Raw genomic sequence first — 124,652 nt, 5'->3', positions numbered from 1 at the left:
GGAAAAACCTAGCTGGGGCTCTTTGCTCAGGCCAGGCTGATTTGTGGTTTAGAGATTTGGAGGGCACGCTCTGGCAGTGGGAGTGGTTGAGGTTGCTCTTTGCCTTGCTCTGCTGTGACTAGTGGCTCAGATGTCGAGCTGCCAACCCTCCAGGACTGTCCTGGAGTCTCCAGGAATTACATGATCTTTTAACTAAAGATCGTCATGTGATGCAATCCCCAGGAATACTCCAACCAAAAACTAAAAAAAACACCAGTCCTTGTGGCACCTTGGAGACTAACAAATTTATTTGGGCATAGGCTTTCATGGGCTAGAACCCCCTTCATCAGATGTATGCAGTAGAAGATAGGGGAGCAGGGCTAAATACATGAAAGGATGTGGGTTGCTTTACCAGGTGTTAGGTCAGTCTAAGGAGATAAATCAGTTAGCAGCAGTGCTGAGCATGCAGGGCCCAGCTGCCTCCCCATTGCAAAGGGGAGGCTGCAAAAATCCCGAGGCCAAGTCCTGGGGGCAGGACAACGGCCTCACCCCAGTTCTGAGCGCAGTACTGCAGGCTACCACCCCCTTCGGAGGAAGGAATGGTTTCATCCAATTTCCCCTTCTTCTCCCCCCCCCCCGTAATAGCCAGGGTGGTTTGGTCGAAGCCCTTTCTCGCCCTCCACAGGTAGCGATGGTCTGAACCAATCTGTAGCTCCCTTCCACGTGTCTCTCCGCGCCCCGGGCCAAGTGGTTTGATCCAGAGCTCCGCGTTTGGCTCGTTTTGGCCATGTCGCGCGCCCGTACCGTGGGGGCGGGAGTGACACGTTCCCATGGGGAAGCGGCTGCGTGTCCCTCAGGCCCGGGGCGGGGCGTCTTATCTTAAAGGGGCCGCGCCCCAGCGAGAGCCGGGAAGAGCCCAGAGGGCTGCGGTGAGTGACCCTGCCGGGGACGGGAGGGGCGAGGGCTCAGCCCGCGGGCCTCGCCAAATGGGGGGTGCCGCCTAGTGCGGGGGTCGGTGGGGGGGCATCCTGGGGGAGGGGATCCTGGCTACCGTAGGGGGCAATGGGGGGGGAACCTGGCTAGCGTAGGGGGCAGGGGGGGGGTGCTGGCTAGTGGGTGGGGGTCAGGATCCTGGCTAGCGTAGGGGGCAGTGGGGGGGAGGTGCTGGCTAGTGGGTGAGGGTCAGGATCCTGGCTAGCATAGGGAGCAGTGGGGGGGGGGGTGCTGGCTAGTGGGTGAGGGTCAGGATCCTGGCTAGCGTAGGAGGCAGTGGGGGGGGGGGGTGCTGGCTAGTGGGTGAGGGTCAGGATCCTGGCTAGCATAGGGGGCAATGGGGGGGGGGGTGCTGGCTAGTGGGTGGGGGTCAGGATCCTGGCTAGCGTAGGGAGCAGTGGGGGGGGTGCTGGCTAGTGGGTGAGGGTCAGGATCCTGGCTAGCATAGGGAGCAGTGGGGGGGGGGGGTGCTGGCTAGTGGGTGGGGGTCAGGATCCTGGCTAGCGTAGGGGGCAGTGGGGGGGAGGTGCTGGCTAGTGGGTGAGGGTCAGGATCCTGGCTAGCATAGGGAGCAGTGGGGGGGGGGGGTGCTGGCTAGTGGGTGGGGGTCAGGATCCTGGCTAGCGTAGGAGGCAGTGGAGGGGGGTGCTGGCTAGTGGGTGAGGGTCAGGATCCTGGCTAGCATAGGGGGCAATGGGGGGGGGGTGCTGGCTAGTGGGTTGGGGTCAGGATCCTGGCTAGCGTAGGAGGCAGTGGGGGGGGGGGTGCTGGCTAGTGGGTGGGGGTCAGGATCCTGGCTAGCGTAGGAGGCAGTGGGGGGGGGTGCTGGCTAGTGGGTGAGGGTCAGGATCCTGGCTAGCATAGGGGGCAATGGGGGGGGGGGTGCTGGCTAGTGGGTTGGGGTCAGGATCCTGGCTAGCGTAGGAGGCAGTGGGGGGGGGGGTGCTGGCTAGTGGGTTGGGGTCAGGATCCTGGCTAGCGTAGGAGGCAGTGGGGGGGGGGTGCTGGCTAGTGGGTGGGGGTCAGGATCCTGGCTAGCGTAGGAGGCAGTGGAGGGGGGTGCTGGCTAGTGGGTGAGGGTCAGGATCCTGGCTAGCATAGGGGGCAATGGGGGGGGGGGTGCTGGCTAGTGGGTTGGGGTCAGGATCCTGGCTAGCGTAGGAGGCAGTGGGGGGGGGGGTGCTGGCTAGTGGGTGGGGGTCAGGATCCTGGCTAGCGTAGGGGGCAGTGGGGGGGAGGTGCTGGCTAGTGGGTGAGGGTCAGGATCCTGGCTAGCATAGGGAGCAGTGGGGGGGGGGTGCTGGCTAGTGGGTGGGGGTCAGGATCCTGGCTAGCGTAGGAGGCAGTGGGGGGGGGGGGGTGCTGGCTAGTGGGTGAGGGTCAGGATCCTGGCTAGCATAGGGGGCAATGGGGGGGGGGGGGGTGCTGGCTAGTGGGTGGGGGTCAGGATCCTGGCTAGCGTAGGAGGCAGTGGGGGGGGGGGGGGTCAGGATCCTGGCTAGTGTAGGGGGCAGTGGGGGGGGGGGTGCTGGCTCGTGGGGGGGGTGCGGTCCTGGCTAGTCGGGGGCGGGGTGTCGGTTAGTGCAGGGGGCAGTGTGTGTGTGTGTGGGGTGCTGGCTAGTGGGTGGGGGTCAGGATCCTGGCTAGTGTAGGGGGCAAGGGGGTGTGCTGGCTAGTGGGTGAGGGTCAGGATCCTGGCTAGCATAGGGGGCAGTGGGGGAGGTGCTGGCTAGTGGGTGGGGGTCAGGATCCTGGCTAGCATAGGGAGCAGTGGGGGGGGTGCTGGCTAGTGGGTGGGGGTCAGGATCCTGGCTAGCATAGGGAGCAGTGGGGGGGGGGTGCTGGCTAGTGGGTGAGGGTCAGGATCCTGGCTAGCGTAGGGGGCAATGGGGGGGGTGCTGGCTAGTGGGTGGGGGTCAGGATCCTGGCTAGCGTAGGGGGCAGTGGGGGGGTGCTGGCGAGTGGGTGGGGGTCAGGATCCTGGCTAGTGTAGGGGGCAGTGGGGGGGGGTGCTGGCTCGTGGGGGGGGTGCGGTCCTGGCTAGTCGGGGGCGGGGTGTCGGTTAGTGCAGGGGGCAGTGTGTGTGTGTGTGGGGTGCTGGCTAGTGGGTGGGGGTCAGGATCCTGGCTAGTGTAGGGGGCAAGGGGGGGTGCTGGCTCGTGGGTGGGGGGGCAGGGATCCTGGCTAGTCGGTGTGGGAGTCGGTTAGTGCAGGGGTAGGTGGGGGGAGGCTGCCCCAGTAGAGTCGGGCCCCTCCCGGAGCACTGACACCCCTGGAGAGAGAAGTGGTCTCTTGGGGTGAATTCGAACCCTGCCCCTCCACATCCACTGCTGATACCAGGGCATGGGGGGCACGGGGCCATCTGAGCAAGGGGTCCGGTGCTGCCCACGCTGCCCCCCCCGAGGCACAGCGAGAGGGGCTGAGCCCTGGGAACACAGGCTGCAGCCAGGCCCTTTCCAGGGAGGCTCTGCTCAGGGGTCCCCTCCCAAAGCACAGACCCATCGCAAAGGCCATTCGCGCCTCACACCTGCTGTTCCAGGCTAGCAAGGGGCTCAAGGTGGGGCTGTCACTGACCTTCCCATATCGCCTCCCGGAAGGCAGACCGGCTCCTGTCCCTCTAATCAGCCGGCACAGTCCTACTGCCTGACCACGTGGCCCCATTCACCCCCCTGCTGGACAGGGAGCCTGTTGGTCCTGCTAGGCAAATTAGTTTTGTTCTGTCCCGAAACAGGGATTTAGGCAGCGGTAGCGTTTGCCATCCCCGGGTCGGAGGGGTCAGTAGGTTCCAGCTCAGTCTCCCAGCACAGCTTAGAGGGTGATCGCCTCCCGCAGAGGGAACAGGCTGAAAACCTGCTTTGGACCCTAACTGAGCTTTTGTGGGTGGTTGTGGCAGGGTGGGCATGCCTGGCTGGGCGCGAAATACAGCCAAATAATAATAGGGTTGTTAGAACTCCCAGGCGGGTCTGGGGCCTATAATGGAGTTAGACCCACAGAGTAAACGGGACCAGCTGGCACAGGATACACCCATGAGGGAGCAAAGGGTCCTGTTGTAGCTTTACTGAGGGAGGTTTAGTGGAATGTGTAGGAACTCGGGCAGTCTGGAAAGTGACTTGTCGGTAGCCAGGTATAAATGAGAGCTCTTCATACAGCAAGAAGATAATTGAATTGTGTGGCAGGGAGAGGAGGGTTCTGTTCAGGCAGGTGGGAGAGAAAAACAGAACAGGAGCACACTGAAATAATCCTTTGCCCTGTTCTAAGCGCAGAGTTCTTTACAAACGTTAACAAAGCTTCAGAACACCCCGGGAGGTAGGTACCCTTATCCCATTTTACACATGGCGAAACAGAAGAACAGAGAAGTTAGGTCACCTGTCTAATTCCCACAGAGAGTCAGTGGCAGGGCTAGGAATCCCTATTCCTGGGCCCCATATTCAAGTTAAGTTATGTAATCAGAGGATTTGGTTTACATGTTTGGAGGTTTTTTTTTCTTCCCCTTAATTCATTATATAGCAACATAAGCAAAAGACTGTCCTCTCCACGCAGCTGACTGCAGACGGTTCAGGTTTCCCTGTTAATCTTTTACCCATTTCCTCTTTCCTGGAGCGGTTTGCTGAAGGTGGAGAAAGTACACATGGCAGGTGGAGATCTGCATTTGTCATGTGCTGTGTACTGTACCCCCTTCCTCCCAGCAGCTGCGCCCATTGAAAGCGGATGCTGAGCTCACGTTTCAGACCTTTCCTGTAAAAGGACTTAGAAAAAGAAATCAAATCAGTCTCCTACGTGACGTGTCAGCCTGAAGGTTCCAGTCCTTGTTTTGAACCAGCCCAGCATGCAGATGGTGATGCCTTAGGCTTAAGTGAGTCAATAAGCAAGAGTTTTGTACAGTAGCTGGTAGCTCAGGATTTCAATAGCTGCTTGGTTCCAGCTCATAGTCTGTGATGGAGGCTGGTGCCTGGATGTACATTAGGGATATTTAAACACCCAGATGCATAGAGCAAAGGGAATGGCTTTGGGGGCTAGCCGTCCCTCTCGCTGGATAACGTACGAGCCTCCCATCAAGGGACTGTACAGCCTAATAAAGCAAGGGATGCTAGTAATCCCGTAAGTGGTGTAAAATCCATGCCAGTGGTGGTGGTATGTGTGCTTAGGTATGTGAGGAGCCTTAATCTGGATAGTTAAATGCTGTCTGAAAAGGAGGGAGAATGGGAACTGCCTTGGAAGGGAGAGCTGATAGCAGGGACTCAAGCTGTGTTGCAGAGCCGGAATTGCCAGGTGCCAGTGGAATGCTTTACACACACCTGAGTCAGGGGCAGGCGCTGCGGCTACATACCTCCATTAGGGGCCTCCGGCGATAGCTGATTGTACTGTGCTGCTAGGCGCCGGGAGGGGAAGGCCAGGCCAGACCTCAAGGTATTTCCTGGCTTTAGCCCATGCAGCCTCCTTTTACCATCAGAGTCTGTATGTGGGGCCTCCCGCTGTCCAGCCCCGAAGAAAGTGGATCTGTTTGTTAACAGAGTCCGTTGAAGAAGGAGCCCCTTGCATCACTTCCTGCTCAGGCCTTTCCCGCTCCCTTGAGAGCAGCAGGACAGAAGCCTCCTTGAGCAGGAGGAATGAATCAGATAGGCGGTGCCAGTTTGGCATCAGGGCATTTACAACTAAACTGTGGGCACTTCCGAGCGGCCTGTGTGTGAGGCAAGGCTGGAGTGTGTTTCCTGCTGGCTGGCTGTTTGAGACCGCACAGACAAGCAGCTAATGTTTCTTCTTGGGTAAAAGAGGGTGGATCTCCCCATAGACTTAGTCATTCCCGCCAGGTCAGAGACCTTCCCAGCTCCAGCTCTCTGGAGCCTCTTTTCCTGCAGGGACCTGGCGGAGGGCATACGAAGGACTCAGACTCCTTTCCCCAATGTGGAAGGTAACCTTTGACTCCTAAGTGAGACCGCTTGAATAAGCTACACCCTGAAGAGTGGGGGAGAACGGCTTCGCTGGGCAGCCCCTCTGCAGAACCTACTCTCCCCACTTCAGAGAGAAGAAGTGATTTGACTCTGCTGCCTCCTTCCTCGAGATCCCCCGCTGGCTGCTCAAGGAAAGAGCCTCTTCCCCCCGCTGGCCAAGGACCCTCAGCTGGGTCCCTGCTCCTCTTGTAAGGCAGGGCTCTCTCTGCAGTGAAATGAGCCAGGGCTTGTTTGTTTCTTTGGCTAGATACAGAGCAGGTGGTTTGCTGTAGGTCCATAGTCCCTACCTTTTCCATTCTGGGATGGGGCTAACCTGGGTGTAGATTTATGCTGCTTTTCTCCCCCACCTGGGGCTGGAGTCTGTCAGGGCCAATCCTGCATTTGTGGCAGGGTAGGGCATCTGGATGTCTACCCGTGCTTTGCTGTCTGGCTCACTTGCATGGCAAAGAGAGCTTTATTTTTCGGAGCTCATCTGGTCTGGCTCAAGCGCTAATCCTCCCTTGGCGACGCCCTTGTTGGCTGCTGTGGGACCGGTTGTGATGTCAAGCAGGTGACTGACCTCAGAACGAGTCCTGTTCGTGCGAGGCAGCATGTGCTAGTGGTCTGAGCACCGGATGGGGAAGCTAGGAGCACCTGAGCTCTAATCCCAGACCGATACTGACACATCATGTGATCTTGGGGAAGTCTCTGCCCGTTTCCCCATCTGCAAAAAATGGAAATAAATCCCTCTTCGCAGGGGTAATTATGAGCGTTTGCTAAGTGCTTTGGAGGCCTTGACATCTCATAAACCCTCTCCCTCAGGAAAACTCCACGCAGGTGGAATTGCTCCCAGGAGGAGTGTTTTTCAGATTTCCATGAGGTTCTCACATGTGCTTAGTAAATGTCTATCTAACTGGTCCTGAATGATCTGCTCAGTTCTGATGACCCCTCCCCCACCGCCCACTTTCCCACAGAGGCCACAGCAGAAATCAGAAGGGGCCCAGAGGTGGGCGATGGGAATGATCAGGTCATGGAAAGAGAGCCTAACACAGGGGTCTGCAAGCTGATTTTCAGCGGCACTCTGCTGCCAGCCAGGGTCTCGGCCACTGGCCCCCCTCAGCCCGCTGCTGGCCTGCTGCTGGGTCTGGGGTTCCGTCTGCCGGCCCCTGCCAGCCGGGGTCCTAGCCGCCGGCCCCGCTCAGCCCGCTGCTGGCCTGCTGGGTCTGGGGTTCCGTCTGCTGGCCCCTGCCAGCCGGGGTCCCGGCCGCCAGCCCCGCTCAGCCCGCTGCCGGCCTGCTACTGTGTCTGGGGTTCCGTCTGTTGGCCCCTGCCAGCCAGGGTCCCGGCCGCCCGCCCCGCTCAGCCCGCTGCTGGCCTGCTGCTGGGTCTGGAGTTCCGTCTGCCGGCCCCTGCCAGCCGGGGTCCCGGCCGCCGGCCCCGCTCAGTCCACTGCCAGCCTGCTGCTGGTCTGGGGTTCCGTCGGGGGGGGTCCTGTAAATGTAAAACTTATTACTGGCATGTGAAACCTTAAATTAATGAAGACTTGGCACACCACTTCTCAAAGGTTGCCGACCCCTGGCCTAAAGATTAGGAGTGTTTAGTTTTGAGAGAGGGGGGAAAACTAAAGGGGACATTATAGAAGAATATAAATCAAAGAATGGGCAAGAGAAAGTAGACCAGGCGCTCCTATTTACTCTTCCTCATAGTATGAGAACAAAAGGGCCATCAGTTAAATTGTGAGGCAACACAATTAAACCTGAATCCATTTGTACATGATGTGAAATTAGCCTGTGGGACTCCTTGCCACTAGATATCAATGATGCCAAGATCTTAGTAGGGTTCAAAAAAGAACGAGCTGTTTCTTAGATGACCATTCCAGGGGACTGGACATAAACCCTCACGATTCAGGGCATAAGACAAGCACGAAGGGCCAGATTTTTAGAGGTATTTAGATGCCTAACTGCCTGGGTTAGCGAGTTACCCTCTGGACAGGTCACACTCTTCAGTGATCTAGGATTGGTCATTGTCAGAGGTGGGATCCTGGCTAGATGGACCCATAGGTTGGAACTACTGAGGCAATTCCTATGCTCCCTCTGTCTAATCATTTCTAAGGTTCCTGTCACTGCAGTGTCCGGCCCCCAAGATTGCCCGTTTCACGCCATTCTCTCCATTTGTCATCCCACTCAGTGGGTTTTCCCATCCCATCTCAGGCGAGGATGGCAGAGAAGATCCTTGTGACGGGTGGAGCTGGGTACATCGGCAGCCACTGCGTGCTGGAGCTGGTGGAAGCCGGCTATATCCCTGTGGTGATCGATAACTTCCACAATGCCATCCGAGGTAAGGAGAGCCACTGCCCCCCTGGGCTCTGTCCTGTCATCCTGTGGCCTCTGGTGACCCTCAGTCCCACTTGAGTGCCCATGGTCAAGGCCTGATCTCTCCTGGGGTTACAGAATAACCTGTCTCCCCAGGGGGAAATGCTCTTCCCGAAAGCCTACAGCGTGTGCAGGAGATTGTGGGCAAGAAGATTCTTTTCCAGGAGCTGGATATCCTTGACGAGGCAGCTCTGCGGGATCTCTTTCAGAAGGTGAGCACACGTGCTAGCGGTGATACTGCTGGGGAAGGGGGGATATGCATTTCCTGCTGCGCAAGGTGCTGTGCTGACGGGGAAGCTGTTTGGAACAGGTGCCGAGGGCGCAGGATGGTATTTCTAGACCGGGAGCAGCGAGACAAGCAATTGCATGGAACACAGGGAGGCTTTAGGGCTGGTCAGAAAATTGTCTTTTTTTTTTTTTTTTATTTCCCCTCATGGAAAATTTCAGCATTTTTGGCAATAAATCAAAAACTTGAAAAATTCCTGCCAGAAGTAGTATGCAAACCAAAAATATGGCTTTGGAACTGTTACAGCAGGGCCTCCTGGTAGTTTGGATGCCTCATGTCCCTGTTCTCTATGGGCTGGAGGCATACACCTCTCGTGACGCACAATAGTCTCCCTTCTTGCTGGCTTGCCATAGTGCACCATGGGAGATGTAGTCTGGCTGGGGAACATGGGCCATAGAGAAGAATGGGAGCATGAGGCCCCTGAACTACAACTCCCAGGAGCCACTATGGTGGTATTTCCAAATCAAAATTTGGAGGTTTTCAGGTGTTGGGGTTCTTTTGAGCAGAAGTCGAATTTTTCTGTGGAAAGCAGACGCTTTTTGTAGAGACATTTTGTTTAGTCAAAAACCCAATTTTCTGTCAAAAAACAGTTTTGACAGAAAATTTCCAACCAGCCCTAGGGGCTTTTTGCTGGTGTCATTAACCCAAGTTCTTTCCCAGCCGGCACTGACACTTGCCCTCTTTGTTTCCTTGCAGCACCATTTTTCAGCTGTGATGCACTTTGCGGGGCTGAAGGCCGTTGGGGAGTCTGTTCAGAAACCACTGGAGTATTACAAGGTGAACCTCACAGGGACCATTCGACTGCTGGAGGTAAGTAGAGCCCTTGAGGCAGGGCACTGGAGTACCCAGAACAGCCCCAGTGCAAAGGGCTCAAAGGCACAAGAGGCTGGGGATGCAGACAGACCCTGTGGGGAGATCCCAGGGAGCTGTGTGTGTGCCCCACGTAGTGATCATGGGGAGTGAAGATCCAGGGAGTAAGCCCAGCTGTGGGGGTAACCCTGTGCCCTCTATTACTCAGAGTTCCAGGCAAGTAGGGGCTCATGCAGGCTGACACCTACCCACATACAGAATTACAACAAGGGGGTATCAGCTGCATACAGGAGAGCAGAGGAGAAAGCCTGGAGGGTAATTAGTGTGAAAGAGGGGGAGGGATGGAAAAGTCCCTCTTTCTGCCTGGGAAGAACCCTCAGGATCTCTTCCCCCAGTTCACGGTCAAATTAGTATGCTTCTTTAGACTGTGACCTTGGCCTGCTGTAGTCAGCGGTGCTGAGAAGGTGGTTTCTCAGGAAAGCCTAAGCACTGCCGAGGTGCAGTGGTCAGTAGATGGCTCTTCCGAGTCAGAACTGACCCCAGCATGGCACTAGGGGGCGCTGTGCCATGGATGTGATGCAAAACCAAGGTTCTGGTTGAGCGAGATTATTAATGGTCCCCAGCATTAATAACGGTTGGTAAGAGTCAGGGTGTTAGCCCCAGTTTAGCCCGAGTTACATTTTGAAGTTCTGTTCTGCCTCCCTAAATTCCCCCAGTTGTTTCAGTTGGCAGCAGCATTCCTCACTCCCTGTCCAAAATCATTTACTCGGTGTTGGTGGGCGCTGTTAAAGAGCTGCTGAGTTTCACCCCAGAGGTGGCTGCATTTCAGTGGTAGGTGGTCTAGTCCCCAGATGGGTTGGCTATACATCAGTTTGTTTCATTCCCTTTATAAAGGGCTCTTTGCACACGTGCGCTGTTGTTAGTGGGCAGTTCGATACTCGCTAGCATGGACGTAGAGCTACCCGTTGCCGAGCACACGGGAGAGGCTCTCCCTGTGGCTCGACACTGGACGGGTACCTGCTTTCCCCTCTCAGACAATGAAAGCACACGGGGTGAGGGACATTGTGTTCAGCAGCTCGGCCACGGTGTACGGAGACCCTGCCTACCTCCCGCTGGACGAGAACCACCCGGTTGGGGGCTGCACCAACCCCTATGGCAAATCCAAGTACTTCATTGAGGAGATGATACGAGACCTGTGCAAGGCTGAGAAGGTAAGAAGCACCCACTCAGCCCTGTGCACACCCTTGAACCGGGGAGACTGGGAACCCAGTAGGTTGGGCTTCCCCTCAGCTGGGACCTAAGTCTGAAGTGTCTCCCCAGCACTCATGGCCCCCCTCCATACACAGATCTCCTCTAGCCCCTGGGGAAGGGGATCAGCCACTCCTGCAGCACTGCTGAAAGCCCTCCGAAGCCCCAGCTCTGCTCATGCAGAGGAGTTAGGGGAGCTAGGGGACACACACATACTGGCCCCCTAATGTGGAACCCACGAGGATTGGGATCTGGGGAGTGTAGAGGCCAAGGCCTTTGCTGCTTCTGTAGGGAGCAAACTGCATGAGGGCTGAATTCTCCATTGAGTGACCCATTCCCACCGATAGGTTTCCCCAGGGAACTAGGAAATCTGGGCCTTCTGTTCCCACCAGAACTCTCTCAAGGCTTGGGATATGGATGGGAGATGGGTAAACGAACCAGGCAATGTTCACACATCTGTGTTCATATTCCAGGGGTCCTTTGAACAGTGGGTGGGGGGAATGGCAGGGGGTGCTGCATGAGCCATGAGAATCCTAGCGGCTTCCTGGGGCCCTGTTTGTGCTTCCTAGGCAGAGTGTCTGACTGGCACTGTCTCTCTCCCAGGACTGGAATGCCATTCTCCTCCGGTATTTCAATCCCATCGGAGCCCATGAGTCAGGAAGAATCGGAGAAGATCCCCAGGGAATCCCCAACAATCTGATGCCCTATGTTGCTCAGGTATGAGCAGACTTGCAGACTGTCTTTAACTAGCGCTCTGTGTACGAGCCCCTGTACGGGTTCCCTTTGTGATTCACACGAGCAGACTGAACTCACAAGCCTGTTCCCTTGTGCAGGTGGCAGTGGGGCGCCGGGAGTACCTGAGCGTGTTTGGGGACGATTATAAGACAGCTGACGGAACAGGTGCGCTGGCCAGTGTTTCTGGCTTATCTTAAATCCTGTTACGTTGGATGGTGCCTGTTAAATCCGGCTCCCTGCAGCCCAGGATGACTGAGCTGCCTGGTGCATTCCCGGCAGCTCCATAACTGATCTGGTTTGCATTATTCTCCTGTTTCCTGGCAGGTGTCAGGGATTATATCCATGTCGTGGATCTAGCCAAAGGCCACATCGCTGCTCTGAAGAAACTGAAAGAAAATTGTGGCTGCAAGGTAGGAAATGGCTCTAATCCAGGTGTTGGGGATTAGCAGACATTAACGTGGGCTCAGCTGAACCAGCTCCTTCGGCCTGAGCCCCCATTCCAAAGTAGGGGCTGTTGCCCAAGGGGAATTATATACACCCCTAGCGCTGTGTGATTATAAAGGCATTTTGACCTGCTCCCTCTAGTGGGCAATAATGAGTAAGGCACCTTATCTGTGTGTTAAGAGTCTATAGTCTGTTGTAAGTGCCAGGGGTGGGGTTGGACAGGGCCCAGCTTTCACATGTGGCCCCTGAATTTGGGAGCCCACCTGGAGCCAGCTGGGCCCCAGCATTCAGACAGGCAAGTGCCCACAGCTTCGGTTAGCTGCAGCTGCTCATCAGAAATCAGGCCCCATTAGGGTGACCAGATGTCCCGATTTTTTTGGGACAGTCCCGATTTTGGGGACTTTTTCTTATATCGGCTCCTACTACCCCCCCCACCCCCTGTCTTGATTTTTCACACTCGCTGACCTGTCGCCCTAGCCCCCACTGTCTCAAGCTGAGCTCCCAGAAGTCAAGGGCAATTTGGTGCTGTAGTGAAACTGGAGGGCTGGGCTGCTGTGGCTGGGTGGAGCCCAGGCCCTGAGCAAGGCCAGAGCCAGCCAGTTTCCTGTCCTACTTGCAGATCTACAACCTGGGCACAGGCTGCGGTTACTCCGTCCTGCAAATGATCAAAGCCATGGAGAAAGCATCAGGAAGAGAGGTACGGTGCTAACCCAAGGCCTTACCCAGCCCCCTGGCCCTGCCCGAGCAGCGCTTTCAGGGCTGTTCTCTAGCTCTTTCCAGGGCATCTTTCTCCCCCTTATGCGGGTAAAGCAGCAGCCAGGGCAGCTGTCCCTGCTTCCAGCCTGGGGGAGCTGCTGCCTTGAGGTCTGCAGTGGCAGGTTGTTAGCTACATGGGACTGTGCTGCAGTCGGGGACCCCCCCGCCCAGCCCCTCATGCGGTGACGTTCCAGGACGGTCGCCCCCCCTGACGTGTTGCTTTCCTTTCAGATAAAGTACAAGATCACTGCGCGGCGGGAGGGGGACATCGCTGCCTGCTACGCTGACCCTGCCCTGGCCAAGCAGGAGCTAGGCTGGAAAGCTGCCTTCGGGCTGGACAAGATGTGTAAGTGCAACCCCTCTGGGCTTGCTCTGACCTCCCCTCACTCTATCTGGGCCTCCTCTGGCCCCTCCCAGTGACCCCCGTGGGGAGGGGGGCGTGCAGGGCATCATTCAGTCTTATGCCCATTTATCCCCACCCCCCTTTAGCTCTTGCCAAAGCTTCTTCCTTGTCCCAGTCCCTGAGCTGCTGCTCGGGGGAGGCTGGATGAGAGGCTCCAGGGCTTGGTGCTAAGCGTCCCTGACACACCTGCAGGAACTAGAGGGTTTGGCTCAAGCCTGTTGCATTGAGCCTGGAGTTACAGCCTGCAGCCCTTTCCCCCGCTGGCTTAGTCCAGCCTCAGCAGGTGCCAGCCTGAGTTTCTCTCCCTGTCTTGCAGGTGAAGATTTGTGGCGGTGGCAGGTGCAGAATCCCACAGGCTTCAGCAACAACTAGAGCGTCGGCCCCGGGGAGCAGCCAGGCTGGGGCCAGCCTGCCAGAGTCTCAGCCCCCAGGGAGCTGCAGTTGCTTTCTCTGCGGGGGTGGGCCGGCCCGAGTCGTACCGGCCAGTGAAACTTTCCCACCTTTTAACCAGGAGCTGACTTTTCTCATGGCACGGGGCAGTCAAGAAACAGTCTGGGCCCTGGCCTGGCCTCGGGGAGGGGGAAGCCCCCAGCTCTGCAGCAGCAGAGGGCTGAGCAGACCCCATCCACACGTAGCTGCTGGGCTGCATTTAGCAGAACTTGCACAGTTTAAAACATCGCAGCACAATTCAGCGGAGTCCCTCCAAGCAGGAACAGAGCCCACCACACCATGCTGGGCTCCAGCGCCAAGGGGCTTACCCCCTCACTGCCCTGAACGCAGAGATGGTCACTGAGCAAGGGCCCTTCCCTCTTGCCTACCTCACAAGGACAGGACACCACACGCACTCTGCTGCTTCCCAGGGGCCAGGCCATGTCTTCAGCATTTTCGTATATACGAGCCCCTCCTGCCCCTGTGGTCCTATTTCCCCATGTGTGGGAACATCTTCCCCACTCCTGGGAGGTGGGGGGTGGGTTGTCTTCCACCTTTGGGGCTTGTGCGCTGCCTTTTCCCTTCCCCCTGAAGCAGTTTGCTCCCTGCCTCAGTTCCCTCACCCTTGCCTATAGGGGCCCAAAGGAGATTTTTATTGTGTCTGTTGGACTCAGGAGCCAGGGCCTGGTGCTTACGAGTCTGTTGGGGCAAACTGTGCCGAGCTAGTTCTGTGGCGTTCAACGGCTGGGCGCAGCTTAGTCCATAACTCTTGTGGGACAGAGCGCGTACGTGACGGGAAAGTCGCATTCCCAGCCCTCTGTGCCTGTAGATGTTTACAAGCTCACTCAGCAAGTGGCTGCGGCAGCTACTCGCTTACAATCGGACTCACCGAAGCCTGCCTGGGGCAACGGTTTGTCTTCCTAGCTCCTGAAGATTTTATTTATTACAGAGAACGCTGCGAGCGATCCGGGGACACGGGCCAGTCTGTTCCGCTTGCACTTCCTACAGCTCATAACTGATGCTACCGAAGGCTGGGGTGAGATTTTGACTTGCCTCAGGGGCCAGCGCAATTCAAACTAGTTCCCACCGTAGAGAGGAGGCGGCACAGAGCCGCTGGGCCCCTGTATCTCGTTACATTAAAGAGACCAGCTCAACATCTTGGGAGAGGTTTATGTTTTCTTTAATCTCAGATCCAAGGGTGTGGAACACAAACCCACCCCAAGGAAGACAGAGAACTAAAAGCCATTTTCAGGAATGGACAGAAGCTTCTTTCTCTCTCTCCCTGAGTCCTCAGCATGGCCTCGGGCCCAGAGGAAGTCGCTGCTTACACAGGGAGAGAGCAGCTCCATGGAATGCTCTGAGAACAGGCCAGTACTTTCAACCAAACTATACATAAGAATGAACGTGAGGCCAGGCCCCCCAGCCAGCCAAGATGCAGAATGTTCCAATTCACAGTCAAAGAGATCAGGTATAGCTGCCAGCCTTCACTGAAACTCGGGTGAGCTTCATGTCCCCCTGCCTTGGCCCTGGGCGGGGGCTGCTTTAAACAGACACAAGGAGGAGAAACAGGAGGGCTGTGTCCGAAATGAGAAGAGCTAGTCCTGCCCCCCCCCTGCAAGCAGCAAAATAAGTAAATCCTTTAAAAAATGGGTCCAATGTGATTGAGAGTCTCTAGAGGGTTATTGCTTGGTGCAGCGCTGGCAGACTGGGCAAGTCTAGAACACAAGGCTGCGTCAATGGACCTTTGTCTAGCCCCCTCTTCTCCTGCCTCTGTGAAGCTGCACCCCAGCCAAGGGCACCATCCATCACCTGCTCTTTCCCTGGGGGGGTCCCCATCTAGGCCGGGACTGAGTCAGTTGCTGCCTTCCACTGCAGTGCCCTGCTCTTGCTAAGTCTGCAGAGAGACCCCAGCAGCCGCTGGGAAGAGCCAGCCCTGCCCCCACCCTGCGAGCTCCCAGCAGGCCCTAGGGCTCCAGTGGCGGGAGGCAGTTGATGCCCCACCTAGCTCATCCAACCCCTCAACACACTGGCATCCCCAGTGCAGTTCTAGCCCTGAGCAGGCAGGGGGCTGAGCCCCAGTCCACACTGCCTTGCTGGCTAAGTCTATGCCAAGCGGGGGGCTGTCTCAGCAGATGGAGACAGCGACGGCAGGAGGAATAAGGAATTCAGCCCTTAGCCAAAGAGGTTTCTTTAAAAGACATTTACAGCTTGATTTTCCAGCCCCAATTATGCTCCAGCAGGCTGAGCCGACCGGAGGGAGAAGGCCTATGCTGTTCAACAGCAACCACCCTCTGCCTCTTCAGGGAGAGGCTAGCCCTCAGCTGGAAGGGCGTGGGTAGGGTGACCAGATGTCCCAATTTTGGGGGCTTTTTCTTATATAGGCTCCTATTTGCCCCCTACCCCCGTCCCGATTTTTCACACTTGCCCTCTGGTCACTCTAGGGGTGGGGGAGAGAAGAGGAGGGATCCTCTGAGGGAGAGAGAACAGGTCCTCTCGGCTGTGGGGTGCTGCTCTGCCTGCCAAGGTAGATCAGCCAGCACCAGATGCCACATCCCCCTATCCCTGTGCCAGCACTAGGGGCTCCGCTGAACAGGGCAGGAAGGACCCAGCATTCCGTGAAGAGGGCCAAACCCCATGTGGCAGGCTCAGGTGACTCTTCATGCAGGCGATTCTGCTCTTAGGGACGCTCTCACATTCCCCACAGGGACGCTCCCTGCCTCGGGCCAGCAGGGTAGTGCCTACGGGCAAGCGTGCAGAGCCCTCAGGGTGCTGTGGGCGTAGCAGCGACTGGCCCCAAGGGGTGATCTGGGACTGGCAGCCCCCTGGACAGGGGGAAAAGGTTCTCCAGCATTTGCCCTTAAAGAAGAGACAGAGAGACAGCTGAGCTGACATGGGCCATAGCAGATGCTGGTGAGAGGAGGAGGCTGGGAGCGAGTCTCCTTCCTGCATCTCTCCCAGCCTAGGACAAGAGCATCAGCTGGAGCTTTTCCTTCTGCCCTCCCACCCCACCTGACCCTGCTGTGAGAGGAAGGAGTAGCAGCAAGAGACCCTCCTGACTGGGCCAGCACCCAGGGCAGGTCTCAGGGGAGATCACTAGGAAGCTGGCTGTAAACTGCAGCGATTTGTCTTTGCCTCCTCTCCTGGCTTCTAACAGTGCGGCGATGAGAGGAGACAGACGCGCTCTGGGATGTCCCAGCACGCAGAACGGAGAAGATTGTAAAGAGCAACAGAAGGAGAAGGAAATCCCTCGATTATCTCTGTAACAGCTGTGCCCTGGCAGCGGAGACACGATCAGACGCAGTGTGGAGCCCGTGGGCATGGCTGCCTTCCTGTTGGGGGGTGTGTGTAACAGAGCGCATGGCAGGAGGGGGTGTGGGCGGGGAGAACGTAGGGGGCTCCCTTCCAACCCACGTGTGCTGCCCACTCCCTGAGCTGTGCTGCTGGGAGAGGGAGCAGAGTTTAAGGTACAGTCCCAGTGTAGCGCTCTCTGGACCAATGGCCCCTGAGCTGGGCCCCCTGGAGTTTCGGGTTCCAGAGGCTGATTTGTTTTAAAACCCTCTGAATCATCCCACCATGGAGACCAAAGGGCTGTGCACCTGCCGAGAGGCCATGACCCCCCCGAGCCGCTCCCCAGCCATGGTGGGCCACAGAGCGGGTCATCGGGCCTTTCTAGGTAGCTTTGCAAAGCTCTCGAGCCCAAGCTCAGGGGATCATGGGCCAGCAGCCCCCCCCCGGATCCCAGTCATCTCCTCCTGCTTTCCAGGGGGAGGGACTCCCTGCTAATACTGTAACAGGAGAGAAAAGCCAGGAGACCATGGAAATCAGCCTGAGATAGTGCTGAGCCCACCTCCACAGCCAGGTCTGATACAGGAAAATCAAGGGGATTGAGAGATAAGGCCACACTGGACTTGGGACAGTCTCTACCTTAAACAGCTCCACTCTCAACTCGGGGAGCAACACCCCACCTGCCTGAGGGACCGTGGTGCAGAAGAGACAGGAGAGGGAAGGACTGAAGGGAGGGAAAACAACTGGAGTTGAGGTTGGTTGCCATGGCTTCTGTTTGCAGCAGACAGGATCAGCGGGAAAGATCAGAGGCGGTGACCTTGCGCCCTTTCCCTGCGACAGTCTCGAGTGGCTCCGCTTAGATCCGGGGCAGCAGCTTCTCAATGAATTCCTTCACCGCCATCATCTCCTGGACATAGACCACGAGAGCCTGTCACACGCGGGTGCTGCCCCGGCGCCCGCAGAGGAGCGTCCCTCAGGGGCAGGGCCTAGGGCTGGGAGGACATTGCAGGGGGTGCCTTGGGTCCAGCTTTCCAAGGAAAGACGCTGCCATTGCAGACAGTCCCCTGTGCTGAGCACTCCCAGCGCATTGCTGGGCCTTGGGCAGCGCAAGCCCCCCAGCATGAATGAGGGACCAACCCCCACCCGTGCTAGACGTAGGGGCTGGTGCTCCCCAGGTTCATTCAAATCTAGGCTTCTACACCCTTAGCTGGGACGATCTCCCCCCTCCTGGGGCCAAGGAAGTTCGGGGCCCATAGCCACCCTCCCCATCTCCAGGCTTCCTTGCAAAGGCCATTGCGCTCACCCCGTACTCCTGATCCAGAGCCCTGGCAGCTAAACTGCAGCCCCAGCCACCCTCTTCAAGACAAAGATGCAGCCTTCACATAGTACAGATCCCAGCCCGCAATGCACCACCATGAGCCAAGCAGCCCTTTGATTGGATCCCACCAGGGCACTGCATGCTGGGATCTGTAGTCCATCCAGTCCACATCGATAGGAAATGTAAGGGTGGGCACAACCCGCTCCATGTTACGAGACTTGGGTGCGGCCTGCCGGCTCAGGTGCAATACCCAGATGCCCGGAACCCCAGCCCTCTGCGCCCGCAGCTGACTGACCTGAGGGCAGGAGCTGTGCATCATTCCGGGGTAGGTTTTGAATTGAACCTTGGTGGGGGTGACAACGGACTTCAGCTTCTCGGCGGTGAGGGCTCCGAAGCGGACAGGGATCATGGGGTCCATCTCCCCGTGACACTGCAGGATGGCAATATCCTTGTTCACGCCGTTGCACGCTGCCTGCAGCACAAAAGAGAGGGCTTAGTAGTGCCAGGATGCCTGGCTGGGGAGCGGATGCGTGATCGATGCAGTGTCCTGCCTACAGCCAACCTATGCCATCACCCCCAGTGCCACCGACTCCACCGGGGTGCTTGCTGTCCGCAGCCCCAGGCGGGGTTTGCTGAGTAAGAAGTTTCTGTGATGGGCAGCAGCAAAGCCTCCCCCCACCTCCCCAGATCTACTCACATCCCACATGGTGCCCTAGCAAGTAACAGATCCAGAGGCAGACAGACAGATCGCCGGTACCTGAGGGAAGGCCTTGTGCAGTGGGAGCCAGCAGCTGAGCGCCACGATGCCAGCCAGCTGGTACTGGGAGGTGAGCGCCGTGTAGAGCGATAGAGCTCCACCCTGGAACATACCAAGCACAGGACCATGCAGTAGAGACGCTGCCTGGGCTCCCAGCTCCAGGCGAGTCCAACCCAGAGAGGGGAGAGTCACCCCTTCCCAGTGCAAGTGACACCAGAGGGGAGAGAACTCACCTCCTCCCTCCACATGCACCAACCGCCCCAGGAGGAGAAGGTCCCCCTGCTTGGTGAATGAAGCTGAGAAAGTCATGGAGTCTAACCCAGCCATCCTCCTGCACCAACACGGCCAGGGAGCTGCTGGGCTCCTGGGCACCTGGGAGACTGGGCAGGATCCAAGTCCCCAGCCCCAGCCTGTACCATCAGTGCTTACCTGCGAGAAGCCCCCGAGGATGATGCGGTTGGGTGGGATGCCATTCTTGATCTCATGCTCGATAACTGCTTTAACTGGAAGAAGCCAGAGAGAAGTGGATCAGCTCAGGATGGCCAGGGGGTCCTACAGTGTCACACGGAAGCTGGGATCTGCGCAGGGCAGAATCAGGGCCAGGCCCTGGGTGTGTTCTCCACACATGGCAGAGGACAGAGGCACAGAAAGTCTGAGATGAGGGACAAGGGAAAGGACGGGAGGAGCAGAGGCAAAGGCAGAAGCGGGGATAGATCCTGCTCCCCTCCAGGAGAACAAGAGGCCATGGTGAGTTGGGTGGAAAAGGGACGAAGACAGGGCTAGACAGAGGCTGGGGAAAGGCCCTCAGCCGAAGTGGCTGCACCCCAACGCCTGACTCCTCTTACGGTTTTCAGATGCTTTCTTGATTCCAGCTTCGTCCTCAGGCGCGTCTGGACTCAGCCCCATCAGATCAAACCTGGGAGGGAACGCAAGTGAGATCAGCCCCCTCCTCACTCTCCCAGTGTCCATGGCACAGGGGAGTCTAATGGCCAGATACATCCAGCCCTCTCCACTTGGCGGGGGCTCCAGCTATCTCCCTACCTACCTCTCCCTCTCCTCCACAGGTGCCTGGAGAGAGACCCCCGATTCCACCTGCCACTACCTCAGGCTGCCTCTGTAACATGAGCAACCCACATGCCCCCCCTCCGCCCGCCCACAGCCCCATGAACTGACCAGGAGGGCATGACCATCTTCATGTTGAGGGTTACAGGAATCCTGGGCCTGCAGAGAAAGAGAGATCAAAAGCAAGCAAAACAGCCCAGGTGGGAGCCTGTCCCAATTGGGGGCGGGGGGCTACAGCAGCTAAAGCGATCCTGGATCTACCGCCCGAGGGATCCAGCCCAGAGAGGGCACATTGGCCAACAAACTTCCAGCCCTGCACCCAAGAGACTAATTGGTAACAAGGCAGCAGGAAGTGAATGAAGCAGTATGACGCGCCCCCTCGTGGTACATCCTGCCACCAGCTTGAGGCTCACCTGGCGAAACAGGATTTAGCTACAGTCCCTAGAGCATCGCTAGCTCAGACAAACACTGCGCCTCCACCAGGGACCAGACAACCCTGCAGGGAACCGAAGCAGCATTTGCAAGGATCCCTCCCCCGCTGCCCAATCCAGGTGGGCCTGGGGAACCACCCTGCCGGGGCTGAGCAACAATCTGTTTCCCTCCCGCCCCCTCCATACGCAGCACCCCCATATCCGGCTGGGATCCTCCCCTTGTTTACTGTATGTCCAATCCTCACTGCCTACCCCTTCCCAGTTGCTAAGTCCCCAGGTGCCCTCAGGCTCCCGGCCCAGCTAACACCGGCCCGGTTACGTGCCCAGAGCAGGCAGTGTGGTGTGCTGTTGTCTAGCAGCCCATCCAGGGACCCGACATTTGGGGACTGGCTCTACTCTTGCCTTTGGTTGTCTGCTGCTGAGTTGGGAAGGCGCTGACAGGGCAGCACCTGCTCCCGTCCCATGAGGATGGGACGCCCTGGAGCAGAGGGTCGCCGCTCGCTGGGAGGCTGCTCTGGTGCTTCCCCGGGACAGGTGAGCGCACGTTTGTGTTGCTAACGAACCAGAAGCTGCTGAGGCATCAGTGCTCGGGCCGCGCAGGGCAAGTCGGGCGCGACTGCTTTATACTGACCTGGCCTGCGCAGAGAAGGGGCCTGAGGCCGATGCTCCCTGCCTGCTCAATGCATCCACAGGGAACAGCTAAGCCGCAGAACAGGGAGAAAATCAGACCCTGGGCAGCAGCATCTCACTCATGACCCAGCTGTGCCTGGAAGCCAACTATCTGCCTCTCGAACAGAGACTGGGGGACATTCCCTGGACTCTGGAGAGGAAGGCAGTCAGCTGCCTGCAGAGCTGGGGAGACCTTTTCCTTGGCTGTTTTAGAATCCCTTGTTCATCCTTCCAAAGTGCCCAGCTGAGGAGAGCTTGCCTTGCCCTCCAGTGGGACACGGCCAGTCATGAGACACCGGCCTTTCCAGAGTGACGCTGACTTGTCACATCGCAGGCACTAGTTAGCGTGTGCATACTTCACCCTCTGCTGGATTCACCATCGGGCTTACTCCAGGGACAGAGATCATGTTGCCCTCAAGTGGCTGCAGCCTACAGAGGATATGAGCCCTAATCCCAGCACAGCTGACACCAATTCTCCTTTAGCTCTGTATGCATGAGGCTTAACTGGTGACCCCTGCCTGTGGCCACAGATCCATCACACAAGGTTTGGGTGCCATGTGTCCAACTCAGCAGGCCATCCTGCAGTCAGAAAGCTTCACCATCACTGTGATCTACAATGGGAAAGGTCCATAGCAGTGAGGGGAAGTGGGAAGAGACGATGGGGCAAAGGAACAACACTACAGCCCACCAGCTCTGCCCCCCTGACCAGAACAGGAGAACATCCACGGAGAACACCACGCATCCCAGCCAGCTCAGAGTGGGAGGGGAGAGCCCTGCCTGGGAGCAGCAAAGAGGGACAGGCTCCAAGGCTAATTTCCATTCAGGACAGTGACTACCCGGTGAGATATCCTCCCCCCACTAACTAGCAGACTGTTTCAGAATTTCCCCCAATCAGGGGCAGAGGTGATACTTACGCATGAGGGCAGATATATTTCACATATGGGAGTCGGATGGAGGATAGCGCCTCAGCCCAGCTGTGCCTATCAGGAGAAAGGAGACAGTTCAAGCCTTACATGCTACCAGCTCTGAGGCAAGGTACCACCCTGCATACTGACACCCTCATCCCATCACAGCCATGTCATCCCTATAGAGCCAGGGCTGGGTACCCTCTTGACCACCTCGGGAGGGGCAGATGCTCTGGAGTAGGGATCCCAACCCATTCTGCTCTACACACTGGCAGTAGCTCGTGAAGAGCCTGGCCACACCATCCATCTCCCTGCCTAAGCACCACGATGCATCAACCCCGGCAGCACAAAGCCAGGGGGAGCTTCCGAAATACCTGTGTCTCGTACAGCTGGGTAGAGAGACCTAGAGCAAACAGGTCACACAAAGCTTAACAGTTAGTAACGGAGGCGTCGTTAACAGAGAGGTAGGAGTTCTGCAGAGAGAGGGGCTCCATGTATGCAGCAGCCTTCAGTTACCGTAAATCAGCCTCACATAATGAATGATAAAGCACCTGCCTAGTCATAGAATTTACTCCCGACCTCACCCAGGGTAATGTAAAAACCGATTATACTTTACTAGCCTTCAAAAAAAATCCTCCTGCCAGGAGAGCAGAACATTGTGAGGCCGCTGGAAATCACAAATATTAAAGCTGAAATCCAGACAGCTGTTGGCCAGAGATACCCACACTAGGGTCATGGGATCATAACTTGCTGCACTCCCAGAAAAAATCAAAGCACCAGTGAACTAGCTAGGCTCTTACTATCCCCTCTCCATCTGGGAAGGAGCAATGCCATGCCCCTGACAGACAGGCAGTGAAGCAATTTCCATGTATTTAAATAACTCAGATCCAACAGGCTTATCTGCCTGATCTCTGCTCTGTGCTGCTACCAAACAATGCACTTTTCAAATCCTCGTGAAAGCAGGCAGCACGGATTCTAGGCGTACCACTTTACAGCCAGACAACAAGGGCCAGTGCTCCAGAAATACTCACCCTGTGTCTCCGAGCCCATGTAAAAAAATGACCTGTAAAATTAAGGAGAAAACAAAGGTATTAGCCAGCACAACAGCTGGTGAATTGGTGGTGAGGCAGGTCTGGGATTTAAAAAGCAGCCATGTGGGGCATTGTGTAGGGCCATTCAGTCACAAACAAAAGCAGATGCAACACTCCGAGCAGAAATTACCCAAGCTAATGACGTGTCCCTGTGCCTTAGAGAATCATAGAACTGGAAGGGATCTCGAGAGGTCATCTTGTCCAGTCCCCTGCACTCATGGCAGGACTAAAGTATTATCTAGACCATCTGAGAGTGATGCACTGAACTGGGACAGGCACACAGAATTAGTGTTATAGGATCTATTTATCACCACCTGACTCATGGGCACTGGCTATCTCGAGCTGTCTTCTTGGTTAAACAGCCTAGACCAGGGCTCTTGGACCTGTCATTAACGTGCCTACCCGATCATTCTGGAGAGCGCAGGTTTGAGGGCTGGGCTGATGCTCCCCAACGATTTACTCTCCCCCTAAGGAAGGTGCAGAAATCTCATCACTTGTGATTTTTAAAATTAGACTAGACAGCCCTCTAGCAATGTGTGCTCTTGGGAGGTGACCCTGCTCGGGCCCCCGGAGATAGGCCTTTTCCAGCTACTTCTATGATTCTGCAGCAGGACCGAATCTAAACAGCTGACTTTGGGGAAACAAAAGGGTTCTTTTTAAAGGCGCTCATCAAGGATGAAGAGTTTGCCTTTGGAACTTTGCAGGGAAGATTCTGAAAGCACAAATGGGAGTTAAGTGCCCAACTCCCATTGACTTTCCAGGAGTTGGGCACTTAACTGCACTCTGTGCCTCTGAAAACGTCCCCGACCCCACTCTTTATTCACTGTTAACTTTTAAATAGCAGTGGGCACCTTATAAATATCAGCAATCACTAATCCACTCTAAGAGGCTTGGACAGAGTTCCTCCTCCTCCAGTTTTATCCTTTTCCACTGAGCAAACATGAACCCAACCCCTCAACCCAGTTCCTAGTGAGACCTGAAACTGACAAGGCTTTCTCCCTGGGGACTGGAGGGCTCATAGAGGATTTCTGCTCCAGGGCTGTCAAACTGGCAGCTTCCACTTCCAAGAAGGGAAATAAGGGTGTGCAGCAACACCAATCGGCCAGCACAACTCAGCGAAGCAGGGCTAGTTCCTGGTTCCCAGCGGCTACAGGAGAGCACACTGGTTTTGTGCAGGTCCTACACAAACAGCAGTGTGAGTTTTTAATTTTAAGAGATGAAGACACTTTGAACCCAAGAGAGGCTGCCCCTCTGAGCGCATCACTATCTCAAGATGGGCCTGAGCTAGAGGACGCATCCCCTTTGCATTTAACATCGACAGAGGGAAAGACAAAGGCCAGTTAATTTCCTAATCAGCTGAGGCTACAGCAGAGACCATCCTTACCGCTGCAGTCTCCCGTTCTGCCCCTGAAACAGTCACTGCATCAGCAAGGAGGGGGACAGACATGTTGTTACCACACATACACTGAAAGGGACTCCAACAGCTGGCACCTGCAGGGCAGAGAGACAAAATCAAGTTGCAAATCCCAGCTCCAATGTGAGAGGCTGGCAGTCAGATGGGGTTGGTACCGACAGATTAACATCCCAGCTCAAAGCCAGCTCAGCACGGTGGTGCCTGGAAGCTGCTGCCGTCTGACAGCTGTCCACTGAGGCCTGTGTGGAACAGGAGTTGAGGGGCTCAGTTCAGTTTGTAGTGGGCCATGGAACCAACATTCTCCTCCTCCCCTAAGGCTGCTCCCTTCTGGATGCGGGTGAGGCACATTGTGGGACACAGGAGAAGCTTGTACCTGCCTGGACTAACAGCGATCTGGTCTCCGGGGCTCTCAACTGGGCAGCTTTCACAAGAAATAAACGCACAAAAAAGGAAGTGAACTTTGCAATCGCCATCCCAACGAACCCTGCACACACATGGCCTCTCAGACACAAACATCATGCATGCCGGTAACATATTGACTAACACACTGCAGCATCAGCAGATTGTTTACGAGTCCCCAAACTAAACCAACCCAGGGTTTAGACTGACCCGAGTGGACAGCCCAAAATGTATCGCCCCAGGGATGGTCAGAGAGGGTGACGTGGAGCAGAACTCCAGGCTTAGCTCAGGAAAGGTGAGAGAGAACTCATACCGAACTAGTTTCAAAGCTCCTGCCTCCTCATACAGAAGGGAACATGCAAGTGATGAATTGCAAAGCCAGGAAGCAGCAAACAGCACTTCTGAATTAAGTTTTTTTTGGGGGGCGGGGGAGTGTTGGAAGTGAGGATAGGAAGCAGGTCCTGAGCTTCATCATCTCTATTCTCCCTTGAGGGCATCTCACCAATAGCTGCAACCTTAATAATCCCCGAATTCTGTGTCTGCCGATCACTGCCTGTTAGCTCATGGCAAGGGTTTGTCTCTCCCTTCCTGCCCGGACCTGGGCTCTGCGCAGCACCCTCCAAAGGGCCTTGGGAGGCTCTGCAGGGAGGACGTTTCTGGGAGCATCATCCAATCATATTTCGTTGCGACAGAACAGATTCAGCTCAAGCCTGGCTGCTCGGGAGTCAGAAATCAGTGAACGTTTCCCGCTTATTGGCAGCTGATTGGGTGGTGAAAATTGACTCTTGCTTCTTTTCATTGAGCTGTAGCTCACGAAAGCTTATGCTCAAATTAATTGGTTAGTCTCTAACGTGCCACAAGTACTCCTTTTCTTTTTGCGAATACAGACTAACACGGCTGCTACTCTGAAACTTAAGGTCAAGGTTATTGATCTCACTGGTAACAGTGCAGGGATTGGAGGAGTCAAGGGCCAGTTCTAGCTCAGCATACCTCCCTGGCTGTCATGGGAGCCATGCTGAGGAGGAGGTACAACAGGAAAGGTCTCAAAGGTAAGCTCTGCCTGCTGCCCTCCGCTTTTCAAACAGACCAGTGACAAACATTTTGCAATGCTAATAAACCAGACAGCCCTTTGTTACCCGGCTACACCCACAGACCCAGCTGGCTAGAAAACAAGCAACATTCATCTGCTGGCATTACAGCTACATCACCTGCAAGATCTTCTTTGCATCTGTTAATATAATCACCATCACACCCACCTCAAACAGCAGGCAAACACTGCCTGCACATTTAACCTCACCAAGCAAGTTTACTGCTCGTGGAAGGTGCCAGCTATTAACAATCCTGGACATCGATATCGTATTCAGCCACAGAACAGGTGCAGCATGGGCACAGGGCGCTTCCCCACATTGTCCCACCAGCGTCTCTTAGCTATAGCATGGAGGGAGCTCCATCTCCATGGCCCAGTAAAGTCCTTACCCTCTCTGCTGAAACTGCCCAGATGGGTGCCAGTCACATCCAACCGTTCCAGTGATTTTGATGATGTGGAAACCTGTCCAACGGGAACTAAACCCAGATCCACCAAACTCGTTTCACAGACCAATGAACAGTCATGTTTTCAGACTCTAATCACATATTAGAAGAACGAGCTCATCAGATCTAGCACCCAAATGCCACATAAGCAGCCGCAGAGATTGAACCCACATATTACTGCATTTCCCATGTTCAGAGAAACAAGCGGGGAGGAACAGCACTTGCCAGAAAGGTAGGTGACAACAGTCCCAAAGAGCAGAGTCTCACTGTCCACCATAGCCTAATGGTCCCTGTCCTGAGAATAGTCACTAGTTGAGTACATTAAAGAATGTTAGGCTCTCAGATACTATGGAAATAGGGCCCTACAAGAACCTAAGATGGATGCATAGATCAGTTAAAATGTGCTCCCTATATCGGATAAGAACTGATCCCCCAACCTCCCCCCCCCACACACACACTCTGCTCACACAGGCTGTGAGGGGCTAACAGATGGTATGGCAGTTCAGAGAAGCACCCCGTATATTCAACCCTCTCTGAGCTGGGACCTCCAGGGAGCACTCTCCTAAGATCTCCAATGCTCTATGATTTTAGTTGGGTCAGAAATACCATAAAAATAGCCCACTGCCCCAACATTTGAGCATTTATGCCTCCCAGTTAGTGCAGAGGCAGCCACAAAGATAAGACGTTAAGGGGCACTCTATCAGGCCCCCAAATGTGTTTTATGCAAAACAATCAAAAGTAAATTAAAAAAAAAAGTAAAAAGAAACCTTTGCAAGATTTGGGAAATTTCAATTAATGTGGCTTTTTGCTTAAATTTAAGCAGCCCCTTGAAGTAGCCATCACTCAGTCATTGGCATATTATGCTCCTACATGAGACCTGAGAAAACCGGACTAGAAATGAACAGAGGGGCCAGGCTCAACGGGTGCGCAGCTCAGCTTACGTTGCCAGTGAAATGCAAACAGCTGCCTGTGACGTGCGTGGGTAGCAGCAGAGGACATCAGAGTTTGCCCTGCCTGCAGCACCACATGGGCAGTCTGTAGGCTGGATTTTCGTGGAAATCAGGCTTTTCCGGCTTTCTGATCCTCACCAAAATTAGTAGGCTTATGCCCATTGATACCTAAAACATTCCCTGAAAAATTGGAATTGACCAAATATGGTTTTCAGAAGTTATCACGTTAGATGCAGTCAGAGAAACGCCATTAAGTTGAGTGTAGGGTCTTGATTCACGCAACTACAGCGGTCTCAGTGTCACAAAAGACAAAAAGATAAGACAGTCAGAGCCTACGGTTTTAAAACCTACTAAGCCAAATTCATCCTTCATGTAACTCCATCAAAGTCAACAGAATTATACCTGGGGAGAATTTGGCCCCATGATTTTTAACCTTACTTTCTCCTTAATAGAATTTGGCCAGGAAAGGTTCACTCTGAGTTTGTGGCAACAACTTGCATCAGTTCTTATTTTATCCAAAGCAATTCGGTCTTCCCTAATTAATCCAATCCTTTCTACTATACAATAACAATAACCATTAACACTCATGCCCATCTATAGATCCACTGAAAGTGCTCCCCTTAGCATAGTACAGGAATCCCAGCTCACAGAGCATGCTGTCTGAAGTGCCATATCAGAAATGCCACCAAAGATTTTACAAAGCAGCATGTTCTTCACAATGTACCCCACTCTGCAGCATCTTTCATAAGCTTGATACTTGGGAAAGCAAGTGATTAAGTCTAATAAATGGTTAGAGCCAGTCCCTCTACAAGCTTCCCTCAGGCAGCTCTGCCAATGCACCTGATGCATCTCCCATTCCAATCTTGGACCCCTTCAAAATACTCTCCCAGCACACCTCTGTCACAACCTGCACCACCACCCTGCACCACTGCTTATTAATCAGTTCTCTTACTTTTCACCCCGCCAATGCATCTCAGACCTCATCTAGACCAACCCCTGCAAATCCTCTCTTTGATCCCTCTTGAACACTCAGCAAATTGTGGCAAATTGTGTGGTGGTTTTCGTGATGTACACAGCTGCAGACTAAGTACTAGGACAATGACCTTAGGCCACCAGAACAGAAAGCTTGGGCCAATAACCCATTGCACTGTGCAGGTCCCAGTATGGATATCCTGCCAGCACTGGCTTATCTTTGCTGCCATATCCCCTAGCTAAAACCCAGAAAAGTGCTTCACACATGGATAATCTATAACAGCCCCCCAACCCAATGGATCCCCAACACCTCCCTAGAGCCTCCTAGTGTATTTCTCTCCCATCCCTTTTCTGGTCTCTTACCCAATCAATACCAGACTCCTTTTTGCCTCTTTCCCCAAACTCCACTTAGGAAAGAAAAGGAGGACTTGTGGCACCTTAGAGACTAGCAAATTTATCTGAGCGAAAGCTTATGCTCAAATAAATTTGTTGGAGTACTTGTGGCACCTTAGAGACTTTTCCCTTTTGCGAATACAGACTAACACGGCTGCTACTCTGAAACTTAGGAGAGAGTCTTCTCCTCTGCCACGCCTACCCTCTGGAACAATTGTGTATCTGCTCTCAAAACACCATCCAGACACACCTCTCTCTCCTGCCTTGCTTCCTCATTGATTATTGGGTTATGAGGAACTCTCTTGTTTGACTGTCATTTATGGTGTTTGCTACCTTGTGCTGTGTTTTGAGTGCGTACAGTCGGCAGAACAGTACATTCCACACTAACTTCTCTGATTTGTCTCCTGCAATATCCTTGCACTGACCCAGCTCCCAGATTCCCTACATTATCCCAAGTACTACATGCTTACCAGGTCTTCTCTCCCTGGATATGGTCCCCATGGCATATCCCTACACTTCCCCTACCCTGAGCCACCATGTGCTTCCTTAGCCTGCAGGCAAACACAACTTTTCCTGTATCATCATAGACAGTCAATTGCAACATCCCTCTACTGATCTCCAATAGCCCAACACCCTCGCACCTCACACACGGCGCAGCTCATTCACAGAGCAGCTCTAGGAGCTTCAATAGCACGTCCCACCACATGCGGCCCATGAAATTCTTGGGGCCATTTCCACCTGACCCCATAGCCCAAAGCTCCCCTGGAGCCCCCCCATTACCATCTCCTGAGATGCATCTGGGCCCCAGCCCCATCACCCTCCCATCTCAGGTGTGTGTCCCAACGACATGAAGGTCTTACCTCTGCCTCCCTCCCCCCCCATAGACCATTCTCCCTCCACACATACTTTGGCCATTATCCCCCACCGCACTGACCCTTCCCCCCGTCTCTCCCCACTTCCCACAATAGCTCATTTCCCCTCCCCCGCCACCGACCCCTCCCCATATCCCCCCTCCCCTGCCACCGACCCCTCCCCATATCCCCCCTCCCCTCAATAGCTCAGTTCCCCACCCCACTGACCCCTCCCCGCGTCTCCCCCTCCCCCCAATAGCTCAGTTCCCCCTCCCCCCCACCGACCCCTCCCCACAACAGCTCAGTTCCCCTCCCCTCTGACCCCTCCCCGCGTCTCCCCCCTCCCCACTATAGCTCAGTTCCCCTCCCCCCACCGACCCCTCCCCGCAATAGCTCAGTTCCCCTCCCCCCACCGACCCCTCCCCGCAATAGCTCAGTTCCCCTCCCCCCACCGACCCCTCCCCGCAATAGCTCAGTTCCCCTCCGACCCCTCCCCGCGTCTCCCCCCTCCCTACAATAGCTCAGTTCCCCTCCCCATGCCGCCCCTCAATAGCTCAGTTCCCCCCCCACGTCTCCCCCCCCCAATAGCTCAGTTCCCCTCCCCCCGTACTGGCCCTTCCCGCTCCGCTCCGCACCTCTCTCTCTCGCTCGCTCTCTCTCTCCCCGGCTCCCAGACACACTCTCCTGCCTCTCCGACCGGAACTTCCGCCAGCCGACCGGTCGGGGCGCCCCGCGGTCAGCCCACCGGAAGTGACGACACCCACGGCACGGAAGCCGGGAGGGGGCGCCATCTTGGCCTGACCCGGCGTGGGGGGCGAGACCGGCGCTCAGAGGCCGCCCAGCAGGGGGGGTACGGACCCCTCCCGGGCGGAGCGGGATCAGGGCCCCGAGCCTGCCCTGGGTTTCACTCCATGCCCGGGGCGCCAGGCCTGGAAGGGGCCGGCGTCTTCTTCCCCCCCCCCCCAGCCGACCCCCAGCACCCATGGCGGGTGGGGCAGCCCAGAGACCCACCCCCAGGGCAGGAGCCGCGGCCCTTTGGGCAGACACAGGAGGAGGAAACCGGGTGCCCAGAGCCCAAACCTTGGGCCTGCTGGTTTCACCGAGCAGAGCCGGTTTGTTTCTCCCCGCTCCCCAGGCAACAGGCCGTTAGTCACCCTGCCCGGCGATGGGGAACATAAGCCCCGTTCGAGTCAAGCCGGTCCTCCTCGCCCCCAGGCGGATATCTGGGCAAAGGCCCAAAGTGATTTATCCACCATGGGCCCTACTAGGCCCCAGGGCCTGAACTCTCCCCCGCAGTCACAGGGTTTGTGGGAAACCCACTTTCTACTACGGTCCCAGGGTGGTTTAGGTAATGGAGCTGAAAGTGCCGGCAGTATTGTGCAGGGGGGAATAGCAGGTATTTCCTAGAATAAATGTCCCTGAGTGATATTAAGACCACAATTTGTGGGGAGGGGGGGAGATAAGGAGCAGCATTGCTTGAGGAAGCTGGCTGAGCTATTTCTTTGCTTTAGAGAAGATCATGCACACTCATTCACACACACCCTTTCCTGTCACTGCATTACTAAAGAATTAAAAATGCCGACAACCAGCAGCACAGTTGTAATTGGTTTGATTGAAACCCAGACTGCCCCCCTCAAACAGACAAAGTTACTATCTCAGTGACATTTCATCCTGCAATTTCTGCCCTCTGCCTATAAGGTGAAATTGCTACCTCAGAGAAACAGTTCTCTTTGTCTAGACTAATGGGTAGGATTACATTTGATAAAGATATTTTAAATCCCTTCTTGAACCAGAGTTAGTGCCATAAAACTGCAGTTTATGGCAATTTTGAACTTAAATTCCAGGCGCAAAAAGTTAGTTGTAAGTCACCCTAACACCCGGTTATAGTTACAGCCTGCTCTTCATGATGGAAGTTTGTGCAAAGGTATGAAAAGAAGCTTGTATATACATAACTGCAGACAACTTTAACTGGATGTGTCACATACAAAGCAATTAAGAGGAAGATCTAATGTTTTCCCCATTCCTTGAGCACCGCAGGAAACAAACATTACAGATTGCAGCATGCCACTCCAATCACTACCAGATGTCATCCTCATTGAGGATACAAGACTACACAAGTAATACACTTTGATTACCCCAGCTGCCAACCTCATACCTATGCCATGAATGGAATGTATAGCTAGGTTATCCATCACAGATCTTATTTGTGCAAGCACTGAAATAAGCCTGAGGCTTGTTGCTCCAGTGGTAGCGAATTACTACCACTGCTTTGGACCTATAAGCCTGCACACTTTTTTTGATACAAAAGATTCGCACACCACTTTTCATAATTGTTTGCAGAAACTTTTTACTGGGGCTTAGCTATAGCCATTAATGGTGAATAAAGGGGTTTGGGGCTGCTAGATTCATAGCTCTTTTGACTGTTCGAGCATGGTTACCAGTGTGTATTTAATGATAGAATTGTTTGGCTGCAAAGCACCCCACATCTGTGAGGTACACTCAGTTGCATTAAACCCTTTCTGCAACTAAACAGGTACACTGCTACACATAAGTCAAGATGCAGCAGGAATGGACACAAGAAATGAAACAAATTACACCTGCCATAGATTTATTAGGAAAGAATAGTTACATTCCTTATAAAGTTGTGCCTAAAGGAACTCCTAGGTCTCCAGCTCTGGCTTCTAACATGGAGTGGAGGCTCCATACCTTCAGTGAAAAGCCACAACTTTAAATGAACACACAGTGCTTTAAATGCTTTCTGCAAAGCCCCCTCAACCATACAATCCTGTATCTTCACTTTTATATATGTTAAGGATCCAGCATCTCTCCCACAGTTTTAGATTTCCCTCAGAATTTACATTTCAGGGAAACAATCTCAAGATGCAAGTTTTAGTTTACAATTCCTTTCTCCTCAATACAGCAATAACCCTACATCAAGTCACTGTTAGGCTCAAGCTTCACACACCAGCAGCAATTGTTCAACACCCAGGGATAACAGAGTAGCAACCAGAGAATGTTTCACTGCTCACAAGGTGTTGTTTGCCTCCAATAACCAGCATTTCAGACACAAACCAATCCTGAAGCTTGGGGCATAGACAGTGAGAGGATATGCTTTTATTTTCAATTGGCAACGTAAGTGATTAGGCCACTAGGTTGCCACTGTGGAGGAGACACACTCCACTACATCAAGGCCTGATTCTTCAGTGTGCTGAAGCACCCAACAGATGATTGCCATTAGCAATCAATTAACTTTATAAAAGAGATTTCATGCATTAGCACTTTCTTCCCAGGGCAAAGACAAGAAATAAAAGCTATTTCACCACTCTCTCCAGTGCCCTAAGAATCTGTTCTCTTCAGAGTCAGTCCATTAACTCAGTGTATTGATCATGAAGCTTTTGGGAGCATCCTGGTACTACTATTAGGAAATGAAGTGGGTCTCCGGCATGATTTGATCAATTTTGTGGTCTGCTGGGTTTGCTGATGCTTCATAGTTGCAGATAGTCACTTCATGTCGATAAGCCTGAATCAAGGCAAACGTATTTAGTCCCATTAAAGCTCAGTTTACTCCACTCAAAAAAAAAAAAAAAAGAATCTGACCAGCTCTTCCCATTTCACTTCTGTCCAAAGTAGTCTCTCCCACCCTTCCCAAGATCTGCCCAAACTGAATCTGGTGCCAGCCATTGAGGCACAGGCACCTGTCCCAGCTCAAGAAATGCTTTACATTACAAGTCATCCCTCCATTGATGCTGAACCTATCCTATTTCAACGTTTTAAACCTGTAGTTGCAAGACTGCAGCTTCTTCTGCATGTATCTGGTTCTTAACAGAATCATGCCTGTGACAAAAAATATCCCTCAAATAAATCCAACAGCAATGCCAATGTGACGTTGCAGTCTTTTATAAAAATATGCTAGTGAGTGTGAATATAACGTAACTGGAATATGCTTCATGCAAAAGGTCTCATTACAAAGCTTATTATCTACTGAGTGTGGTCATCCTATTTGTATAAATGTATCACTCTTGTATCTGAAACTAGAAATATGAAATATAACTCTGATGTCCTATTGTAGTTATGCAAAGTGTGGGCCATTAATGGTGGTTTGGAATCTTAATGGCTCCCATTAACCAGGACAATTGCCTGTAGATGGCTCTGTTTTACTTGTAAGTCTTCCTGTATAACTGTGGGCTGGCAAGTGGGTAATGAAGCCATTCAATGACATGTGATCATGTCACCTGAACTGGAATCCATCTTTAACCTGGTGCTTTTCCATTGAGAAGGAGGGGTGGGAACCCAGAGGTACAAAGGATTCCCGCCTCATGCAAAAGATATATAAGTGGGTGGAACAGAACAAAATGGGCAGCCATCATGAGAAATCTCCTAGCTACCACCTGAGCTGGAACAAGGGCTGTACCAGGGGAAAGGAAAGGATTGTGAACAGACTCGGAAGGCGTCCAGTCTGTGAAAGAAACTTATTGAAACATCTCTGAGGGTGAGATTTTATCTGTATTCAGTTTTATTACTGTACTAGTCTTACACTTGAGTTTTAATTTTTGTATTTTGCTTGGTAATTCACTTTGTTCTGTCTATTACTACTAGGAACCACTTAAATCCTACTTTCTGTATTTAATAAAATCAGTTTTTACTTATTAATTAACCCAGAGTATGTATTAATACCAGGGGGGCAAACAGCTATGCATCTCTCTCTCTCAGTGTTATAGAGGGCGAACAATTTATGAGTTTACCCTGTATAAGCTTTATACAGGGTAAAAAGGATTTATTTGGGGTTTGGACCCCATTGGAAGTCGGGCATCTGAGTGTTAAGGACAGGAACACTTCTTAAGTTGCTTTCAGTTAAGTCTGTAGCTTTTGGGCACATGTTCCAGACCCTGGGTCTCTGTTGGAGCAGACTGGCATGTCTGGCTCAACAAGACAAGGTGCTGGAGTCCCAAGCTGGCAGGGAAAGCAGGGGCAGAAGTAGTCTTGGCACATCAGTTGGCAGTTCCCAAGGGGGTTTCTGTGATCCAACCCATCACAGTCAGCACCTCCCACTTCTTAACAGACTTTCTTTCACAGACTGGACGCCTTCCGAGTCTGTTCACAATCCTTTCCTTTCCCCTGGTACAGCCCTTGTTCCAGCTCAGGTGGTAGCTAGGAGATTTCTCATGATGGCTGCCCATTTTGTTCTGTTCCTTATATATCTTATATATCTTTTGCATGAGGCGGGAATCCTTTGTACCTCTGGGTTCCCACCCCTCCTTCTCAATGGAAAAGCACCAGAATCACAACAGTTCATGTGGGATACAGAGAAAGAAACTAACCAAGCATTATTTGGGTTCTGATTCAGTTCAGCAAATTAACTCAGTTACTGCTCAAAAAAAAAAAAAAGTCTCCATAGCCCTATCCAAGTTTCTTATAAATAACCACACCTAGACAGACCAACCATACAAGCTGCAATTTGAACCGACTTCTGCATTTGTGATGTTGTGTGTTCACTTTCTCCCCACTCTCACTCACCTCTGTCCACTCTCCCTTCAGGCCTATATAAAAGATCTTTGTTGTCTCAGCTCCAAAATTCTTGGAAATATGGATGGAGAGATGGTAAACATTTGAGAAACGAGCAATTCTGGAAGAAAAAACAAAACAGACTGAGTTCAGAGTTCAGCATGTAACCAGTCACCCAGGAAATAAATCCTAATTTCTGGAGCAGTTTCTGCACGGAAGAGGATGAAGGTGCTACTTGAAAAGGAAAGCCTATTGCGGTGTGGAGACTAAGCAGTGCCATGTAGGAGACCTGGTGTCTTAGCCATTCACTCCTTGGATCAACAAGAACCGGGAGGGAGGGTGAAGGAAGCACCTGGTGTGTCTGACTTGTGACTCCTCTGGTAGATTGCAGAACAGTAAAAGGAGCCTTCTTCAGTCCTCCTTGGTGTAAGAGGTGAAGGAGACAAGGCATTGAGAATTCCGTTTGGGGAGCCTCCAGGATACAAGACCCAAGATCTTCCCTCCCCAGGGAAAAGGTCTTCAACACCATTTAGGGACAGAGTTCTCACTCCAACACGAGTGCCGGGAAGAGCCAGAAAAGGCAGGTAAAAAGCACATTCTATTATTCGATGCGATGTTACAATGTGAGTGAAGGAACTGCTCTCCCCCTACTAACACTTTCTAACCATTGAATAGCATATGAGTAGGCTCCGACAAAAGGAACACAAACTCATTGACTCCAAGAGGAATAAACTCCAGTGCGTCCCTAACAGATGCACCACAAGAGAAGGGAAGAGCCTGTGTCGTACTTTGTCGGATACTCCAGTTCTCCTGTTAAATCTCGATTCAGACTGAACATCTGATCCGGTTCTCTGGCTGTGTCATCAAATGACATGTGAGGAATGTTCTTGAACCTGGGAGTGGAGAAAAACACAACAGTGGTTAAAATGCATAATTGATTTATTTATCTCCCCTCTCTTCCCACCACTGGGTTATTAAATTGGCTTTGTCCTGTGGAACACACACACACAACTGGATCAGCCAAGAAAACAGCACTTGCTCTTGTTTACTGCTCATAGTGTGTTGACAATTCCTGATATGATGCAAGGAACAGAGCTGTAGATTTAAGACATTCGCCACCCACAGCACTTCCAGTTCATGTCCTGCTCTACTCCACACTGATGAGGCCTCAGCTGTGTGCAATTCTGAGTGCCACACTTTAGAAAAGATGTGGACAATTTGAGAGAACCTAGAGGAGCACAACAAAAATGATAAAAGGTTTAGGAAATCTGTCCTATGAGGAAAAGGTTAAAAAAACTGGACATGTTTAGTCTTGAGAAAAGAGGACTGACGGGGGACCTGATAAGAGTTTACAAATATGTTAAGGGCTGCTATAAAGAAGACAATTGTTCTCTATGTCCACTGAGGGTAGGACAAGAAGAAATTGGTTTAATCTGCAACCAGGGAGATTTAGGTTAGTTATTAGGAAAAACTTCCTAACTATAAGGGTAGTCAAGTTCTGGAACAGGTTTCCAGACGAGGTTGTGGAATCCCCATCATTGGAGATTTTTAAGAACAGGTTGGATAAACGTCTATTTGGTCCTGCCCCAGCACAGATGGCTGGGCTTGATGACTTCCCAAGGTCCCTTCCAGCCCTACATTTCTATAAATTCTATATATAGAGAGGGGTTAGGATTTCAGTGCATGAGAGACAGAGCAAAGATGAGGGGAAAAGCTGCCGTTGATGGAAAGCCAAGTGATGATTAGGGCCCTGAATAAGTCACAATTTCACAGAAATTGTAAAATTAGCCCAATAACATAATTTTTCAAACAACATTTCTACTTCTGCCTCTGAGCTCTTTAGAAAAACCATGGTATCGGGCTGCTCCTGAAGCAGTAGGGAGGTAGGCTGGCAGCAACAATTGCCCGGCCCAGGGCAAGCCCCAGCTCACCATGAGCTCAGCTCCAGTCCAGACCACTGCTGCTGCTTTCTGTCCTGCCAGCCAGCTGGGAGGCGGTGTGGCACAGACAACATGCAGCAATTAGGAGCCCCGGCCTGCCCCACGGTGGCCCCCAGCAGGCCTGCGGGAGACACAGCAGCACCAGCTGGCAAACAGCTGAGACCGGGATCCTCTGTTTGAAGCACAAACAGGTCTGTGAGGGGCCTCTGCCCCAGCAGGGGGATGAGCTAGGCACCCCGCCACACATACACCCACTCGTGCTCCAAGTGGTGGATCCTGGTCTCAGCTCCTTACCAGCTAGCACTGCAGTGTCTCCCCCGAGGCCTGCCAGAGCTCCTAATCCCAGTGCCTTGTCAATGCCACACCACTCCCCCAGCCAGGGCAGGAAGCAGCAGCAGTAGCCCGGGTCTCAGCGGAGCACAGCATGATGTACAGAGCCCTGGAAATCTGCAGATATCTGCTTTGTATCCACAGACCATGTTTGTGGATCAGATGCGGATGCAAATTTTGTATCCATGCAGGGCTCTAGTGATCTAGGCCCCAATCCCGGCCCCAGACCAGGCTAGAACATTAATATTAATCTAATATAGGAGCTTCAACTCAGCAATATGAAAGGGGAGCCTGGCCTAAACTCAGGCCTGGAAGTCAGGTATTCCTGGTTTCTGATTTGAGCTCTGACACCAATGCCTGCTCCGGCTTTTAGTGTCCTTCTCATCTATAAAATGGGAATAGGAATACGGATGTCATTGGGCAATGAGAACTTTAGCTTTTCCTTTCCCAATGCAAAGTATTTAATTATTTTTTAAAAAGCAATGAGGTAAAAAAATACAATCCCTTAGTATGAGTCGCTCTAGTGTTCAGTCTTGGCTACACACAGCAAATGGAAGACCATAACTGAGGAGATGGTAAAAACACTGCTTGGAGATTTCAAAACTCTGCTCTAAAACAACTGTGCAAATAGACACTCTATACAATATCTGCCCAACATGATCTTTCCTGGTAGCCAGGCCAAGTTCCACTTACAGTCTCATCTCTGATGGGTGTGTATCATCATCCTCTCCCATCACAATTATCCCTTTTAGCTTCACGTTGCCTGTAAACCTGCCACGAAACACAGAATCAGTGACTTCCCCTCCACTATCTTCCAGTTAGTCTTGATTATACATCACACAATTCAGTAAATCTCAGTGAAGAAGAGCTGCCATCACCCAAACTTGTTTTCTAGTTTATTTCCCAAGAGCATTCAAGGGAGACTCTAGTGAGCAAAGAACCCAGCCACAAATAAAACTAAGTCCATCAGGTGCTAACAGGGCACGAAATGGTGCCAAGCAGGTACTTACGGGATATTGAACAGAAGTTCGACTTCATCATCACTTTCGACAAACTAAAAGATACAAAACTGGATTAAAAATAATCCTTTAGAAGCAGTTAATGAAGATACGCTGTAATGCCATATATTACGCTTCCTATGCACTTCCTTCTGCATCCGTTCATATCTGTATTCCTTCGGAAGCTTTGTGCTAATATAGTAGAACCATGTTAATATGCACTACTTTATTTTGGGAATTATGAATGAACAATATGGACAATGCATTAGCCAGGGAACTTTGTTTACACTGAAAATTATAGTTCAGTTGTATTTACACAGATACTGTACTAGTAAGTGTTCTAATGTATCCAGTAGAAAGAGATTTAATCCAAAAACCCACCGAAGCATACACTAGAAAATCTCTGTTGAGGCGTGAGACACAAAGGCTTTTTTTGTTATGGCTAATTTCACATCTATGCTAGGAGTACTTTGTTGGTATAGGGATGCCAGTATGCTATACCAGCAAAGTGCTCCTAGTGTGAATGCAACTGTACTAGCAAAGCTGCACTTTGTACCAGTACAAACCACCTCTACAAGCAAAAGAAGCTATACCAGTAGAAGACACCTTTGCCAGTATAACTGTCTACTCGTACTAAGGGCTTCTGCCAGCACAGCTATATTGGTCAGGGATCACACCTCATCACACCTCCTGACTGACAAGCCTGTGCCAGAAGAAGTCTATAGCATAGACATGACCTTAGGCCACATCTACACTAGGCACACATGGGCAGTATTGCTATACCCCTATAGCCAAGTGTGGATGCAGCTTATAAAGGCAGAACTGCCCTTTTACTGGCATACCTTATTCTGGCCTTCTCAAGTGAAACACAAAAGTGTGATTTTTACTGGTATAGTGTATCCACAGTGGGGCCGTGCTAGTATACTTATTTTGGAAAAGCCACCCCCAACAAATACAGTTATGCTGGTATACAAATAGAATGAATGACATCTGGTCAAACAGAGATCTCCACACCAAACTACAGGTCAGACTATACCATGCGATTGTACTGAACACGCTGCTGTATGGAGCAGACACATGGCCCTTAGCTCTGGCTAACAAAGGCAGATTGGAGGCTGCCCACCACAGACGGCTGAGAAAGACATTACATGTCACAGAGTGTCAAAATCACAAATGCAAGAGCACGGAGAACGGAGCTGACAAAGCAGGGCATGTTAGAAATCCCCAACAAAGAAAGAAGGCTCAGGTGGTTGGGACTGGAACATTCAATGCCAAGCAAGCATTGAATTGGGTACCCAAGGGAGGAGAGAGAAAGCGAAGAAAGCCAAGGACGAACTGGTATGGCGAATGCGCTAGCAACATCTGGGAAGCAGCAACCCGAATCAGAGGAACCGAACTCCTGAAGGGTCAGTGTCCCAGATGGAACGAAGCTCTAGGGGAGGTCCACAAACAGGAAGCGTGGACCTTCACTGCTGGCGCTTCAGGGCCAGGGCACTGGAGACAGCCTGGAATCTCTCAGCCCGCCCTGCCTGCTTTCCCCCATGGTGCAACCCCCACTGACGGCGGAGCACTAGGTACCCAGACCCCCACCACAGGAGCAGCTGCAGAGCCCAGCCAGCACAGGGGCTGGAGGCAGGCAAGGATCACATAGCGGGTGGCTGCGACAGCAAGGGGGCGGGGAGAGAGAGAAGCAGGGGGACAGCTAAACTGCACACCCCAGGGGATTCCCTCCCAGCCCTGTGTTCTTGGGGCCCAGCGGCCACCCCCAGCAGGGGCGCAGAGATGAGGTCCCCAGCGAGCAGCCACACCCGCTGCCGTTCAGGATATGGGGGGACTTTAAAGACTTCCTAGACTACAGGAACACCTGGCTGCACTGGTGCTGCTGGCACCTGTCTCCCCCTGCCCCGGGTTGCCAGGTGTCTGGTTTTTTTACTGGAATACCTGGTCAAAAAGGGACCTTGGCTGCTCTGGTCAGCACCGCTAACCGGGCCGTTAGAAGTCCAGTCAGCAGTGCTGCAGGGCAGGCAGGCTCCCTACCAGGTTCCGCGCAGCTCCAGGAAGCAGCCGGTACGTCCCTAGGTATGCTGCTGCCCCCGCCCCAAGTGCCGGCTCCACAGCTCCCATTGGCTGAGAACCACGACCAATGGGAGCGGCGGGGGCAGCGCACTCGGAGCCAGAGGGACCTGTCGGCAGCTCCCCTAGAGCCACCTGAGGCAAGCGCCGCCTGGAGCCCCCGGGACCCCCTCCCTCACCCCCACCCCCACCGCCTGCCCTAGCCCTGAGCCCCCTCCCGCACCCGAACTCAGTCCTAGAGCCCACCCCCTGCCCCCCTCAGCCCCGAGCCCCCTCCTGCACCCCAAACCCCTCATCCCTGTCCCCCACCCCCGCCCTATGAAAATGAGCTGGTGAGTGATGATGGGGGACAGCGAGCGGGGGGGGGGGGTGGAGTGGGCGTGGCCTCAGAAAATGGGCGTGGTCTCTGAAAATGGGCGTGGTCAGGGTATTCGGTTCTCTGTATTAGAAAAGTTGGCCGCCCCCCCCGGGCCGGTACCTGGCTGCGCCCCGCCCCGCCCCCCGGGCCGGTACCTGGCTGCGGTCCGCCCGCTCCTCCCAGGCCCGGAACACCAGCGCCCCGCTGCCCTCCCGCCGCTCGTTGAGGCACTGCAGCCGCTCGCGGTCGATGCGCAGGTAGAGGCCCCAGGCCAGGCCGCGGCGCTCGGGGGGCTCCTCGCGCTCGGCCCCGCCGCAGCAGCAGCCGCCCGCGCCGTGCCCGTGCCCGTGCGCCATGGCCCCGCCGCCGGCCCGCGGGAGGAGGGAGCGCGCGCGGCGTCGGAGCGCGGCCGCCTGCTCACGTGACGGGGACGGCGGCTCAGCCGCGACGGCTCCTGCGTCACGTGACGCGCCGCCGGGGCGGGGGGGGGGCGCTCCCTCGCGGTTGGTCCAGCCCTGTCACGTGGTATGGGGAGGGGGCTAATGCCGGGGGACAGCAGGTGCTCAGGGGTCAGTGGGGAGGGGAGTGGGGCGGGTGGGCAGCAGGTGCTAAGGGGTCAGTGAGGAGGGGAGCTGGGGGGCAGCAGGTGCCATGGGGTCAGAGCGGGGCGGGGGCGGGGCGGGGGGCAGCAGGTGCTCAGGGGTCAGTGGGGTGGGGTGGGGGGCAGCAGGTGCTCAGGGGTCAGTGGGGCGGGGAGCTGGGGGGACAGCAGGTGCTCAGGGGTCAGTGGGGTGGGGGGCAGCAGGTGCTCAGGGGTCAGTGGGGTGGGGGAGCTGGGGGGGCAGCAGGTGCTCAGGGGTCAGAGGGGGGCGGGGCGGGGCGGGGGGGGCAGCAGGTGGGCAGCAGGTGCTCAGGCGTCAGCGGGGCGGGGTGGGGGGCAGCAGGTGCTCAGGGGTCAGTGGGGTGGGGGAGCTGCAGGTGCCATGGTCAGACTTGGCAGGGAGGAGGGCAGTAGCTGCCCATAAGTCAGTGGGGCGGGGACAGCAAATGCCCAGGGGTTGGCAGGAAGGGGGCAGGGGCAGGGAGGTACTAAAAGTTCAGCGAAGGGGCCAGGGCACGAAGGTGATTTTCTGCAGTGGGAGGGACAGACAAGCGCCTGATACTCTGGGTTTAAACCCTGACACAGGTTTATCCCATGCACTCTTACTGCAGCTATTCATGGTGTCTTGGGGCCTGCACTTTTCTGCTCTTACTACGCTCTTTCCACCCCTGCTAGAAGGTGGCAATGAGTTCTACAGCCCGGGGGGAAGGAATTGAATTGGTGACAGGAACGAGAATAGCCTTCTTACTATTTTCTGCTGGCTCAGATTCCATGGCTGTGAACTGAGGCTAACAGCAGTTCTGTTAGGCTAGATCAGCTGCGTGACACGCTCATCCCCATTGGTACCAGCCCCCCTCTCTGAGACGCTTAATTCAGTAGTTAATAGAACCTGGCCTGAGAGATGCTGTACAGAGTGGTACTCTGGTTGCTGTAGCTCGGAATAGCAAAACACTCCTCTAGGTTTAAGGACAGACAGATTAGCTATGTAACCTGTAACATTTACAGTTACACATGCTAGGGGAAGAGGAAAAGGATTACTGATCCAGCTACTACAGCTGATACCCTGCTCAGGGCCTATGGGCAAAAAGCAGTTTTCTGTACAATTTTGCAACTAGGCTAATGGATCAGACTCTGCACCCAAGTAATACCTTAGCAACTCCGTGGGGTTAGAAATAACCAGGGGCAGAATCCAACTCATTGTTAGGCAGGAGCCTAGACGGGATAATGGATAAGCCTGTTGTTATTGCTGTTTTGTGGCAATTTCTGACGTTGCCAACTTAGCAAACCAATTCCTAACGTTGCAAACCTAGCTCCGTAGGGGTTAAATGGCAGAGTCACTCACTAGCTGGAACTGTGTTCAGTAGGACAGAAGTGCTGCTTCTTGCCAGTCGATTCTTAGTCACCATTGACAGGGACAGTTTTTTAATCAATCAATTTTTGATTTTGTTCTATTGACTTCAGAACCTTTTTGTGCAGTTCAGAGAGCATGCTCCATCTGGGAGAACAGTGATTGTGTCACACCTTTGTTTCCAGCCTTGGCTGAACATTAAGCGTCACTGATACTGACAGGAATGGGCAGAGCTCTAGAAGTGGTGTTTTTGTCCACTGGTTGCTGCAAAGCAAGAAGAGGAATCACATGCAGGGGACTAAAATTGGTCCTTGGTGAAAATACATGGATTTCAGTGATGTTACATTAAAGAGGGATTTGGCCCACGTTGTCCAGGCTAGAGCCGTAAACTTGGATTTTTAAAAGGACACATTTGAGACCAATGCAGTTGATTGTATCTACCATAAAATGGTTTTGGTGTTGGAACGGTTGCTCAAAGTGACTGGTAGGCCTGGAGTGATAGAATCTCCTTCCCGTCCCCTTTTCTCCTTTCAGAAGACTACAGTAGCAGAAGCACTAGGCCAGCACTTCTTCCCTCCACCCCCGATATCTACCTACTGCCTGTACGCACTGAGTTGAACAAAGCACACTGACATTGATTTGACACATCTGGAAACTGGTTCTTAATGAGTTAGCTAGATACACTGCTGCAAACTGTTAGAAGTTTAAGCAAGTGCAAGATACAGTAGGTGCTGTCATCTAGCCAAACCATCGAAGAGTATCAATTTAAGTTTAAAATGGGCTTCTGGTACCAGGGTCTACTACTGTAGCGCCTACAGTCATCCTCATCTGTCTCAGAAGTGTGCTGTGTTTAGGATGCTAAAAATCTAATGGGTATGAGTCCTGCTGGACTCAAGAATTTATTAGAAGGAGAGGATAGTCTTACAGTTAAGGCATTGGGGTAAGAAAAATACAGGTTACATTCCTAGATCTGCAGCAGGATATCACTTTTTCTCTATGCTTCAGGTTCCTCATCTGTAAAATGAGGAGTATACTTCCTTACATTACAGGAGTGCTGCAAGGATAAATTCAGTCAGGGTTTGTAAGGCACTCAGACAACTGTGATTTGCAGGACAGATGTGTGTGTTATAAGTACCTCAAAAGAGCTCAAACTCCCTCATCCTCTCACTATAAGATTATCCCTTGCCTCAAGAGATCCCTTCCCCATCCCACACACATCCATTTCACCTCCTTCCCACAGGCTCTTCCTGCCAGTCACAAACTGTACCTGTCTCAGACTCTTGCCCCTGCCGAGGCTTCCCTCCTCATACAAGAAATCACTTACTTTGTTTCACCAGGAGGGAGAGAGTCTCCTCTGGGCTTGAACTGCACTAGACTTAGTCATGTTGGATAGAATTTGCGCAGACATTTTAAGTGGTCACTGTCTGAAGGCTGATAACAGCAGCCGTGCTTAGGTAAGAGGGACTGGAAGCCAACAAAGCTGAGGCAAGGCGGGGAGTGCACATAGGAGCAGCACTGATAAGAGCTCAACGTAGATTGTGTGGAAGTGTCATAAAGCCACGGGGGAAGTGTTAGGCTATAATGAAAACTTAATGTGAGTTGATAGTGAGTTATAAGGATAGGCAGTCAGCAGGGATCGATTGACAGCTCTCTTCTGGGAGAACTTGAAATGATATTGTTCCTGGAGTGCTGTAGCCAGACAGATCCTTCAACTCCCAAACTTCAGTTAGCTAGATCAGTGGCTCTCAACCTTTCCAGTCTACTGTACCCCTTTCAGGAGTCTGATTTGTTTTGCATACCCCCCAAAACAACCTGCTTACAAAATCAGACATAAAAATATAAGTGTCACAGCACACCATTATTGAGAAATGGCTGATTTTCTTATTTTTACCATATAATCATAAAATAAATCAATTGGAATATAAATATTGTACTTACATTTCAGTGTATAGTATATAGAGCAGTATAAACAACTCGTGTGAAATTTTAGTTTGTACTGACTTAGCTAGTGCTTTTATGGAGCCTGTTGTAAAACTAGGCAAGAATCTAGGTGAGTTGATGTACCCTCTGGAAGACCTCTGCATCCCCAAGGCTGGATTAACCATCACACTAATAAGCCTATAGCTTTAGGCCCTCCTATTTTTTAGGCCCTACTGGTCAGGCAGGGAGCGCGGGCGGGGCCAGGTGAGTGGGGGGAGCGAACTTGCTCCTGCAGCCCTGCTGAAGTGCTCCGGCCAGCAGGAAAGGCAAAGCAGCTCCCTGTGGCTTGGAAGGAGCTCAGCCAGCAGCCTGCTGTGGCTCCCTGCGCTGCAGGAACACACTGCCAGGTATTCAGTTAGTACTGATGACCGGACACTAAAAATCCGGTTACCACAGGAACCCATGCCAGCCGTGGGTGTAGTTTGAGCAGGCATTGTCCCCCCACCAGCTCTCCCCACCACCGATTTCTCCAGAGTTCTGCGTAGCTGCCTGTCAGGGAGGGAAGAAGCTCCCACTGTCCTTCTCCTCAACTGAGGCTGGCAGGCTCCAGGACGCTGCCTCCCAGGTATTAGTGCCCGTCATTGTTTATGTGTGCTGGGTCCCGTTTCTGTACAACTGGTGAGTGCCTGGCGGGACAGTAGGGTAGGAAGCTTGCACAGAACCTGCACACACTCTGTCCAGCTCCAGCCAGAACTATTGCTCCTCCCATGTATAAGGAATGAATTCCCACACATTTGTAGGAAAAACAAAACAAAACATCCCATTCTGGGTACCAGTCCTTTAACTGTTACAGAAACATCCATCGAGGGGCTTCAGAGTTATGATGTGCTGTGTAGTGAACTGTACTAAAAATCAAAGACGTCCAATTTGTTTCTTTGTATTTTTCTGTACTGGGATGCACAGGCAACTGCTTATGCTCAGCCTCGTTCCCCAGGCCAACGCATCTTTGTACTTTTAAGGGGTTGCACAAGCACTGGAGGAAGCTCCACACACAATGTTGCAGGTTTCTCCCACCCCTCTCCCTCAAGGATTTTAAATCCACTACTTAGCAGGCTATGATAGAAAGACTGGCTGTATTCGCTAAAGGCAGTTCTCTAGCAGGTCAATCCATCATAAAAGTACCTCACATTTGATTTATTTTGAGTTTCATTCCAAAAACTTAAAGCTAAATAAACCTGAAGCTAGTCCTCATTTTTCTGCCCCATCTCAAACTAACTTCTTCCCCAAGTGGAAAACGTTGGGTAAGCACGGGATGTGATTCGAGACGGGAAAGAGAACACAGGCCAAGTCCTGCTGACAGTTACACCTCTGCAGCCTTATTGACTTCAGGGAGAACAGAGTTTTGCACAAGAATAGATTTTGGTCCCTTCTGCTTTTTCACACCTGGTATAAGCAGAATCTCATTCACTTTCCTCCCCTAAACTCTGAGCACTTTAAGGGGAAAAAATAAGCAAGGTCAGCTTGATTTACACATACAGGAATCTCTCCTTTCCTTCTACACCAGCCTTAAACAAACACCAGACCTGATGTAACAAGGATGTCACTACAGCAGCCTAGGTTGGACTGTTCTTTTGAAAGATCCTTCATGGTTTTTTAAAGATGTTGAAGTCTTTTTGTTCAGAGGGGTAGAGAACACAACAGGGAATAGCTCTGTTTTGTCAACTCCTGGTCATTCAAAAGCTGTGTTTGTACAGTGATTTTGAAGAGCTAACATAGTACAGACGTGCTAAATATTATGACCGGGCAACCATAAAAAGATCTGTGTCACTTCTAGCTGTTACCTTTTTCTTACAGAAGGCTTAAAACAAACAAATGCAAACTGTAGGGGGCTGGTGCACACAGAACTCATGCTTAAAAAAACCTCATGTCAGAGCTGCTGATCACACATTCTAGAATATATAATACTTAATCCTGCCGTGAGTGCAGGGAACCGGACTAGATGACCTCTCCAGGTCCCGTCCAGTCCTATAATTCTATTCCATGATTCTAATTGTGGAAGCGCTTGGTGACAGAATGGCCTGATGTGGTGAATCACTGGAGATTAACCACACAAACTGGGTATCATCCTACAAATAATATTTGGGTTCAATGTGAAAACAGTCATTCATTGTCCTCAGCCATTGCAACACTGGGAGGCAGCTTTCAGAGCAAGACAGCCTAAAATACAATGTCATTTCCCCACTCCTACTTCCTCTACTCCAGAGGATTTTACACCGGAGTGGTTTTGGTTGCTTCCCAGACTGCAGTCAGAGTGAGATGGGGTATGTGGTGTAGAGTCCATAGCTTGGGGGAGACACCTGCAGGGCTTGGCTTTGCACTGTGCCAGGGGAGAGGTGAGGGTAGAAGCACAAGGTGGGAAGAGGTGAGCAGGATGGGGAATGTTGCCATGTTCATGGTCATACAGATGAGCCCTGCACTACCTCAGAGGAAGGAGGCCCAGCAGAAGGACAGCGTAGCATCCCTCCTGCTATCTCTTACTCAGAAATAGCTGTTTGAAGAATTGAGTGTCGTGAGAGTAGAATAAACTTGTTAATTTTACATAAATATGTACGTAGAGAAATATTTGATGACTTCACAATTTTTTTTGAAATATGTAATTCATACTTAGCCCCCTTATAACCGTAATCTGGCCGTGTGTGTACCCCTAAGGGTCCGTGCACCCATGGTTGAGAACCTCTGAACTAGATATCAAATGGAACAGCCACTTTCAGCTATAGAGACATTCAGCTACTTCATATATTCAGTGTCCCCGACCCCTGCTTTAAAGAGAAACTGCAGTACTTTGGTATATTAGGTTGTTCAATCTGTAACAGCATGCAGCTGATGAAGTGGGCTGTAGCCCATGAAAGCTTATGCTCAAATAAATGTGTTAGTCTCTAAGGTCCACAAGTACTCCTGTTCTTTTTGCGGATACAGACTAAATACAGCTGCTACTCTGAGCCCTATAGAGCGTTTACTGTGAACTGCAGTGTAAAGGCCTGTGACAGATATAACAAGATTCTGGATAAATCCTATTGAATTAAATTTAATATCTTTTGGGTCCATTGTATTAAAAATGCATTTGTTTGTGTCAGAGTAACAGCCGTGTTAGTCTGTATTCGCAAAAAGAAAAGGAGTACTTGTGGCACCTTAGAGACTAACCAGTTTATTTGAGCATGAGCTTTCGTGAGCTACAGCTCACTTCATCGGATGCATAGCATATCGTGGAAACTGCAGAAGACATTATATACACACAGAGACCATGAAACAAAACTTCCTCCCACCTCACTCCCCCGCTGGCAACAGCTTATCTAAAGTGATCCTCAAGTAGAGCCATTTCCAGCACAAATCCAGGTTTTCTCACCCTTCCCCCCCCCCCCCACACATACAAACTCACTCTCCTGCTGGCAACAGCCCATCCCCCTTTGAAACCCCTCTTTATAATGCGCATGATAATCAAGGTGGGTCACCTCCAGCACTAATCCAGGTTTTCTCACCCCCCCCCCCTTTTCCAAAAACCACACACACAAACTCATTCTCCTGCTGGCAACAGCTCATCTGACAATGTGCACAGCAATAATCCAAGTTTAACCAGAACGTCTTGGGGGGGGGGTTTGCAGGAAAAAAACAAGGGGAGACAGGCTACCTTGCATAATGACTTAGCCACTCCCAGTCTCTATTCAAGCCCAAATTAATAGTATCCAATTTGCAAATGAATTCCAATTCAGCAGTTTCTCGCTGGAGTCTGGATTTGAAGTTTTTTTGCTTTAAGATAGCGACCCTCATGTCTGTGATTGCGTGACCAGAGAGATTGAAGTGTTCTCCGACTGGTTTATGAATGTTATAATTCTTGACATCTGATTTGTGTCCATTTATTCTTTTATGTAGAGACTGTCCAGTTTGACCAATGTACATGGCAGAGGGGCATTGCTGGCACATGATGGCATATATCACATTGGTGGATGTGCAGGTGAACGAGCCTCTGATAGTGTGGCTGATGTTGTTAGGCCCTGTGATGGTGTCCCCTGAATAGATATGTGGGCACAGTTGGCAACGGGCTTTGTTGCAAGGATAGAAATTTATTTGAGCATAAGCTTTCGTGAGCTACAGCTCACTGCATCTGATGAAGTGAGCTGTAGCTCACGAAAGCTTATGCTCAAATAAATTGGTTAGTCTCTAAGGTGCCACAAGTACTCCTTTTCTATTTGTTTGTGTGATTGTCATTGTACTTAACTTCTTTAGGAGAAGGAGGAATGTCAGTGTAATTCCTCTGGTTATCAGAGGTTTGAAGCTTTGCCCTGGGGAGGGAATCCATTGTCTGTCTGATTACCCATTCAGTCTCTTCAAAGGTTCACAGTGAATTCTCTAAGAGATCAGCAGACAAAGAAAGGACTTTGGGATAAATAACCTGAGTTTAAGGCCAGGTCTATACTAAAAAGATAGGTTGACCCAGCTGCATTGCTCAGGGGTATGAAAAATCCACACCCCTGATCACTGTATAGACAACAGAAGGTCAGTGGAAGAATTTTTCCATTGACCTAGCTGCCACCTCTTGGGGAGGTGGATTAATTAGTGTCAGGAGACAGGTTTCAGAGTGGTAGCCATGTTAGTCTGTATCAGCAAAAACAACAAGGAGACCTTGTGGGCACCTTGGAGACTAAGAAATTTATTTGGGCATAAGCTTTCGTGGACTAAAACCCACTTCATCAGATGCATGGAGTGAAAAATACATGTGCTATAATATATATTCTGCTTACTGTATTTTTCACTCCATGCATCTGATGAAATGGATTTTAGCCCATGAGCGCTTATGCCCAAATAAACTTGTTAGTCTCTAAGGTGCCACAAGGACTCCTCGTTGTTTTTAGTGTCAGGAGAATCCCTCCCATCACTGAAGTGGCTATGCTGAGGCGCTATAGTAGTTTATGTTGCTTTAGCTTTAAGTGTAGACAAGCCCTAATACTTAGTGCCTTCTTTCCAATCCAGCAAAGGGACAGGATCTCTGGTCCCTGGAAGGTCCCTATTCTTATGGAAGGATTTTTGCCTACTGAAGATCCATAAAATTGGGTTCCCCTTCTGAACAATGCCTATGGTGAACTTAAAATCACAGGAAATCCTATGTGGGGGTTTGGAGGACTGCTCCAGCTAGAGCCGATGTTGGAATTGGGGTGGGGTAAGGTAAGGTAATCTCTTGTACACTAATTAGCATGTGTGTAGGTTCTTGTATTGGTTTTAATGTTTTCTCTGTAGTGCTTTTATTACCTTAATAAAACAGGCTTGCTTAGAGAACGCTGTGTGGTAACATAAGCAGGGCAATTACTCTCTGTCCTGGTCTCTGAGGAGAGAAGTGAAGCAGGCTGCTTTAGGCAGACTGTTTTTTGCTGGGAGTAACACTGAAGGCAAGGAACTGATCAGCTAGGAAATACTCTGATCAGAAGGGAGAGAGAGACAGATCTCCATCCAAGAGAGGCAATGGCTAGGGAGCCCCTTGCTGGACCATTGAAGGAAAATGCCAGATGTTGTTGTCCTGAACTGTGACTGTGCCCAGTCCTGCAAACCCTACTCAGGTGCTCACTCCCTCAGAAATAGCCATGTAATAGGTTGCAGGAGCAGGCCCTCCCAAGGGGAAACCCGTTTCTTTTCTTAGCAGCCACAGGCAGACTCATGGGTCTGTCCCTTCCTCTCTTTCAAGCCATTCCCACATACACCTGGAGAGGCCATTTTCTTATATTGCTTTAAAGGTGTTTTTAATACCAATTTATGATCCTTGGTTCTGGCTGTGGCAGATAAAGAGGAAAGGATCTGAAAACTTGACAGACAACCGCTTAAATTCTGTTGCAAGCCTAGGATTTCACACTTATTTGCCAAAGCTTTTCAGTTTCCATCCGTCTATCTATAGCCTCTAGAGAAGAAGGGACTTTTGAGAATGAAAAGTAAAACAGGAAATAGGGCTGTCAGATTAAAAAGCAAACTTCAGCTCATCAGCAATACCAAGCAATCATACTTTCTAATTTGCTATTTCATTATGTTCAGTTATCACCAGAGCCAGAAAGGAACAGACAGACACTGTCCAGTGTTTTGGCTTTTATTGAGACATGATTTTCTTCTTTTCATATAACTTATCTAATTAAAATATTAATCTCCATAGTTACCACAAAAAAGTAACATAGAAAATTGTATATACACAGTTGGGGACCAAAGTACAAATGCAAGTCAGCACAACTCTCCCTCCTGCCCACATCACTCATCCCACCCAGCCAAAGCACTCAAGGGGAGGGGAGGGGGAGGCGGAGAAAGGAGGCGTTGGGTCCTGGATGGTTTCTTTGCACCCAGTATAGCACAGAAAATTGCACAAGTTTAACATGTTGAATGCTGGAAGAGATTGGAAACTGAGCAAGCAATTTTACTCTACAGCTGGCTTAGTTTGTGTCTTACCAAAATAATTCCTCCCCCTCCGTAAAAGGCGTTCAAATTCTTTCAGCCTGGGAGATTTAGTGTCTGACTGAAAAAAAGAAACCACCTTGCAGGGGAGTGTTGGTCTCATACGAAGAAGGATCTGCTCCTCATTGAGGAAGTGGGTTGAAATGTTATGGGATGAGAAGCAACAATATTTGTATTGCATCTTTCCCCACTAATCCACCAAAATAGGCTAAACTACTGACAGATGACAGGGTCTGCAATGAGAGAACTGGTTTTAATGGGATGATGTACCCACAGTCCAGATATGGATATCTAACTGTAATAATGCTAGGTAGCAATTTAATGGTGCCCGAGAGGATTCTCAAGGTTCTTTAGAAGTGGCTCCACCATGGCCCAGACACAGATGAGTCTTCCCTTTTCCCCACACCCCAAGTAAAAAACAGAAATAAATGGTAGCACAGCAGTTGGCAGAAGATTATATATTGTTACCTAATTAAAAATACAGCAAATTAAATACAGCAAAATGCAAGAGCAAAAAGGCATTATTTTACAGCACAGTACACACTGAAATGCCGCACAGTAACAGGATTAAAGCGTCTGGGACTTTAACAAATTTACGGCACACAAGATTCTGAGAAAACTCTTCCAAGATCTTCAAAATTAAAAATAAGAAGTGGGGCTTTCATGATGTTCAAATGCCTAAATAGAAAGCTTTCCCCCCCACCCACCCAAGTCCTCTGTGGTATACGCTTCACAGCAAAGTTCCCTCAGGCCAGCATATATGGCCAAGTCCACTTGTTCAGGGTTTTCCAGTCAAGAAAATATGGTCATGTCGTTAGGCAGCTACCACCAAGAGCAGCAGCCAGCACTGCCTCCTTTCCTACAAGGAGAGCAGAATGTCCTACGGAGTCAGAGACAGCAGTTGCATTTAGGAGCACTTCAAATGGGTCTTAGACCTGGACAGTTTCCATTTCCAGATCCAGTTATAGAGCCCATCAGATAGGCTTGATCCATCAACAGCAGGACAGGTTCCCTCAGAGCACTACCAGCTCTTACCCAGTCCAACCTCTGCTAGCAGTCCTCCAGGTAAACTTGCTTTCACATCTGTCGAGACAGATTCAGTGCTTGTGCTGAAGGATTTTATAACCTAGAGTGACTTCCTAGTAGTGTCGCTCACTTGAAACTGTGCCAGAAGCAGCTGCGGCCACAGTGAAATTCTGCTCATTTAACTGAAGTCACAGTCCCAACATCCTTACCCATGACCACCTTCATGATGGAGTTTCGCGCCAAAGTTCCCTGGTTACTTTTCAACCAATCTCAACAGAGGCCGCTGACTCAAAGGTAAAATCTCACCCCTCCCTTTCACAGCTGGGATTTTCCCCTCAGACATCAGGTGCAATCGCCATGTGTTTTGAATTTGTATTGTAGAGTTTGCACCAACATAAGACATGATTCACTTTCCCCATGAAGTGGTTTTACTTTAAAAAAAAAAAACAAAAACAAAAAAAACACTAAAGCTTTTGCTTTTTCCAGCAATAATTTACAGGGGAAAAGGCAGGATTTAAGTGACAGCTTTTAGACACACAAAATCCTTTCCAATGCTGTGTGATGCTTGGGAAACTAGATAAAACTGCTGCCTTCTGCTAAAAGAAAACCAATTCCTTCATTGGTTTTGTTAAAATTGTTCTGGCTTCCAGAGTCCGATCTAAAACCAAAAGGGCGATTAAAATTTCAATTTTGGCACAGTGATATTTCTCCCAAAAGAATTCTCGTGTTTTTCCAATACACCGAAGAAGAAGAGAACAGCGGGAGAAGGGTCCTCAGAATTCGCACACAACAGTTTAAGCATCTGTACAAGGAAATCAGAGAGGTTGAGAGCTGGGATTCATGAACGTACACAACTGGAGAGTGATGCCTCAGACCCAACCAGCCTGCTGAAGGACTGGCGAGCAGACTGGCCTCCAGCATTACCTGTTCCGGATAGGACTTGACATGTAGTGGGCAAGAAATCAAGGAAGAGTCTCCCATTGTAACAGCGTCCACATGGAGGGAAGGGGCTCCAACTCAAGTCACCGGGAAAGAGACAGGGTCCTTCTACCAGGACTGGGGTGAGGGTGGGGGGGTGACAAATAATATCTGGGGGAAATATTAATTAAAACCATTTTGTAAATTTATTAAGAGGTTAAATAGCAACATCAGTCTCTGGACCTTCCCTTCTCAGCAGATACCAAGACTTCACATTTTCTGAAGGTTTCATAATTCTGAACGTGGTGGTTTTGATAGAAATTGGGGGCAAGGCAGGGGAGGTAGAGAAAGGGACAGGAGGGCTGGCTTGAAAAATACTGTGCTGTCATCCTTGTGCAGGTTTTTTAAGCCTCTCACAGCTGCTGCAGCCTCCATGGAGCATACTGAGGAAAGGACTCGGAGCTCCTTGGGTGCCTTCCTTCCCCTCCACCTTCAATGCCGCTCCCCCACAAGAGAGGAATTCCCATCTCTCTCCTGAGCAGCTTATCTTCGAGAGAACCTGTTTTTGAATGCTTTGATAGTCTTCGCCATCATGGGTGCAATTTCTGAAACAAAGGGAAAAAAAACCAGAACTAAGAGTAGTGGTACAAAGAGTCACAAGAACAGAGAACTGGTTACCTAGTTGCAGCTCTCATGATCCCACTGGCATCCAAGTAGCACAAGCCAACGTTGTAGCTTCCAGTTCTATTGGCTGAGACGTGGAGAAGACCTATTGGGATCTTCTATTTCAGCCCCAGGCCAGTAAAGAATTGCTCCCTACAATACATTCCCCAGTGCTTTATCCAGTCTAGTTTTACATGATTCAAGTTAGAGTCCTGCAAATCTGCAGATATCCGCAAACCATGTTTGTGGATGGGATGCGGATACAAAATTGTGTATCTGTGCAGGGCTCTAATTCAAGCAATGGGGTTTTCACTGCCTCCTGGGAGGCTATGCAATGGTCTGATCATCATTGGGAAAAGCAAGGCCCCAACGTGGTGGAAAAGGGATTGAACTAACTAGGAGCCATACAGTCCAAGGTTCACCCATCCTCCCCCTACTAACCGTGCAATATCAGCATCTGCTAATGCTGCCTTTAAAAGAAAGGCTGGCCAGCATGCCAGAGGATTTTGAACAGCTTTAAATTTTTGGGAGCATTCAAATCGTGCCACACTCAGAATTTTCCAAAGAGTAGCAGACGTAGTAGCTCCGACTAAGAACCTCAGCTGGTCTACTAGATCTTTCCACTGATAACACGGCAAACCTGTGAAAGGCATTTACCCTCCTCATTTGTTGGCCATAAATCTCAGGTGCCTATCAAGGTGATATCTAAGCAGCAAACATGGCAATGTCGCTCAGCGGGCATCTTCCTTCTGCCAGTTTTTTTCTCTCCCCCTCCTCCTCCTCTCCATGGTGAGCTACCCATGAGAGGGATGCAGTTATCCACGGAAGATTAACAAAAGCGGTGGGATTTGCATTTTAAGCTGAACATACTCAGGGCTGCGCTCAGTCCGTGACCACAATCCAACAAACCTCACTTAAATCTGAGACTAAATTCCAGCCTATTTTTGTGAATAGGTTTAGTGAAAGCACCTGCCACTGCTGAATATTTCAGACACCCAAGATATAGGAATTTATCCTTGCAAGACCCCTCTGAGACAGGTCGGTATTGTCAGTTTTACAGACAGGGAAACTGAGGCAGAGAAATTGACTTCCCCCAAGTTTGCCCAGGAAACATATGGCAGAGGTGGGTAATGAAACCAAGTCTCTGCGTCCACCACAAGACCATTTCTAAAGCTTTGCAGCAATCTGAACCATTTCTGCCACCCTTCCCTTTAACAGGAGGGTTGGAAAAGGAACCCCCCTCTCTAGAGTCATCCCCCTGCTAACCCTGTATCGATCTCTTCCATGCAGGGTCAGTCAGTGGTTAAAGCTCATAGTAACGATAGCTAGAAATAACCAGCGCAGACAGTGATGCCTGCATAACTCACTCTTCACTGGTGGTTTCCTGGGGTCATAGCCGGAGGTGGCGCTGCCTGGAGATGGGCCAGAATGGGCGCTGCTAGTGCTGGGCCCATCGTAGGACTGCTCCTCCTCGGGCTGGGCATAACTTCTCCCCGGGGTGAACAGGACTGGTTTTATCCTGCAATTCAGAGAAACGTGGAGGAGCTACAAACAGTTCCAATGACGGAAGCAATTCATTTCTGTGCCATGCGTGGGTAGCGGCTGGGTCGATACGCTCTTCTCTCTGTCCCACACAACTTGCTGCACACCTGAGGTGGAGCTCCCCAGCATCATGACTGAACTGCACTTATTACCTCGCAAACAATTCGTCTTCAGCTGTCCAGTGAACGGGGGATCATTAGCCCCATTTCACAGATTAGGAAACAGGGACAGAGATTAAGTGTCTTGCCCAAAGCTACAGAGTCAGACAGTCGAGGAGCCAAGATTAAAACTGGCTCCTAGTCCAGTGCTCGAACATTAGACCAGGCCACGCTCAGCACTGTGTATAGCATTCCGACACGTTCAATGGCTGCCAAGGAACATTCCACAGATAGAAGGGACCTGAGAAGTTTTTCCCAGCCCAGGCCTGTGCTGCAGGGTCCCAGTGTCTCCTGCCAGAACTGATGACCTAAGTTACTCCTGCAGCAAACCAGGGAACTGGGAGAGCTTAAACTCAAGAGCTTGGCAGGTGAGATAGATGCTTGTCTATTGTTTTTAGATTTATTCACATGCCAGCGATTGCTAATGAGTAGCAAACCTCTCCCTCCCCTTTAGTCACAGTGGGAAGTATCTAAAGGCAGGGGGAACCTCCTTTCTCCTGTTCCCTTTCCTCCAGCCTCCATAATACAGCAGGGATTCTTTGTGCTCAGGAGACAACCTGCTGGGTTTCTCCCACTGCCCAGCACCCTAAGGAAAGGTTCTGACCGGACAGGTTGGGGAGGTTTAAGACTCACTTGATCTTCTCTGGTACAGCAGCTCCTCCAGTTCCAAATTTCTCTTGTCTCCTCCGCACATCCCGAGGTGGCTTTGCTGCTGAATTGACGAATGCCATCTTGGCCACTCTGCCTGCAGAAGGAGAGAAAACACACCCCTTAGGATCCAGCCACAAGTGGGTCCTCTGAACTCACTGTCACAAAGCACCGATCCCACCTCCATGCTCTCTGGTGGAAGCATCGGCCACCACATCCTCACCCTTTCACTGCATTACATGGGGCAGAGTTCCCTCCCTGACCCTGTACCCCTCTGCTACCGAGCTTCATACTTGAAAGAGGCCAGACTGATAGATCTGTGGAGAGAGAATTTCAAAACAGCCCTGGAGTGCCCTATCAATAACTTCAATTCCAACCTGGGGGAGCTACCCTAGGAACGAAATGAGATTTTAGTCTCCGTGACCTCTGATGTCCCCACAGGGAGGGACAGTAGCTGGTTTTGCTATGGAACAAATCTCTTAGGAACTGAACTGAGGTTTGCAAAGTCATTTAAGTGGGCCCACATTGCAGACAACAGTGATTTGGGACAGCTTCTAACCGAGGCCCAATTTGAACCAGCCACCTAGACAGACATCCTTTCCTTTTAACTCCAGCACGAAGAATCACAACCCACCCCATTCACCAGTCCCTCTCCCTTCTGGTCGCCCCCGCATCACCCAGTGCCTGCTTTACCTTTGGGTTTGTTGGCATGAGCTGAGCGGATGTTCTGTGTTAACATGAGCAGCCGCTGTTCTCGGGCATCATGGAGTCGGAGGTACATCTCCCTCCAGGACTCAAACTCTTCTGGCTTCTCCTTCTTGAAGTCCCGGATGCAGTGATTCTGCCACAGCTGATCCGTGTCCTCAATTAAAACCTGGAGACAGACCCACGAGTTACCTTAGACACAGTTTCCTGGGCTCTCTCCAGAGAGCACAAGCTCAGACCTTTAACCCACGGGTCACCTAGTGGCCCTCCTCCCTTCACATACCATTACCCCTAGTGCTATTAAGTAGTTCACAAGTCTAGCATGTCCCAGCTACATGAATCAAGCAGTGAGGTAATGACTCTTCTCAAGAAGTTCCGCTAGGTTCCCTATTACACTCAGCTCATCCCAGTTTACGGGGTTGTGTCATGCTGCCCTCCTGCCATGCTCATCCAGTAGACTGCAGGGACCTTAGGCAAAGGGCAGAATTTCACAGTAGCCTCAGTACTTAAGTCTATTCGCCCCCTATGGGGCAGTTACCTATTTCACATCAGCACAGCAAAGGGCCAGAGCATTAGCCCAAAGGTGCAGTGTGAAAACCCCGTTGCCTTCCAAAAAGTAGAGCTGGAAACTTGGCCACGGCAAAGGAGGAGTCTATACCACTGGCTAGGCTCTTCTCAAATGAAAGAGCATCTGCTTTAATGCAATCTGCTCCTCCCAGCTGGATTCAGAAGCACTGTGATTAGCTTATAAGGAGTTCCAGGCCAGATCCTCCACTGGTCTTTACAAGGGCATGTGCTATCCCTCCTGCATGATGGGAAATCATGGTGTGCTGCAGGGAAGCAGGCTGCCAATGTATTTCGCTCTCATGTTATCTTTGGTGGGCAGGGGAAAGAGAAGGAAGTGGTGGCATTCCTCTTTCCTCTGACTCTCACCGTGATTTACACTGGAACGGTACCACCAGATGCTAGCATGAGCAGAAGTGGAGCCATCTCCAAGCCTCAGCTGCCGATGCTGCAGTTGGTTGCCCTGAACTAACAGACGTGGCAAGCACCACGCACCTCCGTAGGAGCGGTCAGGGTGTTCAGCACCAATCCGCCTCCCGAGATTAATGTAACCAGAGTAAACAAGGAGGCAGGACCTCAATACTACTTAGAAGGAAGTGGGGGATGCCAAAACCCATGACCAGGCTAGGGGTGCTCCTGAAAGACACCTGGGTCACCAGCTCAGAGCTGGGAGCTCTGTCAGTCTCATTACCCACTCAGCAGCTGGGCCTGGTGCTATGAACACTGGCTTCCTGCAGTGCAAAGCAACAAGTAAGATTATCCACTGCCAAAGACCTGGGACACAGCCAGCCACATTTAGTTCAAAACCAGAACATTTTCAGCCTCACAAGACACCTTCCCTATCAGGCAAAACCCTCCTGGCATTCTGAACCTCTTGCTGTTAGTGCAACTGCATATTGGGTTGTATTCACATGCAGCTCTGAGAAGCCAACCACATGCTCCTAGCACAGTGAGGGTAAGCACCATGCTGGGAGATCCCAATAGGTGGCCTGGCAAACCATTGCCACTGAGGGAAAACTGGTTTCGGGTCCAAATTCCAGAGAGCCTGGAAGCTGAGGGAGCATGAAGGAGATACAGATTTCAAGAGAGACAGGAAATGGCTGATGAGCCCCAGTAGCCTGGGACCCAACCAAGGCTGATTTTAACACTAACCCCTGTCAGAAGCACCTCATCTGTGGTGTGGGATATCCTGGTGTGAAAATGAGCCAGAAAGAGTTAAGCAACCAGCAGGCTAACGTGACCCAGATCAACCTTTAAGAACATATTAGAGAAGAACTGACATGGTAAACAGGGCCATTTCTTGTAGACGGTTATCAAAGCCATGTTAGATAGATCAGAGTGCTCGAAACTTTGTATGGTCAAAGAATTAGAAGTAAATACTAATTGTATTTGTCTGTGTTTTCCTATATCTGTTAGAAACTTCACAATGTGATCTCATTAACTGATAGATGATAAACTTCTCTTCCCATCTGTTACTATGTTCTATTAATTTAGAGATCAAAAGGGAATATTAATATTTAGATGAAACTTGGGTGTAATATCGTCTATATTTCTCTTTGAAGTTGTAGTACATTGTCTATGAACTACTTGAATGGATAATTACCTTTTGCTGATGAATACAACTAATTACTTGTGTACACATAGGAAATAGGAGGTTTTGCTTCAAAGCCACAATGTTTAGTACCTATTCTTCACCCAGCGAATACCTGCTGTGCTACCTGATGTCAAGAGGCTAGCACAGCCTGCCAGAGATCTATAAAAGAACTCTGTCATCTCAAATCTGCCTGAACCTTATCAGGGGAGGTTTTGAGTTGCAAGACTGGGAAGCTGATGCCCTATTTGGATTACTCTGCTATTTCTCAGGGAAGAATGTATACAGCCTCTGCATAGGGACTGCCTGTTGGATTATAACTGATTGAACTGATTCTGAAAGAACATTTTGCAACTCAGCAGCTCATCATCTCTACTATGAAACTGACCTAAGAACTTTATTCATATCTGTATGTATAATGATCTTTTAACCATAATCACTCTTTTTAATAAATCTTAGTTTAGTTAATAAGTGGCTGTATGAGTGTATTTGGGTAAAGTATGAAATGTTCATTGACCTGGTGGGCAGTATGTCTGATCCCTTGGGATTGGTAGAATTTTATATATGGTGAACAAGATTTTAAATAATCCTCATCATATTTGACTTGGCTGTCTGGGTGGAAGCCCAGGGCTGGATTGCTTTAAGGAAGCTGTATTTTTGGCTTCTGGGTAACCAGTAAGATATTGCAGAAGCTGTTTTGTTGCTGGCTTGGTGAATCTAATTATTAGAATAATCCACCAGTTTTGGGGATTGTCTGCCCCATTCTTTGCCGTTTGCCCTGCTTGAGCAATCGCAGGATGGCCCTTCCAGGCAACACGGTCACACCAGAAATACTGGCTGCTGACGGGGAAGCGAGGCTCGGTGGCAGGAGATAAATTGTGACCAGAATGAAGAGTTGGGTGACCTCTCCCAAAGTCTTTCAGCCATCGTCCACGTCTTTTCCTCCCAGTGAAGACAGAATGTTACCCGTGCATGGAAATATCAGCATTCCCCTCCTGCCCATCTCCCGCCTCTGAGTTGGAGACACCTACGTGATTACATTCCTCAATGCGATACAGTTGATCAGGGGTGCATCTCTCCAATACTGGCTCCAACACTGAAAAAGGAACTCCACCGACTTCATAGATTGCTACAGGAGAGTGAGAGAGAGAGCGCGAGAGAGAGACCAATAGTGTTTATTTGACTCCTTTCAGCATGAGGGAAAGTGGTTAACAGAGCTTACTGGTAAACACATGGGTCATTGCAGCCACCAGAGAGATGCAGAAGACCACGGCATCTGTTAAACAGCTCACAGCAATACTACCCAGCAGTTTAAAACAGGAAGGGCAGGAAAGAGGAATATACCGTATCCACCTGCTGCAGAGAGAATTTACAGGCAGCAGAATTTGAGCAAGTCATTGGGCCCGATACCTCTATTCCTGCAAAAGAGTGCTATGGGTAATCTTAACCATATGTGGTCACTTGTCACCTCCCTAGTCAAAACCCCAATTCTGTGCCTTATTTCTAACAGTGCAGTGCTCTCCAGACGTAAGCTGGGGCACTGGTTCAGTACTGACACAGAGGAAGAACACCCTCCATCAATTCCTGCAGCACTAGTACTCCTCTGCAGTCTCCCATCCAAGTACTAGCCTAACCCATTCCTGCTTAGCTTGCTAAGTGATTTGACTGTAAAGTGTAGAAAGCCAGGTGCTCCCTGGAGATATAAAAGCAGGTTAACAACTCACTGCACCGCATGACACCTATGAGTAGCATTCCACTGGTATTCAGAACTAGTCAGCAGAAGCACAGAACTTCTCCTCACACTGACAGTGGATGATTACACCTTTAAAGCAAAGCAGGAGTGATACTCACAGTCAATATTGTTGTTGAGGACTCTGATGCACTGCTCATATAGAGACATCATCTTGGGGAGGTAGGCAGATTTAGAACCCGAATACACTTGCATCTTGGAATTCAGCCTGCGTCCTGTAAAGCCAGCCTCACCCTCCTCAATGGGCGAGGACACTGCTGTGGTCAGAGGACAGGTGGGAAAGAAAAGAAACAAGACCGGCATCATGGTTTCACCTGAGTGCTAAGAGCATCCTGAACTGCAGAGCAAGTCCTGAGCAATTATTGAGACAGATCAAGGTTAATACAGCAGGCTCAGAGGCACATGAGTAGCCTGGTCAGCCGACCTCTGATGTGACTGCAGCCCCTTTACTTGTGCCTGAATTGAGTCATGCGCCAAAGGACACATAATCAAAGCTCATGCTTCAGAATGAGCCAACCACTTCAGGGTCAGGAAGGACTCTCCCCTGTCCCTCCCAAAATGTACAAAGTGGGGAGGAGGGGAGTCATCTTCTGCTGAAAGATCAGGTTTTGGCCCCTGCCAGAGGCAGAACAGTGGCCCCTAAGAATATAAGGCCTTAAGTCCCTGAGCTTTGCACTGGTACTGAGGCTGGATAGGGAGAGGTCACACAAAGTGAATCACAGGGACATACTGGATTCTGCACATGGAGGTTAATCATACCAAAATCTCCCTCCTCCTCTACCCCCCCCAAAAAGCACCCAAGGATTCTTCCAGTCCCAAAGATTCTGCCCCATCCCCTGACCAGCACATACTTTTCCTCTTTGTCTGAGAGAAGGTAATCAACTCGAGAGAGGGAAGTGGGCGATAATTTGCCTGAATTGCAGGCAAAGGGATATCTGGTAACGTTGGCATCACATCAATGGGGATCTGGAGGGAGAGAAATCACAAAACTGAACAGAGATAAAAGGAGGGAGATAACATGCACAGAAGCTGGTAGGATGTATTCATTTAAAACAGTTTAATAACCCACATGACGATGATCAGCCTGCACCAGAGCATAGCCTCGGGCTGAGATTTCAATCCTGTCCATGTTATCGCTGGATGAGCCCAAGGCAATTTCAGCACAGAACACAAGCATGAGCCTCCTAGCATCCCCACACTCACTAACATGAGAGTCACTCATACCGGTATATGCTACAGAGTATTGTGCTCAATGACGCTAGTAAGAAGCCAAGTGCGGGATGGATCATCTCACCCAACAGCAGAAATGTCACTCAGAAGGAGGCATTACCGAATGTGGTCCCATGGAGTACCTGATGGGACATCCCCACGTATCAGGTTTCACAGCCCCACAGAACACCAGCCCTATGCTAAATTCAGTATCTCAGATGGCAAAGAGGACATGAATTAATCCTAAGCACCTGCCAAGTAGGGCAGAGAATCCCTGGTATGGAAGGTGGCACTTACCAATGTCAGTTTGTTCATATTCAGACTCTCTGAGATCTTACCTTTTTCGGTTTGGATGTCCCAGATTGCTTCTTCTCTGCCCTTTTCTCGCTTGTCTGCTTGTGACTTGTGTTCTTTCGGCTCGAGTCTGAGCTCTTGGTACTGGCTTTAGACCCATTTTGCTTGCCATGCCCTCTGTTTCTCTCAGGGACTGGAGGAGCAGGGGGTTTAACCACTTTTTTCTTCTTTTTCTGGGGCTGGTCATAGCTGAGGTATGACTCAAAGGACATTTTAGGCTGCTCATATTCATCCTCCACTTCCACCTCCCCAAAACTCGGTGAGAAACCCACAGATTTTTTGTCTGAGTCAGAGGCTTTGGATTTGCCCTCAGTAGTCTTTAAGCTGCTAGAAAGCCCCTTCTCTTTGCTCCTGTTTGAGGAGTTACCCTCTAACTTCCGTTTCTCCCGATCCATGTTGGATATCTCCAGGCTTAGCCTGGACTTTTCCAGTTTGGCTCTCTCAGAGTCCCGGTGTTTTTGCTTCTTATGGTTGTCAACAGCCTCCTCCAAGTGAGGTTGTGACTTTTCCTTCCTGGAGCCACCACTTTCTCTGTTCTTCTCTCTCTTGGTGCTGTCTAAAGTCCTGAGCTTCTCCTTGCTGCCACCTGCTGAGGGAGCCTCTCGGACCTGCTCCTTGAAAGAGGACTTGTGCAGTCTTTCTGGGCTAAAGGCAGAGGTCCTCACCTCCCCCTTGGTGTCCAGTCGCTGCTTCTCCTTGTGAGAGGACTTGTGCTCTTTGCTCCGAGTCAGGTTTCCTTTGTCTTGGGATTCGCTGGGATTCCTTTCGTGGCTTCCCACCAGCTTGTCCTGAAAGCTCTGGCCTTTATTAGCTTTCCGATGAAACACTGTCTGCTCCACCTCTTGTTCCTCAGAGGCAGAGTGATCCATGTACAGTTCCTGAGGGCTCTCTCTCAGCTCAGGTGACAGAGCGTGCCCATAGTCCGAGTATTCCTGATCTGAGGAGTGCACTGGGGAAGCTCTGCCCCAGCCCTTGTCCTCCTGGCTGCCATAGCTGATGGCCTCATGGGCTCTCTCAGGCTCTGAATACCTTTTGGCCTTCTTCTCTCTGTAGTTTGGCTCATATGATTGGCTGCAGGAAGGCTGGAATGCTTCCGAGTAATCCTGCTCAGCTTCCTCATCCTCTTTTGGGGAAGGCTCTCGCTGCCGTTTCCTAGAGTTGCTTCTCTCATAGTCACGTTCTTCTGAATCAATGTTATTTCTAAGAGATACAAAGACAACCCAATAGTTAGACAAAAACCCATCAACAAGAATAAAAGGAACGACTTCCTGAGGACATTACGTATGGGAACCAGGTACACAGAAGAATAAGAGTGTCTGGAGGCTGAACATAGTAAAAACATTGATGATTCTTTCCTGCACAATGTTCAGGGCTTTAGTGGTAGTGTCTCCAGTACAGAAATCTTCAAGTCCTAACTAACCAGGACTGAAGATTTCCCAGCAATCTGGGAGAGTGCAAAGCAGCTCAAGACAGAGGAAGAATGCATGGGGCCATACTGGGCTACATTCTCCTAATTACATACACTGGCATGCAGGGCTACAGCAGCCGTTACAATCCAATCTCTAGTACCACAGAGTCATGAGTTAGGCCACAGAAGAGGTCAATTCAATCAGCCAATCCTTCTCCCTGGAGCCACAGCACTGTTCCTACAACAAACTTGCTAGTATTAACCAAAGGGCTGAGTTTTCGTAACAGCTGTTTTCGTTGGCTCACCGAAAGAGGATTTCCACACTGCTTTGTACCTATAGTTTCCTCTCTAGTTTTACAACATTAGGGAAGTGAGATGTAGGGTTTGTCTCCTGCTTTCTTGAAGACATTTTCTAGGCGTCTAGTATCTCTCTCCCTCCATCACACTACCATTTCTTGAAAGAAAAACTTTACTCCGACCTGAAACTGCAGTAGTCAGCAACTCTGTGGCCACTGTAGGCAGGAAACTTACCCCACAATGAGGTAAGCACTTCATGCAGAGTTATCGCTCTGATGTTATGAGTATTTTGAAGCTTTAGCCTTATTTCCAAGGCCACAGAAATCTAGCATCACCTCCACTGGGAGATTTAATGCAGCTTATCCAGCGAGACAAATGGATAGGCTAGCTTACCGCTCTACTTCTTGAGGGACTGGCACCAGCTTCTTCCATCTGGCTACTAGGTTCTTGGCAAAGTCTCCCACCAGCTCATGTTTCCGTAAGCCATTCACAGTCTTCCCTACACCAGTCTCCTGCAAGAAAGATGCAAGACATCAGCTGATCTCTGCAAACCAGTCAGTCTCAGCATTGGTCATCCTAAAACAGGTTTGTCAAAGTCAAACTACCAGATCCACTTGGTTACCCAGAACCCTCAAGTTAACAGCCTCAAGAAAGCTAGACTAAATTTAACTGTTTCAATGCTACCTAAACATACCAGATACACAGGCAAAGTGTCCTTCTATTGCATCACCAGCTTCCAATTTGGCAACAGAAAGAGAGCGGCCACAGCAAGAGTTCACACCAGGCCATGTTAGAGTTGCTATGAAACTCTTTTTTACTAAAAGGGTTTAATAAAAAGATCTGGAATTCCACCAAGCTCCGATGACAGATTCAGGAGGGGAGCAGCAACAAAATAAGTGCGAACTCAAATAGTCTGTTTTCAAGCAAATGCCCTTAAGAATATACGATAAGCAGAATGGTTTCGCTCAAATTTCTTCCAGGAGGTGTCAGTGTTTAAGAAGACAGAACTCAACGCTCATCAACCAATCCAAGAATGCTGATGAGATCATCATGGTGCAACGGAGAGATGGCCAAAGCAATTGAGTGTTTAGGGTAGGAATTGTACCAGACTTGTGCTCAATATTTAGTAAAGAGAAAGAAATTCACATTCAGTTGATTGTGAAGAGTCAGAAATGTTCCAACACAGTGCTAGGAGGTCATCTGTCAGATAAGTCACAGGAAAAAGGGTCATGACCACTTTCAGATACAGATTTTAAGTAGGGCTTACAAGCGATTAAAAAAATTACAAGTATTGTAATGCAATCTCTTTATTGTGAAAGTTGAATCCCCCCCCCAAAAAAACTGCATTCAAAAATAAAACAATGTAAAACTTTAGAGCCTACAAGTCCACTCAGTCCTACTTCTTGTTCAGCCAATCGCTCAGACAAACAAGTTTGTTTTCATTTGCAGGAGATAATGTTGCCCACTTCTTGTTTACAATGTCATCTGAAAGTGAGAACAAGTATTTGCATAGTGCTGTTGTAGCCGGCGTCATAAGATATTTACGTGCCAGATGCGCTAAAGATTCTTATGTCCCTTCATGCTTCAACCACCATTCCATAGGACATGCGTCCATGCTGATGACGGGTTCTGCTCGATAACAGTTCAAAGCAGTGCAGACCAACACATGTTCATTTTCATCATCTCAGTCAGATGCCACCAGCAGAAGGCTGATTTTCTTTTTTGGTGATTCAGGTTCTGTAGTTTCAACATCGGAGTGTTGCTCTTTTAAGACTTCCGAAAGCATGCTCCACACCTCATCCCTCTCAGATTTTGGAAGGCACTTCAGATTCTTCAAGCCTGGGTCAAGTGTTGTAGCTATCTTTAGAAATCTCACATTGGTACCTTCTTTGCATTTTGTCAAATCTGCAGCGAGTGTTCTTAAAACCATCATCATCTGCTGGATCATCATCCGAGATATGCTATAACATGAAATATATGGCAGAATGCGGGTAAAACAGAGCCAGAGATATACAATTCTCCCCCAAGGAGTTCAGTCAAAAATGTAATTAATGCATTTTTTTTTAAATGAGCATCATCCGTATGGAAGCATGTCCTCTGGAATGGTGGCCGAAGCTGAAGGGGCATATGAATGTTTAGCATATCTGGCACATAAATACCTTGCTGTGTTGGTTACAAAAGTGCCATGCGAATGCCTGTTCTCACTTTCAGGTGACATTGTAAATAAGAAGCAGGCAGCAGTATCTCCTGCAAATGCAAACAAACTTGTTTGTCTTAGCGATTGACTGAACAAGAAGCAGGACTGAGTGGACTGGTAGGCTCTCAAGTTTTACATTGTTTTGGTTTTGAGTGCAGTTATGTAACAAAACAAAATCTACATTTGTAAGTTGCACTTTCATGATAAAGAGATTGCACTACAGTACTTGTATGAGGTGAACTGAAAAATACTATTTCTTTTGTTTATCTTTTTACAGTGAAAATATTTGTAACAAATAATATAAAGTGAGCACTGTACACTTTGTATTCTGGGTTGTTATTGAAATAAATATATTTGAAAATGTACAAAAAAATCCGCAAATATTTAATAAATTTCAATTGGTATTCTATTGTTTAACAGTGCATTTAAAACTGCGATTAATCACAATTAATTTTTTTTCAGTTAATCGCATGGGTTAACTGCGATTAATCAACAGCCCTAATTTTAAGGTCTTGAGGCCATTACGATAATCTACTCTGAACCTCCTGTACAACAGGCCAATATCCACCCAGGGATTCCAGCATCAAGCCCTATAACTTGTGATTGAACTAGATCATCTGTTTTAGAAAGAGATCCAATCTTGGTTTAATGACTCCAAGTGATGGAGTATTCATCACATCCCTGGGTAATCAACTGCAATGGTTGATCACTTTTAATTTACACCTTGTTTCCAATTTGATGCTGATTTCAGCTTCACTTGTCTTTAGCCCTACATGGCATTTTCCATAAGAACTGAGCGTTGGATATTTCCAATATCCTAGTCACATTTCAATTTAGGGAGACATTTTGTTACTCTGTTCCATGAAAGGTACCATAAAAATATAAGATTGTTATAGTTCTTACCACAAGGATGTCAACCGTGATAGGCAACTCAGAAAGTCTCTTCAGACTTTTCAGCAGCTGCAGAGACAACAAGGGAAGTGTTTAGACTTATCATACTAATCACATACTGAGATTAGAAAGGAAGAAAATTCTGCACTGTATGGGAGTTTATTAGAGATGTCTGAGCAACAAACTTCTCTAAACTCATATCCACAAACAGCTGTTATCTGACTTCAAATCAAGCTACTAAGGTGGTGAACATGTAGAGGACTGATTCAAAGAAATATAACGTTTTGTTGCAGAAAGAGAGGGGAAGTCTGCAAGGCAGCAGCACTACGGATGCATCAAAGGTTAATTTGCACTGCTGTCATTTGAGAATCTCAAAGTGCAACCCCTCAGACAGAGACAAACACCTACAAGATCTCTATCAAACGTTCTTACAACTACAATACCCACCTGCTGAAGTGAAGCAACAGATTGACAGAGCCAGAAGAGTACCCAGAAGTCACCTACTACAGGACAGGCCCAACAAAGAAAGTAACAGAACGCCACTAGCCGTCACCTTCAGCCCCCGTCTAAAACCTGTCCAGGGCATCCTCAAGGGTCTACAACCTACCCTGAACGATGCTCCCTCACTCTCACAGACCTTAGGAGACAGGCCAGTCCTTGCTTACAGACAGCCCCCCAACCTGAAGCAAATACTCATCAGCAACCATACACCACACAACAAAACCACTAACCCAGGAACCTATCTTTGCAACAAAGCCCATTGCCAACTGTGTCCACATATCTATTCAGGGGACACCATCATAAGACCTAATCTCATCAGCCACACTATCAGAGGCTCGTTCACCTGCACATCTACCAATGTGATACATGCCAGCAATGCTCCTCTGCCATGTACATTGGCCAAACTGGACAGTCTCTACATAGAAGAATAAATGGACACAAATCAGACGTCAAGAATTATAACATTCAAAAACCAGTCGGAGAACACTTCAATTTCCCTGGTCACTCTATTACAGACCTAAAAGTCGCAATATTACAACAACAAAAACTTCAAAAACAGACTCCAACGAGAGACTGCTGAATTGGAATTAATTTGCAAACTGGACACCATTAAATTAGGCTTGAATAAAGACTGGGAGTGGATGGGTCATTACACAAAGTAAAACTATTTCCACATGCTTATTCCCCCCCCCCCCACTGTTACTCACACCTTCTTGTCAACTGTTGGAAGCCATCCTGATTATCACTACAAAAGGTTTTTTTCTCCTGCTGATAATAGTTTACCTTAATTGATCACTCTCGTTATAGTGTGTATGGCAACACCCATTTTTTCGTGTTGTGTGTGTGTGTGTGTGTGTCTTCCTACTGTATTTTCCACGGCATGCATCCGATGAAGTGGGTTTTAGGCCACAAAAGCTTATGCTCAAATAAATTTGTTCGTCTCTAAGGTGCCACAAGTACGCCTCGTTCTTTTTGCTGATACAGACTAACACGGCTGCTACTCTGAAACCTGTCAAAGTGCACTGTAAGCATTAAGTCGCAGCACTTCTGTGAAGTATTATCTCCACTCTACTCATGGACAATGGAAACACTGATGAGATTATCCAGAGTCACACAGCAAGTTTGTAAAAGGAATGGATATAAAACCCAGGGCCAGCATTTTCAGAAGTGTCCAGTGATTTTTGATGCCCATCTTGGGATCTCTTCAAGGGCACTTTCTGAAAATCAATTTATTAGAGCATAAGCTTTCGTGAGCTACAGCTCACTTCATCGGATGCTCCGATGAAGCATCCGATGAAGTGAGCTGTAGCTCACGAAAGCTTATGCTCTAATAAATTGGTTAGTCTCTAAGGTGCCACAAGTCCTCCTTTTCTTTTTGCGAATACAGACTAACACGGCTGTTACTCTGAAACCTTTCTGAAAATCGTGCCTGAGCACCCACCCTCCAACAATCAGGCCCCTTTCAAAAGTCTGAGTGTTCAGCATCTAAAATCGAGACACTATCATAGCACCTATACACTCCCATCATAGCTCAGAGCTCAGTTGTTTTGTGTGCTATACAAACACAAAAGACGATGACATCCATGACCCAGAAGCACTTACCTTTAAAATTAACATTAATTTTGGGGTGTAATTAGACATTCTACTAACCTCAGCCATTAAAAGTATCCTTCCAGTGCCAGATTATAAAACTTATACATTGATCACTGAACAAAATAAGTTTTGACATATATTTGAAAGACGCTTTGACTTCCCAAAACTTAACATAAGAAAAGCAGAAGTTCATCTATCCTAAAGAACTAATGGGATGGCTTCTGCTCACTACAGAGGGCTGATCACCACTTCTCCATGGTTGAAGGTTAATTTGTCTGTTGGTCTCAAAGTATTTAAACCAACCGTGGCTTTTTAGCACCGTTGTTCTGAAATACTGAAGGGGACACTGAATTATCCCACATGTGCTCCAACAATAATTAACTGATTCTTAAATTCACCCTCCCTGCTAACCCACCCAGATTATACATCCAGGTGAAGGAACCCCATTGGATCATGAGGTCTGGAGCCTGGATATCAAGCTTTGGGATGGAAGTTATACCTCCATTTTTGACTGATTGGTCTTGTTGATGTAAATCCTTTTGTCATCTGCTGTCCCAAGATAACTCCTTTCATATCGTTTAGATTGCTGCGAATTAAGTAGCAGGTGCTACTGTCGAGTAACAACGTTCCTTCTTCCTTCACCCCAGCTCTATTATCATGACACTCCTCAGTAGATAGTTTGGGGGAAACAAGGGGCTACTGAGCCCTAGTCTGTTGCTGCTCCACACAAGGATCTCTGATAAAACTGGGCACCAACACCACAGGTCAAGTTTGCATCTCACATTTGATGGCCTAGAAATAAGTGCTACCTAAGTACAACCAAGAAGAGTAACCAATCCTCTTGCAGATCACAGCAATGGAACAAGATACTCTAATCACTCCCTCTAGTTACAGAGAAGACAATATTTTTAAAAGGGTCCCAAATAAATCAGATAGGAAGTTGCCATCTGCAGGGCCGGCTCCAGCGTTTTTGCCACCCCAAGCAGCAAACAAAACAAAAAACCTTGCCACCGAACACGCAGGCGGAGTGATGGTGCGGCCGCTGAACTGCTGCCAGCGACCGAAGAGTTGCATCCCCGCCGCCGAACTGCCACCAAGCATGAAACGTGCTGTGATGGAGCGGCTGCCGAGGGCGGAATGCCGCCCCAGAGCCCAACCTCCTGCCGCCCCTTTACATTTGCCGCCCCAAGCACCTGCTTGGTTCGCTGGTGCCTGGAGCCGGCCCTGCCATGTTGACAGTTTGAGTACGACATAGGGAATGCATCTCCCATTGGAATAAGCTCTGCATTCCTTAAGGCAGTGGTGGACAACCTGTGGCCTGCAGGCAGCCCATCAGGGTAATCTGCTGGCAGGCCGTGCAAATGTAAACAAACTGCCTGGCAGCCTGCCAGTGGATTACCCACCACTGCCTTAAGGTCTACATCAGAGGGCTGTACAATTGCAGTGTCAACTAAGACACCAATGTCAGTTAAGGAATCACAGCAAATTGTAGATGGAGAGATATTGGAACCATTCAGACAATTGCTTGGACATTTAGGATTGTTCCCCATTGTACATTTCCTAGGGGTTCGGCCTATCTAATTTCAAACCTCTCAGGCAATGGAACATCCACCACTTCCCTGCGGAGACTATACAGACACCTAAAAGACCCCACTATTAGAATGTTTTCCCCTTTATATTTACTCCAAGTTCTCTCTTTAATTTCATCCCAGTTGTGTTCTAATTATACTTCCTTGTAGCATACTCAGCAATTCCTCTCACTTCTTGGTTATTTGTAGCTTTTAGGGCCCTATCTTGATAAGCAAAAAGGGTGCATTTTTCAATCACAGTTTGGAAAACATGCTTGGAAAAACTCCTGTGTTAAGATTTGAGGGCTCTTTCAATCATGCTAAGCTAACCCGAATTGATATAACAATTGAATCACATCCTTCCTTGCCCATCAAGGCAGGGCCTAGCTTTCAATGTGTACATATATAAAGACATGTTATATGCTGTTTTCATAATCTGTAATTCAGAAGGTTTTCCAGCTGAGTTGCAAATTTTTAAATGAACACTGTCAGACGCAAGACTTTCTTTTGGTTACTTCTGTCGCCAACAGCACCTTAGGGTACATCCACACTATGAAGACTATACTGACATAGCCCAATAGCGTAGATAAAGCCTATACAAACAGAACGGGTTTATCTGTCAGTATAGGAACACCACCCTTCCTTGAAGTCAGCTCTGTCAACAGAAACCTTCTTTCATGACACAGCAGCATCTACCATGGGGGTGATGTCAGCATAGCTATGACTGTCAGGGTGTTTTTTTCCCCCACACCCCTGACCGATGTAGCTATGCCAATATAACTTTTCAGTGTTGACCAGGCCTTAGGTTGCTAAAACAGTTCTCTGTAATAGTCAAACTCACTTATCATTATATACATTACTTGCTTATTTACCACTGTCCAAGGAGAATGAATCACAAAACAGTTTCAGTCTTGTGCCTAGACTGAATGACCTCTGGAGCAGGGAGACTGTATTCAGGTGTGTTTTTACAGCACATTTGTGGCCTTTAGGTACCACAAAACAAAACGACTTTCATTCCCAAGTCTCATGCCCTACCACAATGCTTCTGTTGAAAACATGTGTGGAGAAAGTTTAAACAAAGCTTTTGGATTTTTTGCTTAATAAACTTGAGCCTAATCTAACAGGTACCCACCTATGAAGTAGTACTGTGAAGCACCATATTGTTTATTTTAATTGAACCGCTCATTTTCCTTTTTAATGTTTTTTAAATAACCAGACCATTGCAATGCTAACAAGGCATATATATTTCAGATTATTGCAGCATAGCTTGTCTCCATTCTCTTCAACAACATTTTATGTTGCTTGTCTGTTCCCCTCTCTCCTTTCAGCAGAAAACAAGCAGTTTTGAAGGGACACAAAATACACAATACAGCTCCAGTGTAACTGTTTTAGAGTTTTCACTCCCTGCACTGGAAAATATGATTGCTTCCAACCCATGACAACAGCATTCAAAGTCTCCCACAGAGCGCTCTGTGCCAGCACTCTGAGGTTGTCGCAAAAAATAATATTAATACTTAGCACGTTTTAGCAGTAGAACTCAGAGCACTTTACAAGAGTGGATAAACATTGTTATTCCCATATTCTAGATAAGCTGGGCCACCAGCCAGTAACCAGATGCTTTCGAGGACGGTCCAAGAAACCTTGAGCTAGACAGCGATGTCTCAGTTTCCCCATTTGTAAAATAGAGCTAACACTCTCAGAAAGGTGTTTTGAGGGTTAATGTTACTAACACCCTGAAACAATGAGTGCTATGAAAAGTGTATAGCATATTAACTCCAGACAGAAGTAACAAGAAAATAAACCCCATAAAAATGCAATTTTCTCACTGTATCACTGATGCATGTGCACAAAAAGAGATCTGACCTATAAAGACCATGAGTAATAATGTCTTGCAATGCCAAAATGAGTTGTCACACACAGTAGATTGTGTAGATCTTCATAGTATAAACTTACCTCTATCTTACATGATTTGATGAGCAGTGAAATAGATAAAACTTCAAGTCTCAACATCAGCTCTCCTTGAACATCTGAGTTAGCACTCTGAGATGAGTGGGACAGTTCATATCTCTCAGAGTTAAGGCTGTTTTACTCAGTTTCTTGCACTAATTAGTTTAAAAGGAGATTTAATTCTACCAGTGCAAAATGTGTATGTAGACCAGCACTTACTGTTTTAGATTTTGCAGATGCAGAAAACCAAGTGCATGCATTTCCACAGTAACAGATAGATACTTCCCCCACCCCGATCCTGCCCCCCAATGAAAACTTGGATTCTAGAGAACAAGGTAGCAGCATAAGTGAGGTGCCAGTACACAGACTCAGTCAGAGTCCTGAATTTACAGATGGAGAAGAGGCACAGAAGCCTTGTCTATAGCAGGAATCATCAATTGTTGACAATGGGAACCAGCAATGGATGCAGCTGAATTGGTGCTAAACACAGTTTAACTGCAAGGACAGATCAGAGTGAACTGAGTTCAGCACTGTCTCATCTCCAACTGTTGCTGACAATGGATGTCCGCAACATAACTTTCCAAGTGGAGACAAAGCTATACCGGCTAAACAACTTGCCAGAGAACAGAGAGGGAATCTCCAAGTCAGAGCCAGAGTTAGAACCCAGGAGCTCTAGGCTTCCAGCTCAGGCCAGGACTGTCTAGAAAGAAGAGCCCACTGTAGCTTAAATGAAATTTCTTTAAATTCCCCTGAGCAGTATCAGCCGAACAGGCAAAGCTTTGGTTTACCATTGCCTTTCACTATGATCACACCCAGAATATTACATTAGGAATTACGGGTTTCCACCATAACTCTCAGCATCACTGGGGAAGGACCTTCCAGAAACAAGTTCCCTCAGCAGATCTATGTTATTTGTTTCAATAACTGCAGTCCATATCTAGGACATAAAAAAAAAAAACAACCACACATGCAGAATACCCATCCCAGAGGGGCAGGTATCCCCCTCGGAGTCCATTCTGAAATCCTATTGAATTTATTCCTTGTTTAAGAGTCTTTTTGTAGGATGCAAGTCAGGGACCCGGGAGTCTCCAGAGCCTACTTATTTGGTTAGGGCCTGGATATGGACCCCTTAAAAATATTGCAACCACACTCAGGACTGCTGCTGCAACTTCCCCACTGCTTGGCACATACTGAACCACTTGTGCGTTCAAACACATGTAGCCCACCGAAGGGTCATCCCCAGCAGGACCGCCCTCACTGCGATATCCCCCAGACCCAACTCCTCTCAGTCAGTTCCTCTTCTATGGCCCCCTCTGCTAGAGCCTCTCTCTCCTGGCCCCCTCCCCGTATATTCCCTATAGCTCCCCCAGAAGTCTTCTCAGGAGCTGAGCCAGCCCCCTTCTCTTGATCCCTTCTCCCCACGTCCCCAGCCTGGGACCCAGGAAAGTGGACCTCCATCGATCCCCTGGGGCCCTGGAATGGGACCCCAGCCCCCCTTCTCCCTCACAGCAGCCCTTAGAGGACAGCTCAGAAACTGTCCCTCCCCCGGATCCCTGCCCCCAGTGACCCTTGGAATGCCCCCCCTCCAACCCTCCCGACCCTGGATCCCGACCCCCCCCATTTGCCCCCAGGGACCCTTGGAATGCCCCCCCGCCAACCCTCCCGACCCTGGATCCCTGCCCCCCCCCATTTGCCCCCAGTGACCCTTGGAAGGGCCCCCCCAGCCCTCCCGACCCGGGATCCTCTGCCTGGCAGCGGCCCTCGGACGGCCCCTCACTCCCCCGTGTTCGCCTCAGTTCGGGGGTATTCGCGGGGGGCCCGCGCCCTCCCGCCCCGACACCCGCCGGAGGGGGCCCGGGCGCTCGCAGCCCCCAAGCCCGCCTCCCGCTCGCACCGCCCCCTCCCGTCGGCGCCGTTACCTTCTTAGGTTCCGAACTGCCCGAGAGTCGCGACTGCAGCTTCCCCACAACTTCCAGCACCGATTCCGCCATTTTTACTGCTGGAGAGGCCTCCGTGGCGGAAACGGCTTCACCGCCCACCGACAACACTGAGCTTCCCCGTCCGCCGCCGCCATCTTCGCTCCTGGCAGGAAACGGAAACCAGACGTCTGGTCAACAGCCAGTCGCCATCCTGGGTGCTGGCAGGACGCTACTGCGCCGAGAGGGATCAGCCGCCATTTTGGATACTGGCCATAAGCTTCTGTATTGAACGGACCCGCTGCCATCTTGGATATTGGCAAGAAGCTTCTGTGCTTAGGGGCAACCGCCATCTTGGTTGCTGGCAAGAGGCTTGTCTAGCACCATGGGCCACTGAGAGGCCAGCTACCCCCTTTCTATTGGTTTTTCAGTGGCTCCCTCACTGGGGACTATAAAGACAGGTGCCATCCCTCATACCCTATTGACCTGGGCACCAGGAGGCCCATATCTGCACTGCTGCCTTGTGCCCCCCCCCGTGCCGTGTCAGAGACTGAGTTCCCATGGCACCAATACACGGTGGCACCCCGGAACCCCCTGCGAGTGATTCCCGATAATGCGGTTCCCCCCCTCTTACAACACACAGTCTGGGGAGAGGTGGAGACTGTGGGTTTTGTGTAAGGGCTCGTAATGACCCCATGGCTCGGCAGGCGCAGGGATCATTACACACAGGCGTGGCGGACTTCGATTGGTTTCATCGTTTCGACACAGAGCATCAATGCTTTTTTTTTTTTTTTTAGATTTTTATTTTACTTAAATTTTCACAGTTGTGGGAAATTTGGTGTGTGTGGGGGTGGGTGTGGGGGGGTAATATCAGATAGTAATTGTTTCCTGACAGATTTAACAAGTTGAAACTTTATAACTGTTAAAACACAAAGTGTTAACATCACATGTCAAAATATACAAAGTAAAGATCCTGAACTCAAACCCTAATAAGCTCTCAAACAGCATTTTTTCTTACTTTGCCTACCTGTACATTGGTATTATTATCAATAGAAATATTTTTCATCGATGTGTGTGTGTACAGTGAAATTGACGTTTACCAACATTAACTGATAAAAATCTAATCCCTCCAAACCTAATTACATAGATTATATCAATAGCATTGGGTGCCAGTTACAGAATTATAGGTATCCAGGGAACAATGACAGAATTAGACACATTCAACCTAATCCTGTCATTGTATGTATCGATGCTCAGATCCAGAATTACACATATTGGGCATTGGGTTGTTCTAGGATTACAGATATTACTGCTCTGGTCCAGCAATTATATTCCCACACAAAAACCTATGCTAAGAAGGAGTCAGGGTTAAGAGTATGTATCAATAGCTAAAGGGTAAAAATAGGTTGTAATTATCTCAAAATCTTTTAAAACCCATGAAATTCAGAGTTAAGGTTACACTTAAAAAAATCTAAACATGTTAAAGTCAGAAATACTGTTAAAGCATCCAAACAAATTTAACTCAGCCCAATAATGACCCCATGAATGGTACAATTTACAATTAAGGGATTTTAATAGTTGTAGTACCAGACTAAATTAAACAAATTTTTAAAAGCAGATTACTTTTTTTCATATTTCCCTCATGGTGTTAATAATCATTAATAAAGTAGCTTAATGACACACTTAATTTCTTCAGGTACAGTCTGTGCACAAGATTTCAGTTAATCTTAACTATATGCAAAGTTTGAAGAGTCTGCTTTAGTCCATTGTTAAGATCATTCAGGACAAAGAAAAGTCTGACACAGATGTAACATTTCTTATCAAAATATATTTTAATTAATTTTAACTCTAAAGTAATTACATTATTGACTTGTAAATTCTCACAAAAATAATTCCGCACTCATAAAGTACATACTGTAAGACTGGGAAGAACACACTGTGGTTTTTATACAAAACAAGTTGATCGCTGCTTTAACTACAAAATGGAACTCAATCTTACAATTAAGTTGCAACCACTGATCCTCAGAGCATTACATGCTTAATGCCCATCAATGGGAGTTAGTAGGGTTGCCAACTCTCCAGGATTGTCCTGGAACCTCCAGGAATTAAAGATTAATCATGTGATGAAACCTCCAGGAATACATCCAACCAAAATAGGCAACTCTAGGAGTCAGGCACACCCAACTCCATATGTATAGGCATTCATTTGCTAGTATTGTACATGTCGATGTTCATTATACACATTGAAAGAGAAGACCCTATTCTACAATGTCTCAAGTTACTTATGGCACTGCAGGTGCGTTGTACACAGCACTCAATTTTCAGCTAAAAATATAGATTTTCTTAATGCTTTTAACAGCACCCACCCTGGTTGTATTCAAGATTTCTTACAGTTCTCAAGCTTATAATGATGCTAAGGTCATTTCCAAGAGAATTTCAGGCCCTTTTGTCCTGTTTAGACTGCAGAAGAGTGTAAATTCTTTGCTGAGCTCTGCACTGGCCTATGCAGCATTTTCAGGTATCTTATTAAAAGGCAGATTCCACCCATCTTGAAATTATTCTAACTGCCCAAGAAAGCCCTCACAATTCTAAGCACGACCTTTTTATTTAATTCACACTTCTACAAAGTAGATAAAGAAGCTACTGTTCCTATGGGACTTTTACTCTTCCTCTATTAGCTACGGTACAGCAGTTTAACACATACTAGTCCCTGAACTGCATTGTGCTGGGATGAGTACAATGAAATTGTTAAAACAACCCTGTTACTTTTAGCTCCACTCAAAACACAGGGGAGAAACTACCATAGTTGGAAAAATGGAAAATAGAAAAATCTGTCAAAAACTGTGTCTTCAAGCTTCCATTAGATTGCAAACAATAACGTGAAATAAGATGGTTATAAATGACCTCCCGCTGGATTTAACAACCAAGAGATGGTCCAAGTTACACAAACCACAACAAAAAAGAAATGCATTCAGAAAGGGAAGGCTGATGCTTTCTGCCTTTCAACCATCCCAATCTTTCACCTCAAAAGTCACAGCTGGCCTAGCACTGTCATGCCACTGCTGTAGCACCTACCACTGCTGCCTTGCTCCAGTTCATATGCATTACCACGACTAAATCCACCACTACGTTGTCTTAGATTGTCACCAAATTTAGCATGCCACATGAGAAACATAGTAATAATCTAAAGAGAGGAATATAGTGAGGTAAATCTTTGCTCAGAAGTCGAAACACTGGGCAATGTAACATACCAACAGGTAAATACAGTTCCCGCTGCTGTAGCTGGGAGTTATGGTGGAATATGGTGAGAAAAAGAATGAAATTGGAGGAATAATATAAATACCCCTTAGTATGAATATTCTTGACAATATTTGATACCACCCAATGATTAAGAGAAGGTCTGATCATTGGAAAACCGTTCTGCAGAATCCCTGGGCTCTGATTCTGTCGATCATTTACCTCATTCATTCAAGGGGGTCAGATTCACTCCTTTGCAAAGGGCCAGCACAATGCCTAGGCATAAGTCCCACGTGAAGTCTCAAAACAGGGCTTATGTAGGATTTCAGTGGTACATAGGCCTCATGCCTGAACCACAGAGCTGAATTTCACTCTAGAACTGCCTGGGCTTCAAAGGGACATGAAAAAGGCGAACAGACAAAATACTCCTCCATAGAGCTAAGAAAATGGCGTAAACATGGTCTGTGAAATCTCTGTTTGAATCTGGAAACAAATCTCAGCCTCTTTTCCAGTTTGTTTTAAGCATCCAAGCATCCAAATATGGCTGGTGTGAACACATGTGAAAAGCAGATTTTTAATAGTTGCCAAAAGCCAATTTTAATTAGATTTGTAACCTCTCTGGCTCAGGGGCTGTCTTTTTGGTCTGTGTTTGCACTGTATACAATGGCATCCTGGCTCATGGCTAGGGCTCCTAGATACTGTTATTATCAATAATAATTAATAATAATGTTGACTGTCAAAGTTACAGTTCATGTCCACCATCCTGACGCAAATTGTGATTTGTATATTCCATTCCTGCTAGTCCGTCTGTGAGATTATTGGGACAGATTCGCAGATGGTGTAAATCAGAGGCGCTCCACTGATGGGCTGTCCTCCCCCTCCCCCTGTCCTCAAATGGCCTCTGTCCTTGATCGGTCCCTTTTGGAGTCACCGCCACTCACTTTCACTCGTGGTCGGTGGCAGATTAGAGAACAATCTGAAGTTTTTGGAAGCACATCCAGTTTATTTGCTACCTCTAGATTCTGGCAGCCACTGTCATGCTGAATTTGGCTGGAACTGAGCTCACTCTCTTCCTGACTCTAGCCCTTTTCAGGTCTCTCAGGCCTGTGCTGAGGACAGCTGTCCCTGCGTCACCACCAGAAGGCTGCTGTAAATGCTGATGTGATAAGAACAGTCAGCTGGCATAGCAGGGTTGGGGGAGGGGTGGGTAGGATGTTTCATTTGGAAAGTTTGAGGGTCTCTCGATGTCTCTTGATGTGCAGAGCACAGAGCCTCTGCCCTGGTCACAGTCCCCATTGGACTAACCCATTTTACCACCAAGGTAAGGAGCAGAGAGAGCTTCGTCTGAATGGATCCGGAAAGCCAATATTTGCCCTTTCAAGTTCAATATTTACAGAGAGATTTTCTTGTGTGGGTCATTTGAAATGTTTAATTTGACTGTAGATGGCAAAGAATAGCACAGGGAATGTGTCCCTGGGGGTGGGGCACGGGATTAAAAAGTGGGGCAAAACAATCTATTGGCATTTAAATTAAACCTGGAGTTTTGGCTTCCAAATAGTTTGCCAGGAAAGTTGTATGTTTATTTTGTAAATCACATAGTTTTGTGTTGTTATACCATGTTGAAACACAGTGCTCGGTGGTATTAATACTAATTGACAGTGACACAGGCAATTTGATCAGACACCAAGGAAAATAATCCAAACAAAATACCTAAGGGGGAGGAAGAGTATAATTAACCAACTACAGGTGAATCTTTGCTGTTAACCTGGTAATGCTCTTAGTCAGCTCCTTATATTGGTCCAGAGATTATGTTAGCAAAACTTTGGGGGGAGGAATAACTGATTTAAAAATAAAATAAAATATCCTTCCGTCATTTTCTATCTGTGCCCTTTTAAATCTAATCAGGCCATTTGAACTGCACGTAGTCAGGGATTAGTCGGTATGAAAAATATTCCTTTTAAAATAATCTTAGTAATAATCTGACCAGAAACAGCAAAACTGTCCTGTTCTGAACTAACTGTATTTTAAAAAGGTGGCTTTTCCCTTTTGCAGTTGGACACTTGAGCAACATTAACTCAGACTTGTAAACTAGGATTTTTCAAAGACAAGGGAGTGAGGGGCCCCACCTTGCTGAAATTTAGTAGAAGCTGCTGCCCAAACTCTTTCAGGGTCCTTTGAAAATCCCAGCTTCCCTTTATCTGTATAAAGTTTAATGTAACTCAGAAATATCCTGTCAGGACACAGGTTAGGTCTTGAGAGTTTTGGACTCTGAGACTAAGGGTTGTCCAGATGAGCATAGCTTTTCTCAAATAACTGTTCTGGAATAACTCACTGTGTGAACACTCTTATTCTGGAATAGTTATGGTGCTTTAAATTCACACCCTAACTTGTTCTGGAATAACTTCGCCGTGTAGACAAGCCCTGAGACACCAAAGCAGATATGTCAATGAAGCACTTTGTTAGAGATATCCTGAGACATGGGAGATTATAGAATGACAGAAACCAGAAATCAGTTACCACAGCTGGTAAAGCTCATTCTCCTGCTCATTTAAATAAAATGCAACAGATATATATGAAAAATAGATCAAAACTCAATGAAGTCAAAGGAGTTGCACCAGGGATGAAATGCAAGTTAATATACCAACATATGGGGTGCAGTCATCTATGTATCCAGTTATTTATTTATTTAGCTACTCAGAGAGTCCAAAGGAGAATAATCACTGAGAGAGAGCGCACGAGAGAGCGCAAGCAAGCAATACTCATACTATACACACAAGGGATTAGCAAGACTTCTGGTGCTTGATTTTCCAAAGAGCCTGTTGGATGCTGAGCTCTTTGGAAAATCTGGCCCTTGGAGTCCAGTGAGACCAGCTCTTCCTCCAGGTGTCTGAGTTTAAAATGAGGGCCAGGAAAATGTGCAAATGTCATGCTGCTGTGGCCTGCCGGTCATCTAGGTGGGTTTGCGATGGATGCATAGATCCAGGCTCCAGCCTCCATAGGGACCTCTTCATGCAATGCTCCCATCCTGTCATGCAGTGCAGCAGTGTTGATCCAGGCCAGGCCCTTCACAGTGTTAACCTCTAGCGTTCAGTTTCAAATCAATGATGATTTGTTAGTGCAGATAATGTGCTTGTCCCTGTATAAAAGTCAAAAGTGAAGGCAGTCCCTGGCCCAAAGAATTTACAGTGTAAAAGACAGACCCAGAGATAAAAAAAATCCTTCCTGGATATTTTGTAATATTGTTATTATTAAGAACTCTCACCTTAGGAGTGTCTTGCATGATGCCACTTGGAATTTAGCCACTACTATGGAACAGCACCCTTAAAACCAGAAACACTCTACAAAGCTCCTTTACCACAAGGAAGCTGAAATGATAGGGACAGATCCTCAGCTGCTGTAAATCAGCATAGCTACATTTATTCCACTGGATTACACCATTTTACACCAGCTGCATGTCATAATAGCTACAGACTCCAAGCTGGGTATTAGTCATGCTGAACTCGAGACTCAAAATACAAGAGGCAGGAAATTCAAGTTAACTCCAAATGAAATCTGGATGTTCTGTCCTTTGTTTATGCAGCAGAGAAGCAGACCTTCCCTGTACCATAGGGGCAAAGGGACTGATGCTGTAAGGAGCTGAGTAAAGTTGGCTAGAAAATGGACTTTTGTTCCATGGGAAGTTCCAACATTTTGAAATGAGTTTTCATTCTGAATCAGAATGAAAAGCTGAAATGTCAACAGTTCCTGTGGAACAGAAATTCTGAAAAATTTCAATTTGGAACCATCAAAACATTTTGTTTTGAGAAGTAAAACTGTTTTACTTAGATAAAGTTGAAACATTATAATAGAATGTAACTATTATGTATATGATTAAATAGACTATATATAAAAATGATATAATATTAACATTAATTTTTACTAAAAGTCACATGAATTGAAATGATAAAGTGGAAACTAAATGTTTTTACCTTATCGAAACATTTCAACAGTATCAAAATGAAACAAGAATGTCAGCTGGGGTCAAACTCTTAGAACTTAGAGGTGAATGAAAATGCTAATTACCTCGGGACTAATCCCAATGAAGTCAATGCAAAACTCCCGTTGACTTCCATGGAGCCAGGATTTCACCCTTTGGGTTTGGATTGAAAGAAGCAGGTGAGTAGCAGAGCCCGACTGGATTCTCTATTCACATGGACACAGCAGTGGAAGAAGCCCACACTACCGTTATTTTTCTGATTATAGTTTTGCAGCAGGATCACTTAAATGGCTGAACTCTTTTAAACCCAGATTTGATTAGATTTAAGCACCATGGACATCACTTTCCTCTGTTCACCTTACAGAGGCATACCCATCCCTGCAGCCCCCCGCCCCGGTTCCCAGCATTACCACGCCAGGGATTCATGAACTAGGCACACAGCACCTTTCCCCTGCTTCCTGACTCGCCTCTACGTATGTCCTAAAGGGAACATGCAGTCAGGCATGAGAACAGTCAGAAAGCTCCATCTGCCTCACACTGGTCAACTCCTCCTGAGCCGGTGGTTGGCACAGGACAGCAGCAGGTTAGGGGACGCAGTGATAACACCCTGTCACAGTTCCATGTTATCTTCTTAAGCAGAGGCTTTCATTAAACTTTTCCCTCTCTGGTTTTGGGCTAAATGTGAGTCGCATCCCTAACTGTCTGGAACGATATTTAGCCCCCACCTCCCCAGTTCTAAATATAACCCGATTGCTCAACCTTCCAGAAACCTGATCTTATGTCTAAGTGTAATAAACAGCCCTGAGGTATGTGTGAGACATAGACCCTAAAGCTATTTCTGGCCTATAACACATCTGTAACCTAAGCATATGGGTCTCTCTCTGCTTACCAAATAGGAGGTGGACAGAAATAGCCAGGGTACTGCAGTGTCTCTAACGGGTGTGCAAGTTACATTTTGCCTGGGAATAATTCACAGGGTTTGGGGGTTTTTTCGTTGGTTTTGCTTTGGCCAACATTCTAAAAATCACCACGTCAAGGAAATGGGTGGTAGCAGGCTGGTCTTCTCAAAACCACTCCCTGTTATAACCTAGTCCCCCAACACCACTGTTTTTCTACTGTAGATGGCCAATTCATGACTACTAACGCTGAATAAAAGTGGCTTCCAAATGTTCCTTTGGTGTCCACAGGGTGTGTTTAAGGTCTATCCCAGCATTTAATTTAGAACAGGAATAAAGATCCAAATCCTCAAAGCTATTTATGTCCTAAATCCCACCGAAATCAATGGGGGTTAGGTGTCTAAATACCTTTAAAGGCCTCGGCTACTGAGACTATGCACTTCTCTGCTGTAGCATCTTCTACCCAAAGCATTCACAGGGGTTAGAAATATTTATTAAGTTTCTCAACAGCCCTGTGAAGTACTTAAATAGTATTACCCTATTTTGTAAAGGGAGACATGGAGGAACAGGGGGATAAGGCCTTAGTTTTCAAAAGTGGCCATTGATTTTGGGTGTCCGGATGGAGACACCTTGGAAGTAATTTCAATTGGTGCTGAGGACCCACAACTCTACTGCGAGCTGTGGGTGCTCAGCACCTCTCAAAATCAAGCCCTATGTGTCCAAGGCTGGGCATTCAAAATTACTGGCCATTTTGAATATTTGGGCCTTGATGTTTCAAGTTAGGCTCCCAAAACCTGAGGCACTCAAAATTAGTTGAAGATATAGGCCTAAGTGACTTGCCTGAGGTCAGGAAGTCAGTGGCAGAGTTGGGAGTGGAGCCCGGGACTCCTGACTCCCAGCCTCAGGCCTCACTCCACTAGAGGTAGATCAAAAGCTGGGGAGAGGTTTCCATTCTGCTCCCTTATCCAAAGAGAGTTTTTCCACTGACTTCAAGAGCTTTGGATCAGGCCCCATGTGCCTTCACTAGAGCTGATCGCAAAATGGATTTTACGCCCCACCCAAAATGTTGAGATTTTGAAATTTTTCATGAAAGAAAATTCCCAATTTTTGTTTTGTTTTGGGTCAATCTAAACATTTTGTTTAAATTTCAACCCTTTTAAAAGATTTTTTTAAAATTTCTTTTATGTAAAATAAAGTGAGTGTCTAAACAAAAACGTCATTTTGAACTGAAACATCAAATCTTTTCATTCTGAACATTTCAAAACAAACGGTTTTCAATTTTTCCCTCAATTGTTTTCATTACAAATTTTTTGTCAAAATCTATATGATTTGGGGGAAGAAAAAAAAGTTTTGCCAAAATGGAATTTTCCCATGAAAAATTGTTCTGACAAAAATTTCTGACCAGCTCCAACCCTTGCCTATTCCTATACTATAGCCATTACTTAGCAATATCTACAGTACTTCTACATCTACAGTACTTCTTGCTACAGTGTCTTCTAACTTTTCCTGTCTCTGTAGATCACCATCTGACGCCAACCTCCACTGAGATGGCACCCAAGAAGAAAAATCCCAAGAAGAACAAAGTGGACAAGGGCGAGGGTCCCCCAGCCCACGTGGTGGTGGAGGACACGTTGCTGGATATCGATCACCTCAACCACTTGAACGGTCTGTATGAAAATGTCTCCAATGGCTTCCGCTGCACTGCCACAGAGGTCAAGAACCCCAGTCATGGAGGCAGCCTCCTGGAGGAGATGAGTCAAATGCGCCAAGAGCGGTTCCTCTGTGACCTCACCATTGCCACCAAAACCAAGTCCTTCGATGTCCATAAGCTCGTCATGGCTTCATGCAGCGAGTATTTCCACAGCCTGCTGAAGAGAGATCCCAACCTGCCACGAGTAGAACTCAACGATGTCTCCCCTCTGGGCTTGACCGCCATTATCACTTACGCCTACACCGGTAAGCTGAATCTCTCCCTATACACCATTGGCAGCACCATCTCCACTGCCAGCCGCCTACAGATACATGCTCTGTTCAACATATGCAGTGACTTCCTCATTCAGGAGCTAAACGTAGAGAACTGCATGTATATCGCCAACATCTCGGAGACGTACAACCTCAGTCAGACCAAGGACGCCACCCAAAAGTTCATCCAGGAAAACTTCCTGGAGTTCTCTGAGACTGAGCAGTTCATGAAACTCACCTTTGACCAGCTGAACGAGCTGCTGATTGATGATGGTCTGCAGATCCCAAATGAGGTCATCGCCTTCCAGATTGCCATGAGATGGCTCGAGTTTGACCCTAAGCGAGTCACATATGCTGCCAACCTCCTGAGCAACATTAGATTTGGCACCATATCAGCTCCCGATTTGGTCAACCATGTGCAACCAGTACCACGGATGATGCAAGATCCTGAGTGCCACAGGCTGCTGGTGGAGGCTATGAATTACCATCTGCTCCCTTACCAGCAAAATACTCTTCAGTCCAGAAGAACCAAAATCCGTGGAGGCCAAAGGGTGCTAGTCACAGTTGGTGGCCGTCCAGCTTTGACCGAGAAAGCTCTTAGCAGAGAGATCAGCTACAGGGACCTGGATGGAAACTGGAACAAGATGGCTGAGATGCCAGCAAAAAGTTTCAACCAATGCGTCATTGTGATGGATGGGTTCCTCTATGTGGCAGGAGGGGAAGATCAAAACGATGCTAGGAACCAGGCTAAGCATGCAGTCAACAGTCTGTGCAGGTAACACAAAATTTCCTCAAGGCAAGACAGTTCCCATGAGAGTGCATCTAAAAAAATAAGTACTCAGTTTACAAACCTGTGGCTGCATACATACCCGTCATAATCATCAATGGGGTTTGAACCTGAGATCTCAAATGCCGGCCTCTATCACATAAGCTAAAGGAGAACTCCTTTTGCTGCGCATGAGTAGTAGGTTGTTATAATCTTTGGGCCCAGCCTTTAGGGACAGATAGGATTACACGCATTAAGCAACAGTAAATTCTATCATCATTTTTTCTGAGGATATTTTTCACAAGGCTAAATGAGCAGGAGGAAAATATAGGCTAACCCAATCAGAAATATCTATTATACACACATAGCTCCAGGAGCACAAAGAGTAAAATATTGCTACATTAAGGACTATCCCATCACAGAAGCAGTGTAGACCAGCAGAGTGGGCACTGGAGTGGGCGACAAAAGACTTGCAATCTATCCCCAGCTCTGCCATTTATCTGCTGTGTGACTTGGCCGAGTCAGATTGCCTCTGTGTTTCCTCCCACCCCTTGTCTGTCTTACCTACTTAGATTGTAAGCTCTGTGGTACAGAGTATGTCTCTTACTATGTGTATGTACAGCTCCTAGCACAACTGGGGTCCTGATCTCAGTTGAAGCTTCCAGGCTCTACCATAATACAAATAAATAATAAGAACATCCGTTATTTAGTCAGACAGTTAATGATACAGATCCAGAAAGCAAGAGCAGCTTTCATGTAATTTCTCTGCTTTTTTGTGGCTCTTCAAGCTTATCTTTTCTATTCTGGCTGGAGATTGCTCAAATCTATATATAAATTGTCAGTTTCCATTCTTTAGCTGATTCCCAGTTTGGCAGAATTAGTTTAAAAAAATTAAATTCACCCTCTGTATAATTTCTATTGTTTGTCTTCTTTCTTTCTTCTTTGTCGCATAGTTTAAGTGGAGGGTTTGGGTTTTTGGAAAGTTCTTATGAAACATGTCATGGGACTGTGTGGGGATTATTATTAACAGAGGAGAAACGTAACCCTGGCAACACCAAATGGAGAATGTTGTTGAAAATCGAGACACACAGTTGGGGTTGGGCTTGCACCCAGGGTTCAGAATAAAGAACATGGATGCTACAAAGGAAAACCAGCACAGTTAACGAATAGCATTTTGCCTCCCAGAAATCTGTGTTCAAGTTTGCCTTCCTGACATGAGTTTATTGGTCTCAGTCTAATCCCTCTGAGACATTGTCTCCAGATCACAAAATCATCACAGAGTTAGGAACAGTTGCTGGCCTCTGCTAGGGAGAGAATGTGAGAAAGAACCCCCTCATAGGACATATGTCAAGCATGTCTTCATGCCCTACTAGCAGGCTTTCAAATACTACTGGGATGAGGACAGAAGAACCCCTCTAGAATAGAATAGGTCTAAGGATGGACTTGGAAGTGCTTCTTATCGGTCAAGATACCGTGCTAGAAGCTTCTGGGGCTCAGGATTGGGAGGGCAGGCTAGCCGAGGTCAGGAATACACAGGGATACATCGCAGGGCAAGCAGCATGTTCAGAGCCTGCCTGGCCCAGGCTATTCACAACCACTGAATTCATTCAAAAGTTAATAAAACATGGGACGGCCCCTGCACCATGTATTTTTCCTGCAGCTGAGAAAGGCCTCAAGATTCCACCCGTCAGGTCTCCTCCTTTCTATTTCTATCCCGTATCTTATTCAGCTGTTTTGGCCTTGCTAGACTTTCCCTTGGATTGTTTTCTGGGTACAGTAACTGCAATGCCATCTGCCTGCCGGTGCTCAGGTTCACACGGCAGCAGTTTGCCTTGCAGCATGTGCTCAGCTTTGCGCTGCAGGGGGCACAAGGCAAAGATCAGAGGTGTGATGTAGGATCTGTGGCTTGAGAGATGCATGAAGATCAGTAACTTGTCGTTGTCAAGCAGGGGTAGAAGGGAGAGATCATATGTCCCCAGGGTGGGTTCAGAGCAGCCCTCCGCAGCATGGGATCAGAGGCTAGGTGATCGCTCTTCCTTCTCTCCGCAGGTATGATGCTCGCTTCAACACCTGGCTGCACCTGGCCAGCATGCTGCACAAGAGGACTCACTTCAGTCTGAGCGCCTACAACGGTCTCCTCTATGCCATCGGTGGGCGCAACGCAGAGCGGGTCCTGGCCTCCATCGACTGTTACATCCCTTCCACCGATAGCTGGCAGAGCAAGGCCAGCATGGAGATCCCTCGCTGCTGCCATGCCAGCACAGTCATCGACGGCAAGATCCTAGTCACCGGGGGCTACATCAACAACTGTTACTCGCGCACCGTGTGCAGCTACGAGCCCAGCACAGACACCTGGAGAGACCGGGTTGGGCTCAGCACCCCCAGGGGCTGGCACTGCGCTGCCACCTGGGCTGATCGTGCGTACGTCCTAGGAGGCAGCCAGCTGGGCCCTCGAGGTGAGCGGGTGGATGTGATCCCTGTGGAGTGCTACAATCCCGACACAGGCCAGTGGAGCTATGTGGCACCCGTGCCCACTGGGGTCAGCACGGCCGGGGTAACAATCCTTGACGGGCGCATCTGCCTCGTGGGAGGCTGGAATGAGAGTGGGAAGAAATACCAGAAGTGTGTGCAGAGCTACAACCCCGATCTGAATGAATGGGCAGAGGAGGAGGATCTCCCTGAGGCCACCGTGGGCGTGTCCTGCTGCACCATCACCCTCCCGCACCCAAGAAGCAAGGGATCCAGGACTAGCTCAGCGGCATCGGCAGCGGTCAGCATTTAATGGAGGAGCTGGGGGCTAGCATTTCCGCCTGCAGCTGGGGACACAGACAGAGCTCAAACCTTGCCTCAGATTGCAGGGCAGCTGAGATCGGAACGCACCAAGAGACCTGGGAACTAAGCAATGGCTCGTTTCACAGCAGTCGGGGAGCCCGCGGAGCGGCACGATCTAGCGGATAGAGCAGTGTTCGGCGATCTTTGACACACAGTCTAATGGTTAGCACAGGGCCCTGGGAGCTAGAAATGCCTGAATTCTTATTCCAGCTGTGAAACGAAAGCCCTCTATGGCCTTAGGCAGGTCACTAGCCCCCTTACACCATGGGGAAAATGACACTGACCGCCACTGGGAAGAAGCACTTCAAAGCTAAGAATCCGTGAGGACATGCTCAGCTTTAGCATTGTCTCTGCTCATCCCTATGCATACCGCCAGGGTTGCTAGATTCTTTCCATTCTCAGCCTGGTTTTGTCTCCCATCTAATCAGGGAAGCCAGTGAGATCTGACAATGGGTCAGCGCATCCAGATCCTGCTGACGGTATCAGGTAATGATCAGAATATGTGACTCAACCCAGGGCAGGCAATGCCCCACCGCCCTTCACCAGCTTCAACTAGAGTTCAGGTTTCCTGGGAACACTGCAGCCAGTCTGATGTTCAGAAGAGAAGTTTCCCAAATCTGGTCATTTTTTAACCAGATTTATTCCCAACATTATGGATAAGGGAAGACACCTAATTCTTTAGGTAGTGGCATTTCGGATCTGCCTGAGACCCCCAAACAAGGCACCTTTTAGCTCTAGACAATGGTTTAATTCCTTCATGCTGCAAGATGTAACAGGGAGACAAGGTGGTTCAGTGGTTACAGCTGGCAGTCAGGAAATGTAACTGCTGTTGGGACTCACTGTGTGACTTTGGGCTAGTCACTTCACTCTCCTCCTCCTGTTTCCCCTTCTGTTCTAGGGGGATCATGGAAAGAACAACCCTCCCCCATAAAGCACTTGGAGATCTTCAGCTGGAAGGTGCCATAGAAATGCAAATTGCCACCCCTCTCCTCCTAGCAAGCAGCCCTGCTGGACCAGTGCTGCAACTAATGTCACCCCTTAACACAGCTGAAAGGTAAACAGGGTTTCTTCCCTTTCTTTCAACCTGTCATTTTTAGGAGGTTTTTTTTGCTTTGTAAGGGTCAGAGTTAAGGTTAGAATGCCACTGCACCAACTGTCATTTCAGTTTGGAGTCCTTCCACGGTCTCCTCAAATCCCCTTATTCTATCAAGGCAAGTTTTGAGCTCTAGGGAAGTGTTTGATGGACTGTCTACATTTCAGGCTGCGTGTCAAGGTGCCTATGAATGCCCGTAACTTTAACCACAGCTGCTAAGCAGGGCATGAGGCACTGAAGCAACCAGGGAGGAAAGGAGGATTTTGATCACCAATCTGGTTGCAGTATAGACTGTACCAGAGCTGGGTAAAACAAACAAGAAAACATACAAATAAACTGGAGTCACTTACAGAGATCCTATTACAGGGATACTGTGCCCACATACCTATTCAGGGGACACCATCACAGGGCCTAATAACATCAGCCACACTATCAAAGGCTCGTTCACCTGCACATCCACCAACGTGATATATGCCATCATGTGCCAGCAATGCCCCTCTGCCATGTACATTGGGCAAACTGGACAGTCTCTACGTAAAAGAATAAATGGACACAAATCAGATGTCAAGAATTATAACATTCAAAAACCAGTCGGAGAACACTTCAATCTCTCTGGTCACTCGATTTCTGATCTCAAAGTGACTATCCTTCAACAAAAAAAATTCGAAAACAGACTCCAACGAGAGACTGCTGAATTGGAATTAATTTGCAAATTGGATACAATTAATTTAGGCTTGAATAGAGACTGGGAATGGTTGAGTCATTATAAAAAGTAACCTATTTCGCCTTGCTTATTCCTTCCCCCCCTCACTGTTCCTCAGACGTTCTTGTTAAACCCTGGATTTGTGCTGGAAGTGGCCCACCTTGATTATCATACACACTGTAAGGAGAGTGATCACTTTAGATAAGCTATTACCAGCAGGAGAGTGGGCGGGGGGGGGAGAGAAAACTTTTTGTAGTGATAAACACCCATTTTTTCATGGTTTGTGTGTATAAAAACATCTTCTGTATTTTCCACAGTATGCATCCGATGAAGTGAGCTGTAGCTCACGAAAGCTTAGGCTCAAATAAATTGGTTAGTCTCTAAGGTGCCACAAGTCCTCCTTTTCTTTTTGCGAATACAGACTAACACGGCTGTTACTCTGAAACCAGTAAAAATAATGAGACACTCATAAAAATTACAGTAGTTACACCCTTTTACGTTAGCCAGAAGAAAGAAATAAGGCTAAGAAAGAACACTGTCACCTGAGACATGTACCTGTTAAATCAGAGAAAATGTATTTATCTTCAATAGTGTCAAGGGAAGTGAGTTGCTAGGGCACCAGATAATTAGATGTAAACACACCTGTAATTACAAGGATACAAACCCTTTCCCTCCTCATCACTGCACTAGGGGCAAGTACCTACACAAACCTTAACCAGGAAGTCCAGTCTCAATAATATTCACACAGGGCAAGTTATAGTCACAGGCAGTAGGCGAGGGTTGCTTACCCTCAACCTACACCTGGCCTCAGCCACTGCTCCCACTGTTAACACAACAGCAGAGAACCTGGAATATGGAAAATTCTTAAAAATCTAAAGGAAGAAATTGTTGGGCAGGACAATGGCACAGGGGGAGAATTTAATGGACTAGATGTTTGCATTATTGGATGAAAGGGTCTGCATATTGTGAAGGTGTTTGGGAATGAGGGGGCAAGGTGTGGTTTAAAGGGCTGTACTGTGCTAACTCCCTGGTAGAGCTGTCACATTTCAGTTAAAAGCATGGAATTCACCCCCTACAAGAACTGTAATAACCCCATAGTCCATTAAGCCCTGCTGCCTACCAGAGAGTTGCAATACAATTAGAAGAGCCGTAAGCTGGAGAGAGAGCCCCTGCCCATAGCGGGGTGCAAGTGGGGAACTGGAACAGTCATTAAGGTGTGACGTGCAGCAGCACTGAGACGAGATTGATGCTTATTTCCTGGCCCCGGTCTACGACGCGGATCATCCTGTAGACCTAGCTACTGCCTCTCAGGGAAGCGGATTACTTCCGCCGACAGCGAATCTGTCCCCTCAGCCTAGGTTGTCTCTACACTGAAGCGCCGCTGCGGTGCCACTGTAGCCAAGCCCCGAGTCTGTACTTAAAATGCTACAGCAGAACAGCTGCAGTGCTTCAGTGTAGACATTGCTACAGTGACAGAAGGGCTTCTCCCATCACTGTAGTTAATCCACCTTCCTGAGAGACAGTAGCTAGGTCGACAGAAGAATTCTTGCATCAACCGAGCGCGGTCTACATGGAGGGTTAGGTCAGGGTAACCGTTTCTTGCGGTGTAGATTTTTCACACCCTTGAGACAGATATTCCAATGTACATTTTCCAATGTACAATGTACAGTCCTGGGTCCTGTCTATACAACCATACTACCTGTGCGGGGGCCAGCAAACATGTTTCTGCGCGAACCATTCTAAGTTTGGTCTTGTTTGTTCAGCCAGGCTGAAACCATGTTTAATGAACCACGTTATACTCCTAAACCCTGGCTAGCCCTTTAAGGGAGTGCTGCTATCTAAGAAATAGAATAAAAGATGAACACCCCAAGGAGTAACTTGTCTGTTACATGGACTAGGGTACTGTGAGGCTGTTATATTCCCAGTATGCTGGAGAGAAGGAAAAAAGCTGGCTAAAACACCTATTTGAGACACAGGATTCTTTCCTCCTAAATATCTGTACTCCCCTTTAAAGCCCATGTAATAGTAATCGCTCTATTGCCAGGCATATAGAAAAACGTGGCAGGGGACTGAGTCAGAATACCAAAAAAAGGGTACCTGGTGCAGGAGTACAAAGCAGAACTCCCAGATTTTATTCCAGCAAACTGTGCACCAGGTGAGCTAAGGTGAGGGATGCTGGATTCTCAGACGAGCTGAAATAAGCACCAGCTGTTTCTTTGTCTGGATCTTCTGCACCCTCTGCTGGTAACTAACAGCACTGGATGCTGGTTCTCAACTGAGTGCACTAGAACAGTTAGCCAGCAGCTCAAAAGAGAGCAAGCTCTTAAGTCACCACTTTTGCAGGGCTTATAAGCACTTGATAGGGGATGTACTAGCTCCTCTAATGAGAGTCCCAGTTACAAATATATTACAGTTGTTTAGTCATCAAGCCTCAGCCACCTTTAGTCCTCACCACTTGTGCTCTTGCCTTTGGACTGAAATGGATGTTTTGGTCCAAGAGCAGAGAAACTATTCATGGTTTCAGCCAGTGGTGGAGAGTCCCTCTTAAGTTCCCAAGTGTCACTAACCTCAACACCACATGCTAGGAGGCCTTTTAGGATCAGATCATGGAGGTTAGATTTTATTTTCTCCCTACTTAGAGCTATAGCTCAGTCCCTAAATGCTTCACAAATCTTGCTCTAGTTCTGCTTTCCCATTCTCTGCCCATGGAACTAGGTTTTAAATTTTATCCGTAGCTTCCCCCCTTGGCCAGCACAGAAATGGAGTGAAGTTCTCTTCAGTCACACCGTGTGGTTCTACCATCTGGACAGCAACTCCCATTCCAAGAGCACAGCACTGACTGGCCATCTCTGCTGCACACTGCAATCGCACCAGTGGGGGTCTGCTCTCCTCTCCAGTTTGATCGGCTTCAAGTTCCAGCAGCTTATGGTGAGGAGGGGTGAGGAGCCAGTCACAAAATGCACAGCAGCAAGTTAAATGTTAGAAATTTTTATTAGCATTTTTGGTAACTGGAACTGCTCATTTGCCTGGAAGGATGATGCCATCGTACTGCAAGAGAGAGAAAAGGGAGCGTCAGAAATCAGGGCCAGTCAGAGCTGTGGTTGTGCCGAAGAGGAGACTAGGGTCACCGCCTATATCAGGTCACAGATGTGACTTACAGTAAGACTCCGATCATCCAAATTTACAGTCTGCAAAGTGAACAAGGAACCTGACTTTCCATCTTATTTTCTGGTTTTTAGTGTTCCTTTAATAGTGATCTGTCAATCAGATCAGTTTGACCCAAAAGACGTAGGTTGTGAAAATGAAGTTGTTTTTTTTTTTTTTTTACAAAAGTTAAGTGCAGAAAAAGATATTCCCAGGAATGCATTTCTAATGAAAGGCTTTAAAAAAAAAAAAAAAAAGGACTGCTTAGAATTCTGTTTGCAAGCCAGACATGACAGCAGAACAAACCAGGAGGTAAAACAACCTCTAAACAAGTGAAAACTAGTCTCTTTGAATGACTTACTCTTTGCATCTTAGCTTTAGTGGCAGGAACATTGCAGAAGGCTGACCCTGCAAATGCTTACTCCCACAAAATTACTATACATATCAATGGAAGGAGGTTTTGTCCAAGTGAAAAGCTTGGGATCTGGTAATAAGGGGGATTCAATTTCAATTATTTGAAGTGTTAATTAAGTGAGGAAGTCCTCTCTCCCTACGGAGAAAAAGATTTAATCTGACTGGGTTTGTAACAGGGCACTGGGCCTTGGGGCACATGTGAGCATCCCAGTGTGCATGTTACAGCTCTTGTAATTGGAAGCTGTAGTCACAGGACACATGCTCAGGAATGAGCAAGCACACGGCCTTACAGGTAGCCAGAGAAGGCCACATGCCTCTTAACAGGGGCAGCAGACAGATATTCCAGAGGTCAGGGAAGCTCAGGCCTGGGTCTTTCCAGAGCAGCTAGAAAAGGGCTAATGGGACCTACATGATGGTGAAAGGAGGTTTGTTCTTCTCCATTCCAGCTGCAGAAAGTGGGAAAGGTCTCCATTACCAAATATATCAACCTTTCATCATGTTTATTAATAAACCTGTTGTAAGAAAGTGGACATGGAAGTAAATTCCAGTGTTGGTTTCATTTAGACAGTCCTGGCCTGTGAGTCCGCCCACGGCTTACAGGCAGTCTTTAAAGTACAACTCTACTGAATAGCTGAACTTGCTTCTACCATGGTCTAGATGCTTCAGTCCAAAGAGACACCCAAAACTTGCCCAATAGTTTGTAGACCAGGTAGGTGGTCGTTTGCCCACAGCTCAGTGAGAATGAATCTGTTAGAGGACATCATGTTGTAGGGCAGCGGATCTCAAACTGTGGGTCATGACCCCATTTTAATGGGGACCCCAGAGCTGGCTTAGACTTCCTGGGGTCGAAACCCGAGGGCTTCAGCCCTGGGTGGCGGGGCTCAGGTTACAGGTACTCTGCCTGGGGCTGAAGCTCTTGGGCTTCAGTTTTAGACCCCTTGCACAGGACAGTGGGGCTTGGGCTTTGCCTCCCCGGGCGGGCTCAGGCTTCGGTCCCCTCCTCCTGGGATCATGTAATAATTTTTGTTGTCAGAATGGGTTTGCAGTGCAATGAAGTTTGAGAATCCCTGTTGTAGGGTAAGTTAAAGGTGACCTGCACAATGACAGAATTGGATTTGGAAGCCTTTCTGCCTCTTTATGGTGGATAAAGACAGCACAACAGATGTCTCTCGAGAGGCCTTTAGGCTGCTTTACAATCATCACGTAAAGATTTCCTGAGTTTGCTCAAACAGCACTGGGAGTTCACGCCTCAATGGAATGTTGAAACTCATATGAAGCTTTGCTCACAAGTGTTGGCCAGGAGTTACGCTAAATAAGAAAGACCCCACAATATTTAGACAGTGACTAGAAATCCTGCCTGCTCAATTCGAGACATCAAGCAGAACAGTTCTACGCCCTCAGCAAGGACAGGGAAGACCCAACACTGCTCACGTAAAAAGGCAGCACATTTCTCAAGTGGAAAAAAACAAAGCAGTTTTCCCCTTTGCAGGTCACAACTATTACATGAATCCTTGGGCCTAGAAATCAGGGTTAAATAACTTTCAGCTTCGGCCACCCAATATGTAGAACAGAGTCTACATGCCATGGGGCCTATCCCAACCACAGAAATGCAAGCGAGAAATTGAACGTAAACCCCCATTTTGTATAATTGTTTTAAACAATTAAAAAAAAGTGAACGTCATTCCTCTACTATATACAGACTAGCTAGCAGGACAGATCCTATTCACTGCACAAGGCACCTCCTCACCAGCATTGTCTACATATTTCTTTCATAGCAGCAGTCACAGAAGCTGCTCCTCTGATAGTGTAAGAGCCTGGAACGTGGGACCAGCAGTCCACGGGAATCAGGGTATTGGGACTGAGGCAACTGTAGCCCATCTAATTTGCTGTTTCCTTTGAGTGTGTCTACTGCTGCAGATTTTCAATCCCCACGGTCAGATCTGTAGTTGTCTACCTGGGGATCTTGGTCCCAGATTGTGGATACAGCAAAACATCTTAGGGAACGGAGACCAGTAGAACACTTCTGGAATTCACCAGACTGCAGTGAAACCTGCACCTAGGACTATCCTTTAACAATCACCTGTTTAAATGCTTTATAAGCAGATTTGCTTCGGAGGCGCTTTCTTGCAGTCCAGGCACCGATCTTTATGCTTCAGGTTTCCACCACAAAAGGAGGAAAGCTAAGGAGTGAAAACCCTTCACTTCAGAGATGCTTCTGCTCTCTTCAAAATCCCATGCTAACGAGATGCTCACATCACAGCTCAGCAGTGTGTCAGCACTTTTCACTAGAAGATCACAGATTGGGTCAGCAAGAGCAAGCAGGCTGTATTTGAGGTAGCTCACTAGGTCGCTGAATAGCTTGATTGACTTGAAAATGAGGTCGGTGCTTACCTTCTGCTGGAACCAACGCATGGCCTCCTCCTTCCCAATTCTGTGCTTGGCTCCAATGGAGCCGGTTTTGCGCTTCTTGTCAGCAATGCTGAAGCCCGGCCTGCCCAGAACCTGGAGTAGACAGACAGCACTTTTTAATATCTGAAGATGCCGTTCAAGACTCTTTTTCAAGACTCATCATATGGAGAGAAAAGATTCTCCATCAGAGTGACATTTGTATTGTTGTCTGCACTAAAACCCAAGCAAGAAATAGACCCTCTAATGGCAACTGTACCTGTAGGCCACTGGTCCCAAAGGAGATCAAAAGCTACTACTGTGATGGTATTCGGCAACCTATGTGAAGTGACTTGATAAAATCAGTTCTTAGTGGACAGCAAGCCCCATAAGTCATTATGCTGGGACAGTCTCAGCAGAGGAACCAAAGAATGAGCCCTGGAGACTTAGTTACCTTCTCACTCTAAGGACTCATCTTAACTAGGAAAAATGGTGTTTTTAAATATGCCAATATGCTTTAGTTCATGTTCTTCCCGCAGTAAACACATGGCTAAAGTGGTGCTCCCTCTAGGTCACTGCTGAAGCATATTTGGAGAGGAGTGGAAAATGAACATGCTGGCACTGCTGCCACCCTTGTGGTGCCTGTTCTGTAGAAAAGGGGAATGTCACTTTTTGAAATAGGAAAGTATGCACATCCTGAGTTAGCTATTCTATACTACAGAAATGTATACTGTGCTCATCACAATAGTAGCTAACTGCTTTCCAGTAGCACACTCAGCCATGTGACTAACATCTATCATGTGCCTGGTCCCCATCCTCTCAACAGGAAAAGCATGCAATGGAGTTTCTTGTTTTGATATCAACATGGATATTTAAACCGTATGTATTTAGGTTAGAAAAGGCCAGGTCAAAGACATGCACTTTGCACTTGGAGAAGAAGGTGGTGAGGTTTGTGACGGCCTTGTTCTCTGCACTGTGCATCAGCCATGGAGGGACCAGAGTGACTTCCTACTCAGGGAAGGACTGGTCTTTATATATTAGCACATGGGCAAAACAATGAAGCCAAGAGGTGAACTCAAGTTTTAGAATACAAAATACACAGCCTAGTGGATACTAGAAGCCAGCCTGCCTAAATTCTCACAGATCCCCAGGCCTGGAGAGCTGCACCTTCAGATGTGCCAGACACTCTTTATTACATTGTCTGAAGAGCAAAGATGCCATGAAGATAAAGCAAAATTCAGCTCAGCTGTTCCTCTCCAAGGTCACCATCTCTAGCACACCAGTAACTTTGTTAGTTTTACTCATCTTCAGACAGGATTAGGCAAACATGTTTCATGTTAAATGCCAGTGGGTCTTCCTACGCTATACCCACCTAAGCAGAGCACCTAGTCTCAATGAAACCTAGAGTAAAACATTCTCTGCTACTGGCTATGAAGTTATGTCCTGGCTGATTTGGCTGAGCCCAAGGAGTTTAGTGTCCTCTTTGTAAGCAGAGAGCTACAAAAACCTCACTTTTCCACCCTCCTCCCCAGCATACGGACATTTAAGACAGTTCTGACTTTCCCAGTGGCCCACACCTTTCTGCTATTCTGGAGCACCCAGAGGTGACCTCTCTAGCACTGGGACAAAGCTGGCAGAGACAAGGAAGTAAAGCATACATACCACATAGAAGTCCAGGCCATAGATGCCAATGCTGGGATCGTATTTAATTCCCAGATCAATGTGCTCCTGGATTCCAAAGCCAAAGTTCCCAGTGTCTGAAAAGTTGTTTTTCCTCAACTCATATTCTCGCACCTGAAACCCATTTAGAGCCAATTACATTCTATGTCTTTCCAAACAGAGTCCTGCTTTTTCCACTGAGCTGCGACAGGATCCACTTGGGAACCAAACAGCTCCCGGCAAGAGCTAAAGGGTTCTTATCCAGCAGATTCGGGCCTCTTCACCCATCTGGCAGTCACACCAACAAAGGCGGCGTCACAGAGGGCTGCCCAGATTGCACACACAGAGCTAAGAATCTTAACTGCCAACAAGTGCCTAACAAAGCCTAGAGTCCTAGTAAGCACCCTGATCACTTTTAAAGCCAGGAGGATTGTTAGCACAGGACACTTTCTTGCAAGCTGCAATGATAGATTACAAAAATTTACAGAAAACGGCAGAAACTCTACATCATAAGAAACATTACTAAATGTCTGTGTCTGTATTGTTACTCTGTATATGCATAGTTTAGATCTTTTAACATCTAATATTGCAGGTGATACTGACAGATACAACATTGTCTACAGAGACTTCATGAACCCATCTGAGACCTTGCACCTTGAGCAGGGTCTGAGCTCTCCAAAGATGAAGAGGTACCTGCACCAACTCTGTCCTAATAAATTCAGGGTATGTCTACACTGCAGAGTTGTGACTGCAGCAATTGTAGACACACCCAAGCAAGCCTGAACAACAATAGTAGTCCAGGTGACAAACCCACCTGGAACCCTGAGTACCAGTACATACTCTAGCAGGTGCCTTTGTACAGCCCATGCTACTGCAGGTTCACTGCTATTTGAGATAGCTAGAACAAAGCTAACTCCGGTATGTCTACAGGTACTGCAGTCACACTTTTGACTGCAATGTAGACATACCCTTAGGGGGACACACAACTGAATTATTCTTTTAAAACTAATTTTTTCAAATTCCAGTTTGATACAGCATCACTTAACAGTATGTCCGGAAGTTTTAAAAAAATTGTTCTGGAAATTGATAAGTGACTTTCTGCTCCCATGTGTGTTTAAGGTTTTTTTTTTTTTGGATAAGGGAGAAACTAATGACCACACAGGGGAACAGTGTAAATCATCAATTTTAAAGTGCTGTTAAATGCACAGATTATTTTGTTTACACTAACTTCAAGTTCATGCAAGCTTTTAAACAAGCCACATGAACAGCTAGAGCAGTCAAGATTCTCACCTTCAACCCTTTCTCCAGAATCTCCTCTGCTTTGGCCCCACGAACCGTGCAGTGAACGGCAATCTTTTCATTTCTCCTGATTCCAAAGGATCTGACAGTATATCGAGCTGAAGGAGACAAACCCACACAGTCAGTTGCTCTCACGGGACTATTCCAATGGCTTTCAGTCAGACTGGAACATGCTTCTTGCTTTAATAAGACTGAAGCAAAAAAACTCCAACACTGTTTTTGACACCACATTTAGGGGGAGGAAAGGGCAACAGTAAAAGTTAAAATCTAATAGAGTTTTATGCAGTGGTAGAAGGGGCGATTTAAGGCCTTTATTCACATAACAAGCACAGATAATGCAGGCTTCTCTATACCACCCTCCCCACATACCTCTCCCCTGACCTGGAGGGATAAACCCTACGGATGGCACACTTCAGCCAGTGGTACTACTTAAGCTTTAAGAAGCAGTGATTATGTCTGAAGGCATTGCCTTCAGAAGCCAGAAGACGAAACTGCTTTTTTCCATTTGGTGGCACCAAAAATGGTTTCCCCAACATCTAATAAAAAGTGTCACTAACTGTTACAGGATGGGATCTCGCTTGCTGCACTTCGCACCGAATGATTCGGTTTCCCCCACAGAAGCAATGACTTACCCTTTGAGAAGACAGGAGTCTGGCCTGTGAGCTGCTCCAGCACTTTGGCTGCCCGGGTGAGTCTGTCACCACTTTCCCCAACACAAATGTTGAGACAGAGTTTGCGGATGCGCAGCTCACGCATGGGGTTCTCCTTCTCACCCTGATCTTGCTATAGAGAAAAAATACATACAGCTGATAGAGACAAGCCTCCCTCTAACCCAGCTGGAGTACTAGCCCTGGCTTTCCTGACACCCTTCCACCCTATATGTGCTCCTCACACACTCCAATCCAGGGGGCAAGGGAATTCTGTACTAGGCAGTGCCCAGCACCTCCCATTCAATTTGTACAGATGCAACCACCCCACAGAGCTTAACTGCAGGGCCAGTGTTCAGAGCAGGCATGAGAGCTATAGGGCAGGGCAAGAAGGGGGGTTTGGGGCAGCCTTGAGCCCCCAGCAAGGCTGCGAAGGGGAGGCCAGGAATTCAGACTATAGCTCTGTGGATGGGGGGCGGGGGGGGGGGGGGACAGTTCACAGCCCACGGGAAGGGGAACGTGAGGGTTTAACCCTAGGCCAGGGCAGGTAAGAGCACCAATCCCAGCAAAGGGGCAAGATTTGGGTGGGGGAGGTTCAGGCCCAAGCTCTGAGGCAGGGCGCCCCACCACTGAGGGTACCCACTGCATGGCAGGGGGCTGTCAGTCCCGGGCTCCACAGCAATGCGGGTCCCGGGCTCCGCAGGAGGGGGGACAGGTTTCAGGGCACCTGGCTCCACGGAAGAGGCCTCCCAAGCGGGGGAGACTCCGGAACCTCCCCACGTTGGCCCCGCAGGAACCCACAGCCCTTCTCCCACCCGCCTGGGCAGGCGCCCGGCCCCGCCAGCTCCGGCCGGGGGAGGATGGCGGCGGATTGACAAGCCTCCCCCAGCCCGCTCCTGCAGGCCGCGGCTACTCACCGCCATGATGGAGGCGTGGAAGAGATCGCGAGAGCTCCGGAACGAGATCTTATTCGGCAGCCCAGACCGGCTGCCCCATAGAGGCGGCAGGCAGGAGAGACGCCCAGGCTGAGGAGCCGCTGCTGCCCCCTGCGGCCGGAGGGCGGCCCTGCACCTGGCTCTGAGCAGCTCCCCGCTCCGTCCCTAAGCTTAGGAGGAACCTCAGCCCAGGGCTGGGTGCTCCCAGGCACTTCTGCCCCTAGGGTGACCAGATACCAGCTAGCAAGTGTGAACAATCAGGACAGGGAGCGGGGGGTAATGGGCGCCTATATAAGACAAAGCCCCGAATATCGGGACTGTCCCTATAAAACTGGGACCTCTGGTCACCTTAGTTGCCCCTAGCACAGCTGGGAGCCATAAGCTGGAGTTGCCCAGTGTCACAGAACAGTGGCCCCCACCCACCGTGGGGCTCTGCAGTGGGACGCCCCTCCCTGTGCTGCTGGGCTTGTGATGTCTGACTCCTGAGTTTAGACAAATCGTGGATCATTTTTAGGTATAGAAAACAGGATCCCGCTGGGGATGGGAGCCGCACACAGCTCTCCAGTGACTCTGCTTCTGCCTTCTAAGGAGCCCAGATACCACAGCGATGGGCACTAAACACAGCACACTCCCCAAACTCATAGGCCATTCCCCCTCCAGTCTGGGCAGGAAGAGAGAGAATGTTGTTACTTTTAAATCCTTGAAAGGTACTGGGTGGGTAACGGTGGCGATCGGCGTGATACAAGCACAAGTAGATTACTGGAGAGAACAGAATCATTATTAGGTCTTAACGTCATCCAGGCAAGTCAGGGTGGAACATTTCAAACCTTTGTTTCCATTTTTATTTTTCATTTTCAGGAAATTACAAGAAAAACCTTCAGGACAGATCAAGAGACGTGACACAGGCGCTGGGCTGGGAGCATGACAGGAGCCTTTACATTACATCACATACCTGTTCTGGATTCATTCTCAATAGTTCTGTTACTGAAGTGGAAAAAATAGGGTGGCTAAAATACTTTCCAGCTTTTGTGACTAGTAACTAAAGAGCGCGTCGGCTAGTGCATAAAATGCCAGCTTCGTGTTTCAAATCCTATTGAGGTTGGGTTATGAGATTTGGTGATTCCACAGTTCCAGCAGCTGGACAGGGAGTGGCAGAGACTTGGAGAAATGCTGTTGGTGAATTTTGCGTGTAGACTAGTAAGCCCTGGTCTACACTACAAACTTAGACTAGTTAGCCCTGGTCTACACTACAAAGCCCCACCCCTGAGTGATGCAGTCATTCCAACTGAATTCCAGGTATAGACATTGCTACGGGAGGGCTTCTCCCATGGACATAGCTACCACCTCTTGGGGTGTACCTACACTGATGGGAGAAGCTTTCCTGTCGGCGTAGGTAGTGTCTTCATGCAACAGTTCAGCTGCACTGTAAGTGTAGACAAGACCTAACTCCAGGAGGACAGAACACACAAACCAACATCTGCTTATTGTCAAGTAGTTTTAAAATAATATACTGTATTGGATTCATCTGCAAGCAGATTTAGTTAGAGTGTAGCTAAGCTATCCAAAGCTCCCACGTTGCAGGACTGCGTTATAGCACAGTTAAAACATGGTTTGGTCTTGCAGCATAGACAGGATGGAATTGTGTTATTACCATACTCCTGAACCGGGCTAGATCCCTGCAAAGTTCAGGCGCACAGTTTAAACACGCTTTGATCCTAGCCACGTTACGGGGTGTGTTTTTATCATGTCTGAGGAACAGCGGTGTAATAACTGGATCCTGCAATGTGGTAGATTGTGTAGCTCTTGTGCGTCCTGTCACTACTTACTAACAATTCACTTCCCAGCAGACTCCTCCAGTCCTTACAAATAGAAAGGTAGGCGCTCAGAATCTTTATGTCCCAAAGTGGGAGAGTCCAATTGACACCAGAACCATCAGACCCACAGTGATCATTAGAGGCCAGCTCATATCAGCATCCAGCAGTGGCAGGGCTGCGACCTTCTTCTTTCGGGACACAGTGGTTGACTGCTTCTTTTTTTGCTTCTCTCTTAAGCGCGCCAGCAGAAACTTCAGGTCATTGTGCGGAAAGAATTTGGTGCCAAACAGGTTGCATTTGGGAATGAAAAAATGAGGCAGGTGAGTGGTTGCCACCTGCTGAATGAAATTGGCCCAGACCCTTTCAAAACAGGGAGCAACACTGGATGGGTTCCCATCCTGGTCCTGCTTCCATTCCAGCAGCGTGTGAAAGAAAGAGGTCTCAGCGTGGTAGGAACTCAAAGGAGCCAGTTCCAAGGGGTGCTCTGTCTTCAGGGCTCCCAAAAGACTTTCCAGCATCTGCAGACATTCTGGCCTAGAGAAGGGAAAGCCACATTCTTGGTATTAGCAATTTCTGCTACTGTTGGGTCAAATCCCAAGCTCCTTACTCTGTTTTAATTCAGGCTGTGACCTCAGTGGGAATTTTGCCTAAGTAAGGGTCTGGGGACAACAGTGTGGTAGACATTTGACCTACAAGAACATAAAAAAGGGGACAAATGCTGCTTCCACAGAGTAAGTCAATGAAGGTAAATATAGCAACACTAAATTTATGCAGGTGTAACTGAGAGCAGAATCTAGCCCAAGGTCCCTGCCCTAGAGAGCTGACAGTCAATGGGCCCAATCTTGCAAATGCTTACTGCCAGGCATACCATGAGCAGTCTCACTGACGGAGGGGATTACTCAGAAAAGTAAGCATTATGCTCAGTAATAGTGTTTGGAGGATTGGGCTCTAATTAACGAGGTCTGCATGGAGAAGAGGGGAGGTAATGCAGCTGAAGCAAGTGACAGAGTATTGATTTCAGTATAGGCCTTATTAGCTCAGTAGTTGTTGGTTGTTGTTTTTAAATCACTATTGAAGTCTCAGCTATTTCACTTTCGATAGAAGTTGAGCATAGATCACGCCTAACTAGCTGTAAAGGGAAATGAATATACTTCAGATGCATCATCATGTTCATTAATAAATCTTTATACTTCATTTGCACCTTCCGGCTGAGGATCCCAAAACACTTTACACAAATCAAGATCATTACCCCCATTTTATAGGGGGGAAACTGAGGCACAGACAGGTGCTGTGACTTGCCCGAGGCCCCACAGTGAGCCAGTGGCAGAGAGAGGAATAGACTCCAGGAGTCCAGATTCCCAGCCCTGTGCTCTAGACACTCAATCTCCCAGCTGATAGCAATGCTTTACATTTCAGAGCACCTTCTATGCAAGGATCTCTAAGAACTTAACAGAAGAGGGTCCAGGTTCAAGTCAGGGTTTCCAGGGCAAAGAAAGTAAACTATTTCCAACAAAACCTGATGTTAGTCTGGCCTGTCTCCACCAGAACCGGGGGATACAAAGACCTCTGGCCCAGCCCTGGCTTTCCAGACTTGCGGACATACTTGGTGTGGCAGTCTTTGCCACAAGCACATACCTGCAGCACTTGGTCGTCTGACACTTCCGGGTGCTGGTGTGGCTTCTCAAAATCTCCTTTTCCACATGAGAGAAAGAAATTTTCCAGGTCTCTGAAATAACAGCAACCCCGGTGTCAGCCTACGCCCCCCTCAGCTGGGCACAGAAGCCAGGGCAACAGAGGACACTGTGCAGGTGATGTGGAAGTAGGATCATTTGTAATGTATTTTTGGTTCCAGTGTTGCCTGAGAAGTCACCCCTAACTGCGAAGCTCATAAAACAGCCCCAGGCCACTGGCTCACCCCCATCCCTCTCTGGTTCCCAGGGCTTCCTCACTCTTCCCAGCATTACCCTTCCCCAGCTCAGGGTTCCCCCTCTCCTCCCAGGCCTGCCACTCTCCTGGGAATGCCGCCTGCTCCCTTGTGGGGTAGCTCTAGGTCGAGGACTTGAACTGAACAGAAAAGGGGGAGACATAATTTCCCTCAATACATGTTATGTATGGGCTCCACCGATGTCCCCAGAACATAGAAGCCCTGTCTTAGCACGGCATACCCCACCAGGGGCTAGAAATATTATCTGCTGACTCTCTGCAGCTTTTCTTCTGGGAGACTAGCTAAGGCCAGTGCATTTACCATAGCGGGCTACAGAGAACATATAGGCAGCTCTGGCAGTGCTATGAAAAGACAGGAGGGGGCGCTGGCCCCGCGGGCTGTGTGGGTTCTGTCCCCTGAAGGGGTGTTCATTGTCCCAGCTCTGCACACTACTACACCCGTCCCCAGGCCTCAGCCTGACAACTCAATCCTAAGCAGTTTCCCAGGAGAACATGCAGTGAGGGAGTTACCTTTGTTATCTTGACCAGGGGCCTGTTTAGCAATGAAGTAGAGGGTCTTCCTCAGATATTGCTCCTTCTCCCCCAACAACTGCTTAATGTCCATCCCTTCGTCGTCTGAACTGGGCCACTGGCCAGAGATCTCCAGAGCAAGGACCAGGTCAATAGACATGAACGTGTCACCTCGGTTGTCCACCATCACCAGGGGCACCGCTGGGCCGTTCTGCTTTTTCCTCTCCAGCCTCATCTGCCATCCAGGAAAAGGCACTGAGGCACCAGACAGACAGTGAACAGACAAATGGGAGAGTTTAGAAAGAGGCAGTAATTCATCAAGGGGCTTGTTTGTGTTTAGATCAATGTCAGCCAAAGAAACCAAACCCACCAGAAACTCAACTAAATCCCTTAGGGAAGGACTCCTAGTGGGGAACCCACAGCTTTCCCCAGGAGATGGAGTCCAACGCACTCATCTCTGTGTAGTATGAAGGATCCTCAAGGGCCTAATACCTCGGCCTTTCACCTCTGGAGGCCTGGGTTCAAATCCTACTTGAGCCTGTGAAAATGAGCTTGTGGGTCTCAGCCTAGCCCCTATCTGAGCTATGCTGCAGCCACTGTTATTTTAAGAATGACTCAGGCCTGGAAGAGCAGGAGATGTCACAGGTCAGAGTGGAAGGGGGGATCCAGGTAGCCCCAGCACGGGGACACTCACCTGAGTAGAACACTTTGATGAACTGATCCAAGTGCTGCCGGAACTCCGTCATGATGCTCCCAGGGGACACAGTCTGCCCGTCCTCCAGCAGGAAGGCAGCTGGAAAGCTGCGGGACTTTCTCAGCAGAGTCAGGGTGTAGAAGAGTCCATCGTACCCCTCCACCTCAGCGTACTGAATATAATCTGGAATCGGCAGGCTCAGCAGCACATCAAACCCATTCGGGGGCAAGAGCTGTAGACAGAGTCACCTACTGGAGATGCTGCTGAATTCTTTTCAGGCTAATCCCCCCTTCTCCTTTCCTCCACCCATCCCCTTGATCCCATCCCTTCTCACTTCTCATCCCTCCTTCCTGCTTTCATTCCCTACCTCCCCTTTTCCCTGCTGCTGTCGCCCTAGAAGGCTCTGACTGCTTCCACCGCCTACCCTCCCTCTCCTTGTTACCTTCCCAAACTCATAGCTGCTCCCCGTCATCAGTTTTCTCACGTCCCTGAAGTAGGGTCTCTCGGGACATTCATTCAGGTAGCTAAAGAACTGGTGGAAGAAGGCATGGAGAAGATCAACTGCGTTGGCCACATCCAGCTGTTTCAGGCGGAGGGACTTTGCCCTCGCTTTAATCCGGGTGAGGTTGTCTTTCTTCCAGTCTTGAAAGGTTTGCATTGCAGCTGAGGTCCCTGGTTTCTCATTCAGATCGGCGGAGGCATCTTGGGAACAGACTTGCCCCAGGTCTCCTAAAGGGAAACATTAGAGATGAGAGATTCCTGGCAGTTCAGCCAGCTTCCTCCATATCAAACCATGCTGCTACTGCTTCTACAATGCAAGTTTAGGTCCCGATCCTTCTTCCATTGGTAAACTCCAATAGGGGGAGGAGCTGGGCCTCTTTTTGTGCAGGATCAGCCTTACAAACTGTCCTAAAAGATTCTGGCGGAAAGAGAAATGAAGGAGTGAAAAAGAAAGGAGACTTGAAATGTGATGGAGGAGTTGGAGACGTGGGGAAGCAGTTCCAGACAGCGGGTAATGAAGAGGAGAAGGCTCTAATGCTGTCAGGGGGAAGATTGCGAAAAGGAACAGCGGGAGTTGGCTGAGCAGAGGTAGCCGAAAAGAGGAGTAAAACGAGATCAGATCTGTGAGGTCAGCTGGAGTAAACGGGAACAGGGCTGCCTTTATTTCAGTTAAGGGAAGGCTGGTTTGTGTGTTTTGTACTGCGAGATGCGGCACCTCTGTTAATTCAGACCAATCATAGGAGAAGCCATGCTGGCATGGCTGATACCCACCTTCATTGCGGCTGGAGTGCCTTGCGCACTTACAGGATACTGCTAATGACAAGGAGAAGGTCCATGGCTTTCAGGTAATAGGACACTCTCCTCCCATAGTGCTGGCTTCATCAGGAATGTAGGGATTACCATATTGTGGGGGTGGGGGACATCTAACCCAGTGCCCGGTCTCTGACAGTAGATACTTCCAGCAAAGCATTGCCCCATTCCCACCTACCATAGACTCAGCTATTGTGCAGTATTTTACCACTGAAGGTAATTTCCTCCTGACCTCAGCTGGTGAGCAGTTTATACCCTGAAGCCTGAGGATCAATGGCCCAGAAACCTTTTAGCTGAATTAGTGTAAGTGAGGGTGCTATTCTTAGTCAGCCAAATGCGTGCACTTTTAAAAGTCCAATATGGGAAAAGTGCGGGGCCCCTAATTTGGGGCCCCACAGCCGACTCACTCACCCAACTCCCAAAGAGTCGGGAGAGGGAGGACAATAACCCATGTCATCTAGCTTCACCACCACATGCTGCGAGATCATCAAACAGAAAAAAGGTGAAGCCTGGAGCGTTTCTGAACGGCCATTTCCAAACAGTGCAAGTCCAGTGGAGATTCCCTGACCTGCAGCTTCCCTGTGGAGCTTGTCCGACTCCACCTTCCACCTGCTCTGGGTGCCAGGGCTCCAGAGCATGGGAGCCTAAAGTGTCTAGGGTCCACTGCTTCCTCGCCCTGAGGTTTGAAGATTCTGCTGCTTCTAATGGGGACAGGGCTCGCAGGCTGGCGTCTCTGTGTCTCCCGGCTCTTTGCTTCTGCCGGCTCTGCCCTTCCTCTGAGGACCCTTCCACACCCCACTATTCTTGGCAGGCGTAACATTGAGGGGCGCAGAGCTTGCACTTAGAGTCGGGCCTGCCATCTTGCATTTGGACCCTATGAGATTCAAAGAGAATCCAGGTGTTTATTGTGATTCCAGGTTTCTTTTCCCTAACGACTAATTAGAGGGAAAAGAAACCACAGATGTTCTAACTCACCCGATACTATATAGTCTCTGGTGCTTCTGTTCCGATCCCCCCCTCAGCCACCTCTGAGGTCAGGAGAGAGGGATGCTGTCCTTAGTCATAAAAAAAAATGCAGGGCTAAGAAGCAATGTGCTCATTTCACTTTCCTCTTAGGAAATGGGCAGAGGGAACCCAAAGCAGCCAGCAAGCGAATCACCTCACTGCATCCCGCTCATGGCAGCAATTAGCATTTCCATCATGCTTATCTTTAAAGAGCTGTACAGACATTAGCCGGGGGATCCTCCCAGCAGCCTGGGACAGAGATACATTATTAGCCCCGCTTTAGAGACTGGGGCCCAGTCAGCTAGAGAGGTGAAGAGACTTGCTCAAGGCCACCCCGCAAGGCAGTGGCAGAACAGGACCTAGACCTCAAGGAGCTCCTGGGTTCCAAATGTGCGGCCTCAGTCTCTACGCTGTTGGGGAAATGGCTTTCTGTCCTGGCTAGGGGGAGCAAAGATACAAAGCAGCCTTCAAACCCAGGCAGCTCTCACATGCTGCCCCCTGATAGCAACGTTACAGGAAATGATCACGTGACCTGGCCCAGACAACAGGCTAGGGGACAGGCCAAGTCCACGATACAGGGGTGCTTTGGGATCATTGTTAAATATTTCAGTGTGAGCTGTACAGGTGGGCAGGTGCATCTAGCAAAACCATCAGATGGTCAGAAGGGGGACAAGACCTTTGAGGTGCAAGCCGGGCAGATAAATGCCTCCCACATCCAGTGGAAAGACGGAGCGTTGTGGCTTGCAGAAAATCACCATCACTCTGTGGTCTCCTGGTAGCCTTCTGAATGGCATAGTTTGACTCCAAGCAGTGTGGGGCTTGGATACTGACCCATAAGAGGACCCCTAGCTTACAAAGGGATCTGCAAAAAGAAAAGGAGGACCTGTGGCACCTTAGAGACTAACAAATTTATTTGAGCATAAGCCTTTGTGAGCTACAGCTGTGCTGTAATTGTTGGATGACTACTGGCATCCTCCCTTCTTCCCAGCTCGGACACAGCTGCTTGCCCGTGGGAATCATGAAGAGTGCCTGCTCTTCCATTCTTTAATACTAGTTCATTCCTCCTTGCTGCCATGTCATACACCACCTAGGCAGGGTAGTGGAGCCATACCATCTTTTTACCTTCTCCAGCTGAGATCCACAAAGACCTCATCCAGCCCCTTACCTGGCCAGAGGGCACATCTCAGCCCTCACATGCCATGGGGTCTCATCTGTCCAGACAGGGCCCAGCCACAGCCTTGGCGGAACTCCATTGACGGAGCTCCAGCAGGGCTGCGTTTGGCCCACCCTCGCTGGGCTTTGCTCTTTTCAGAGACCAGCTGCAACTAGCATTACTGCTTTTTTAATTCTCAGCTTCCACCTTTGTCTCTGGAGTCATTAATAAATTCTCAGTCAATCGGCCAGCTAGTTTATTGCCCTGATTTTCTTCCTGCCTCAGAAAGAAAAGCACCCAGTGGGGCCATTTCATTGTTAGAGGGACAGTCAAAATCGGACAGACCAAGCCGGAGCCTTTCCAAGCATTTGGTTCCCAGAACAAGCCTACGTGTTCTATGCAAGTGTCCTCATGCCAGAGAGGAGTAACCCTCAAGATAACACAGGCTGTCCTCATTTTCACCTAGCATCCCTAGAGAGTTGGGAGCCGAAGGACTTTCAGATTAGAAGACATAAGGCAAGTTCTGCCTTGAGGTAGGTGCAGCTCTCCCTACCAGTTACAGAAGCTATCCCATGCACACAGGGAAATTTGGTCTACCCCTCAGAAACTCACGGGTGGGAGAGGTTTAAGACCAATGTGTGGCTATTGAGCATGCCAGCTACTCCCTGCTAGCAGTCAGCCTGCAGTCATTTCCCCTTAGAGTCAAGCTGTTGACTGGGTTGTTCCCATCCCAGGCATGGGAGTTCCTCACCTGATTTGCAGTCACACAGGTAGGCTCAGGGGGCTGCGTCTACACTAGAAGCACTACAGCAGCATAGCTATGGCCCCGTAGCATACCCAGAGTACAACAAGAGAAGGGTTTTTCTGTTGCTGTAGGAACTCTACTTGCCTGAGTGATCATAGCTAGGTCAACGGAGGCATTCTGTCAACCTGGCTGCATCTGTGTTGGGTGTTAGCTCAGCAGAACTATGGGGCTCAGGGTGCCATGGATATTTCCCCACCCAAGGGCACTGTATCCAGGCTGACTTAAGCGTAGGCTACACTTCAGAGGGTAGATGATCCTTGCTGGCCGGCTCCTCCCATTCCCTTTTGTGAAGGGGATAGAATCTCTGTTGCCAGGTCTGCTTCTGCCAGGGCCTAGTCATGAGGTTTCTGCTAGGAGGAGTACTACAGATACCTGGCTCCCAAACATCCAGAATTGCTAGCTCTAGAGTGGCCCTCTGCAAGGGTCTACTGCCCTCCCCACCTCAATTGAGGCTTTGCTCCGAGTACAGACCGGAGCCTCAGAACTAGAGAGCTCCTTAGCAAGGGCCAGCATCACCCATGGTGGTGAAGATGTGTGGCATTTAGTAAAGGCAGGTTGCTACCATTTCTGTTCCTGCTGGAGTGACCCAAGGTAGGAGGCAACGAATGAGGGAAGTATCTCAAAGGGAAAGAGGCCATAAAGAACCTTAAGAAGTGGCTTAGAAGGAGCCAGGGCACCATTTTAAGCTAGCAGTAGAAGATCTAGACACCCCAAGCCCCCACCCCCCTTTTTTTTTTGCTGCAAGCAGATTCATAGATTCCAAGACCAGAAAGGACCACGGTGATCTTCTTGTCTGACTCCTGCATAACATGGGCCAGAGAACTGCCCCAAAATCATTCCAAAAGCAGATCTTGATTTAAAAATGGTCAGTGTTGGATAATCTACCATAACCCAGGGTAAGTTGGTCCAATGGTGAGTTGCCCTCATTGTTAGAGATGTACACCTTCCAGTCTGAATTTGTTTAGATTCAGCTTCCAGCCCTTGGATTGTGTTCTATCTTTCTCTGCTAGATGGAAGAGGTCATGACAGGAGGAATGAATATGTAGTAGATACTTAGACCGATCATGTGACCCCTTCACCTTCTGTTAAGGTGAGTAGCCAGAGCCACCTTCTGCCAGAGGAGAGTGACCGGTACATAGACAGTAACTCAGCTCTCTAAGGATCAAACTGCCAGTCTTCGGCCATCTTCTGCTAACCCCTCCCTGCTGGAAAACCCCCATTGAGAAAGCTCACAATCTAGCATCAGTTCCTCTAGTCACAGACCCTTCCCTCCCATCACAAGGGCCAGCTAGGGGCTCCTGGCTAGGCATCCAGCTTGGAGTGGTAGTGACTGGCAATGAGGGTGCCTCACCCTAACTTCCACACCCCCCCCCCCCCCCCCGGCACATGTCCTCAAAGGCAAGTGGACTCCTCTGAGGATTTTCCAGAGAGGCCTCAGCCATTCAAACCCACAATGCCAGGAGATGCTCAGGGTCTCTTGCTGGCGTTTCCCCAGCTTTGGGCTTTCCCTCCCCTCCTGCTATACCTCTCATGAGTCCTGCTTGGGAGCATCTGTGATGCTGCCCCTCCTCCGATGGAGCCCTGCTACTGGTTGCTCCAGCGCCCAGCAACTGCCCCCTTCAAACTGCCACTTGGAACCATGCGGTCCAGGTATTCCTGGGTGAGCAGGCCAAAGCCAAGACATGGTACTTGCTGGCTGAATGGCAGTGCAGGGGCTAGAAAAGAAATGCTATTCCATGGGAAAATTGATGGGATCTATTATGCCCTCCCTACCCCCACCCCCCCCAGCACTGTTTGTAGTTAGGAGCCAGCATTGGTTAGAGAGGCCCCCCATGACATAGCCAAGAGGGCAGACCGCTCACCCCAGAGGAAGTGGGTACAGACAGACCAAGCCATGGTCCTTTTTCCAGTGGGCAGTTTATTCAGTGAGGACAGTTAGAAAAGTTAAAGTGCAAGGGGTCAGGCAGACCCATCCCACCCATGGCTCTGCTAGTGCCATTTGCTGAAGGGTCAGCGATCTGTGCTGTACAAGTCAGTCCAGACGGTGATTGTGCCGGTCTTCATTTCTTACTGGCCTTCACAGCTGATTTGGTGACTTTGGCAGCTGCACTGACTTTCTTCTCGACCCCCTTGATCACACCCACAGCCACCGTCTGTCTCATGTCACGAACAGCAAAGCGACCTGCCGGAGGAGAGGAGTGTTAGGTGGTTGTTTTCCTTTGTCTGTTCAGCCCATGAGGCTCTTTTGGGCAAAGGTTGCCAACAGTTCCTTACTCTAACTCAGTGGCACTCAGCTCTGGGACAGGAATTGAAGGAATTTACAGCCACAGCAGGGCCTAGTCTAGCCTCTGATGATTTAGCCCTAGGTTGGAGGGCATATGCTAAGACCAAAGGTCCATCTAGCCCAGTATCCTGCCTTCTGTTCATTCTCTCTGGGCACCTGGCATTGGCCGCTGTCAGATCACCCATTTCCAGCTTCTGGCAAACAGAGGCTAGGGACACCATCCCTGCCCAACAGCCATTGATGGACGTATCCTCCATGAACTTATCTAGTTCTTTTTTGAGCCCTGTTATAGTCTTGGCCTTCACAACATCCTCTGGCAAGAAGTTTTACGGGTTGACTTCATTGTGTGAAAAAGTCCACTCTTGTTTGTTTTAAACCTGCTGCCTATTAATTTCATTTGGTGACCCCTAGTTCTTGTGTTTATGCTGGGCTTCTAATAGATTCCCATGAAGTCAGAGGCCAGCACTTGTATGGACTACTATTGTTCCCTGCAGAGCCAGGACCACAGATCCCTGCACAGACACTAGCAAAGTAAGTGCCCTGTGATCTAGATTGGTCATAGCAATTTAGTTACCTGGTTCAAAGGCAGATGTACCAGTGCTAGAGGGCAGTACCTATTTTATCCCATCCACTATAGTCTTACCAAGAGGTGGGTAGTCTGAGAAGCTCTCCACACACATGGGTTTGCCAGGAATCATCTGCACAATGGCAGCATCTCCAGACTTCAGGGCCTTGGGATTGTCCTCCAGCTTCTTGCCAGACCTGCGGTCGATCTTCTCCTTCAGCTCTGCAAACTTGCAGGCGATGTGAGCAGTGTGGCAATCCAGCACTGGGGCGTAGCCAGCAGCTATCTTGCCTGGGTGGTTCAGGATGATGACCTGCAAAGGAGGAGTTGGTTATGATACCTGGATGAGCAGCAGAAGGTTCTCCTGCTCATTTGTTCTTGGGGAAGCCCTGATGTGAGGGCTATGCGGGGAATCTAAGGACTAAGCTTTTTAGAAGCCATCTTAGAATCTGGTGTAGTTAAGGTGAATTGGTCCCGTTGCTTGATTTTTGCGGGCCTAGTTCTGTTGGCACAAGCACCATCTAGCTTGCCAGAGCCGATGAGATTGAAAGTAAAAATAATATCCACATTGCACAGTGCCTAGTGGTAGCAAACTTGAACTGTGAGAAGCTTAGCCCTGTCCTTAAGAGGTTACAATCCATCTGTTACAACTGGAGAGGATTAGACAAGAACGGTTACTGTATGCTCCTAACATGACCGGCTGTCACAGCAAGCGCTCTGGGCGTTTGTCTCAAAGCAATCTGTTCATTAGGGGTAGCAACCATGCAGAGAACAGTGTTAGAGGGAGTGCAGTTGCCAATAATAACTCTAGCTAACTTCAGGTGGTTCTTGGACTACGTTTAGCAGCTCTGGGTGGAAAGCTATGGTTCAGAAGCCTCCTGCCATGAACACGTGTGGCACTACATGACTAATGGCACCAATGATATAGTGGCAAAATGGATATGGGGTGGAAATAGGGTGACCAGATAGCACCTGTGAAAAATTGGGACAGGGGTGGGTGGGTTAATAGGAGCCTGTGTAAGACAGCCTCAAATATCAGGACTGTCCCTATTAAAAAAACAAAAACACGGGACATCTGGTCATCCTAGGTGGGAAGGAGGAGAGCTAGTGGTTATGTGGCTACTGGGGCCAGGTCCTTCAGGGCGGGGCAAGACAAAACACACCTTCCCTTTTCAGTTCACAGGGCTTAGCTCCAGATTTGCTAATTTGACCTAACCTAAGGGCATGGCACGGATTACTCTTGTGCAGGCTGGGAGAGCCATTTGTCCTCTTCCACTCATAGTATGACCAGCTGTCCCGATTTTAGGGTCTTATATAGGTTCCTATTACCCCCCGCATCCCCATCCCAGTTTCACATTTGCTGTCTGGTCACCATATCCACTCAGCTGCCATGGCAGACACCTCCATGCAAACAGAGTGGCTGGAGCAATTGTACTAGCATATACAGTAGTAGTGTTGGAAACAGCGTTGCTTATTTGCAGACTGGCCTAGCATGAAGTACAGCCTACTACACCCAGGAAGGAGTGATTTGGAGTCAACCAGCCCCCTTGTTTTCGCACCCCTGACCTGAGAAGTGAAGCTACCGGCCTCCATGGGAGGGTCATTTTTGCTGTCTCCGGCCACATTCCCACGCCGGATGTCTTTCACAGACACGTTCTTCACGTTGAACCCAACATTGTCACCGGGCAGCGCCTCTGCCAGAGCCTCATGGTGCATTTCCACTGATTTCACCTCTGTGGTGATGTTGGTGGGGGCAAAAGTCACCACCATGCCAGCCTTCATGAAGCCAGTCTCCACGCGGCCCACAGGGACTGTTCCGATACCTGGGGGATGGAGATAGTGGCATCGGTGATGTGGCCTAGAGAAGGAGCTACCATGCCCAGTAAGCTCCTCCCCCCATGCTCACCACCGATCTTGTAGACATCCTGCAGGGGCAGACGGAGTGGCTTGTTAATTGGGCGGGAAGGAGGGATAATGGAATCCAGAGCTTCCATTAGAGTGGTGCCTGCAGCATTCCCATCCTTCCTAGTGATCTTCCAGCCTTTGAACCAAGGCATCTACAAACAGACAGGAGGCAAGACTGAAGCTAGGCAGGGCCCGAGAGTGCCAGGCGTCTCCTAGGAGGCATTTGTGCCCACCTGGCGCTAAACAGCCTCTCCACGTATGGGGGAGAAAAACATACCTTGAAGAAATAAAGCTATGTGAGCCCCCAGATCCTAACCATGCTCCACTTAGAGCCCTGGCTGAGAGTGTGGTTCCCCCATGCCCATAGGTTCTGTGCAGCTTCCCCAGCCCGTCATTCCACCCCAGCACTCAGATCTGGCTTCCATGAGGCATGCAGAAAGAAGCATGCTCCTTACTTTGGCACTGGCCTCCAACATGTTGTCCCCATGCCAGCCAGAAATGGGCACAAATGCCACAGAGGCTGGGTTGTAGCCAATCTTCTTGACGTAGGTGCCCACTTCCTTGGTGATCTCCTGGTAGCGCTTGCCACTGTAAGGGGGCTCCGTGGAGTCCATCTTGTTCACCCCAATGATGAGTTGCTTCACCCCCAGCGTGTAGGCCAGCAGGGCATGCTCCCGGGTCTGCCCGTTCTTAGAGATGCCAGCTTCAAACTCTCCCACCCCAGCTGCCACAATCAGCACCGCACAGTCAGCCTGGGGTAGGGAGGGGACACAGTATAAGAGCATGCCACAGTTCTAGCTGCTTAGGCACCTCATCACCTTCACCCGGAGCAGGGCCAGTCCGTACCTGAGAGGTGCCGGTGATCATGTTCTTGATGAAGTCTCTGTGGCCAGGGGCATCAATGATGGTGATGTAGTACTTGGTGGTTTCGAACTTCCACAGGGAGATGTCAATGGTGATCCCACGCTCCCGTTCGGCCTTCAGCTTATCCAGCACCCAGGCGTATTTGAAGGATCCCTTCCCCATCTGCGTGGGAGGAGGCACCAGTTACACTAGGTGTTTAGGGGTGGGAACAAGTACTCACTAGGGAACAGCTCCCATTTCCCCCTCAACATAAGATGGCTTTAACTGGGGTGCTGTTTGCAAGTGGGATTCCCATGGCTTTTAGAACTGCCATTGACTGGAACAATTGGTGTCAGACCCCTCCCCAATCTACAGTTATACAATTTGGTGAGCAGGGGGCTTGCAAAAGGGACTATTAGAGTCACGCTTACCCTAAGCGTGTCTCTATCAGTATAGAGAAACTGACTCAAACTTCCTTAGTGTAGACGGGACCTTGAAGTGGCAGATGTGCTAATGCACCCCAGACATATGAACAGCCTCTTGGCTCTCCAGGCGCCCCCACCCCCGAGGTTTGGATTTCATGGCTCTAAGAGTCACAACTTATGCAGTGACTGAGCCACACATCTGACAGCAACCCCACACAGAATGAGTTAAAGGCACTTCGGAGCCAGTCTGCTTGGCACCATTGCCCCAACCTCAGCTGCCTCCTTCTCAAACTTCTCAATGGTTCTCTTGTCGATGCCCCCACACTTGTAGATGAGGTGCCCAGTAGTAGTCGATTTCCCAGAGTCCACATGGCCGATCACCACAATGTTGATGTGGATTTTCTCTTTTCCCATGGTGCTGGTTTCTATAACAGAGAGGGGGGGTTTAAGACAGGCTCCCTGCCCCCACGCAACCCCTCCCCCCACCCCTGGGCCATGCTCAGCTTTGTTCCACCCAGAGGAACCACAAAGCTAGCAAGGAGGCAGGTTTATTGCCAAGTACAGGTTTAATCGGGCACCAGGTTTATAAATGAACGGGGCAAGGTAGAGCGAGCAGAGTTGCTTGGAGACTCCTGGTCCCGCATACATAGGTACCGGAGGCAACTGGCTAGGAGAGTTTGTGGTCACTGACCAGACTGCCGGAGCTTTAGCTTGGTCAGCTACAAGACACAGCTCCTGGAGGAGGTTTTATCATCCCCCCCGCCCCATCTGAGCAGAGACCAGTCCCTCTGAACTGCTCCCAAGCAGCCAGCACCGAGTGCTTTCTAGCAAGTGATCATGCAAGAACAGTAGCCTCCTGTGACTGCCCTTCAGCCCAATTCACAGCACCTGCATCACTGGGGGAGGGCCCCTGTCGGAGCGCTGGGCTGTGCCAGGACAGCAGAGCTCATAGAGGGGAGGGGTGAAGGGAACAGTCCCTCACTCAGGAAGTCAATGACAAGATGCATCAGGCCACCATTAGCCTGTTCCTAGCCCAGACTGACGACTAGGTCTGGGAAGAAAGTCACCACCCCACCCTCCTGCCAGAGGCATCGTGGCAGGTACTGCCCCTCCCCACCCAATCTCCCATCTCTAGCCCATGGGGCAGGGAAAAGACCAGGATCCCAGGGGAGCTCAGAACTGGGCACAGACAAGCCCAGCTACGAACCCCCAGCCCGAGCCACAAAACCCTACACGACGGGTACTTACCTGGATTCACAGCCCCGGGAGAACAGCAGCTACACTCCTCACGCCCCCCCTCCCAGTCCATTTAAACCTGGCCCGGGAGCGGGTACCAACCTAACCACGCCCCTTCCGAATGCCCAGCACCAATCACTGACTCCGGGCTGCTTAGCCACGCCCCCTTGGAGCCACGTGGAGAGAAACACGTGGAAGGGATAAACAAAGCAGATTAAGTCCCTCCCTTCACCTACTGTCAGGGTGCTAGGGAGCCAGCAGGGGGCACTGGGTCTGGGGAGGGGCTGAGAGGCCTCAGTTCAGCCCTATTATAATAATAATAATGAATAAACGATCAGCAGAGGGATGAATACCAATTAACAAAGGACTGAATGCATCCCATGAAGTGAGCTGTAGCTCAGGAAAGCTTATGCTCAAATAAATTTGTTAGTCTCTAAGGTGCCACAAGTTCTCCTTTTCAATTAACAAAGATAAAGGCTAATGGGAGCAGAGTCAGGGCTGAAATCAACAGAGCCTGACACATCTGTAAAGCCAGAGAAAGATGCATAATGAGGACTAACCAATAGAGGGTAATAAAGAGAGATGATGAGAAAATGAGGAACAATAGTAAATAGCTATGGTTATATAAATAAATGATAATAATAAAGAATATTACAGAATAATAACAGGTCATTAAGGACTCAGATAGGTGAAGAAATCAACAGAGATGAATCAACAGAGAAAGAAGGAGAAATAATGGGGTGTAATAAGTAGGTACATAGCTTCAGACCCTGATCCTGCAAACTCCTCCATGCATCCCAGAAGGCTCCATTGACTTTACTGGGTCTTCACAGGGGCCTGCCTATGCAGAGGGCCCCCTATTTCAGTTCTTACTTATTTGAGAAGCCCCGTGAACCTGATTCTGAAATCAGGGCTGCAGGAGTGTCTGCTTGCATGGAGCAGCTTGCAGGGTCAAGGCAGTGGCCTACTTCTTGTGAATAGGGGCTGCAGGACTGGACCCTTTGATTTCAGGCCAGGGATTCTTTTTAGTGGCTTGGCATGTCTTTCCCATTCTACATATGCAAAGATATATAAATAGTTAGACATGATCATAAATAAACTCAAACTAATAAAGGATATAGAATAACAATAAACACATACACACCTAGGCTCAGATTCACAGACGTATTTAGGTGCCTCACTCCTATTAGCCGTGAGCCATCTAAATACCTTTGAGGCTCTGGGCCCTAACTCACTGAGCTTTGTACTGTTCCTCCAAGCATGAGATCACTGCTAACACAGCCAGCTGGGATCACTGCAGTTCCATGGAGCCATCAATTCTCCAGGGCCCTCAGTGGAGGTAGTGTAGTTTTCATTATCTTGGCGGGAAGTACGAAGGCCTCTGCTTCACGTAGGACCCAGTGTGATCTGAGGCTAGCTGTGAAAGAGACAGATAAAGGGAAATTAAGTTTAGTCCCTGAGCACTAATTGTTTTAGGCAGAATTTTTTTCCTAGTCATTGGCAGACACATAACACTGGAATCCGTTGCCAAGCAGTGTTAGGAAATGTACCCTAGTGTCACTCCGGAGAACAGGCTTGCTTTATTACTGACCACTTATAATGGGCTCCAGAGGTGCTATTAGCTTGCAGCTATTTCCCCTTTGGCTAGACTTGTCACAGATTTTATATCAGCTCAGCAGAGAAGTGTGTGCTCTGCATATGGATGGGAAACCTTCTATGATCACAGAGGTGCTGGTCTTCCAGTAGGGGGTGCTCTTCCCTTTAAGGAAGTACTAAAACAGTCGCTAAATTGCCATCATTTGAATGAGACCATTAAACAAGTGGGGGCAAATGCTAGATATATTGCCACTTACAGTGACTCATTTTGGACTGGGGGGTTGTGAGTTTGGCAGAAATGATCTCATATGGAAAGAAAGAGAATGAGGGCCCTGGTTTGGCAAGTCAGCACTTCTTTGTGCCTCAGTTTCCCATTGGAATAAAGATACTGGCCTCCTTTTTAAAGTGCTTTGAGATCTAGGGATGAAAATTTTCCCCCATTTTTAACCCTGGTGTCCTGGCCAACTTCCAGTGTGGGTAAATATACTCTCAACTCTCCTGCCAGTTTCTGACAGAAACTCACTTTCCTAGCACATGGCACTTTCTGTAGATTATACACCAGCAAGTAGCCAATACATGGAGAAATACCTATATCTCATTAGAAGATTGCCGGGAATGGGTGACAGGGGATAGATCACTTGATGATGACCTGTTCTGTTCATTCCCTCTGGGGCACCTGGCATTGGCCAATGGCGGAAGACAGGATACTGGGCTAGATGGACCTTTGGTCTGACCCAGTATGGTTGTTCCTATGTTCTCCTATGATTTTGCTAAGGTGCTTGACATAAAAATGCCTCTGCCCACCTCTGTCCTGGCCTCACTAACATCAGTTTGGCCACCCACAGGCCAAAACTGGATGGGGTGACCAGACAGCAAATGTGAAAAATCGGGACGGGGGTGGGGGGTAATAGGAGCGTATATAAAAAACAGATTCAAAAATTGGGGCTGTCCCCATAAAATCAGGAGATCTGGTCACCCTAAAACTGGAGCCACTGTGAGCAATACCAGTCAGGCACCAAAATTTGGCTCTTGCTACTTTCACTTGAAGGAGCATTTATGACTTTTGGCCACTAGTTGGCAAAATTGCACAATCAGTCAAGACATGTTTCTAGGCCAGTGAGGATTTTGTTAATTAGCGTTCAGACACCTGGATTCTATTCCCAGCTGTTAGTGCCAGTGACTTGCTGTGTGAGTTTTAGCCAATTACCTCAGTTTCCCCATCTGCAAAATGAGAACAATACTTGCCTCACAGCGGTGTTTTGAGGCATAGTTCATTCATGTTCAGGCAGCATTTTGAGATTCTCCAAGGAACGCTGCTTGGGAAATGCAAACTATTCAAAATAGTGGTGGAGCAGAAAACATAATCAATGATGAATAATTTTTCAGCAAGCTTAGCCTTGTGGTCTGCTGGGAGAATATCCACTAGTAGATTGGGACATCCTGCTATGAACGGACACAGCGCTTTAGTGAGTCGGACACAGAGTCGCATGCAGATCTCACAGCTAATCGAGTGTGTGTAATATACAAGTTTACATACACAAGGGTCTCAGACTTCAGGGCTCTGTTAAATATTCATCGTGCATAAGAGACAGGCCTACAGTTAGCTGTGTGGTGGTGCTGAGCCCAGTACGGGGACCAAGAGGCAATACAAAGTGCCGACCCTATCCTGGAGCTGCTGGGGTTCCCAGCACTCCTGGCACAGTTTAGAGCAGCTCCAGTGACACCCACAAGATGTAACAGCCAAGGAAATAGCTGGGGATTGGAGTAGGAAAGTCATGGCCACATCTACTTCCTCCTGTGCCAACGCCCCCTGCCCCCTAGTCTGTAGCGGACATGTCCTGGGGGCTCCTCTAGCGGGTGCTCCAGAGCCAGTCACACTGGTTTTGTGTGTTGTTATGGGGAAGCCTCCTCTATGCTGTGGTATTTCCTAAGGGGGCTTTATGGCAGCTTTACAGAGGGGCTAAAGGCAGCCATTAATCCCTCCTGAATGCAGCAAGAGGGGGTTGATTGCAGCACAGGTTGATGGTGTGAATCCAGCATTTCAGTAGCTCCTGAATTTTGTTACTGTGGCCATTCAGTGGCTCATGTCAGACAAGTGGCTAGGTCCAGCCGCGGTGGGCAGGTGTTGTTGTTCAAGACAGGACCAAATCCCAACGTTTTAGCTCTGTGATGGGCAGAACCAGTGCTCTGGATCCAAATGCTCATAAATCTGGGCCTGTATCCAAGTGCCATGAGGTTCAGATTTGGCTCCTTATACAGAGACATTCTAGCAGCTATCTGAGCCTGGATCCAAGTCGGTACCAGGAGGCTGCTCCCAGGCCTAACTCAACAAACAGAGTGACCCCTGAATGTGGAGAAGGCGCTGTCCTCTTTAGCAGCGCTGCAGGGGGTAAAAAGCCTGGAGTTGCTGGGAGATGATTCATCTCTTCCCTATGTCACACACACACACACTGTTGCTCTGGCAATTGCTATACATTAGAGAGAGACATTGCAGGGAGACTCCAGTGGTCTGCTTGAGAGAGACGGGGGAGAGTGGTTGCTAGTGGCAGTGGGGAAACAAGAGAAGGGCTGATAAACTCTCTAATCGCATCAAAGAGGGAGTTCAGCTTCAAACAGAACCCATTCCTTGCTCAGGTGTGTTAAATGGGGCCTTTTCACAACCCTGCACCCCTCCCCACCACTCAGGAACAAAGCCTTCTTAAAATTAACCAGCCCCGGCCCACAGTCACTTTGCAGGCACTCTCTGGCCAAGGAAGTGCTGTGGCTTTTAACCCCTTGGGTCATAAACGTGAACCTCAAGCCGTTTAAATGAGCTCTCCAAGCGTCGCTGAGCAACATCCATATGACATGAATTCACTCCGACGTCTATCCCAGCACCACCAACCGCCGTGCACAGCCCCGCTCTCACTGTCTCGGAGGCATATTGGTGGGCGTGAGGAGTCATCTCTTCAGATCACCCAACCCCACTCTTTGATCTGAAAGCGAAGGGAGAGCTGGGGCCAGAAGTGCAGCTCTCTGGAAGTGGCAAGACAGCTTAACTGTGCTGTTGACAGGGCCCTCAGCATCCAAGCAGATGCATGGCCAGCCCACACTGCCACTGAGAGCGTGGGAAGTGAGGGGCCAAGTCAGAGATGGGGAGGAGACTGACTTAGGGCCCTGCATGTATCCTTTACCATGTACCCCTGTAAAAATTCGGAGCAGAGATTGAAGTCCTCTGTTTATCTCCAGCAATGGCCAGGCAAGCTTCCCCACACTTCAGGCTTGGCCTCTCGCCATCTATATTAGGCACTTGTATGGCTCCCATTTTTGTAGTATGTGGTTACGCCATTGTACAGGTGGGGAACTGAGGCAGCGAGAAACGACGTGACTTGCCCAAGGTCACACAGGAGTTCTGTGGCAGAGCAGGGTCTGCCGAGTCCCAGGCACTGGATCATCTTTTCCTCTCCGTGGCCCATTCCATTGTTGGCCACTCTGAAGAGGGGGAGGCTAATGTGATATGGGTCCCTGTCTGCTGAGAAATGTACAGACAGCCCCAGACAGCACATTTCACAGAACCCATTCTACAGTCACCACACAGCTCCAAAGCTGATGGCTGCCACGGCCCTGGGCCAGACTCAAACCACTGACCCAAAGGTTAGGTCCCACCCAGCTGGGATCTGAGATGCTGTAAGGCAAAAAGAGGGGTGTGTGTGCAGAGGGGGGACTTGGAGCAGGGGGATGATGGGGGAGACTGGCTAGGTAGCCTGTTAATCGTGTAAACAATGGTGCAAGAGTGGTTTAATATTGACTAGGGAACCTCCCCTGCACAAAGCTGGGGCATTGCTGTCCCCTGGGGAGGGGCAAGGGGCAGTGCTGTGCTGAGATCCCCAAAATCAAATATCTCATAGAACAGCCAGGCACTTACAGCTTTGCACCTTGCAGCCTTTCCATATTAAAATGCATTTGGCAGGAATGTACTCACCCTGGCGCTGCACATTAGCTAGGTGACCAACAGGGAAGGAGTTAACTATGTTGCCACCTCTGGATGATGCTATTTAGGTGAGAGAGTTCATACCCAGTTGAGGTGAATGGGGCATTTCACACTTCTCTGAGTGTCTTCCAAGATCTCTGGCTCAATCACAGGCTGAAGGGAGCTTGTTTTCTTTGTTTAAATTGAAACTTGGGTTCTCCAGAAAAAAGGGGGGGGGGAGGGAGACCCCAAAAATTCCACATGGAGATCCTGAAGCTTTAGGCCGTGGGGCAATCCTAGACATGCCCATATTCCAGCATCTGCTCATTTCCAGCCCCTGAGCCAGCCATTTCTCTCACTCCCCACTGTAGCTCTGGAAATAAAAACAATATCTAAAAAGGAAACTAGGCTGAAGAAATGAAATAAAATGCCTCTTTCTTGCCTTTAACCCTTCCAGAGGCACAGTGTGCTGGGTGGGAGGGGAAAGGAATCTCTTCTGAGAAGTGTCAGCGTTCTGAGATTTTACTCTTGTTTAGTCTGACTGATTTTTTGATACACTCGACTGGTGTTTTGGGCTCATTCGCGTTTAGGGCAATATGTTTAAGCCTGAATTCCTCAAGGTCAGAGTCACTAGCAGCCCTCCAGTACACAGTGGAGATAGGGTTGTCTCGTGGATAGGGCACCAGATTGGGTCTCAGGAGACCTGGATTCTATTCCTGACTGTTCCACTAGCCTGCTGACCTTAGACAAGTCATTACCTTGCTTTATGCCTCAGTTTCCCCATCTGTAATGGGGGTGTGGGGAGGGTAATGGTACTGATCTCCTTTGCAAAGTGCTTTGAGATCTATGGATGAAATGTGCTATAAGAACTAGATATTCATTCCTATTATTTATGAGAGCTGTGAGTGCCCAGATCTCTGAAAATCAGGCCAATATAATCAGGTGCCTAAATACAGACCATGTTGCTGAAGAGGAGGAACCGCAGTTTGCAAATGTTGCCTCCTTGTAAAGTAGCAGTTAGGTAGTGGGATCAATGTCCAAGGTGCAGGCCCCATTCCTGATCCCATGTGGTCAACAGGAATTTTGCCATTGACTTTAACAGAAGCAGGCTCAGCCTCATGGCCTTGATTGTACCCAGTATCGTGAGAAAACCAACCAAGCCTGAGCTCACCAGATATTCCACCCCACCTAACATTCAGAAAGGGATTGATGTACAAACATCACACCTAGGCCCAATTCTGAACTTCCTCAAGCTTAAGGGCTACTGGCTTCTGGACTTTTGGTTCCAGCTTGTTGCAGAGATTGGGTAGCCAATAAGTTTGGATTTGAATATCCCTAAAATACAGGGGAATTAGCTGTGGGATTTCAGCTTGGGCCTATCTCTTTGTTTCATATTCTTTCCATGATTTCCTATCACTCAATTGTCCAAGTAAACGTTTCCCATTGACAGAGAGGCATTTTTCCTTGGGTTTCTTTCTACTAATGTGATTAGTGTTTTAATAACTCTGGCCCAGATCTTTCAAGGCATTTAAATTCCTATCTCCCCTTGAGCTCAATGGAGGCCCTGGGCCTCTGTCTTCCCATGGGAGCAGGGAGTACAGGTACAGAGATCTGTGTCTCTCTGAAGGATGGGGTTCAAATATTAATTTGATCATAAGTTACTTATGGTGTGAACACAGCTCCATGGCCAGGAGAGGGAAAGACACTAACCCCAAACCACACAGTATAGCCAGGCCTGGCTGTTGTGTTCAGCATTTGAATCCAGGCTTAGCACAGAAGGGGAGTTGGGGGTGAGGAGGGGCACAGCTGTGCCTGGGGAAGCCCAAGGCTAAAAAAAAGCTGGGTCCAGGCCAGGTCTGGTCTGTGGAACTGGGGAGGCCTCGGCAAAGCCCAGGAGTGACCAGCAAGGGCCGGGGGCTTGCAGGTGGAGAGGAGTGTGCGTGGCACAGCAGAGCGATGGGCAGCGGGAACTGGACGTGCAGTTGCTGGTGGGGGTCATCACTGGGGGAGCATTAGCTGTGACTGGGGGGTCCCCAAGAGCTGGACTAGCCAGAGATGGGTTAGGGCAGCAGAGGAAGGGCAGGGCTGACTCCGAGGCAGGGCTAGAGGGGCATTGCCAGGGCCAGACAGATGGGGGTGAAGTTTGCCCACTGGCCAACCCTCCCTGTGTTTGGCTCTGCAGACGGGGAGGGGGATCAAGGCCTGCAGCTCCGAGAGCCCGACTCCCCCAAAGCCTGGGAAGGGGGGTGCTGGGAAGGG

General features: G+C 49.1%; 8 protein-coding genes across 12 annotated transcripts; 2 read left to right on the top strand and 6 right to left on the bottom strand.

The window, feature by feature from the left end:
- Window positions 1-768: 768 nt before the first annotated feature.
- GALE (UDP-galactose-4-epimerase) lies at window positions 769-14,544 on the top strand. Of its 2 annotated transcripts, none has more exons than XM_037882013.2 (11): window positions 769-908; window positions 8,111-8,237; window positions 8,369-8,484; window positions 9,255-9,368; window positions 10,403-10,579; window positions 11,220-11,333; window positions 11,450-11,516; window positions 11,676-11,761; window positions 12,415-12,492; window positions 12,783-12,897; window positions 13,271-14,544. In XM_037882013.2, the coding sequence occupies exons 1-11, from the start codon at window positions 810-812 to the stop codon at window positions 13,324-13,326; spliced, it is 1,149 nt and encodes a 382-aa protein (XP_037737941.1). In that variant the 5' UTR covers window positions 769-809; the 3' UTR covers window positions 13,327-14,544. The 2 variants fall into 2 exon arrangements, with proteins under 2 accessions (XP_037737941.1, XP_037737942.1); XM_037882014.2 differs by having other exon boundaries at window positions 788-908; window positions 8,088-8,237.
- LYPLA2 (lysophospholipase 2) lies at window positions 14,542-30,494 on the bottom strand. The gene is made up of 10 exons (XM_037882018.2): window positions 30,046-30,494; window positions 24,286-24,392; window positions 22,842-22,873; window positions 21,820-21,885; window positions 19,917-19,964; window positions 19,589-19,659; window positions 19,173-19,246; window positions 18,744-18,845; window positions 18,282-18,458; window positions 14,542-17,575 (listed from the first exon to the last, which is right to left on the bottom strand). The coding sequence occupies exons 1-10, from the start codon at window positions 30,392-30,394 to the stop codon at window positions 17,525-17,527; spliced, it is 1,077 nt and encodes a 358-aa protein (XP_037737946.2). The 5' UTR covers window positions 30,395-30,494; the 3' UTR covers window positions 14,542-17,524.
- A 1,507-nt stretch (window positions 30,495-32,001) lies between these two features.
- On the bottom strand, window positions 32,002-41,012 carry PITHD1 (PITH domain containing 1). Its single transcript, XM_037882019.2, has 6 exons — window positions 40,767-41,012; window positions 38,193-38,236; window positions 37,876-37,953; window positions 35,701-35,805; window positions 34,925-35,033; window positions 32,002-32,930 (listed from the first exon to the last, which is right to left on the bottom strand). Exons 1-6 carry the CDS (start codon window positions 40,965-40,967, stop codon window positions 32,829-32,831), a joined length of 639 nt encoding a protein of 212 aa, XP_037737947.1. The 5' UTR covers window positions 40,968-41,012; the 3' UTR covers window positions 32,002-32,828.
- Window positions 41,013-50,590: 9,578 nt separating this feature from the next.
- Window positions 50,591-74,709, bottom strand: ELOA (elongin A). 3 transcript variants are annotated; one of them, XM_037881727.2, is made up of 11 exons: window positions 74,410-74,709; window positions 66,894-66,950; window positions 64,187-64,305; window positions 62,073-63,288; window positions 61,377-61,491; window positions 60,627-60,782; window positions 59,807-59,904; window positions 56,609-56,789; window positions 55,901-56,012; window positions 54,935-55,086; window positions 50,591-53,509 (listed from the first exon to the last, which is right to left on the bottom strand). In XM_037881727.2, exons 1-11 carry the CDS (start codon window positions 74,479-74,481, stop codon window positions 53,448-53,450), a joined length of 2,340 nt encoding a protein of 779 aa, XP_037737655.1. In that variant the 5' UTR covers window positions 74,482-74,709; the 3' UTR covers window positions 50,591-53,447. The 3 variants fall into 3 exon arrangements, with proteins under 3 accessions (XP_037737655.1, XP_037737656.1, XP_037737657.1); XM_037881728.2 differs by having other exon boundaries at window positions 60,627-60,779; window positions 74,410-74,592; XM_037881729.2 differs by lacking the exon at window positions 66,894-66,950 and having other exon boundaries at window positions 74,410-74,590.
- Window positions 74,710-78,855: 4,146 nt separating this feature from the next.
- On the top strand, window positions 78,856-89,667 carry LOC102929496 (kelch-like protein 31). Its single transcript, XM_037881995.1, has 3 exons — window positions 78,856-78,964; window positions 84,034-85,252; window positions 87,293-89,667. Exons 1-3 carry the CDS (start codon window positions 78,856-78,858, stop codon window positions 88,023-88,025), a joined length of 2,061 nt encoding a protein of 686 aa, XP_037737923.1. The 3' UTR covers window positions 88,026-89,667.
- Window positions 89,668-92,875: 3,208 nt separating this feature from the next.
- RPL11 (ribosomal protein L11) lies at window positions 92,876-100,453 on the bottom strand. Of its 2 annotated transcripts, none has more exons than XM_037881855.2 (6): window positions 100,337-100,453; window positions 99,405-99,555; window positions 98,764-98,870; window positions 97,477-97,608; window positions 95,821-95,931; window positions 92,876-95,714 (listed from the first exon to the last, which is right to left on the bottom strand). In XM_037881855.2, the coding sequence occupies exons 1-6, from the start codon at window positions 100,340-100,342 to the stop codon at window positions 95,712-95,714; spliced, it is 510 nt and encodes a 169-aa protein (XP_037737783.1). In that variant the 5' UTR covers window positions 100,343-100,453; the 3' UTR covers window positions 92,876-95,711. The 2 variants fall into 2 exon arrangements, with proteins under 2 accessions (XP_037737783.1, XP_037737782.1); XM_037881854.2 differs by having other exon boundaries at window positions 92,876-92,919.
- A 782-nt stretch (window positions 100,454-101,235) lies between these two features.
- LOC102930662 (cyclic GMP-AMP synthase-like) lies at window positions 101,236-108,707 on the bottom strand. The gene is made up of 7 exons (XM_043532436.1): window positions 108,599-108,707; window positions 107,603-107,644; window positions 105,759-106,045; window positions 105,317-105,548; window positions 104,623-104,877; window positions 103,804-103,894; window positions 101,236-102,702 (listed from the first exon to the last, which is right to left on the bottom strand). Exons 1-7 carry the CDS (start codon window positions 108,705-108,707, stop codon window positions 102,246-102,248), a joined length of 1,473 nt encoding a protein of 490 aa, XP_043388371.1. The 3' UTR covers window positions 101,236-102,245.
- A 2,781-nt stretch (window positions 108,708-111,488) lies between these two features.
- LOC102946655 (elongation factor 1-alpha, oocyte form) lies at window positions 111,489-117,003 on the bottom strand. Its single transcript, XM_007067605.4, has 8 exons — window positions 116,861-117,003; window positions 115,883-116,037; window positions 115,191-115,370; window positions 114,800-115,096; window positions 114,346-114,496; window positions 114,006-114,262; window positions 112,518-112,752; window positions 111,489-111,772 (listed from the first exon to the last, which is right to left on the bottom strand). Exons 1-8 carry the CDS (start codon window positions 116,919-116,921, stop codon window positions 111,651-111,653), a joined length of 1,458 nt encoding a protein of 485 aa, XP_007067667.2. The 5' UTR covers window positions 116,922-117,003; the 3' UTR covers window positions 111,489-111,650.
- Window positions 117,004-124,652: the final 7,649 nt, after the last annotated feature.

This window comes from Chelonia mydas, chromosome 19 (genome assembly GCF_015237465.2).
Source record: "Chelonia mydas isolate rCheMyd1 chromosome 19, rCheMyd1.pri.v2, whole genome shotgun sequence".
Taxonomy (NCBI): Eukaryota; Metazoa; Chordata; order Testudines; family Cheloniidae; genus Chelonia; species Chelonia mydas.
Note: the sequence above shows the minus strand (reverse complement) of the source record. Positions and strands in the feature narration are given on the sequence as shown.

Coding starts and splice junctions, on each gene's coding strand:
- GALE (XM_037882013.2), top strand. CDS start 810: ATGGGGAAGCGGCTGCGTGTCCCTCAGGCCCGGGGCGGGGCGTCTTAT. Junction 11,334..11,449: donor TGATGCCCTATGTTGCTCAG/GTATGAGCAGAC, acceptor TCCCTTGTGCAG/GTGGCAGTGGGGCGCCGGGA. Junction 11,517..11,675: donor TAAGACAGCTGACGGAACAG/GTGCGCTGGCCA, acceptor GTTTCCTGGCAG/GTGTCAGGGATTATATCCAT.
- LYPLA2 (XM_037882018.2), bottom strand. CDS start 30,394: ATGGGTGCTGGGGGTCGGCTGGGGGGGGGGGGAAGAAGACGCCGGCCC. Junction 21,886..22,841: donor CATGGGCTCGGAGACACAGG/GTGAGTATTTCT, acceptor TTCTCCTGATAG/GCACAGCTGGGCTGAGGCGC. Junction 19,247..19,588: donor CAAGAAAGCATCTGAAAACC/GTAAGAGGAGTC, acceptor GGCTTCTTCCAG/TTAAAGCAGTTATCGAGCAT.
- PITHD1 (XM_037882019.2), bottom strand. CDS start 40,967: ATGGCGCACGGGCACGGGCACGGCGCGGGCGGCTGCTGCTGCGGCGGG. Junction 37,954..38,192: donor GAACTTCTGTTCAATATCCC/GTAAGTACCTGC, acceptor GTTTCGTGGCAG/GTTTACAGGCAACGTGAAGC. Junction 32,931..34,924: donor TGAAGGGAGAGTGGACAGAG/GTGAGTGAGAGT, acceptor GCCTTGATTCAG/GCTTATCGACATGAAGTGAC.
- ELOA (XM_037881727.2), bottom strand. CDS start 74,481: ATGGCGGAATCGGTGCTGGAAGTTGTGGGGAAGCTGCAGTCGCGACTC. Junction 56,013..56,608: donor TCATGCCAACAAACCCAAAG/GTAAAGCAGGCA, acceptor CTCCTTCTGCAG/GCAGAGTGGCCAAGATGGCA. Junction 55,087..55,900: donor GCTGTACCAGAGAAGATCAA/GTGAGTCTTAAA, acceptor TCTGAATTGCAG/GATAAAACCAGTCCTGTTCA.
- LOC102929496 (XM_037881995.1), top strand. CDS start 78,856: ATGTTTCATTTGGAAAGTTTGAGGGTCTCTCGATGTCTCTTGATGTGC. Junction 78,965..84,033: donor TAACCCATTTTACCACCAAG/GTAAGGAGCAGA, acceptor CTGTCTCTGTAG/ATCACCATCTGACGCCAACC. Junction 85,253..87,292: donor GCAGTCAACAGTCTGTGCAG/GTAACACAAAAT, acceptor TTCTCTCCGCAG/GTATGATGCTCGCTTCAACA.
- RPL11 (XM_037881854.2), bottom strand. Junction 98,871..99,404: donor GACTCCTGTCTTCTCAAAGG/GTAAGTCATTGC, acceptor TGTCTCCTTCAG/CTCGATATACTGTCAGATCC. Junction 92,920..95,820: donor TGCGTTGGTTCCAGCAGAAG/GTAAGCACCGAC, acceptor TCTCTCTTGCAG/TACGATGGCATCATCCTTCC.
- LOC102930662 (XM_043532436.1), bottom strand. CDS start 108,707: ATGGCAGCAAGGAGGAATGAACTAGTATTAAAGAATGGAAGAGCAGGC. Junction 107,645..108,598: donor GGGAAGAAGGGAGGATGCCA/GTAGTCATCCAA, acceptor GAGGTGGCTGAG/GGGGGGATCGGAACAGAAGC. Junction 105,549..105,758: donor GCAGCTATGAGTTTGGGAAG/GTAACAAGGAGA, acceptor CTCTGTCTACAG/CTCTTGCCCCCGAATGGGTT.
- LOC102946655 (XM_007067605.4), bottom strand. CDS start 116,921: ATGGACTGGGAGGGGGGGCGTGAGGAGTGTAGCTGCTGTTCTCCCGGG. Junction 115,371..115,882: donor TTGAGAAGGAGGCAGCTGAG/GTTGGGGCAATG, acceptor CCTCCCACGCAG/ATGGGGAAGGGATCCTTCAA. Junction 114,263..114,345: donor GGATGTCTACAAGATCGGTG/GTGAGCATGGGG, acceptor TCCATCCCCCAG/GTATCGGAACAGTCCCTGTG.